The following is a 125398-nucleotide window of genomic DNA, read 5'->3' as shown; positions in this document are numbered from 1 at the left end:
ATTCCAGAAAGTATCATAACTCCTACAACGGCTCTACACACCGCGTTGTAGGACAATGGGTGAATATACAGACGTGTGAATATACTGTTCATTGTCCAGATTGCCCTGCTTAGAATAGTACATGATTTAACCACAATTGTTATCCTCTGTTCCAACATTTTAAAGGTTTAAACATCAAACTTTACCACAGATGAACATTTATTTCACCATTTCTTTCCAAATCAGTAAATAGGATGAGAATCTAAAACTTCCCGGAAACCTAAAACAAAACCTACTTCCAACGATTTGTCATTATGATATGGTAACATATGGACTACAGAACATGTATCAGTCCAATCACACAGTGGTGTTATACGTTTGACTAACTTCTTATATTGAAGTGATCCCACCATTTGTGGCATTGTACATTTGAGCGTTTCCTGTTGGCTAAGAGGGCGGCAGGTTAGCCTAGTGGTTAGAGCGTTGGACTAGTAACCGAAAGGTTGCAAGTTCGAATCCCCGAGCTGACAAGGTACAAATCTCTTGTTCTGCCCCTGAACAGGCAGTTAACCCACTGTTTCTAGGCTGTCATTGAAAATAAGAACGTGTTCTTAACTGACTTGCCTGGTTAAATAAAGGTAAAATAAAAAAAATAAAAATGTTAAATTAAGAGCTTCTATGATATGCCAGAGGATGTACAGAAAGAGCATTCTATTCAAAATGGTTAAACGGACCCTCTACTGTCCTGTGGAATTGATGTGAATGTCTATACACTATTGTGCCGCAATAAATTAGTTGTGACCTGATTCAAAACAAACCCTGCATCTAGTGATTTATTTGCATTAGTCATTGCATTGGTTTGGAGACAATTACAAACCCACTCTTCAACATGGCATTAAGGGAGTACATCTTGCCACCAAAACACCAACACAGTTCTGGAAAAGTAACTTTAGTTATGAATGAATGATTTTAAAATACTAACAATATGTAAAAAATAAATGATACAAATACATATACTGAACAAAAATATAAAAACAGCATTCAACAATTTCAAAATTTTTACTGAGTTACAGTTCATAAAGAAATCAGTCAATTTAAATTATTTCATCCGGCCCTAATCTATGGAATTTAGTGTCCTTTCCTTGGCCCCAGCACAAGGTACACCTGTGTAATGATTATGCTGTTTAATCAGCTTCTTGACATGCCACACCTGTCAGGTGGATGGAAACAAATTTGAGTGGGCTGAGACTAGAATAATATTTCATATCTCATGACTGCAAGAAAAACATTTATAGCATGTTTTTTTAATAGTTTATCTACATCTTAATCTCTCCTACTTCCTCTCTCACTACCCTCATAAGTTTATTTTTGTGGTCTTACGCATCAAAGCCATTTGCACTGTAAAGTACGAAAGAACACCAACTGTTTTCGAAGTGTTTGCTTTGCAGGTCGGCTAACCTATTATTAACCACTGAACAGATGACGCCTGATGCAGGAAAAACACTTTGGAAAGCTTTTTCTGAACCATTGTCTTGTTCGCTCATACAGATAGTGATCAAACAAAAAACAGTCTTCTAGAAGGGGAATCACCAACATACTTAAGTGTGGTCTAAAGCAACCTAAATCATCTCTTACTCCAAGGTAAGAATTAATCAGTGTACTTCGTCACAGTGACACACCCAACTACACGAAAGCCACCAAAGTTTGGAATAACCTTTGACCTGTGTGTCAAACCACAAATACTGTGTATTCTACTGTTCACAATCCCTCTTCTTCCCTGACCCTTTCCCTGATGTACTGTACTTATATTTCTATTAGTTTACATTTTTTTTAGGGGAAATTTAAGCTTTTTAAAGCTTTATATCCTACATTCAAAACTTCCTAGAAACTGTAAAGCTAAATATGTTACTAGTATGCTAAAGTTAACTATCTAATAAAATATATGTATCTAAAATAGGCTATGCTGCAAAACAGTGCTTTAGCTATTTCAGTCCCTGAGAAAAATGTTTATTGGCCCATTGGCACATGCAGTTTGTGTAAGATGGACATATGTGGAACCCGTTTTATCTCCTGATGCAGACACACATATAGTACCAGTCAAAAGTTTGGACACACCTAATCATTCAAGGGTTTTTATTTTTACTGTTTACATTTAAGAATAATAGAGAAGACATCAAAATTATGAAATAACATATGGAATCATGTAGTAACCAAAGTGTTAAACAAATCCAAATATATTTTCTTTTCTTTAAAGTAGCCACCCTTTGCCTTGACAGCTTTGCACAGTCTTGAAGGAGTTCCCACATATGTTGAGCACTTGTTTGCTGCTTTTCCTTCACTCTGCGGTCCAACTCATCCCAACCCATCTCAATTCTGTCGAGGCCAGGTCAACTGATGCAGCACTCCATCACTCTCCTTCTTGGTCAAATAGCCCTTCCACAGCCTGGTGGTGTGTTTTGGTTCATTGTCCTGTTGAAAAACAAATGATAGTCCCACTAAGCGCAAACCAGATGGGATGGTGTATTGCTGCAGAATGCTGTGGTAGCCATGCTGGTTTAGTGTGCCTTGAGTTCTAAATAAATCAGTGTCACCAGCAAAGCGCCATCACACCTCCTCCTCCATGCTTCACGTTCGGAACCACACGTGGAGATCATCCATTCACCTACTCTGCATTTCACAAAGGCACGGTGGTTGGAACCAAAAAAAGGACAGATTTCCACCGGTCTAATGTCCATTGCTCGTGTTTCTTGGCCTAAGCAAGTCTCTTCTTATTCTTGGTGTCCTTTTTAGTGATTTTTTTGTTGCAGCAATTCAACCATGAAGGCCTGATTTCACGCATTCTCCTCTGAACAGTTGATATTGAGATGTCTTTTAACCCAAAATATAAGCTCCTTTTAGTCCAATGTTTGTTAACGTACTTTTAAAAAAATAGAAAATTCACCTTTATTTAACCAAGTAGGCAAGTTGAGAGCAAGTTCTCATTTACAACTGCAACCTGGCCAAGATAAAGCAAAGCAGTGCAACAAAAACAACAGTTACACATGGGATAATTAAACATACAGACAATAACACAAAATAAAAAATATATATAGTGTGTGCAAATCTATAAACAATGTAAACAAACTATTTAGCCAAAATAAAATAAATGTAAACTATAATTTTATCATGCATTCTTTATCATTGCATTCATAGCTCTGTATATGAATTTGAGTGGTTACATTTTTCCAGCCCCATCCCTCAGCTGGTTACCGAATCGGTGGCAGGGACTCCGCTTTGTTATTGTTTCAACTACTGATTTACCCCTGTAATGATCAGCTTCTGCCAGGCTGAGTCTAGTGAATTAGCCCCCTCTATTGCCACTTCTAAATTTTTACAGCAAAAAGCAGGCTTGAGTGTATTGCTTTGGAAATGCATTAATTCAGGTATTCCCAAAAAATAAAAGAACACAATGTCAAATACTTAACATCCAATCACATTAACCATTACTCTCTCGCAGGAATTCCACTAGCGGTCTGTATGTAGCCAAACGTAGCTGCTGCTCATGTTGTTATCTGTACTGATGGCGCAAAAGCCATGACAGGGAGACATAGTGGAGCGATAAGGCGCATGCAAGCGGTTGCTCCCGACGCCACTTGGGTACAATGCAGCATCCACCGAGAGGCTCTTGCTGCCAAGGGGATGTCTGACAGCTTGAAAGATGTTTTGGACACTACAGTGAAAATTGTTAACTTTGTTAAAGCAAGGTCCCTGAAATCTTGCATTTTCTGCACTATGCAATGATCTGGGCAGTGACCATGTAACGCTTTTACAATATACAGAAGTGCGCTGGTTATCAAGGGGCAAAGTATTGACATGTTTTTTTTTAAATTGAGAGACTAGCTTAAAGTTTTCTTTACTGACCATAATTTTCACTTGTCTGATATATTGAAGCACCTGAGTGAGTTGAGTGCGCAATTATCAATCAACCAATCAAATGTATTTATAAAGCCCTTCTTTCATCAGCTGATGTCACAAAGTGCTGTACAGAAACCCAGCCTAAAACGCCAAACAGCAAGCAATGCAGGTGTAGAAGCACGGTGGCCAGGAAAAACTCCCTATAAACACCGGAACCTAGGAAGAAACCTAGAGAGGAACCAGGCTATGAGGGGTGGCCAGTCCTCTTCTGGCTGTGCCTGGTGAAGATTATAACAGAACATGGCAAAGATGTTCAAATGTTCATAGATGTCCAGCAGGGTCAGATAATAATCACAGTGGTTGTAGAGGGTGCAACAGGTCAGCACATCAGAAGTAAATGACAGTTGGCTTTTCATAGCCAATCAATCAGAGTATATCTACAGCTCCTGCTGTCTCTAGAGAGTTTAAAACGGCAGGTCTGGGACAAGGTAGCGTGTCTGATGAACAGGTCAGGGTTCCATAGCCACAGGCAGAATAGTTGAACTGGTGCAGCAGCACGACCAGGTGGACTGGGGACAGCAAGGAGTCATCAGGCCAGGTAGTCCTGAGGTATGGTCCCAACACAAACTATTGCAGCATAAAACTGGAGGCTTAGACAGGAGGGGTCGGGTGACACTGTGGCTCCGTCCGACGATACCCCCGGACATGGCCAAACAGGCAGGATATAACCCCACCCACCTTGCCAAAGCACAGCCCCCACACCACTAAAGGGATATCTTCAACCACTAACTTACTATCCTGAGACAAGGACGAGTATAGCCCACGAAGATCTCCCCCAGGGCACGAACCTGAGGGGGGCGCCAACCTGGACAGGAAGATCACGTCAGTGATTCAACCCACTCAAGTGACGCACCCCTCCTAGGGCCGGGATGGAATAGCACCAGTAAGACAGTACTTTCCCGAAACTGATGACACAAACAACTGGAATCTTATCCCTTTCATGCCCTGCCTCCAGTCCACTTATCGATATCTGAACATCAAAATTGCAACAAGCGGTTCTGTGAAAATGTAATTTAATCAGAAGCCACTGCCAGATTTCTGAATTGGGCTGTGCTGTTAAGACACTGATGCCCTTTGCAACCACATACCTATGTGAGAGTGGATTCTTGGCCCTCACTTGCATGAAAACTAAATACAGCCAGATTGTGTGTGGAAATTATTTAAGACTGAGACTCTCTCCAATACAACCCAACACTGCAGAGTTATGTGCATCCTTTCAAGCACACCCGTCTCATTAACCTGTGGTTAATGTTGTTCACAATTATTCACAATTTTCAAGTAACAAATCAGTTTTATATGTAAGATAGTTAATAATGTGCAAAGTGATTGATTATTATGATCTTATTATTTGTGCCCTGGTTCTATAAGAGCTCTTTGTCACTTCCCATGAGCCGGGTTGTGACAAAAACTCACACTCATTTTTATGTTTAATAAATGTATCGTATAGTGTGTGTGTGGCAGGCTTACAATGATGGCAAAAAAACAACATTTGAGAGTGTGCTGACCCTGGTGCAAAAGAGGGTATGCAGCTGGAGGTTAAATGTTTGAAGGGATACGGGACTATAAAAAGTTTGGGAACCGCTGCTAACTGATTGATTGTTCATAACATTTAATTTGGTTAGACTGCTTAAGGGTGGCGTACGCCGCCTGCCCAACTGTAAACTATTTAATATATATATATCAACTGCATTATACCATAGTTGTCCCAGGAAAATTATGTATGTGATGTTATTAATTGATGCCTGTGTCTTATCCCAGGAACACCATGTCTGTGTGTTGTGTGCTATGGGCTGACTTTGGATGCAATCAACTCCATCGATCAACATTGTCTATCTTTATGCTCCTTGGACCGTGCAGGCCCATAACCTGAAGCCTTCCAAGCTTGTGTTGCTCTGCAAGACCCTCCACCCCGACCCCCTCAGTGTCACAGTAGCTTTACGCACCCTGACACAGGGGGCCTGAGCATGAGACCCCCCTGGTGGAGAGGCTCTTCACCCTGAATCAGCTACCCTCGTCCGGGCATGTCCCCCTTCATGTTCTCCTCCAAGCCTCTGGACGTGGTGGGCTTCTAGCTGTGCTACACAGACGAGAGTGGGAGCCTGGTGCTCCACGAGGAAAACTCATGCGTACATTTTTTATTTAACAACCATCATTACAACAATCTTGCCTGCTGACTGGGTCGTGAAGTGATCATCCAACTCCTAGCTCTTATAATGAGAGTGTTATCCCATTCAGAGGTACCTGCCACATTGGGAATTCAGGAGTGTCCATAGAAGGATTTAGACAGAGATGACCAATTGAGGAGAGAACTCAATATCCACCATGCATTATAGATAGCCTACTGCAGTAGCCTGGATACATGTAGACATCCACTTTGTGTATTGTCATATCCACTATGCATTACCAATTGTGCGGCGCCCTATAGGACTCCCAATCATATATTTAAACTCAGTTTTCACTACCTAAGTATGGTTCCCAATCAGAGACAACGATAGTCAGCTGTCCCTGATTGAGAACCATACCCGGCCAAAACAAAGAAATACTCAACATAGAAAAAATAACATAGAATGCCCACCCAAATCACACCCTGACCAAACCAAAATAGAGACATAAAAAGCTCTCTAAGGTCAGGGCGTGACAGTCATGCACAAAGTAGATGTTCTAACTGACTTTCCAAAACTATAGTCTGTTAACAAGACATTTGTGGAGTGGTTGAAAAACGAGTTTTAATGACTCCAACCTAAGTGTATGTAAAGTTCTGACTTCAACCTTACATGTAGGTAGAGTTATTAAAGTGACTATGCATAGATGATAACAGCGGTGTAAAAGAGGGAGAGGGTAGCCATTTGAGTAGGTGTTCAGGAGTCTTATGGCTTGGGGGTAAAAGCTGTTTAGAAGCCTCTTAGGCCTAGACTTAGCGCTCTGATACCGCTTTCCATGTGGTAGCAGAGAGCACAATCTATGACCTCTGACACCGCCTGGTATTGAGGTCCTGGATGGCAGGAAGCTTGGCCCCAGTGATGTACTGGGCCGTTCGCACTATCTTCTGTAGTGCCTTGTGGTCGGATGCCGAGCAGTTGCCATACCAGGCATTGATGCTCTCGATGGTGCAGCTGTAGAACCTTTTGAGGACCCATGCCAAATCTTTTCAGTCTCCTGAGGGGCAATAGGTTTTGTTGTGCCCTCTTCACGGCTGTCTTGGTGTGCTTGGACCATGTTAGTTTGTTGGGGATGTGGACACCAAGGAACTTGAAGCTCTCAACCTGCTCCACTACAGCCCCATTGATGAGAATGGGGGCATGCTCATTCCTCTTTTTCCTGTAGTCCATAATCATCTCCTTTGTCTTGATGACGTTGAGGAAGAGGTTGTTTTCCTGGCACCACACGGCCAGGTCTCTGACCTCCTTATAAGCTGTTTCGTCGTTGTCGGGGATCAGGGCTACCACTGTTGTGTCATCGGCAAACTTAATGATGGTGTTGGAGTCGTGCCTGGCCCTGCAGTCATCAGTGAACAGGAAGTACAGGAGGGGACTGAGCACGCACCCCCGAGGGGCCCCTGTGTTGAGGATCAGAGTGGCGGACATGTCGTTACCTACCCATACCAGTGTCAACATTGTATTTTTTCATTATTGGTCGTAAAAAAAAAAAAATTCAACCATCTTTGATTTGTTTTCATAAATTACTTATTGCATTTTCTTGTTGGCACAATAAAAGTGGCCATTGATTAAAATTCAACACTGTTATTCACCTAATTTTCGAATGTTGCTATGGGTATTGCCAAACAATCGACTTCTAATTTACTTCCCTACTGCAGCGCGCCTGTGGCAAACTTGCCAGAGTACATTATTTGAAGGAGTCAATTTATAGAGTATAAAAGTCAAGTTAACAAGTGTATGTGTAATTTTATATTTATTTCATTCAGGTTCGCTAACGTTAGCTAGACACACTAGTAGACTATTTCTGTTGTGATAATAATGTTAGTTATGTTGTCAGTTAATGGCCATCCACCAAGCCAATAACTATAAAACGTTGGTGAGCAGCCACACTAGAGGACACTAACAGTTTATAGTTCTGCAGCTCTACACCTGTCAATCAACGCATCCTACTGCACGCTGCCTATTAGAAAATTTGTAACAAGACTATTCATGAGGTCTCTCACGCACAGATACTGGTTCAGATCATTCAGTGCTATCAGCATGTGTTCATTGTCAAAAGGACAACTGCAAATTTAAGTCACATGTAGGTGTAACAGTATTGCTTCCGTTCCTCTCCTCACCCCTACCTGGGCTCGAACCAGGGATCCTCTGCACTCACAGATAACAGCCACCCTCGAAGCATCGTTACCCATCGCTCCACAAAAGCTGATGTTCTTGCAGAGCAAGGGGAACAACTACTTCAAGATCTCAGAGCGAGTGATGTCACCGATTGAAACGCTATAAGCGCGCACCCGCTAACTAGCTAGCCATTTCACATCGGTTACATGGTTCTAATGAAAATAATAAAGTAACGTGTATTTAAATGTAACAATTCAACAACAAACACTGTTTAGCTTGCGCACATATTATAGCATGTCATTGTCTCCTTGCTCAAGTGGTTTGCAAGTGATTTCCATTTTTCTAATGGTTGTCAATTCCTGTGTCTTCTTTTTCACTGTGCTCATCTCTCTGTCCATCCTCTGCAACTATTTGCAATGCATCAGTGCCGCAATGTTATCATAACCTGCCAACAGTGATCACACCAATGCACTTTGTCTCCTCGACATTCCCTGACATGCATGTTTACATTTACATTTAAGTCATTTAGCAGACGCTCTTATCCAGAGCGTGGGTCTGTTCTACATTCAGCAAGAGCAAGCCTGCTCCTTTCCCCAGAGAGGCTTGCATAGCGAATAGCCCAGGGGTAAGGCAACCCAGGGTTTTTCCCCAACTAGGCACCACACCTGAGCAAATTGATCAGTTCAATGATTGCCAAAATTCAACACACCTGGTCTTCCAGATCGGTTAAATCAACCAACATGAAGTCGAAGGTTACCCATCCCTGCTATAGCGTGTTGTTGTTCACGGAATAGCTGGAGGAGAGGCTAGTGAGGTGAAGTAAGATGCTAGGTATTAGGCCATTCATTATCTACAATTTTGCTAATGATTGGCCTAATATCTAGCTTCTTATGGCTTTAGGCTAAATATTTTCCTGTCAAAGTGCAAAAAAAGATTAACAGATTATGAAATGACAGATCTGTAGTGCATTCCAGCAGGCTGCAATCTATGGTCCCAGGGCACGCAAAACGCCACAATTGATTAGGCCTATGTTTTTAGACGATCATTTTTATCCTTGGGCTACAACAACAAAGTACAATGAGGAATGTATTATTTTTTATCAAGTGAGTACACAATTATTGTCCATAGGCCAATAATAGGCCATAAACTGCTGGGATGTAGGCTAATTTGAGTAACCTCTTAAACGTCCTATTTTGTTTCATTATGAAATAACTCCTTTCCAACTCCCCGCCCGTTCCTAATACTGTAGTGTAGCCTATTTCACGTTCAACAAGCGAGCGTGCATCTCGTCCAATAGGCTATTAGTATGCTAAGGAAAATCAATCGAAATAAGTGTCCAACAAGCTTTTGTAGTTTGGCTTTTCCAGGGACTTCACAAGATTTGCGGAGAGGCAGGTGACTAATTGCATAACAGAACAAAGACAGACAGGCCTAAAGACTAAATTAGAAGCGTATGCATATTAGCCCATAATTCATAAGCTCAATGTTAGGCTTAATGCTGCATTGAAGTCAATTTACGGCGAGGGGAAAAATGGATCAGATAATGAAATCATAGGAAACCTAGCCTACACTATGTGCACCCCTGAAACTGCGCTGAGTGCACTGCTCCCTCCCAGACCCTGGGTACCAGGTCGGAAATCGACCATATTGTTAAAAAAATGTGAAGGACGAGAAATGCATCCTGCCTAGGCTACAACAACACAATGTAATGAAGAAAGTTATTGTTTTTAAGTGCGTACACAACTCTAGTCTAGAGTGTAAACTGCATTGAAAAGCCTATACCATTTGAATAACCGCTCAAACGCCTGGCGTTTGAATGCATAAACGGCACATAGCCTGCCTGAATGGGCAACCATTTGGATCAGTTATGGGTTTGTTCATTGTAGTTTAGCCTACAATGTCCAGGCACATTAGCAGACCAGTAATATCTGGTGTATTTTTTCAGGATATTTGGCTAACAGAAGCATGCTAATGCAGGGATTTCTAATGGCATACATATTAATGCGTGAGTGCGGAGGAAGTTGTATCCATAGTTTCCACGTTTTGCTTTCGGGTTTTAAAAGCGTTAGAAAATTAGAGGTGCGTTCGTAAATTCTCTCAGGAGAGCGCTGTGTGCTCTGGGCGTTCGTAAAATTTAGAGTTGTCAGATTAATTCGTTAATCCAAAGCGTTTCGCTCTCTGAGCGTTCAGAGCGAACAACGGCAGTCAAGCACCCAAGCTAACTGGCTAAAATTAGCTAGCTTGCTAGCTACTTCCAGACATTTTTATTTTATTTTTATTTCACCTTTATTTAACCAGGTAGGCAAGTTGAGAACAAGTTCTCATGTACAATTGCGACCTGGCCAAGATAAAGCAAAGCAGTTCGACAGATCCAACGACACAGAGTTACACATGGAGTAAAACAAACATACAGTCAATAATACAGTATGAACAAGTCTATATACAATGTGAGCAAATCAGGTGAGAAGGGAGGTAAAGGCAAAAAAGGCCATGGTGGCAAAGTAAATACAATATAGCAAGTAAAACACTGGAATGGTAGTTTTGCAATGGAAGAATGTGCAAAGTAGAAATAAAAATAATGGGGTGCAAGGGAGCAAAATAAATACATAAATTAAATACAGTTGGGAAAGAGGTAGTTGTTTGGGCTAAATTATAGGTGGGCTATGGACAGGTGCAGTAATCTGTAAAATGCTCTGACAGTTGGTGCTTAAAGCTAGTGAGGGAGATAAGTGTTTCCAGTTTCAGAAATTTTTGTAGTTCGTTCCAGTCATTGGCAGCAGAGAACTGGAAGGAGAGGCGGCCAAAGAAAGAATTGGTTTTGGGGGTGACTAGAGAGATATACCTGCTGGAGCGTGTGCTACAGGTGGGAGATGCTATGGTGACCAGCGAGCTGAGATAAGGGGGGACTTTACCTAGCAGGGTCTTGTAGATGACATGGAGCCAGTGGGTTTGGCGACGAGTATGAAGCGAGGGCCAGCCAACGAGAGCGTACAGGTCGCAATGGTGGGTAGTATATGGGGCTTTGGTGACAAAACGGATTGCACTGTGATAGACTGCATCCAATTTGTTGAGTAGGGTATTGGAGGCTATTTTGTAAATGACATCGCCAAAGTCGAGGATTGGTAGGATGGTCAGTTTTACAAGGGTATGTTTGGCAGCATGAGTGAAGGATGCTTTGTTGTGAAATAGGAAGCCAATTCTAGATTTAACTTTGGATTGGAGATGTTTGATATGGGTCTGGAAGGAGAGTTTACAGTCTAACCAGACACCTAAGTATTTGTAGTTGTCCACGTATTCTAAATCCGAGCCGTCCAGAGTAGTGATGTTGGACAGGCGGGTAGGTGCAGGTAGCGATCGGTTGAAGAGCATGCATTTTAGTTTTACTTGTATTTAAGAGCAATTGGAGGACACGGAAGGAGAGTTGTATGGCATTGAAGCTTGCCTGGAGGGTTGTTAACACAGTGTCCAAAGAAGGGCCGGAAGTATACAGAATGGTGTCGTCTGCGTAGAGGTGGATCAGGGACTCACCAGCAGCAAGAGCGACCTCATTGATGTATACAGAGAAGAGAGTCGGTCCAAGAATTGAACCCTGTGGCACCCCCATAGAGACTGCCAGAGGTCCGGACAGCAGACCCTCCGATTTGACACACTGAACTCTATCAGAGAAGTAGTTGGTGAACCAGGCGAGGCAATCATTTGAGAAACCAAGGCTGTCGAGTCTGCCGATGAGGATGTGGTGGTTGACAGAATCGAAAGCTTTGGCCAGATCAATGAATACGGCTGCACAGTAATGTTTCTTATCGATGGCGGTTAAGATATCGTTTAGGACCTTGAGCGTGGCTGAGGTGCACCCATGACCAGCTCTGAAACCAGATTGCATAGCAGAGAAGGTATGGTGAGATTCGAAATGGTCGGTAATCTGTTTGTTGACTTGGCTTTTGAAGAACTTAGAAAGGCATGGTAGGATAGATATAGGTCTGTAGCAGTTTGGGTCAAGAGTGTCCCCCCCCTTTGAAGAGGGGGATGACCGCAGCTGCTTTCCAATCTTTGGGAATCTCAGACGACACGAAAGAGATGTTGAACAGGCTAGTAATAGGGGTGGCAACAATTTCGGCAGATTTTTTTTAGAAAGAAAGGGTCCAGATTGTCTAGCCCGGCTGATTTGTAGGGGTCCAGATTTTTCAGCTCTTTCAGAACATCAGCTGAATAGATTTGGGAGAAGGGGAAATGGGGAAGGCTTGGGCGAGTTGCTGTTGGGGGTGCAGTGCTGTTGACCGGGGTAGGAGTAGCCAGGTGGAAAGCATGGCCAGCCGTAGAAAAATGCTTATTGAAATTCTCAATTATGGTGGATTTATCAGTGGTGACAGTGTTTCCTATCTTCAGTGCAGTGGGCAGCTGGGAGGAGGTGTTCTTATTCTCCATGGACTTTACAGTGTCCCAAAACTTTTTTGAGTTAGTGTTGCAGGAAGCAAATTTCTGCTTGAAAAAGCTAGCCTTGGCTTTTCTAACTGCCTGTGTATAACGGTTTCTAGCTTCCCTGAATAGCTGCATATCACGGGGGCTGTTCGATGCTAACGCAGAACGCCATAGGATGTTTTTGTGTTGGTTAAGGGCAGTCAGGTCTGGGGAGAACCAAGGGCTATATCTGTTCCTGGTTCTAAATTTCTTGAATGGGGCATGTTTATTTAAGATGGTTAGGAAGGCATTTAAAAAAAATATCCAGGCATCCTCTACTGACGGGATGAGATCAATATCCTTCCAGGATACCCCGGCCAGGTCGATTAGAAAGGCCTGCTCGCTGAAGTGTTTCAGGGAGCGTTTTACAGTGATGAGTGTAGGTCGTTTGACCGCTGACCCATTACGGATGCAGGCAATGAGGCAGTGATCGCTGAGATCTTGGTTGAAGACAGCAGAGGTGTATTTAGAGGGGAAGTTGGTTAGGATGATATTTATGAGGGTGCCCGTGTTTAAGGCTTTGGGGGGGTACCTGGTAGGTTCATTGATAATTTGAGTGAGATTGAGGGCATCAAGTTTAGATTGTAAATGAGAGAACACCTCACTGACCATTTTTGTCACCCTAGCAGAGCTGGTTAGGCCGTTTTCATGTTATCCAGAGCATTGGTGACTGTAACTGTGCTCCTGGCAACAATTTAATTGCATGTTTACTGACACCAGCCATATTCAACGTCCATAAATTCATCAGTTATTCTACGCTCTAGCACACTCAGACGAGAGCGCTCTAAAACCGGAGTAGATAGCCAGAGTGAATTTACGAACACGCCCTAGGTGGATACCATGGCATTGTTGAATACTAATTTCTGATTGCCTTGAGGGGCATTCTAGACATGCATCATTTCCATATTTTTTCCAATTTAACTAGGCAATTCAGTTAAGAACGCATTCTTATTTACAGTGACGGCCTCCTGCGGGGACGAGGGCAGGGATTCCAAATAAATTAAATAAAGATAGTGGAGAAACACATCCCGGCAAGCGAGACAACACTACATAAAGAGAGACCTAAGACGACAGCATGGTAGCAACACAGCACAAAACAGGGTACAAACATTATTCGGCACAGACAGCAGCACAAAGGGCTTGAGTGTAGAGACAACAATACATCACGCAAAGCAGCCACAATTGTCAGTAAGAGTGTACATGGTTGAGTCTTTGAATGAAGAGCTTGAGATAAAACTGTCCAGTTTGTAGTTGCAGCTCGTTCCAGTCGCTAGATGCCCGAACTGAAAAGAGGAGCAACCCAGGGATGTGTGTGCTTTGGGGACCTTTAACAGAATGTGACTGGCAGAACGGGTGTTATATGTGGAGGATGAGGGCTGCAGTAGATATCTCAGATAGGGGGGAGTGAGGTCTAAATCAATTGTATAACTAAGCATCAACCAGTGGTTTTTGCGACGGGTATACAGAGATGACCAGTATAGAGTGCAGTGATGTGTCCTATAAGGAGCATTGGTGGCAAATCTGATGGCCGAATTGTAGAGAACATCTAGCCGCTCGAGAGCACCCTTACCTGCCGATCTATAAATCTAGCACGAGTAGGCTGGTCATCTGAATCAGGGTTAGTTTGGCAGCTGGTGTGAACGAGGAGCGATTACAATAAAGCACTGTATATTTGCATGGTAGAATTCAATGTCTATAGTTTTTTTTTTACAAGTTTTGTTTGAGCTCATTCTGAAAGACAAAGTCGAATTGAAAACAGTATTGCTATTGTTGGATTCGATTTTCATATTCTGATGTTTTTGTTAGCCAAACTAGCTAAATATTTTTGCTTGGTTACCATGGCAACTACTGCAGCCTAAGTTTGCTAGCTACTTCAATGGTTGTTGAACACATTTCTAGTGTCAAATGTATAGACATGGTATTAACGAGATAATCAACGAGGGGCTCTATGCATTATCTGGAAAATAATGCAACTTTGTGGAAGGTAAATTCCAGTCTGCTTGCGCGTTCGAACACACATTCGACATAGTTCATTATTTTCCATAGAACGCATAGCCTTTTATTGAGCATCCTTTATACATCATTTGAAGGAATTATTGTCATTGCAATGCTTTGAAATGCGGGCTTTTATTTTGAAGGTTTCCTCGTTATCATACGAACGTGACCTCGTTTGTGCTGCGGGCAGAATACTAGTCAGTTAGTTCTAAATACAAAGCCTAGTAGGTTGACGTTTGTTGCTCTTTCCTGTGTTGGATTGTGCATTGTTCTACTCTTGTCATTGTGGCATCCGTATCAAGGGATAGGCTACATTATGTTTATTTTATTTGGATGAATCGAGCAGGCAGCAAGTTGCAAGAACTGGATCGCTGAACCTGCCACTTGCGAGCCCATGATCCCGTTGACTTGAAGCGTACTGTATGTTGATGAAATTCAAGCATGTCAGGAAAACAATTTAAAGGTCATGAAGTCAGTTGCTGCATCAAATATTTTATTTTTGGATTTAACATAATATTTTGGGTAAGTGTTTTCTTATTTTTGCTATATTTGTCTCTCATTGTTTTTCATTGGGCAATCTTCAATCCATGTTGTTAAATTAAACAGTAGGCCCATCTAGAGGAAATGGCTTCATAAATGAAATGATAATTTGTCATTTGTTCATGCTTATTTTACGACCAATCCCTCACAAGCTAGCTAGGTCTATAATAATAGGCTATAATAGCCGATGATAAACATTCAAATGTGATCGTTTGATATGTGAATAGCAGCAAAACCTTTTGTTTCGTAAACTCAAGCCTCTGTCTGGACAATTGTTCCTTTATGATCTAGTCGGGTCATTACAATATGCATTACAAGCGCTTTTTAATCTTGCTTATTTAGATTTGTTGACATACACAATAGCCTTCACATACTGTAGGCTGCTACCCAGAGCACTTTTTAATTTAAATCGCCTACACTCCAGTGTCCCCGGTAATCCGCTTTCTGTCCTTGTTTGTCGTGACGAACTCACGTACGTGACACGTGAGAAGCTTATTGTCCTCACATGCAAATGTATGAATAAACATGAATATGCAATATATCATCATACTACAACATTATGTCGCATTCAATTCCCACTGCGTAAGAAAGTACACTAGGCCTGATTTGAATGTTCTTCCCGAGCAGTGGCGACCTGTCATTCATGGCAGGTGCAGAGCCCCATATTGTGTTGTTGTTGCCTGTTTTGCATGTTATTTTGGCATTAATATGTGTCACACATCCGTTTGCAAACAATGTACAGCAAAACGAGTTAATAAAGCTTCCATATAAATATGGATCTTCTCTTCTTTGCTTTCTTGAGTAAGGCAGCTCCAAAATGCAGGTGTTTCAGCCACATTTTATGCAGTGCTAGCTCGCTGTAGCTTATGCTTTCAGTACTAGATTAATTCTCTGATCCTTTGATTGGGGTGGACAACATGTCGGTTCATGTTGCAAGAGCTCTGATAGGTTGGAGGACGTCCTCCGGAAGTTGTCATAATTACTGTGTAAGTCTATGGAAGGGGGTGAGAACCAAGAGCCTCCTAGGATTTGTATTGAAGTCAATGTACCAAGAGTAGGATGGAAGCTAGATGTCCTCTAGCTACACCCTGGTACTACCCTACAGAGTGCTGTTGAGGCTACTGTAGGCCTTCAATACAAAACAGCGTGTTTTAATAAATTATTTGGTGAAATGTGAATATATTTAGAATAGTTTTATCTGAAAATTATAACTTTTTAATTGTAATAAAAAAAATAAAAAACTTTACTGAGGAGGATGGTCCTCCCCTTCCTCCTCTGAGGAGCCTCCACTGGTGTCGAGGAAATCATGTGTGTCGTAGAAAAACATAATTAAAAAGGAATTAGTGCAGGTGCAAAAATAAGTGAACCCCAAGTTGCATTGGTTAAATCAAGTAGGTAAGTAGAATCAGGTGGGTAAATAATTGGGTACAAAATGAACCAATCAAAGGAGAGATTGTTAGGAAAGAGTTTGGGTGGGACTCTGATAAACAGAGATAAGAAACATGGTCAGTTTGGTGTTACCCATCCAGGTGAATACAAACCACACCATCCCGAGAGGAAAGGAGATCTCAGAGGACATCAGTCTGGGGAAGGCTATACAATCATCTCAAATATATTTGAGCTCCATCAGTCCACTGTGAGGCAAATCATTTACAAATAGAGAGCATTTAATATGATAGCAACTCGGCCTAGAAGTGGACGCCCTTCCAAAGTATCCCCAAGAGCCACAAGAACAATAGTAAATCAGGTAAAAGCCAACCCAAACATAACATCTAGAGATTTGCAGACCTCCCTTGCTGCATCTCGGGTAACTGTGTGTGCTTCAACAATAAGAACACTGAATCGAAATGCCATTAATGAGAGGGTTGCTAGGATGAAGCCTCTGCTGTCAAAAATAACCAAACTGCCCATCTTAACTTTGCCAGAGACCACTTTATCCCAACAGTAAAGCATGGTGGTGTGAATATCAAGATCTGGAGCTGCTTTTCCTCCTCTGGACCTGGATGACTCCACATCATTAAAGGGAACCATGAATTCTGAGGTATACCAGGAGATTCTTGAACAGAATGTCAGGCCATCAGTAAATGAGCTAAAGCTGGGCCGAAAATTGATCTTCCAACAAGACAATGACCCAAAGTATTGAAGTAAATCTACCAAAGAATGACTCAGGCGAAGGACGATTTGTGTTTTCGGTTGGCCAAGTCAAAGTCCCGACTTAAATCCAGTCTAGAGATGCTGTGGCAGGACCTGAAGCGGGCAGTTCATGCCAGACACCCCTCAAACTTCACACAATTGGCTGAGTTCTGTAAGGAGGATTGGGCAAAAATCCCTCAAAACAGATGTCAGAGACTGTATACTGGCTATAGGAGACGTTTACTCCAAGTTATCGCTGCTAATGGAGGTGTCACAAGCTATTGACTGAAGGGGTTCACATATTTTTACAAACAGCAAATCTGAGTTTCTGTTAAATGAACCACTTTTGTTAAATAAACAATGAAAATATATATATTTTTTGTTTCTGTCATTAAAGGATTTTATGTTTATTTTAATATTCTATAGCAAAATAATTACCAGCCCTGTAGGTTTCATATACTTTCAAGAAGCACTGTAAATTGTCAGTAGAAACTACGTTTGTTTAAGCAAGTCAGCCACAGGCAGTAAATGAGGCTGAATGAACTGTTTTCACTGCCAGACAAGGCTCTGCTGATAGCCAGGTGTAGCGATGGTAAGGTGTTGGGACTGATGTTGGGACAGCTTTATGGCCCTAACAGTTTGTTGGCACCATTTTTCACTGTTATAGTGCAATTAATTCTAATTTCCTAATTTCCATCCTAATTTTTGTTTTTTTGTTTGACCAACCAAGATTTACATGCTAAAATCGCCACTGATTCCAAGACAGTTTAGGTGTGTTAGTGTTAGGTGAACAATAATCTAATTGTGACTAGGCCAATTAGTGAATTGTCTCAAATCTACTGCGAAACTATAGCCTACCATTGATTGCTGGACTATGAGTACACACTGAAAAGGGAGGATAGCTTCTAAAGCTCCAACCATTATTTCAGGGACTTCATCTCAGACACAGGAAGAGCTCATTATAGAATACCCAGTAGCTGGAAGAATGTACTAAATAAACCTCTCAGATTCTATTGTTGGTGGAACATGTTTTCTTATTCTCATTTTGTTTCAACTTCTCTCTTAGAGAAATGCACAAGCCTGAGCTTAATAGTAATTTCTCATCTCCAGAGGGACTAAGACAATAACAATGTTGAAATATAATAACCGTATGGGCCGGATAATCTAATTTGGCTCTTCAACGTCTTTCCCTGAAGGATGGCCCTGTATGGTTTTGGACTGGGAATAGGAGACTAGAGATATTCTCCGCTTGTCCCATTCAGATGATGTCACGTCGAGGTCATGTGACTCTCTCGGGTCTCATTCTGGCTCACAGGAGTTTGGCTGAATTGATACCGACAGGCCGGTTTCCTGGTCAATTCAATGCTAATGTAATCCCATTCAACGCCCTCCAACGCCTTTGTTTCCCTCAACCCCTCCACCCCTCCCTCTGTCCACCCTCCTAAATTCTTTCCCATTCGCCATTGTCTGCTTTCAGTGCCGTTTGCCATGTCCATGACCGTGAGAGCCAGTGTTGTACTGATTTGGCCATTAGTGAGGTCTTCAGTAATGGCGCAGCAAGTGCCTGTTTAACCTTTCATGTTAGTGCACCTGCAATGTAGCCATGTCTCTGGCATGCTTAGGCCTATAAAATATGTGCTTTTGATATTTTCCGTAAAGCTGATAAGGACTACAACTTAAATGTCTTTGGAAGGGAAGTGAATGCGTCTTCCGCATTTAACCCAACCCCTCTGAATCAGAGTGGTGCGGGGGTCTGCCGTAATTGACATACTTGTCTTCAGTGCCCTGGGAACAGTGGGTTTACTGCCTTGCTCAGGAGCAGAATGACACATTTTTACCTTGTCAGCTCGGGGATTCGATCCAGCAATCTTTCAGTTACTGGCCCAACGCTCTAACCACTAGGCTACCTGCCACCCCAGGGTACCATGCATTGTGTAATACATACACTACCGTTCAAAAGTTTGGGGTCACTTAGAAATGTTCTTGTTTTAGAAAGAAAAGCTATTTTTTAGACATTGTAGACATTGTTAATGTTGTAAATGACTATTGTATCCCGGAGTCGCGTCTTCACTGTTGACGTTGAGATTGGTGTTTTGCGGGTACTATTGACAACATTAACAATGTCTACACTGTATTTCTTATCAATTCGATTTTATTTTGATAGACAAAATTATGTGCTTTTCTTTCAAAAACAAGGACATTTCTAAGTGACCCCAAACTTTTGAACGGTAGTGTAGGTGCATATGATATCAGATTTAACTAATGGAGCTAGTGAGCTGAAGAGAGGTTGTGATAATAATTGATTGCTTTTCAATTAGATTATGAGTGCAGTGTCAGCCTGAAACTTTCTGTCATGGCATATGCTATCTGATCCAACACCTTCTCAAAAACGTTCTCTTTGTGTAGCCACACATTCACATGATGCCCAATGTAATACATACATTCACTATTTCCATATATTGTGCTACCACATAGTTGAGCGGGACTTTTGACGGCATGTAGCTTAGTGATTTTAAGAGCTTTGGGCCAGTAACCGAAAGGTCGCTGGTTCGAGTCCCTGAGTCGACGAGGTGGAACATCTGTAAGTCGCTCAGGATAAGAGCGGTTGCTAAATGGCTAAAATGTAAAGGTTGTAAACTCACTGAATGCACTCAACCCCTTTTTAACATGATCATTTATAACCCAAATAATGTTGTTCTTTCTGGTATTGGAAGTCAGTATTTGCATTATATAAAAGTTGTATCTACACTACATTCTATCAACATTACAGAATGTTCTCATGGAGTTGTAATGAACTGAATGTCAGTGGATAAATGAAGGCTTTGGACACCGCTATAGTAATAGAACCGTAGCCAGGAGACTGGTCCGTCTGGGGCCAAAGTCTGGAGGACCTCGCAGTGTGTGGTGAAGTTTGGGGTAACATGTTGCACAATTGGAGTCTTTACAAAGCAAGAACCATGGAAACCAAAGGGTTAGGGTGTAATTTGTCACTGTCACGTCAGTAGATCTAGTTAAATCTGTATGGACACAGAGGAGTGTGGGGTAAATATGGCTATAGCTTTATACAGTATGATAATCCTCCTCGTCGCTTAAATCTATAGTGTTGAAATAATGCTGAATATGACACTTATCCTCTGGCCCTTGGAGATATTCTCATTTTAATCCGTTCTGGTATAGTGTCTGACGGTTTTAGGATTTGTCTCGTTGTCAATCATCTCTGAAGCAATACTCTCAGTCCAACCAAGGAGTGTGAATCTGTGTAGCATAATGTATGTCTATCCCCCAAAAGCCACCCTATTCCTTACACATAGTGCACTACTTTTGACCAGAGGTCAATGGGCCCATGGTGAAAAGTAGTGCACTATATAGGGAATAGGGTGCCTTATACGGTGCCTTTTGGGACGTCTCTCTCTATGTATTGATTTGACACACATGCGTATTGGCGGACTTCTTTTCCCAATGTCTCTCCCATAGCTCAATGCTTAGTGCTTAGCTCTGCGCTCCCCAGCAGCCCAGTTAACTTCACCGGCACCCCCTCCACCAATCTAGACACTAGAGGCGTCGCCATAGAAACAGCATGAGCTTGCACTCCGACATTTGGCTCCACTGCAATATTTATGTGAGCTGTGTAAAAGACCCTCCAGAAAATGTCCGGGACATCGTCAGGTCAAGTTACCTACATTTGAATGTGTATAGGTTTTTGGAAAAGCTATCAGGTCTTGCCACCCATTTTAATATTCAATGTCATCTCAGGGAATTAAAGTGACAGTATGCATTTTCCTGTGCCAACGTTGCACTTGTCTTGTTTTCAATGGCTGAAGGGAGAATTAATTATAGAGAGGGTTATAATTCACACACGTTTTCATATACCTTACCCTAACATGTTAATGGTTTATTTTATTTAGGGTGTCTTCAATTATATTGGCTCTCTCTTCCCTCAACCAGGTTACCTTCAAAATGGTACCCAGTGGACCAGATCCACTCTCTTTTCTCTAGAGCCGCGTATGGGGCTTCAAAACATACAGTAAACGAACCATATCTAGACTACGTGATCCACAGTGTTGATAAGGTGGCTCTGATACAGCATTGAACAACCTGAGATTTAACACCATTATTCTCTTCCCAAAGTCAGTCATCATGTATATGGTGGCAGGTAGCCTAATGGTTAAGAACGTTGGGCTAGTAACCGAAAGGTCACTGGTTTGAATCCGTAAGCCGACTAAGTGAAAAATCTGCCGATGTGCCCTTGGCCAAGGCACTTAACCCTAATTGCTCCTGTAAGTTGCTCTGGATAAGAGTTTCTGCTAAATGACTCAATTGTAAAAATATGAAAATACAGCTTACTTTCTATTCTCACTTTTAACTCCATTGTCTCTGTCATGAAATCAAAACTAGGACTGTAATTACACAGTAATGATAATACTGATTGTGGTGGTGTGATGGCTTATTCTGCTCCCACTCTGTTACAGTGACATTGTGAGTGTCAGTTATTACAGTGGCATGTTTGGTATGAGCATGTCATGCAGGGTTATATGTGACCGTGAGCCAAGCTGAGATGAGGGACAGGTCGAGGTCCTCTCTGACGTCACGACAACGGATGCCTTTAGGAGTTGGCTCGTAGTCGAGGAGAAGGAACTTAGCAACCAGGTTGTTCTTAGGAGTCATCTGGCAGCTGAGCTGTAAAGAGGAGCAGCACACCTCTAACTTTTGATCATCCTCAGTTCGATGATCAACGATGCAAGTTCATTGACACTCTGGAGAAGAATAACGGCAAGGTCATTACATGTAAAAGGAAGGCCCAATATTGTTGGCCAAGGTGATGGTCATATTTACTCTCCGTCAGTGGCAGGGGCCCACTAGGCAAAAACTTGTTGAATCAAAGTTGTTTCCACGTCATTTAAATAAAAATGACGGACTTTGATGTAATTGTCCTCCAAAACCCAGCCTGAGTAACAGTCTGTTTGTGCTAGCATGTTTGGCTGGACAATGACAGCAATGGAGTTGGCAAGAGCACAAACTGATCTGGGACCAGTCTACCCAAAACCACCCTTATTGTCATTAGTTACATTTGCCAAAACCCCTCAGTTTACAAACACAAATATTAGGGCCTACCTGTAGTCGGTAACAGCTGGAAGAGGTTGCTTTAACTGGGACATATGTTTGAGTTACAGCTGGGGTTTCTGTGTTTGTATGAGAACATCAAGCTACCACATTTCTGTGTATCACTCCATTTGTGATTTGCGTGAATGTTTGCATGTCTGAATGTGTGCGTGTGTGTGTGTGTGTGTGTGTGCCGTGTATGTGTTTATTGACAGTGTGAAACCCCCAGCTGATGAGGCTTAGCTGTTTCTCGTGTTAGTACAGCCTATTGATCCAAGCCCTTGGGGTGTTCCGACCATCAGGACAAACAGGTCTGCTCATTCTGCCTCACTGGTCACAGATGTCAGTTCAACGTCTAGTTTTGATTTACATTTGGTTGAGTTGTCAACTAAATGTGAATTCAACATGAAATCAACAAAATAATTCAATGTCATTGGATTTAGGTTAAAAGTTGTGAAAAAAAGACAATTCCCTTACATTGATGACTTAAAAATATATATTATTTGTTTTCCACGTTGATTCAATGTCATCACATAGACATTTTGTTGTGGAAAGTGTTTGCCTAGTGGGGCCCTGCCGCTGACAGACAGTAAATATGATCATCACTATGGCCATCAATATTGGGCCTTCCTTTTACATGGAATGACCTTGCAGTTATTCTTCTCCAGAGTGTCAATGAACTTCCATCGTTGATCATTGAACAAAGGCTGATTGAAAGTTAGAGGTGTGCTGCTCCTCTTTACAGCTCTGCTCATGTAGCCACACATCTCTTTTTGTTGTGGCACCGTCTTTGCACTCCCCCCTAGCCTCTGATCTCAGACCAGCCCTTAACCAACAGCTCTGTATTATAACCACATGAAGTGGCTCTTGGTTCAATGGCCACTCTGCCAAGGTCCTCTGTTGCTGGCTTGTAGATGTTCTTATCATTCAGTGACATTATAGGACAAGCAGAGTTAAACATAGCTAGCTGACATGGCCTTATCAAGACAAGCTGGAAGGGTGGAGCGCTTGGGCCTGTCCCGTTCACTTGTTGTTGTTGTTTGAATTGGCCCCGGCATTCAGTCTGCTTCCAAATGCCCGGGCCCCCACCCCACAGCATCCTCTCAGACAGACAGGCAGAAGGATGAACAGGCAGAAAAACAGAATAGACAGACGGTCAGGCAGATAGGCAGGCAAATAGACAGGCAGATAGATAGACAGGCAGACACTTCAGACACCCCCCCCCCCTCAACTTACCCTGAGACAGTGGTTTTAGATGTTACCACCAAGCCTACCTTTAGTTCTGACAAACCTGGAATTTAAAGGGCTTCAAAATTTTAATCCTCTTTTCTCTTTGCACAAAGTGACTTGTCCCTGTCATATCCTCACATGGTCTCTCCAATAATTGCTATGCGGATTAGAGGTCGACCGATTAATCGGAATTTCAAGTTTTCATAACGATCGGAAATCTGTATTTTTGGGCGCCGATTTCGGATTTTTTAATATATTTTTTTATACCTTTATTTAACTAGGCAAGTCAGTTAAGAACACATTCTTATTTTCAATGACGGCCTAGGAACGGTGTGTTAACTGCCTTGTTCAGGGGCAGAACGACAGATTTTCACCTTGTCAGCTCGGGGGATCCAATCTTGCAACCTTATAGTTAACAAGTCCAACGCAATAACGACCTGCCTCTCTCATTGCACTCCACAAGGAGACTGCCTGATACGCGAATGCAGTAAGCCAAGGTAAGTTGCTAACATTAAACTTAACTTATAAAAAACAATCAATCATAATCACTAGTTAACTACACATGGTTGATGATATTACTAGATATGATCTAGCGTGTCCTGCATATAATCTGACTGAGCATACAAGCATACAAGTATCTAAGTATCTGACTGAGCGGTGGTAGGCAGAAGCAGACGAGTAAACATTCATTCAAACAGCACTTTCATGCGCTTTGACAGCAGCTCTTCATTGTTTTGACAGCAGCTCTTCGTTGTGCGTCAAGCATTGCGCTGTTTATGACTTCAAGCTTATCAACTCCCGAGATGAGGCTTGTGTAACTGAAGTGAAATGGCTAGCTAGTTAGCTCACGCTAATTGCCGTTGTGTTGCTGGTTCGAGCCCAGGGAGGAGCGAGGAGAGGGACGGAAGCTATACTGTTACACTGGCAATACTAAAGTGCCTATTAGAACATCCAATAGTCAAAGGTTAATGAAATACAAATGGTATAGAGGGAAATAGTCCTATAATTCCTATAATAACTACAACTTAAATCATTACCTGGGAATATTGAAGACTCATGTTAAAAGGAACCACCAGCTTTCATATGTTCTCATGTTCTGAGCAAGGAACTGAAACGTTAGCTTTCTTACATAGCACATAATGCACTTATACTTTCTTCTCCAACACTTTGTTTTTGCATTATTTAAACCAAATTGAACATGTTTCATTATTTATTTGAGGCTAAATGGATTTCATTGATGTATTATATTAAGTTAAAATAAGTGTTCATTCAGTATTGTTGTAATTGTCATTATTACAAATACATTTTTTAAAAACTGGCCGATTAATCGGTATCAGCTTTTTTGGCCCTCCAATAATCGGTATCAGTATCAGCGCTGAAAAATCATAATCGGTTGATTATGGCAGACATCTCAGCTTGAATGTCGTCTCACCACTTCATGGCCAACCTCAACAAAACGGAGCTGCTCTTCCTCTCAGGAATGCCCGAGCATTCCATTCCGCCACTCAGCCCAGTCAAAGCTCTTCTCTGTCTTGGGACCCCAATGGAGGAACAACCTTCCCCCTAAAAGTCAGGACAGTGTGGCGTCAAGGGGAACTGGCCATGTTCCGGAAACGTCTGAAACCCTACCTCTCTGAAGAGTATCTTAAATAACTCTCACACCCCCCGCTTCAAAAAAGGGCACTTTTCCTACTACCACTGACTTTGATGATAAATACTTTCCTCAGGGAAAATGTACTTGATGTACTTGTGAGGTGTTGGTGTTTCAACTAGCTATCTCAAGATGAATATACTAATTGGTATGTCGTTCTGGATAGGAGTGTCTGCCAAATGACTAAAAAGTTTTTATTTTATTTAAATCGGCCAAGAAATTAAACCAATGACTTCTTTACTTTGCAGACATTGTAGGATACTTATTAAGGGTGAAGAAACTCCCCAGGAGGATTGTACATTCCTGCTTGTTGATGCTTGACTCTTGTTTAGATTACCCAATTGAAGATGTCCAAACATGACATTTAGTACTCGAAAGTGAAGTAATGTGTGTTTCTGTAACCTTTGTAAGCATCGAAGGAGAAATTGAAAGGTAATTCATCCTCCGGGAATTTCAACAAAAGTGAACTTGAGGGGGAGGTTTCACCCTTTGGGTATCTCCCTGAGGTTTGTTATGTGATTATTAATGTTACTTATTGTCTGTCTGTTCTCTTTCAGCTGCTCGGTGTGGCCTTCCTGGGCATTGGACTATGGGCCTGGAATGAGAAGGTGAGTGAGACTGGGTAACATAAGCACCCTGTAAGAACATACAATGATGTCTAATATACTTTTATTTATTTTATTTAACCTTTATTTAACTAGGTAAGTCAGTTAAGAACAAATTCTTATTTACAATGACTGCCTACCAAAAGGCCTCCTGCGAGGGCGGGGGCTGGGTTAAAAATAAAAATAAAATATAGGACAAAACACACATTACGACAAGAGACAACACTACATAAAGATAGACCTAAGACAACAACGCAGCATGGTAGCAACACCAACATGAAGCAGCACAACATGGTACCAGCACAAAACAGAGTACAAACATTATTGGGTACAGACAACAGCACAAAGGGCAAGAAAGGTATAGGCAACAATACATCACGCAAAGCAGCCACAACTGTCACTAAGAGTGTCCATGATTGAGTCTTTGAATGAAGAGATTGAGATATACATGTACTGTACCAGTCAAAAGTTTGGACACATCTACTCATTACAGGGTTTTTCTTTATTTTTACTATTTTCTACATTGTAGAATAATAGTGAAGACATCAACACTATGAAATAACACATGGAATCACGTAGTAACCAAAAAAGTGTTAAACAAATCAAAATATATTTTATATTTGAGATTCTTCTAAGTAGCCACCCTCTGCCTTGATGACACTCTTGGCATTCTCTCAACCAGCTTCATGAGGTAGTCACCTGGAATGCATTTAAATTGACAGGTGTCTTGTTAAAAGTTAATTTGCAGAATGTCTTTCCTTAATGCTTTTGAGCCAATCAGTTGTGACATGGTAGGGGTGGTATACGGCCCTATTTGGTAAAAGACCATTTACATATTATGGCAAGAACCACTCAAATAAGCAAAAAGAGTAACGACAGTCCATCATTACTTTAAGACATGAAGTTCAGTAAAAATTTCAAGAACTTTGAAAGTTTCTTCAAGTGCAGTCGCAAAAACCATCAAGCGCTATGATGAAACCGGCTCTCATGAGGACCGCCACAGGAAAGGAAGACCAAGAATTACCTCCGCTGCAGAGGATAAGTTAATTTTTTTAACTGCACCTCAGATTGCAGCTCAAATAAATGCTTCACAAAGTAACAGACATCTCAACATCAACTGTTCAGAGGAGACTGCGTGATTTTTATTTATTTATATATTTATTTTTTATTTCACCATTATTTAACCAGGTAGGCAAGTTGAGAACAAGTTCTCATTTACAATTGCGACCTGGCCAAGATACCTTTCGGTTACTGGCCCAACACTAACCACTAGGCTACCTACCTTCCCCACATATACACTACCTTCCCCACATATACACTACCTCCACCACATATACACTACCTCCACCACATATACACTACCTTCCCCACATATACACTACCTTCCCCACATATACACTACCTTCCCCACATATACACTACCTTCCCCACATATACACTACCTTCCCCACATATACACTACCTTCCCCACATATACACTACCTTCCCCACATATACACTACCTCCACCACATATACACTACCTCCACCACATATACACTACCTTCCCCACATATACACTACCTTCCCCACATATACACTACCTTCCCCACATATACACTACCTTCCCCACATATACACTACCTCCACCACATATACACTACCTCCACCACATATACACTACCTCCACCACATATACACTACCTCCACCACATATACACTACCTCCACCACATATACACTACCTCCACCACATATACACTACCTTCCCCACATATACACTACCTTCCCCACATATACACTACCTTCCCCACATATACACTACCTTCCCCACATATACACTACCTTCCCCACATATACACTACCTTCCCCACATATACACTACCTTCCCCACATATACACTACCTCCACCACATATACACTACCTTCCCCACATATACACTACCTTCACCACATATACACTACCTTCCCCCACATATACACTACCTTCCCCACATATACACTACCTTCCCCACATATACACTACCTTCAGAAAGATTTCACACCCCTTGACTCTTTCCACATTTTGTTGTGTTACAGCATGAATTTAAAAGGGTTCAATTAAGATTTTGTGTTACCGGCCTACACACAATACCCCATAATGTCAAAGTGGAATTATGTTTTTAGACATTTTTACAAATTAATTTAAAAAATGAAAGTCTGAAATGTCTTGAGTCAATAAGTAGTCAACCTCTTTGTTATGGCAAGCCTAAATAAGTTCAGGAGTAAAATTCTGCTTAACAAGTCACATGATACGTTGCTTTGTGTGCAATAACAGTGTTTAACATGATTTTTCAATGACTACCTTATCTCTGTACCGCACACACATACAATTATCTGTATGGCCCCTCAGTAGAGCAGTGAATTTCAAATGCAGATTCAACCACAAAGACCTGGGAGGTTTTTTATTGACTCGCAACTAAGGGCAGCTATTGATAGCAGACATAGAATATCTCTTTGAGTATGGTGAAATTATTAATTACACTTTGGACGGTGTATCAATACAACTAGTCACTACAAAGATACAGGCGTCCTTCCTAACTCAGTTGCCTGATAGGAATGGAACCCCTCATGGATTTCACCATGAGGCCAATGGTGAATTTAGAACAGTTACATAGTTTAATGGTTGTAATAGGAGAAAACAGAGGATGGATCAACAACATTGTAGTTACTCTACAATACTAACCTAAATGACAGAGTGGCGAAGGAAGCCTGTACAGAATACAAATATTCCAAAACATGCATCCTGTTTGCAATAAGGTACTAAAGTAAAACTGCAAAAATGTGGCAAATAAATTAACTTTATGTCCTGAATACAAAGTGTTATGTTTGGGGCAAATCCGACACAACACAACACTGAGTACCACTCATCACATTTTCAAGCATGTTGGTTGAAATCGGCAAGGACTAGGGGTTTTTATAGGATAAAAATAAATGGAATTAAGCTAAGCACAGGCAAAATCTTAGAGGAAAACCTGGTTCAGTCTGCTTTCCAATAGACTTGTGGAGACAAATTCACCTTTCAGCAGGACAATAAAACGCAAGTCCAAATATTCACTTGAATTGCTTACCAAAGCTACCGTTAATGTTCCTGAGTGGCCGAGTTACAGTTTTCACTTAAATTGTCTTACAGATCTATGGAAGACTTGAAAATGTCTGTCTAGCAATATTCAAAAATCAACTTCAGAGCTTGAAGAATTTTCTAAAATAATCATGTGCAAATATTGTACAATCCATGTGTGGAAAGCTTTTAGAGACTTACTCAGAAAGACTCACAGCTGTAATCGCTGCCAAAGGTGAATCTAACATGTATTGACTCACGGGTGTGAATACTTATGTAAATGATATGTATTTCATTTTCAGTACATTTTCTAACATTTCTAAAAACATGTTTTGACTTTGTCATATTGGGGTATCGTGTGTAGGTGGGTGAGAAAAAAAAATATTTAATCCATTTTGAATTGAGGCTGTAGCACAACAAAATGTGGATTAAGTCCAGGGGTATGAATATTTTCTGAAGGCACTGTACATTCCGTTCTCAGCGTCCATAAAACTCTATCCGCTATCTTGTTAAGTGTGTTGGCCGTGGCCACTAATTGTCCACACCTGATCTTAATGAGTGCTTGTTTCCTTTAAAATCTGTCTGTTTGAATAAACTAAAATTAACAGCTTTGTATGAGTATAAAAAACTGGCATGCTAGCTCGATCCTGGTGTCGAAGGGGACTTACTCCATGGATAGAAAAAATAAGATTAGATTAGAGGTTTGAATCTCACTGAATCCGTGCCATCATAAAAAATACATGTCTTTGCATGATTAATGTTATTGTGAAGTGGAAATGTCTAGAGCAACAACGGCTCAGCCACAAAGTGGTAGGCCACACAAGCTCAAAGAACGGGACCGCCGAGTGCTGCAGTTCCGTAGCGTGTAAAAATCGGAACACTCACCGAGTTCCAAACTGCCTCTGGAGGCAATGTCAGCACTAGACCTGTTCGTCGGGAGCTTCATGAAATGGGTTTCCATGGCCAAGCCTAAGATCACCATGCGCAATGCTAAGCATCGGCTGGAGTGGTGTAAAGCTCGCCACCATTGGAGAAGTGAAAACGCTTTCTTTGGAGTGATGAATCACTCTTCACCAACTGGAAGTCCAACGGACTAATTTGGGTTTGGTGGATGCCAGGAGAAGGCAACCTGCCCAAATGCATAGTGCCAAGTGTAAAGTTTGGGGGAGGATGAATGAATAATCGTGAGGGGCTGTTTTTCATGATTCGGGCAAGGTCCCTTAGTTCCAGTGATGGGAAATCTTATAGCGTACAATGACATTCTAGACGATTCTGTGCTTCCAACTTTGTGGCAACAGTTTGGGGAACTTTCCTGTTTCAGCATGACAATGCCCCTGTGCACAAAGCGAGGTCTGTACAGAAATGGTTTGTCGAGATCGGTGTGGAAGAACTTGACTGGCCTGCACAGAGCCCTGACCTCAACCCCATCAAGCACCTTTGGGATGAATTGGTACACCAACTGCAAGCCAGGCCTAATCAACCAACATCAGTGCCCGACCTCACTAATGCTCTTGTGGCTGAATGGAAGCAAGTCCCCGCAGAAATGTTCCAACATCTAGTGGAAAGCTTTCCCAGAAGAGTGGAGGCTGTTATAGTAGCAAAGAGGGGAACGACTCCATATTAATGCCCATGATTTTGTAATGAGATGTTCGACGAGCAGGTGTCCACATAATGTATATATTACACAAATAAATAATCAAATAAGTACAATAGATAATCAGTCTTTTCCCTGGACCGCCCTTGTGTCTGGAAGAGTGGCAAAGCATACAATTCTTACTGTGCTCACTGTTAACACTCTCTGTTCCTCTTTCACTCTCTCTCTGTTCCTCTTTTCTCTCTTTTACTCTCTTTTTTTTCTCTTTTCCTCTTTTACTCTGTCTGTCTGTCTGTCTGTCTGTCTGTCTGTCTGTCTGTCTGTCTGTCTGTCTGTCTGTCTGTCTGTCTGTCTGTCTGTCTGTCTGTCTGTCTGTCTGTCTGTCTGTCTGTCTGTCTGTCTGTCTGTCTGTCTGTCTGTCTGTCTGTCTGTCTGTCTGTCTGTCTGTCTGTCTGTCTGTCTGTCTGTCTGTCTGTCTGTCTGTCTGTCTGTCTGTCTGTCTGTCTGTCTGTCTGTCTGTCTGTCTGTCTGTCTGTCTGTCTGTCTGTCTGTCTGTCTGTCTGTCTGTCTGTCTGTCTGTCTGTCTGTCTGTCTGTCTGTCTGTCTGTCTCTCTGCCTCTCTGCCTGCCTCTCTGTCTCTGTCTGCCTCTCTGTCTCTGTCTGCCTCTCTGTCTCTGTCTGCCTCTCTGTCTCTGTCTGCCTCTGTCTCTGTCTGCCTCTCTCTCTGCCTCTGTCTGCCTCTCTCTCTGCCTCTGTCTGCCTCTCTGTCTGCCTCTGTCTGCCTCTCTGTCTGCCTCTCTGTCTGCCTCTCTGTCTGCCTCTCTGTCTGCCTCTCTGTCTGCCTCTCTGTCTGCCTCTCTGTCTGCCTCTCTGTCTGCCTCTCTGCCTCTCTGCCTGCCTCTCTGTCTGCCTCTGCGTCTCTAGGGTGTTCTCTCCAACATCTCGTCCATCACAGACCTGGGGGGCTTTGACCCCGTCTGGCTCTTCTTGGTGACGGGAGGGGTCATGTTCATCCTGGGCTTTGCCGGTTGCATCGGAGCGCTGAGGGAAAACACCTTCCTGCTCAAGTTTGTACGTCCACAACTCTCTCATTCCTACTCGGCTCGCCCCTTAGACATGGACATTAACAAATATATGAATATACACTCCCCTCTGTATTTATTTAATTTGGCTCTATACTCCAGCATTTGGGATTTGAGATCAAATCTTTCATATGAGATGACAGTAAAGAATGTAAACCATTTATTTGAGGATATTTTCATAAATATATGTTTTTACCGTTTAGAAATTAAAGGACTTTATGTATGTAGTCCCTCTATTTGAATGTGCAAATGTTATGGGACAAATCCACTTATAGTGTATTAAAGTAGTCAAAAGTTTAGTATTTGGTTCCATAGTCCTAGCACATATTGACTACATCAAACTTGTGACTGCAAACTTGTTGGATGCATTTGCAGTTGGTTTTGCTTGTGATTCGGATTATGTTGTGCCCAATAGGAACTGAATGGTGAATAATATATTGGGTCATTTTGGAGTCACAAACTAAAAGTTTTAGCTTCACTGTCAAACTAAATACAGAGGGGAGTGTCTATGTATTACTCCATGAAAAGCTCTAAACAATACCTATGCATTATTAGGGATATCATTAGATGTCTTTATAGTCATCATTGACTCCACTTTGAACTCTCACTCCCTCCCCAGTTTCCTGGACTCAAATTAAGCTTATTCTTGGACTGTCCCACTCTGTATAGTCCATGATGAGTAGGCTTAATCTGAGTCTGGGAGACCAGTCCTCCATGTCCCCTCTATGACATGTCAGAATTACAGCTGATTAATCAGGTGTGTTAGTGCTGGTTTAGAACACAAATATACACCCCCTGGATCCCCCAGGAATGGAGTGAGAAACACTGGACTTTGGGGCTTAATCATAGCTTTGTTCTATGTTTGCTCACATGCTCCACCCATCCACATGCTGCCCCCCCCCAATTCTGTTCCAGTTTTCTCTGTTCCTGGGGATCATCTTCTTCCTGGAGCTGACAGCTGGAGTGTTGGCCTTCACCTTCAAGGACTGGATCAAGGACCAGCTCAACTTCTTCATCAATAACAACATCCGGGCATACCGTGACGACATCGACCTCCAGAACCTTATAGACTTCACTCAGGAATATGTACGCATTTGAAAATCAGTGTGAATGTGTGTCAGAGGATGCTGGTGGGAGGAGCTATAGGAGAATGGGCTCATTGTAATGGCTGTAATGGAATACATGGAACTGAGTCAAGCATGAGATTTCCAAATGTTTTATGTGTTTTATACTGTTCCATTTATTCCATGGAGCTCTGGTTTGAGTGAGGTGAAGAGTTGGTAGGTTGCGGGAGTAGGAGCAGGTGTGCGAGTGAGCAGGAGAGAGCCTGGTAGCCCCACTCACAGGCATGGGAGGGAATAGGCCCAACTACTAGGGAGCCAGACCCAGCCAATCAGAATAAGTTTTTCCCCACAGACAGAAATACTCCTCAGTTTCATCAGCTGTGCTTGTGGCTGGTCTCAGACTACCCTGCAGGTGAAGAAGCCAGATGTGGAGGTCCTGGGCTGGCGTGGTTTGATGTGGTCTGCGTTTGTGAGGCCAGTTGGAATGATGTTGGAGGTGGTTTATGGTAGAGAAATTAACATTCAATTCTCTGGCAACAGCTCTGGTAGACATTCCTGCAGTCAGCATGCCAATTGCACGCTCCTTCAAAACTTGAGACATCTGTGGCATTGTGTTGTGTGTCAACTGCACATTTTAGACTGGCCTTTTATTGTTCCCCAGCACAAGGTGCACCTGTGTACTGATCAAGCTTTTGTCATCGGAATTCTACACATGGAACACTCAAAGTTTATCTTAAATGAATCATTGTTTATTAAGATTCAAGAGTTTTCTGGGCTCTCCCAAGTGTCATTGGTTTTGAACAAGATCTTAATGAAAAAGACAATCAGCTGCCAAACTGATAACAGCTTTGCTCACCTCACCCTCCAAGAGTTCTTCACAGCACTATCATTGGTTCTGTGTGATGAGGAAGAGTCAGAGAGAAGGATCACCAAGCTATTGGAAGGATTTGCTAACGGAATTGCAGTCAACTTGGGAAATGCAATTTTGCCATTTCTATTTGGCCTGTTTAACAGAAACACGAGTTGCTTCCTGAAGGAGGATTTCAACATTGACCTGCCAACTGATTCACAGTTTTCGATACTGGATAAAACAATCGACTTACCCGAAGTCTGAACCCCCCCATGTAGTTATACATCTCGGCTCAGCTATTCAGGAGAACGACAGTCTGACTCATTTCAGTGCGAGGATAGTCAATCATCTTTATGATGAGCAGATGGCCTTGCTCCTCATGGGTCTTAGTGTGCAGCAAATCCTCTTTGTAGAACTTGACGTAGGCACTACTGTGGTGGCGGAGACTGCATCAGGTTTGGTAAGCTTAATCCTGAGGTGTGAAAGGCTACACAGTGTACATATCCGCTTGATTGGCATCCTTTTCCATGCCTATATTTCCAGCAGTGATAAATGGTCACAGTGTTTTCATTTTCTTGTTACAAGACGAGGCTCGCCAGAGAAGACCACAACGGTAAGTTGTTCTGCATTTGGCTGACACAGGAGGCGATCAGAGTACTTTGTGGATCCCAAGGTCGTAAAGACATCAAGCTAACCGTTTCTGGGTGGAGATGTGACAAACCAGAGTATCAGTGCTCTAACCTGAGACGGGTAAAAGAGGACTGCAACTCTCTCATCACACTTGAGATACAAGGGGGAACAATCAGAGCAGCTAAATGAGTGCAGGTGTTCACAGTGGTGGTGGTCATATTTGATTGACTTTGGCAATGAGGTGGTGGAGTATGGTTGCCGCGAGGAAGGCTCATAGTTAAGACTGGAATGGAATACATGGAATAGTATCAACCACATGGAAACAGGATGTGACAGAATCATGTGTTTGATGCCTTTCCATCATTCCATTCCAGCTATTACAATGCGCTCCTCCTCCAATTTAGTGGCATCAGCCACCACTGGCACTAAATTGAAATCTCCACCCACCTGGGGCACTGCAATCAAAACAAACTGTGGCATCCATAGGCTAAGTTACTGAAATCGAGATTGCCTTTTTTAAACACTTCAATGACCTCCAGTAGATATTTCAGTAGAGGGCAAGTCCTTGAGGGCTCAAGTGTCTACTGGGATTTGCTTCTCTTGAATCTAATCAAAAAAATCCAGAGAAAACTGCAAGACTCAATAGAAGACAAAACAAGGAACAAACCAAAAAGACAGGCTTTTGAAAAATTAACTATTTTTCATAAAATTGTACAGTTATCTTAGCTAGCTGAATTGCTAGCAGAATTGTTTACTTGTTGCTAAGCAGTTGCTAGGGACTCTCCTGGAAGAAGCTAGCTAGCTTACAAAGAATAACAACAAAAAATATCTAGTTAACAGAAGAAAGGAAGACAAAATAAGGACAAAAGAAGGACAGAAGAAAAAGGAAAAGAAAGAGGACAACATAGTGAAACAGTACTTCTATTGCAACTTGTATTTCGTCGTCCTAACGTAGTCTACACTGCTATCTGCCCAGCAGCTAGCCAGCTAGCATACGTCCACCGTCTACCGAATTGCAGCACTGTAGAAACTATTACACTCAACTGAACGACTTGATTAGTGTAGTGTTAGCTAGCTACATAGTTGTCTTTGCTGTCTTCGTATCCAAGATAATTGTGTAGTTTAGAGCGTGTAGTCTTAGAGTGATTATCTTAATTTACTGAGGTTAGCTAGCCAGCTATTTGTCGTCCTTAACGTAGGAGACACTGCTAGCTAGCCAACAGCTAGCCAACGTCTACTGAATAGAACTTCCGCACTCAACAACCCGGTCGCATTCCGCTTCGCTCCACAGGTAGTATCACATTTTTCATTTCATTTCATTACAGCACAACGGTTTGATTTGTTTGATCGTAGCTAGCTACATAGCTAGCTACATAGCCGTCTGTGTATCAAAGATAATTGTTGTCGTTCTTTTAACGCAACGTAACGTAATCAACACTGCTAGCTAGCCAGCTAGCCCCGAATAGCAGCACTGTAGAAACTATTACACTCAACGGAACAACTTGATTAGTGTAGTGTCAACAACGCAGCCACTGCCAGCTAGCCTACAAAGTCAACAACGCAGCCACTGCCAGCTAGCCTACTTCAGCAGTACTGTATCATTTTAATCATTTTAGTCAATAAGATTCTTGCTACGTAAGCTTAACTTTCTGAACATTTGAGACGTGTAGTCCACTTGTCATTCCAATCTCCTTGCATTAGCGTAGCCTCTTCTGTAGCCTGTCAACTATGTGTCTGTCTATCCCTGTTCTCTCCTCTCTGCACAGACCATACAAACGCTCCACACCGCGTGGCCGCTGCCACCCTAATCTGGTGGTCCCAGCGCGCACGACCCACGTGGAGTTCCAGGTCTCCGGTAGCCTCTGGAACTGCCGATCTGCAGCCAACAAGGCAGAGTTCATCTCAGCCTATGCCTCCCTCCAGTCCCTCGACTTCTTGGCCCTGACAGAAACATGGATCACCACAGATAACACTGCTACTCCTACTGCTCTCTCTTCGTCCGCCCACGTGTTCTCGCACACCCCGAGAGCTTCTGGTCAGCGGGGTGGTGGCATCGGGATCCTTATCTCTCCCAAGTGGTCATTCTCTCTTTCTCCCCTTACCCAACTGTCTATCGCCTCCTTTGAATTTCATGCTGTCACAGTTACCAGCCCTTTCAAGCTTAACATCCTTATCATTTATCGCCCTCCAGGTCCCCTCGGAGAGTTCATCAATGAGCTTGATGCCTTGATAAGCTCCTTTCCTGAGGACGGCTCACCTCTCACAGTTCTGGGCGACTTTAACCTCCCCACGTCTACCTTTGACTCATTCCTCTCTGCCTCCTTCTTTCCACTCCTCTCCTCTTTTGACCTCACCCTCTCACCTTCCCCCTACTCACAAGGCAGGCAATACGCTCGACCTCATCTTTACTAGATGCTGTTTTTCCACTAACCTCATTGCAACTCCCCTCCAAGTCTCCGACCACTACCTTGTATCCTTTTCCCTCTCGCTCTCATCCAACACTTCCCACACTGCCCCTACTCGGATGGTATCGCGCCGTCCCAACCTTCGCTCTCTCTCCCCCGCTACTCTCTCCTCTTCCATCCTATCATCTCTTCCCTCTGCTCAAACCTTCTCCAACCTATCTCCTGATTCTGCCTCCTCAACCCTCCTCTCCTCCCTTTCTGCATCCTTTGACTCTCTATGTCCCCTATCTTCCAGGCCGGCTCGGTCCTCCCCTCCCGCTCTGTGGCTTGACGACTCATTGCGAGCTCACAGAACAGGGCTCCGGGCAGCCGAGCGGAAATGGAGGAAAACTCGCCTCCCTGCGGACCTGGCATCCTTTCACTCCCTCCTCTCTACATTTTCCTCCTCTGTCTCTGCTGCTAAAGCCACTTTCTACCACTCTAAATTCCAAGCATCTGCCTCTAACCCTAGGAAGCTCTTTGCCACCTTCTCCTCCCTCCTGAATCCTCCTCCCCCTCCCCCCCCTCCTCCCTCTCTGCAGATGACCATTTTGAAAAGAAGGTCGACGACATCCGATCCTCGTTTGCTAAGTCAAACGACACCGCTGGTTCTGCTCACACTGCCCTACCCTGTGCTCTGACCTCTTTCTCCCCTCTGTCTCCAGATGAAATCTCGCGTCTTGTGACGGCCGGCCGCCCAACAACCTGCCCGCTTGACCCTATCCCCTCCTCTCTTCTCCAGACCATTTCCGGAGACCTTCTCCCTTACCTCACCTCGCTCATCAACTTATCCCTGACCGCTGGCTACGTCCCTTCCGTCTTCAAGAGAGCGAGAGTTGCACCCCTTCTGAAAAAACCTACACTCGATCCCTCCGATGTCAACAACTACAGACCAGTATCCCTTCTTTCTTTTCTCTCCAAAACTCTTGAACGTGCCGTCCTTGGTCAGCTCTCCCGCTATCTCTCTCAGAATGACCTTCTTGATCCAAATCAGTCAGGTTTCAAGACTAGTCATTCAACTGAGACTGCTCTTCTCTGTATCACGGAGGCGCTCCGCACAGCTAAAGCTAACTCTCTCTCCTCTGCTCTCATCCTTCTAGACATATCGGCTGCCTTCGATACTGTGAACCATCAGATCCTCCTCTCCACCCTCTCCGAGTTGGGCATCTCCGGCGTGGCCCACGCTTGGATTGCGTCCTACCTGACAGGTCGCTCCTACCAGGTGGCGTGGCGAGAATCTGTCTCCTCACCATGCGCTCTCACCACTGGTGTCCCCCAGGGCTCTGTTCTAGGCCCTCTCCTATTCTCGCTATACACCAAGTCACTTGGCTCTGTCATAACCTCACATGGTCTCTCCTATCATTGCTATGCAGACGACACACAATTAATCTTATCCTTTCCCCCTTCTGATGACCAGGTGGCGAATCGCATCTCTGCATGTCTGGCAGACATATCAGTGTGGATGACGGATCACCACCTCAAGCTGAACTTCGGCAAGACGGAGCTGCTCTTCCTCCCGGGGAAGGACTGCCCGTTCCATGATCTCGCCATCACGGTTGACAACTCCATTGTGTCCTCCTCCCAGAGCGCTAAGAACCTTGGCGTGATCCTGGACAACACCCTGTCGTTCTCAACTAACATCAAGGCGGTGGCCCGTTCCTGTAGGTTCATGCTCTACAACATCCGCAGAGTACGACCCTGCCTCACACAGGAAGCGGCGCAGGTCCTAATCCAGGCACTTGTCATCTCCCGTCTGGATTACTGCAACTCGCTGTTGGCTGGGCTCCCTGCCTGTGCCATTAAACCCCTACAACTCATCCAGAACGCCGCAGCCCGTCTAGTGTTCAACCTTCCCAAGTTCTCTCACGTCACCCCGCTCCTCCGCTCTCTCCACTGGCTTCCAGTTGAAGCTCGCATCCACTACAAGACCATGGTGCTTGCCTACGGAGCTGTGAGGGGAACGGCACCTCAGTACCTCCAGGCTCTGATCAGGCCCTACACCCAAATAAGGGCACTGCGTTCATCCACCTCTGGCCTGCTCGCCTCCCTACCACTGAGGAAGTACAGTTCCCGCTCAGCCCAGTCAAAACTGTTCGCTGCTCTGGCTCCCCAATGGTGGAACAAACTCCCTCACGACGCCAGGACAGCGGAGTCAATCACCACCTTCCGGAGACACCTGAAACCCCACCTCTTTAAGGAATACCTAGGATAGGATAAAGTAATCCTTCTCACCCCCTCCCCCCTTAAAATATGTAGATGCACTATTGTAAAGTGGCTGTTCCACTGGATGTCATAAGGTGAATGCACCAATTTGTAAGTCGCTCTGGATAAGAGCGTCTGCTAAATGACTTAAATGTAAATGTAATGTAATCAATGAACTCACTAGATTGCTGTGAAACTGCAGTTACTCCCATTGCTGTACTTAAGGTTGTGTGTCAAATTAATAACGTTGTACATGCTTCATAATTGATCCCTATATTTGTTCCAGATTGTTTGAAATGTGTCCGGAAAATGTTTTATTGCTCTGTGTGTAAAGGGTATGAAATTCTCAAGACAAATCATAGTCTTCAGCACCTATGACCTAAATGTGACAACAACAAAAAAAACTTTTATGTTTAAAACTTGTTGTTAAGGAAATGGATTTATACAGACAAATTGTGAAAGAGAGAAACGGTGGAAAGCTAATGACAGTTTATCCCAGCACTAGCTAAACCCTGTTTCCTTATTGGGCTGCTAATCACCTCGTAAAAGTATTATTATGAGCTAAAGCTATTCAGTCTACCCTTCTTGTGAGGTTACCATTTTAGAGTTATGCTGAATTACTTGCAGTGCAATACAGTAGTTTTGCAACAGCATGATGTGTAATGAGTTATGATATATTGTAATACATGATTCATAACATCTACATTTAAGTTGTTTTGCTTCACTTAAGAATGTCTTAATCGTCACTCAAGTTTCTTATATTGTTAATGTAAATGATTTGATATGCTTTAGCCCACATTTTTATTGAATTCACCAGGGCTTTCTTGAGTAGAATCTCCTCTCTGGCGCTGGATTGGTCTAAAGTCAGTTTCTCTATTCAGCAGCAGGCCTTTGTTATTGCAGCCAACTGGTTGGCAGAGACGCTTGTGGCGACTCTGACCATATGACTCCCAGATCGTATTCCATCTGAGCCTCTAGTCACAAAGCAACTCAGTTGGAATGCTGATCTAGGATCAGTTCACCCCTTTTGTTATTCATTAGGGTCTGAAAGCACTCCTGAGACACTGTGAATACGGGCCTTGTTGTCAAGCCTTCCCCAATCTCTGTTGGTCACACTCCACCCACACTGATGCTGTGTGAGACGAGAGAGGAATTCACTACAAAGTTATCCCCTCTAAACATTGGACCTCTTTTTGTTTTGATCATGTATGATATCGCTGCAGAAGAGGTGTGTGTGTGTGTGTGTGTGTGTGTGTGTGTGTGTGTGTGTGTGTGTGTGTGTGTGTGTGTGTGTGTGTGTGTGTGTGTGTGTGTGTGTGTGTGTGTGTGTGTGTGTGTGTGTGTGTGTGTGTGTGTGTGTGTGTGCACGAATGTGTTGTGGGGTCAAATAATTATCCTGATCTCAATGGGACTTCCTGGATAATAAAAGGTTAAATAAAAAGGTTTAAAAAAACATGGATTCCTTATTGACGTTCTCTTCTTCTCTGTTTTCTTCTCCTAAGTGGGATTGTTGCGGCGCGTTCGGAGCGGACGACTGGAACCTCAACATCTATTTTAACTGCACGGACACCAACCCCAGCCGGGAGAAATGTGGAGTCCCCTTCTCCTGCTGCACCAAGGACCCTGCGGCAAGGAACTCTCACAGGGGCTAGGGAGGGTTGGTCAGAGGACATGGGGTTCGGCTAATCAAGTCTTACATTTTAAAGTGAAAATTACAAACTTCAGAAGCCTTTTTAAACCTCTACTAGGCTACAAGTTTGCATTTGCTACTGTACAGGACAATTCTCTGCAACAAAAGTGGTCAAATTAAGACCCTACGTTGAAATTAATGAGTACTATAGTCGCTGAAAATACAGATTTACATGGTTTTCCATTATTTGGTTTGCCCCGATGACAGTATCTATGAGAGGGCAAAACTCATTTCTCAGACTGGCACCAAGGTTAAGGGCACCAACACACTGGGATTTTGTGTCCCGAGAATTTTGGATGGAGCTAACACTTAATTGGGAGTTGCCGGCTAAATGACAACGAATGATGATTGTCCGACAAAAAAACAGTCCATCTTTTGAACAGGAAATGGTCATGTGTGTCAGTGGTATTATCAGTGGTGGTCAGGGTTATGATGACAGTTGACATCTGCTTTTTTTGATAACACTTCTATTTCTCTTCATTAGGAGGATGTGATAAACACGCAGTGTGGCTATGATGTACGGGACAAAGCTGTGAGTGCTGTTCCATTTCTCTCTGTCCATCGACCTCTTTCCTTCTACACTTTTCCTTGATATAGTGACCTTTATTATTATGGAATCTAAGAGATACTCAGAATATACAAAGTCATATTAGATTATAAAGGGTTATATGATGAATGATCACATATGTATAATGAAGGCGTATGTTTGGTTTTCGTGCCATTTGCAGGCTAAAGGAGCTCCCTCTAATAAACATGTTACTGTCCCTTGTTGTAGGACGTAGAGCAGAAGACCTACATCCATGTGAAAGGCTGTGTGCCACAGTTTGAGAAGTGGCTACAGGACAACCTGACGTTAGTGGCTGGGATCTTCATAGGAGTTGCGTTGCTACAGGTGAGCGAAGCGTTTCTTTGACTCCTTTTAGCCTAGTGTACAAACAGGGCTAGCTACTCTCCGACTCAGAACATTAACTCGTCTCATCAGGGTGACAAGGTGTTGAAGGCGTTCCACAGGGATGCTTTCCAGTGTTGACTCCAATGCTTCTCACAGTTGTGTCAAGTTGGCTGGATGTCCTTTGTGTGGTGGACCTTTCTTGATACGCACGGGAAACTGTTGAGCGTGAAAAACCCAGCAGCGTTGCAGTTCTTGGCATAAACCGGTGCGCCTGGCACCTACTACCATAACCTGTTCAAAGGCACTGAAATCTTTTGTCTTGTTCATTGACCCTCTGAATGGCACACATACACAATCCATGTCTCAATTGTCTCAAGGTTTAAAAATCCTTCTTTAACCTGTCTCCTCCTCGTTATCTACACGGATTGAAGTGGATTAAACGAGCAGAAATTCAGAGTAGAGAAGCTTGCATGTGACTCAGTCACTGGTTACTATGGCTGACCATGTAAAACAACACCTTTCACTGCACCTATCTGGCATATGTGACAATATAAACACGTATACACTGAATAAAAAATATAAACGCAACATGTAATGATGGTAAATTGTTTCATGAGCTGAAATAAAAGATCCCAGACATTTTCCATACACACAAAAAGCATATTTCTCTCAAATTTTGTGCCCAAATTTGTTTACATCCCTGTTAGTGAGCATTTATCCTTAGCCAAGATGATCCATCCACCTGACAGATGTGGCATATGAGGAAGCTGATTAAACAGCACGATCATTACACAGCTGCACCTTGTCCTGGGGACAATAAAAGACTGCTTTAAAACTTACAGTTTTGTTACGCAACACAATGCCACAGATGTTTTGAGGGAGCGTGCAATTGGCATGCTGACTGCTGAATGTCCACCAGAGCTGTTGCCAGATAATGTAATGTTAATTTCTCTACCATAAGCCGACCCAAACGTACATTTTAGAGAATTTGGTAGTACTAACCGGCCTCACAACCACAGGCCTTGTGTAACCACACCAGCCCAGGACCTCCGCATCCGGCTTCTTCACCTGCGGGATCATCTAATACCAGCCACCTGGACAGCTGATGAAAATGTGGGTCTGAACGACTGTCAGAAACTGTCTCAGGGAAGCTCATCTGCGTCCTAGTTTGTCCTCACCAGGGTCTTGATCTGAGAATTTAATGTTAATTTCTCTATCAATGTCATTTTTGAGAATTTGGCAACAACCTCAGACCACGTGTATGGTGTTGTGTGGGTGAGCGGTTTGCTGATGTCAACGATGTCAACGTTGTGAACAGAGTGACCCATGGTGGGGTTATGGTATGGGCAGGCATACGCTGCCAACAAATACAATTGCATTTTATCAATGGCCATTTGAATGCACAGACATACCGTGATAAGATCCTAAGGCCCATTATTGTGCCATTCATCCGTCGCCATCACCTCAGGTTTCAGCATGATAATGTAATGTTGCAAGGATCTGTACACAACTCTTGGAAGCTGAAAATGTCCGAGTTCTTCCATGGCCTCCCCACTCACCAGACATGTCATCCATTGAGCATGTTTGGGATGCTCTGGATCAACAGGTACGACAGCATCTTCCAGTTCCTGCCAATATCCAGCAACTTTGCAGAGCCATTGATAAGAAATGGGACAACATTCCACCAGCCACGATCAACTCTATGGGAAGGAGACATGTCGTGCTGTATAAGGCAAATGTTGGTCACACCAGATACTGACTGGTTTTCTGATCCACGCCCATACCTTTTTAAGGAATCTGTGACCAACTGATGCATATCTGTATTCCCAGTCGTAAAATCCATGCCTAATACATTTATTTCAATTGACTGATTTCCTTATATGAACTGTAACAGTCAAATCTTTGAAATAAATTGTTGCATGTTGTGTTTATGTTCAGTGTGTGTGTGTGTGTATATATAGATTTTTTTTTATGTTAATGAAAACATGATTTAATGACAAGACATCACATTCATAATTCTCTTTCTTTTACAGATATTTGGAATATGCTTGGCACAAAACTTAGTTAGTGACATCGAAGCTGTGAGAGCAAGCTGGTGAGGAAATATAAATACTTCAAATTAACGTCTTAAGTTAATTCTATCACATCTGATGTGTTTCCTCATTCCCTACCACTTTTTATTAACTGGGTTCATTATTGATTGACACTTTGTAGGATAGGCTTTAACAGCATGGAAAATCAATCACTGAATCCAAGGTTCTAAATGGTGTTTTGTTTGATAGTGTGCCATCATGTGGACCAAAAGGGAATTTTCAAAACCAGAGTATTTTAGAAAAGGTGCTTCATTATATTTGGCATAGAATAAAGTAAGAAGATATTGCGCCGTATGTATCAAGCTGCTGTAAAAGAAACAATGGTGGAATTTAACTCTTTAGTGGAATGTAACCACAATCTGCATTTTACAAGGTTCTTACTAGTTTTTGGCTACATATCAACCTAGATCCAGAATATGCTGAGTAAAACTTTTATTTGTACTTTGACTTTGCTCTGCTTCCTAACTTAACCTATTAGTTTGACTGAGTCATTTGGCAAAGGTTCTACGCCCTGCTCCTTCCAGCTGGCCGCTCAGCTAGGAGACAGGAGCACAGCACCCCCTGTCCACATTACTATCCCATCCCTCTGCCACACCATCGTCATGCCAACTCACCTCACACTTCATTTTTCATCCCCCATACTTTGTCAGGATGCCCCCGCCCTCGCTCTCCCTGCACCGACCCCTGCCTCACTCTGGAAAAAAAGGGTCTGCATACTACGCATGAGGAACGTACTCGCAAGCGTGTGTATGACCTGTAGCCGGTGGGTGTTGTTTTCCTCCGTATGACCTGTAGCCGGTGGGTGTTGTTGTTGTCCTCTGTATTAACTGTAGCCGGTAGAGGTTGTTGTTGTTGTCCTCCGTATGACCTGTAGCCAGTGGGTGTTGTTGTCCTCCGTATGACCTGTAGCCAGTGGGTGTTGTTGTCCTCCGTATGACCTGTAGCCAGTGGGTGTTGTTGTCCTCCGTATGACCTGTAGCCGGTGGGTGTTGTTTTCCTCCGTATGACCTGTAGCCGGTGGGTGTTGTTTTCCTCCGTATGACCTGTAGCCGGTGGGTGTTGTTGTCCTCCGTATGACCTGTAGCCGGTGGGTGTTGTTGTCCTCCGTATGACCTGTAGCCGGTGGGTGTTGTTGTTGTCCTCCGTATTAACTGACCCTCCGTATGACCTGTAGCAGCCTCCGTATGGTAGTGGGTGTTGTTGTTCCTCCGTATGACCTGTAGCCGGTGGGTGTTGTTGTTGTCCTCCGTGTAGGTAACTGTAGCCGTTGTTGTTGTCCTCCGTAAGCCAGTGGGTGTTGTTGTCCTCCGTATGACCTGTAGCTGGTGGGTGTTGTTGTTCTCCGTATGACCTGTAGCTGGTGGGTGTTGTTGTCCTCCGTATGACCTGTAGCCGGTGGGTGTTGTTGTCCTCCGTATGACCTGTAGCCGGTGGGTGTTGTTGTCCTCCGTATGACCTGTAGCCGGTGGGTGTTGTTGTCCTTTGTGAATCAGTAGTAGTCACTGTAGTGAATGATTTACCACAGCCCAGACCCTGCAAGACCCATGTTTCATTCATAACAGTATGTTAACATTAATAAAGTACAGATCAGTATCAGGGAATACACCTCTGGCAGGGATATTAAGATCATAGATCAAATGTGTTTTATTTGGTCCCCCCAAGTTCTGAGCAAAAAAAATAATTTCCCTGTTGATCATAAACAAATGTAAAAACAGAAAATCGGCTCCAAAGGATTTTAATTTAGGAAATTTGTTCCCAAAGCAGAGGGACATGTTATATTATCCAAATAATAATAACACTAATATAACACTTTTCTTCCAACTGAGGTACTCAAAGCGCTTTACATAGTAGGGGGAAACTCACCTCATTCACCAGCAATGAGCAGCACCCACCTCAGGTAGCAGGGTGAGGAGTGATATGCCAATCAGGGATGATTAGGTGACCATGTTGGAAATGTAGCCATGACACCAGGGTCAACACCCCTGCTCTTACAATAACCGTCTACTCTTACAATAAGTCATGGCATTTTGAATGACCACAGAGTCAGGACACCGTTTTAACGTCCCATCCGAAAGACAGCACCCTATGCAGGACAATGTTCCCAGATGTAATCCAGGTTTGAAATTGTTTTAGTTAAATATTTTATCCATTTAGGCTTCTTGCTGTCAATTGGCAGTGTAAAAATATATATTTTCTTGTGCTCTGGCCCCACGACCATCCGCTCAAGAAAATAATTGTCCTGCGGCTGAATTTAATTGATGATCCCTGACATAACATTTGTTGGTAAATTTAAATGTCAGGCTAAGATGGAGGCTTAACTAGCTCACTGTTTGTTGGCAACAGTCTGCCAATAGATTTAAGGACATGACCCATTTCCTTCAGCCATCAGTTCAACCCAGATCCTGTGGTCATGAAGAATAGAAACAGTTTCAGAATAATAACCAACTTCCCTCAGATCCCTCCACCAATCCTTTGGCCACTCTCCCACTTGTCACTGTCCCAAACTCTGCCACCCCTGTGCCAAGCCATCACTATGCCTCCCTGCCCTATTCCCACCTAATTTCTATACCAGGGGTGTATTGAGGATGCATTACATGTTCACCGAAAACTCAGGAAGGTAAATAGAATTTAACATGTGGTTCCAGAGTATTGTGAACACTACTGAATATGCAGCAGAGTAGGACTGAAAAACACCTGATAATATTTGACAACTTTAGTCATTCTGAATGCTCCCCTTCCCTGGCTTTGCTCTTATGTAATGAAAGGAACATGTTTTAAACCTTCCTTTTGCTTTCTCTGGCTGTGTAGTTTATTTACCTGATGTCACTGCCCGGCCTGACCCAGGAACGCACAGGTAAGGATCACTACCAAGTCACCTAGCTAAGCGTAAATGGTACAATACATCATAATGGACTTTTGTCTCAAATACAACCGTGTCGTTGACTTTTCTCAATGTTGGCCCTAGTAATACTGAAACTAGGATTAGTTTGTTTTAAGAGCTGTGTCTGACCTTGATTTCCATTTGTCCCAAGGTCTCTTCAGCATGGCTACGCCAGTCTCGGAGCATCAAAAGATGCTAGAAATAGGAATGATACCACCTGCACCATATTCCGTTGTGATACTGGCACATTCTGATCCTTTTTAAAAGAGGTTTGGGCTTGCAAAATTCCAGTAACTTTCCAGAAATCCCAGTTGGAAGATTCCTCCAATCAGGATTTTTGGAAAACCTGGGAATTTACCCACGCTTTGCATCCCATCTGTTCCATGTGGTAAACACTGTGTAGAAATGTACAGAAAATAATGAAGACAAAAAAAATTACTTGGGGGGGGGTTGTAAATGCACTGCATGCCAATCACAATGGCATGGACTCGTTTAAATTCATGATGTACAGAAGCTCTTATTGACACAGGTATTTTTAACAGTAAAATGGTAGCTGTATGTGGCGACACTGAGCATTAGGGAAGAGGGTAATGGTGCTAGAATACAAATGTACAGTAATAGTCGCAGCCCTCAAGTCGTTCGCTTTGAACTGCAGTAGCCTTGTAGGCTCAAGAGTTTCTGTGGCACAGATGGGCATTCGTTATATTTCATGGCATCTCTACCTGGGTGAAATACATACAGGTACGTTACATACTTTCAAATACTTGAGGTGGGCCTGATTTAGCAAGAGTTTGCACTTTTGGGGGGGGACTAGTCAATTGGTTCTATTGTAACAGACAAGCTAAATCAAGCACACTTCCAAGTATCAATGTATTTGACCCAGGTCTGATCTCTGCACACTCATACATTAAAATGAATTGTCAATACATTCAATGAACTGAAAAACTTCATGTCCATTTCTTGCTATGGTAGTCTTCTGTTTTCAATACCGCTAAGTGAAGTGTCAATCTTTAGGAATCCCTGTCACTTCATATTCAATCTTGTTCTGAGGGCTGAATGTGATTTGTTCGATTGCTCAGAGGGGGGAGTTTACAATGACCAGTGAGTGAATAAAACTAACTCACTTCCTGGCATTTGTTGGTGGTGGAGGGCGTAACACATGGGTTGCTGTGCTGAGGGTTCCTGGCTCAAATCCCTGTGTGCTTTCAGTTTTCTAGCTCAATGATCAGTGAGTCAAATTAAACAAATGCTTGTAGGGAGGTGGCAGGCCCGTTAAATACAGGTTGAGACAAGTTCCATGTTGAGGATCCCCATGTCTTGTTTTCCAACCTTGAACTTACTTTCTAAAGTTAACCAATCACTTTTCACATTTGTCTAACCATTTCTTGTGACTGGTTAAAGGACCAAAACCTAAGGCAGGTGGATGGGGTCCTGGGTGGCAGAGGTCGTAACACGAGGGTGTCCATGCATTAGGTCCTCGGTTCGATTCCTCGTGTGGCTTTTAAAATAACTTAACCAATTACACTCCTTTCTGCCCTCAGAACAAGAAAATAAAGGTTTGATTCAATCTGTATCGTGGAAGTTCAGTGCTATAGCGCAATTGACACTTAATGTCCCACGTTCACGGAGATTGCGCTCATGATAAACTTTGCATATAGGCTCAACAGCTTCTACCCTCCAAGCCATTAGACTGCTGAACAATTCATGAACATTTACACTGATATCCCCTCTTGTACACTGCTGCTACTTGCCGTTTGTTTGTTACCTATACATAGTCACTTCGCCCCCATGTACAGATTACCTCAACTAGCCTGTACCTCTGCACACTGACTCGGTACCGGTGCCCCATCTATATAGCCTGGTTATTCTTAGTTACTTTTTTGTTTTGCCTACTTGGTAAATATTTTGTTCTTGAACAGCATTGGAGGTTAAGGGCTTGTAAGTAAGCATTAAGGTAAAGTCTACACTTGTTTGATTTGATATATCGGCTCAATCGCAAACTACCTTTAAATTTCAAATCGCACTGAACTTCCATGATAGGGATTGAATCGAGCCCTTTGTTTTTCTTTCATTCCCATGAAATAAATCATTTTTGTTGACCTGCTGACATTGTTAATAGTACTAATTATTATTAAAAGGACAAGACAGAAAGTGAATTGGCATCCTCTTGCTCTCAGACTCCATTACGCATTAATGTATTGGTCAATGGTGCTTTGGCTAGTCCCTCAATCAGATGGAACTAATTCCAATCAGAAACAGTGACAAAGGTGTGATCAATGGACATTACATCACTGTCAAAACTACGTAGTGTTTGCCAGGCCTATCAGAGCCCCTCAAAGCCAGGCATGTGAAGCTGCATTCTATTCGAGATGGAGCTTCTGCTTACCCCTAGCCTAATTGTCTCAGATCCATGAAGAGAAGTGAACAAGGATAGATGCGAGGGGACAACCATATGAAATGGAATGCAGCCTAGGTGACACCATAGCCTTGGCCAAGGCACTCAGGAAACCCTGTGTGACCATGAATGAAACATGATTAGAGTGACAATATGAAACAGACGTCACCCTCTTACTCTATCAACAGGCAGTACAAACTCTAGAAACAGATACATTATCGCCAGCAATCATCTTTAATTATCTGTTTGAGTTACGATCTTCCAAATGTACAACTCAATGACATTTACAACAAACATTTATACCGTAACGCAGTTAGTTTGTAGTTACGTCTTGATTGTATTGTGTCTTTGTAAAGTTACAAATCTGAAATGACCATTCATACCTGACAAAAAAAAACACATTTAACAAGACCGATTAGTAAACAAATAATTTATATATATTTTTTAAAACGCCTATGTCACCAGACGTTGCCTAACGCAGTATCCATCATGCTGGAATGGGCATGTTCTCGATACTTGGAGTGGGAGAGAAACCATCACACATGCAAACAAAGCGCTGGCTGGGATAAACCATAGAGAGGCACCACACGTAGAGGGGGGGGGGGGGGGGAATCTTCTCTGGCTGTCTGGCCCATTCTGACAGGGTTATGGGGAGGTTCTCGTAGCTGTCAGGGAGACCACAGTGACTATGTGAAACGATGCAGCCAGATTCCAATCGACGGTGACGTTCCAGTTCATCTCTTTTGCAGTCGCGTTATATAGATGATCAGATTTCACAACACCTGGAGAAGTGTTAAATAACTTAGGAACCACATTAATATGATATAGAAATCTTCTGAAATGTGCAGCGCTACGGCAACAAAGACACCCTGGAACATACACACCCCCCCCCAAAATCGGTCTTTCCTGGCGCATCATAATCCATTCAGACATATACTACGCACCTGGTAGGGCTGACTGCTTCACTGTACACTCAGAGACCAGGGAGAGAGTGACTGTTCATCTGGGTGATCTAACTTGTAACTTACACAGGATTCCTCAATGTTAGGTGAGAATTATTACATGCTAGTGGAGTCAGCCTAGGGTATGTTCAGTTGGGGTTAAACATTTACAACATTGCAGATAGAAATCTAACACATTTAGTTAACACAATTTCCTATTCTACATAATATATTTACATCTGAACATTCTGTAACATTTCCCCATTCTAAACATACCCTTGATATAACAGTAAGGTTGTTTGAGACAGCAAGTTAAGTTTAAATCGGGTTGGGATTATCAAGAAAACTCCTTTGAAACGCCAGTTTAAGTACAACATGACTGAACTCTACTCAGCTCTGGAAGATCTGCCCAGGGCTGTGGTTATGGGTATGTGAGGGTCAAAATGAACATGGATACACCATCAACTGGACTAAAACATGCAGTTCGTCTTCAACTCAAGCTAAGATGGGACATAGGATGGATGCATGGCTGCTTACTTTGTTTTCAGACCAACCTACTCAGTTTTTTTTGTACTTTTTGTATTGTTTTTCAACGGGTTTCACAGCTATGGTCATAAAAAGTGTTCTCTTTGTATGTCTATTGCAGAAAGAAAGGAGTACGCATGCGTGAGCGGCGGTAGTGTGGGAAGGCAGGCTGTAAGGCAGAGGGGGAAGGGGGGGGTACGTTTTAGCTGGACCAGCTGGCTGTTGACAGGGGCAAAGGGACAGGATACCTTGGCACGTGATGATAGGACACACAGAGGGAAGTTCTAGAGAGAGAGAGGGAAGGGGGGCAGGGATTGGCTATGAGGCAGGCATTGGGGGGAGTGCGGGCATTAAGAGTCCTTTAGCTCTGTGCCGTTAGCCTCTGCTCTGTGAGCGACGCCTGGTGGGACACCGTTTTGTTCTCGTGCGACCGCAGCTTGGAGACCACGTCGATGAAGGCCAGGCCCTGCACTTCTTTATGGAGAGGCTCTGGAGGAGGGAAAGATAACAGGTCTCATTCAGAAGTCTTTAAAGGAAGAGCACAAACCTAAACCAGAACATTCAGCTACATTCCAATGTCCATACCAGTACAACACTCTGCTATGCCTTAGCTTGGATATTGGAGCAGAGGTTGTGTCTAAGTGGCTGATTCAAAATGGCCACCCCTTTTACCTGAGCCCATGACTGCACAGATGAGGATCATGGAGTTGTATTTGATCTCCGGGGCGGTCCTCTCGTCTGAGAGCAGCTTGTGGAGCACCTGCACCAGGCCAGCCCCGACAAAGTCCTTTTCAGCCCCCACTGAAACCATAAAAAACACATTTGTCCAATTGTTTTAATGCATTTCAATGCCCCACCAGAGTCAATGCTTTGCTTCTGAGAAAAGGGTGTACTGAGCACCCCGTTACAAATGCTTCAACAGTGAATTTAATTTATACAGTGCGTCTCACTAGGTCAAAATTGCTTTCCATTGTATGGAACTCACCCTGTGCATCAAACTACTTGCAGTTGATTCAAGCCATGCAATATCAGGTCATGTTCAGTAAGCATGGAAAATTGAAATTATTTTAAAACCGAGTAAAACAGGAACCCCCCTCCCTCCCTCCATTTCTAAACATTTTACTACAGTATGCCCTACTGAACACAACCCAGGCACAGTCAAAGGAAGTGCTACCAATCTGGACTTTACAAAACCATGTGGCTAACACAGTAGTCAGAATTAGGCTGCACTGTGACATAAACCTGACTGTGACCTCTGACTCTTACCCAGGTCCAACCCGGCGATGAGGCCCAGAGCCACCAGCGCCTCGTTCTGCATGATCATGTGTTCGCTCATCGCCATGACTACTAAGTGCTTCACACCTGCCCCCTGGATGACTGTTTTTACGACGTCCTAAAATCACAAAAACAAACATTTCAAATGGGGCACAATTCTAAAACGGGGATATTTTCTCCACCTTGTGGGGGAGCTACTGGGTGTGCAGGGTTTTGCTCCAGCCCTGCCCTAACCCACATACCCTCTACTAACCCGCTGCTCATCAGGACTCTGAAATGAGGTGTGTAAGTTAGAGCAGGATGGGAGCACAAACCTGCACACCCAGTGACTTTCCAGGAGGAGAGACCACTAGGCCAGTCCACCACTGCTCTAAATGATACATGACTTGTGTACGATTGTTTTTTTAACCTTTATTTTACTAGGCAAGTCAGTTAAGAACAAATTCTTATTTTCAATGACGGCCTAGGAACAGTGGGTTAACTGCCTGTTCAGGGGCAGAACGACAGATTTGTACCTTGTCAGCTCGGAGATTCGAACTTGCAACCTTTCGGTTACTAGTCCAACGCTCTAACCACTAGGATACCCATGCGGAAGTATGACATCTCTAGCTGTGATATCACTACCACAGGGGTGCTACTCTGTCTAAAGACCTGAAAATAGGACAGAGGTCACAAATCTACAGATTAGAAGGGGAAAACCAGTCCGAGTCATTCTCCCCTGAGATGAGACTGGATGGGAAGTGTAGCAGAACTGCCAACGCTAGGTCTAGGCATTATCCCACAAGAAAGATCCTATTTCAGGAAGAGTTACACAATGAATCACAGTCAGTTGTTCCCCTTTATGATCAACAGTTCCATTATGGGTCAGAATGCATTCTGTGGTCACAGCCAGCCAACTAGTCAGTCACAGATGGTGTGTGTTTCCATGGCAGCTGGCCCTAACCTTTGATTTGCTGTGGCGGATGAGAGCTGAGAGCAGTCTGTTGGACTCTCCCATGACTCCTGCATGGTCCTTGGCCTCACACCACTCTACCAGACGCTCCACAAGCTTGGAATTGGTCCCCAGCTGGTCTGCCGCATCCGCTGGGGAGAAAACAACAAGCTCTCTGGTATATAAACTGAAATGACTCGACATAAAAAAAACTGGTAACTTCTTGTTGAAATAATTTTTAAATGGGTCAATTCTTGGTAACAATGAGTACTTTCTAGAATTTGTTATAATGAATCTCTGAACTCCAGGAAGGAAGAGATAAAAAAATCTGTATTGTAACACCATACAGGTATTAATGTCCTATCACCTTGAATTGCCTGCTATTCTAACACCCTGTCAACATCGCACTGTGACACTCCGGTCCATAGCGACTCAATCAAAGATGGACTCCACCGATCTCCATGTCACTTTGGATCCAGCTGGACTGCACTTGGCCTTGTTCGGTCCTCCCCAACCTAACCACTATTTGATGAAGATTCAAACGTTTGGCGGAAAACATATCGCATTCTTTGCTTTTTAAAATAGATTTGTAATTTATTTTTTTAGACTGTACTTTCCCATCAATGGCTTCCCGAGTGGCACAGGTGTCTAAGGCATCGCAGTGCTTGAGGCGTCACTACAGATCCGGGTTCGATTGGCCCAGAGTCTTCCGGGTTAGGGGATGTCCTTGTCCCATCGCGCTCTGCTGACACAGTCGCCAGTTGTACGGAGTTTCCTTCAACACATTCGTGCGGCTGGCTTCCGGGTTAAGTGAGCAGTGTGGCTTGGCAGGGCCGTGTTTCGGAGGACGCATGGCTCTCGAAAATACTCTGCTGAATAAATCAAATCTTTGCACCTGGATTTGATACTGATCAATGTAAGGACAAAGAGTGAGGTATGGAACAAATCAAGTTTAGAGCATCATTAGGAAAGCAGTATCACCTCCATTTCAGAAAAGGTTCCTTTAGAACTTTCTGCAAAGTTAATGGGTTGAAACATTCACACCTGTGACTGATTCTGGTCAATTTAAATAGAGCGCGAAGCACAGACGTCGGGGGCATCATTAGGAAGTTGTTCTACAGTGTATTAAATGTGCTATAATTGTGAAATATAGGTGTTATAAAGATGCTCTACCCTGTGTGTCGATGAGCATGCGTAACGTCCCCAGCAGTTTGAACTGGACAGGAGGCATCTCTGACGGGAGGAACTTCAACACCGTATCTGACACACCAGCTGACAGCATTTTAGCCTTGTTCACCACTTCGGGAAAGATTATAAATAAAAGATTAAACATGTTAAATAAATCAATTCAAACTATGCTCCCTCCTCAAAGACATGTATAATCTGCTTTGTTTCCTTAGATATGGACTGTACACCATGAAAATAAACAATACACTAACTTAGTAACAATTATATTCAACCAATATTAACCTAAGGCTCAAAGAAGGAACTTAAGTACAGGGAAGCACTTTTGACTAGAAGTTGTTTGTAGTTGCATTTGCTAAGACCTGCCCCCACCCACAGATCACAAAGGCGTACAGGGGAAGCACTTTTGACAGGAAATGAATGTTAAAGACTTGCCTTGAACCTACGAGTCATATAGAAAATGTAGAACACAGTATACTCAATCATGCATGGAGCGCCTTGGGCGTCTCACCAGGAATGGCCAGGTTGCGCAGGGCGCTGAGCGCGGCGTGCTGCACGGTGACGTTACCCTCCTCCACGTGGCGATCCAGCAGCTCCAGAAGCTTCTGAACAATGCCTGATTCCACCATCTGTATGCAGTTACCATCTGGGGGGGGGGGTGAATAGTAAAAACAATATATTCCTGGCTTTAATATTTCTGAAACTCTGTGGTGAAGCTGAGTAATGGCCTGGAATGACTCATGATATTCAGCTCTCTGAGTGTGTTTTCATTGGGGGGGAACTTAACGAGAGAGAAAATCTGGAAGAAAGTGGGGGGACGTGCAAAAGTCGATTCTCTGTTCTACATGGCAGAGAAGTGTGTTTGCTCGATATACAGAACATTTGGAAAGTATTCATACCTTCCTTTTCCCACATTGTTTACAGCCTTATTCTAAAATGGAATGAATAAAATAAAATAAAAATCAATCTACAAACAATACCCCATAACGACAAAGCGAAAAACGTTTTTTAGATTTTGTGATTAAAAATAAAAACAGAAATATCTTATTTACATAAGTATTCAGACCCTTTGCTATGAGGCTTGAAATTGAGCTCAGATGCATCCTGTTTCCATTGATTATCCTTGAGATGTTTCTACAACATGATTGGGGTCCACCTGTGGTAAATTCAATTGATTGGGCATGATTTGGAAAGGCACACGTCTATATAAAAAGGTCCCACAGTTGCAATTGCATATCAGAACAAAAACCAAGCCATGAGGTCGAAGGAATTGTCCGTAGAGCTCCGAGACAGGATTGTGTCGAGGCACAGATCTGGGGAAGGGTACCAAAACATTTCTGCAGTATTGAAGGTCGCCAAGAACACAGTGGCCTCCACCATTCTTAAATGGAAGAAGCTTGGAACCACCAAGACTCTTCGTGGAGATGGCCACCCGGCCAAACTGAGCAATTGGGGGAGAAGGGCCTTGGTCAGGGAAGTGAACAAGAACCCGATGGGCACTCTGACAGAGCTCCATAGTTCCTCTGTGGAGATGGGAGAACCTTCCAGAAGGACAACCATCTCTGCAGCACTACCAATCAGGCCTTCATGGTAGAGTGGCCAGATGGAAGCCACTCTTCAGTAAAAGGCACATGCCCGCTTGGAGTTTGCCAAATAGCACCTAAAGAACTCAGACCATGAAAAACAAGATTCTCTGGTCTGATGAAACCAAGATTGAACTATTTGGCATGAAGGCCAAGCGTCACGTCTGGAAACCTGGCACCATCCCTACGGTGAGCATGGTGGTGGCAGCATCATGCTGTGGGGATTTTTTCCAGTGGCAGGGACTGGGAGACTGGTCAGGATCGAGGTAAAGATGAACGAAGCAAAGTACAGAGATCCTTGATGAAAACCTGCTCCAGAGTGCTGAGGACCTCAGACTGGGGTGAAGGTTCACCTTCCAAAAGGACAACGACCCTAAGCACACAGCCAGGACAATGCAGGAGTGGCTTCAGGACAAGTCTCTGAATGTCCTTGAGTTACCCAGCCAGAGCTTGAGAAACCTGAAAATAGCTGTGCAGCGATGCTCCCCATCCCAACCTGACAGAGCTTCAGAGGATCTGCAGAGAAGAAATGGGAGAAACTACCCCAATACAGGTGTGCCAAGCTTATAGCGTCATACCCAAGAAGACGAGGCTGTAATTGCTGCCAAAGGTGCTTCAAAGTACTGAGTAAATGGTCTGAATACTTATATAAATGTGATTTTTTTATTTTTTTATTATAAATTTGCAAAGAAATTCTAAAAACCATCTTTTTGCTTTGTCATTATAGAGTACTGTCAGTGGATTAAGGTTGTAACTTAAATTGTGGAAAATGTCAAGGGGTCTGAACGCTTTCCAAACACACTGTGATTCTAGAATCTGAGTGTTATATTTTAGTCTTTCGTACTGGTCCCCTGTGAGAATTGAACCCACAACCCTGGCGTTGCAAGGGCCATGCTGTACCAACTGGGCCACATGGGACCCTGATCAGGGCTGCGAAGGTGAACGGCAAGGCAATGGAGCGCCAAACTGCCCTGGCGTCTCTGCCTGGCCACCTCCCCTCTTTCCACTCGGATTCTCTGCCCCTGACCTTATTACGGGGGCTGAGTCACTTGCTTACTAAGGCTCTTCCATGCTGTCCCTAGGAAGGGTGTGTCACTTGAGTGGGTTAAGTCACAAACGTGATGGTCAGAGACCATGGTCGTGTGGTGCCAGATCAAGGTAAGACTGGCTGTCCCCAGTCCACCTCGTCATGCTGCTGTTCCAGTTTCAACTGGTCTACCTGTGGCTAGGGAATCCTGACCTGGTCACTGAACGTGCTACCTTGTCCCGGACCTGCTACCTTGTCCCGGACCTGCTGTTTTCAACTCTCTCTACCTGCGGTCTCAAACTCAATGCTTGGCTATGAAAAGCCAACTGACATTTACTCCTGGGGGTACTGACCTGTTGCACCCTCTACAACCACTGATTATTATTATTTGACCCTGCTGGTCATCTATGAAGGTTTGAACATCCTGAAGAACAATATGGCCTTAAATGGCCATGTACTCTTATAATCCCCACCCTGCACAGTCAGAAGAGGTTCCTCTCTAGAGAGGAAGTTCCTCTCTACGTTCCTGCCTTTCTAGAGAGTTTTTCCTAGCCACCACGCTTCTACTATTGTATTACTTGCCCTCTGGGGTTTTAGGCTGGATTTCTGTATAGCACTTTGTGACATCTGCTGATGTAAAAAGGGCTATAAATAAATTTGATTGATTGATCAACTGGTACTAGAGAGAGAAGTGTATCTGTTCTACATGATGTTTCCAGTTTGAGTGATGAGATTAGTCAAGAGGCAGTTTTATCCTGAATAACCCATTTTGTTGGTTCCCTATCCCAGCAGGCAAAACTGGTTGAATTATTTCAGTTCAACATGGTAACGATGTCCTTTCAACATTGCAATGACTTAATTTCAACCAGGTTTGCCCACTGAGCTGTTACTACAGACAACGTGTGCAGTAATCTCTTTACCGTTGCGGGCAAAGTTGGCAATGGCCAGTGCCCCTGCCAACTGCAGCTGGTGGTTGTGGGATGGTACCCAGGAAAGGACCCTCTCGAACACACTGCCCTTGCCCGCGTCAAACAGCTTCTGCATGGACTCATCTGAAGGGAGAGAGATGTGGTGAGGCTGTCAACACAAAACACCTGCCCACTGCACCAGAAGGGAGAGAGATGTAGAGAGGCTGTCAACACAAAACACCTGCCCACTGCACCAGAAGGGAGAGAGATGTGGAGAGGCTGTCAACACAAAACACCTGCCCACTCCACCAGAAGGGAGAGAGATGTGGAGAGGCTGTCAACACAAAACACCTGCCCACTGCACCAGAAGGGAGAGAGATGTGGAGAGGCTGTCAACACAAAACACCTGCCCACTGCACCAGAAGGGAGAGGGGCAATCAAAATGTCACAGCAGTTATTTACTTAAAATATATATATATATACATAGACCACACACAAATAAGCATATATGTTTCTGGAAGAAAATGTTACAGGATAAATGTCCTACTTCTTGGCTTCAGTATAACAAAGTGGTGAGGGAAGATTGGAAGGCAAGTAGAATGCTATGTTTATGTTTTGAGGAACAGAAACGGGAATGGAAATGATCTATACTGTTCCGGAATAGAACCGTTATTTTCAAAGCATACATTCCGGGCATTATTCTTAAAAAATATAATAAGATAATAGGCCCCACAAAAAACAAAACAAAAACAAAAATCACAACAAAGCACCTACGCAAGGCCACTGTCACTCATTAACGTATTCCAGTTTCTGTCTGCCAGCTGTAAATCTTTGCCAGTTTGTGTCGCGTGCACGTTTGTATGCTGCCTGCCTCTACTCCCTCCGAAGCATAGGCTACTGATTATACGAGCGTGATTTGGAAGATGGGGAGAGATTATTAATTTGAGAAGAATTAATTCACTTTTTCAAACGCTAGTACCGGATACTATAGTTATCACGTTTGATTTAACAAAAAAAAAATCTGGTGCTGCTCTGCACACCCAAATGTAGTTAACGAAGATTCAAATCAGGAAGGCTTGTCTGAATACTTGTCCAACTTCATCCAGTAAGCATTACATAATTCACTTTGTTTCCTAGTCTATGGGCCGAGTGGGAATAAATCACCAGCATAGACTCTCGTTTCTTCTCCTCTTCTATAAGCCATGTGTGAAACATCATTCTCCTATTTACCTTATAGCCTAGTAGCACCCCCCCCCCCCAAAATACACATTCCGCATGCTTGTCTATACAGAAAAAGAAAATACTTCAAAATACTTCACCAGAAAGCATGATTTAGCCACAGAGGTATCGAGGATCATTAGCTGTGGACTGTTTCACAAGCTCGTAGGCCTATCAATGCCTATTTGAGAAGACCAGTATTTGGGCTGTGCACGTGGCAATAGGACTAGCTGATTATTGAGTTGAGGCTGTCAGTGAAAAGCATCTAAAATGTATGGAGTAGAATTTTCAAACGTTGAGACAAGATGGGGGAGGGGTGTGGCGACGATACAGGAGAGTCTTTCTCCAGAACGGAAGAAGCTGGCGATCTTGTAATTATTGACTTAACTTTTATCATTTTAAATTCCGATTTGTATGATGAACCACGTGGCAAGGATTTTTTAGAAACCAAAACGTTATTATTGAAATGAAACTGTTCCACAGAAATGTGCATATTAAAATCATAACTGGCATGCAGATTGGCAGAAAATGGTAGGATCAATTGTAAGCTTCCACAAACCTGAAACTCACCGGCCGCCTATGAAGTCTGAAGCATTTTGAAAACATAATTGTTTGAATCCTGAATGTTTTATTTTATGGAGGTCTAACACCTATGAGGCAGGCCTACAATCTACCAATCCTACCATTGAGACATGCCCCATAACAAAAAATAAAAAAAACGGCAGGATTTATCCAATTAAGTACGTTTTCAATATGCATACTGCCTCCAGCTTACATTGTAAAGTGTTTGGTGATGCACTAATAGCCTGCTGCCTGCACTAGAATGGTGTTGGATTCCAGCTCGAAATATACGTCATGTTATCATAGTAGAACTTATTGATTACTTTCCATGTAAAAGGAATGTAAAGTCAGCAAAAAGAAACGTCCCTTTTTCCGGACCCTGTCTTCAAGATAATTTGTAAAAATCCAAATAACTTCAGACTAGAGGTCGACTGATTATGATTTTTCAACGGCGATACCGATTATTGGAGGACCATAAAAGCCGATACCGATTAAAAATCGGCCAATTTTTATTTTTAGTAATAATGACAACAATACTAAATGAACACTTAATTTAATATAATACATCAATGAAATCAATTTAGCCCCAAGTAAATAATGAAACATGTTCAATTTGGTTTAAATAATGCAAAAACAGTAAGAACAGTAAGAAAAACAGAAGTAAAAGTGCAATATGTTCCATGTAAAATATGTTCCATGTAAAATATGTTCCATGTAAAACATGTTCCATGTAAAACATATGCTATGTAAGAAAGCTAACGTTTCAGTTCCTTGCTCAGAACATGAGAACATATGAAAGCTGGTGGTTCCTTTTAACATGAGTCTTAAATATTCCCAGGTAATAAGTTTTAGGTTGTAGTTATTATAGGAATTATAGGACTATTTCCCTCTATACCATTTGTATTTCATTACCCTTTGACTATTGGATGTTCTAATAAGCACTTTAGTATTGCCAGTGTAAGAGTATAGCTTCCGTCCCTCTCCTCGCTCCTCCCTGGGCTCGAACCAGGAACACATCGACAATTAGCGCGCGCTAACTAGCTAGCCATTTCACTTCAGTTACACGAGCCTCATCTCGGGAGTTGATATGCTTGAAGTCATAAACAGTGCAATGCTTGACGCACAACAAAGAGCTGCTGGCAAAACGCACGAAAGTGCTGTTTGAATGAATGTTTACGCGCCTGCTTCTGCCTACCACCGCTCAGTCAGATTATATGCAACGCAGGACACGCTAGATAATATCTAATATCTAGTAACTAGTGATGATTGTTTTTTTATAAGATAAGTTTAATGCTAGCTAGCAACTTAATGCTAGCTAGCAACTTACCTTGGCTTACTGCATTCGTGTAACTCCTTGTGGAGTGCAACGAGAGAGAGGCAGGTCGTTATTGCGTTGGACTAGTTAAGGTTGCAAGAACTGACAAGGTGAAAATCTTAGCAGTTAACCCACTGTTCCTAGGCCGTCATTGAAATTAATAATGTGTTCTTAACTGACTTGCCTAGTTAAATAAAGATTAAATAAGGGTGTAAATAAATAATAATAATATATATATATATTTTTAATCGTCAAGTCGGTGCCCATATATACCGATTTTCGACTGTTATGAAAACTTGAAATCGGCCCTAATTAATCGGCCATTCCGATTGATCGGTCGACCTCTACTTCAGACCTTCATCGTAAAGGGTTCAAACACTGTTTCCCATGCTTGTTCAATGAACCAGAAACAATGAAGATGCACATGTGGAATGGTCGTTAAGACACTAACTGCTCACAGACAGTAGACAATTAAGGTCAGTTATAAAAACTTAGTAGAACGGCCTCTTAGTGTCCTAACTCTGGAAAACACCAAAAGAAAGATGCCCAGGTTCCCTGCTCATTTGCATGGACATGCCTTAGGCATGCTGCAAGGAGGCATGAGGACTGCAGATGTGGTCAGGGCAATAAATTGCAATGTTCGTACTCGCAGTAACAGACCACGTGTAACACCTGCACAGGATCGGTACAGCCGAACATCACACCTGCGGGACAGGTACAGGATGGCAACAACAACTGCCCAAGTTACACCAGGAACGCACAATCCCTCCATCAGTGCTCAGACTGTCCACAATAGGCTGAGAGTGGCTGGACTGAGGGCTTGTAGACCTGTCGTAAGGCAGGTCCTCACCAGACATCACCGCCAACAACATTGACTATGGGCAAACCCACCGTCGATGGACCAGACAGGACTGGCAAAAGGTGCTCTTCACTGACCAGTCAGGATTTTGTTTCAGCTGGGGTGATGGTCGGATTCGTGTTTATCATCGAAGGAATGAGCGTTACACCGAGGCCTGTACTCTGGAGCAGGATCGATTTGGAGGGTCCGTCATGGTCTGGGGTGGTGTGTCAAAGCATCATCGGACTGAGCTTGTTGTCATTGCAGGCAATCTCAACGCTGTGCGTTACAGGGAAGACATACTCCTCCCTCATGTGGTACCCTTCCTGCAGGCTCATCCTGACAATGCCACCAGCCATACTGCTCGTTCTGCAAGACAGGAATGTCAATGTTCTGCCATGTCCAACGAAGAGCCCGGATTTAAATCCCATTGAACACGTCTGGAACCTGTTGGATCGGAGAGTGAGGGATAGGGCCATTCCCCCCAGAAATGTCCGGGAACTTGCAGATGCCTTGGTAGAAGAGTGGGGTAACACCTCACAGCAAGAACTGGTAAATCTTGTAGAGTCCATGAGGAGGAGATGCACTGCAGTACTTCATGCAGCTGGTGGCCACACCAGATACTGACTTACTTTTGATTTTGAACCCCCCCCCTTTCTTTCAGGGACACATTATTCAATTTCTGTTAGTCACATGCATGTGTAACTTGTCCAGTTTATGTCTCAGTTGTTGAATCTTCTGTTCATACAAATATTTACACATGCTAATAAGTTTGCCGAAAAAAACCACAGTTGACAGTGAGAGGACGTTTCTTTTTTTGCTGAGTTTATATGTTGGGGTCATTGAAGGGTGAAAAGGGACTTGGTGTATGTTTATAAAGCATGTTTTACTCCAGCAACAATAACCTGTGGAGCAGCAGGAGAAATCCCGCTCAAAATAGGCTCTGTATGCTGTGCGCGTAGGATAGTTGTGTTGGATAAATAAGATAAACGATGACTAACAGATACACACACACAGGCCAATTTAAAGTACACAAAATGATGCAATTGCACCTATAGACCGATAAGCATGACAGTCAAATCCATTTCCATCGATTGGTATTTCCATCAATTAAAAAGCATTATTTTGCAATGCATTTTCCTTTCTCCCGGTAATTATTTTATTTTAAAAAAAATTTTTAAAAATCGGCTTTTCATAATATTTTTGGGCCAAAAGCCGGCAATTGCTGGCTAACGGAAATCAATGTTTGTTTGTGTGTGTGTGTGTAGTACCTCCCAAAAGCAGCAGCACCATCAGATCGGAGGCAGTCTTGAGCTGGGCCACATCCTCATCCCTTTCCCCATTCACGGTGTGAGTCACCACATCTAACAGACACTCCACCAGGCCTGCCTCCACCAACTGCAGCTTGATCACATCTGAGAGAGAGAGACAGTTACACAAAATTAGAAAATGACAGCATCTCCCGGAGGTGGATTAACTATCAACAACTCTCACACACCCCACCTTTCTTCCTTTAGACTATACACCCCAATCATTGTCCATTTCTGTCCATCAAAAGTACTTGAGTCAACAATTATTCGGACTGTGTGAGTTTGTCGGATAATCATTAACTGTAGTCATTCATCCGGCAATAACTGTTGGGAGCTAGAAACACAAGCATTTCATTACACCCTCAATAACATCTGCACGTGAGCAGTAAGATTTGATTTGAAATGACTCGCATTGAAAAAGCATTGGCAGCATCTGAAATTCTCAGACACAAAATCCCAGTGTTCTGACAGCCTCATATTTTTCAGGATGTATATCTTGATATTTAATTCCTACCTGAGTGTCGAGTAAAAAAAAAAACAGCAAAAAATTTTTTTTTTTTAGGTGTCCACTGTCCAGACATGGATAATGATGGTTCAGTATACACCCAGTGTACAAAACATTAAGAACACCTGCTCTTTCAATGACAGACTGACCAGGTGAAAGCTATGGTCACTTGTTAAATCCACTAGATAAAGGGGAAGACAGGTTAAAGAATGATTTTTATGTCTTGAGACAGTTGAGACATGGATTGTGTATGTGTGCCATTCAGAGGGTGAATGGGCAAGACAAAAGATTTAAGTGACTTCGAATGGGGTATGGTAGTAGGTGTCAGGCGCCCTGGTTTGTGTCAAGTACTGCAACGCTGCAGGGTTTTTCATGCTCAACATTTTCCTTTGTGTATCAAGAATGGTCACCCAGCCAAAAAAATGATTCACTCCAGCAGGGAACTGGTTACAGGAATAATGCATGTTGTAAGCGGAGACAAGAGTGGGCGCAGTTAGACACAAGCAAATCTAAAAGGAAAATGCTACATTTCGTTGTAAGACGTGAGCGCCCAGAGTCCGCAGCTGAACTGAAGGACTTCCATGTGGTTTGCTGAACGAATGCAGTCCACTCAAGAACATGGCTATGAACTGGAAATCCTGTCTCACTTTTGCCATTTCATTTCTGGTCTTCAAGTTATCCCACTTAAGTAAGTCTAACAATTCAGTTATCTTCAATTCATATAACCTTACCAGTAATATAGACGGAGTGATTATTTACAAAAAGTGTTACTAAATATGCAGATGAGAACATCAAGTTTTATGTGGTCAATTATTTGCGAGGTCAAAGGTTTGTTTGAAAATAACAAAAGTGATTTCGAGACACATTCAACACAGTAATGAATTGTCCATTTTGGATAAAAATGTTTCATAGCCCTATATCCAAACTCTGTCCCATTTGTCTATTTTCAAAAGGTACTGGATGCAGGTTTGTTTGTGCCATTTGTGCTAACCATCTACAATGTCAAAGTACAGCACACAGTATGGTTGTACTGTACAACTCAACCGACTATTTCTAAAAACTCCAGGAGTCCTGAACCACCTAAATCTGGAGTGGCAGGTACCCAGCCTACTGGTTAAGAGCATTGGGACAGTAAGCCGACATGGTGAAAAATCTGCCGGTGTTCCCTTGAGAAAGGCACTTCAGGTTAATTGCTCCTGTAAGTCACTCTGGATAAGAGTGTCTGCTAAATGACTCAAATGGAAATCTTTCACAGAACAGCTTTGGCTCAGTGGATAATGCCTTTTATGAGAATGAGGTTCTATAAAACCTATATTTTTCTGTCTTCGTAGCGGAGTTTGAGACCACTGTTCCCAGTGAGACGCAGCTTGCCATCCTGGGGCAACATATAGTCCTAGACTGCAGCTTCCCTGTGGACAAACAATGGGATCGAACGCGCTGCCAGATTGAATGGAAGTTCGACAAGGTGGTGGTCCACAGTTTCTACTATGGCCAGGACCACCTGAACGACCAGAGCAGTCACTATGTCAACAGAACCAGCCTGTACCACTCTGATATACAGAAGGGGAACGCTTCTCTCAGGCTGGAACGTGCCACTCTGGGAGATGAGGGAAACTATACCTGCACTGTGCACACAGAAATGGGCCCAAAGAGGACATCTGTATCCCTTAAATTAGCAGGTAACACTCACATCTTTATTTCTGCTTTTTGGAACAAGGAATAAACTTATTTATTCCTAATTTGTTGAGAAAAAAAAATCAAGCACCTTGTGTAAGTTGTATAATATATATATGACTCATGATTTTGCACTCTTTACAAACATGTTATTCAGTAGAACATTTAGTTGCTTTAACAGCAATTTGTCTCCAATGAAGTCAATTGGGGTTGTGATGGTCACGCTCCCCTTCATATTCTTAGCAACTACACTTCTACAGAAGGCATACAGTTAGTCATGATACTACTTTAACATCCAATTCTATCATTGTTCTGTATAGCATTCTACCCTGAGCCTCGCCTGAAGTTCTCAACCTCTGCCTGTGGCGTGGAGCTACTCTTGACCACCGAGGGGTACCCCCGACCCTCAGTGCAGTGGCTGACTGTCAGTGGCGAGGACGTCGGCGACGACACAGTCACACACCTCTCCCAGGACACACAGGGCCTATACACTGTTTCGAGCACAGTATCCCTGCAAGGAGCGGTCAATAAGACCCTGACGTTTGTCTTAAAGAACGAGGCCCTGGGACAGGAGATCAGGAGAAACATCACACTTCTCTCAGGTAACTTAAAAAGGACAAGGAAATATAATTATTTATATGGCAGTGCATTTGTTGTAAAGTGAAAATGAAAAAGGTAGGTTGTCGGTAGTTTATATATTAAGTGAAACTGGAAGTAAGAGAGGCAGACCTACGTAGATAATGTGTTACAAAGCGAATCTGACTGTCTTTTCACTTTTTTTTAATAACAGGAAATAGTGTTGATGTGTCACCTGGGGTTTACCAAGAGAGATGGTGGTTTGTTATTACTGTCCTGGCTGTGATGCTAAAATACTTGTTGTGTAACTAAAATGTAAACATTTGTTGTTTTGCTTCTTGGACTAATTAGTAATGATGCACAATGCCACTAAGAAAATTGAATAAACTGTACAGAATGCATCTGTAAATAAGTAAGTTTGTTATGCTGCATTTACAATTATTATGTAGATCTATCTATGTACTGTATATTACAGGCATATGTCCTAACATCGGTAGGGGGCACTATTTTTATTTTTGGAAAAATAAGGTTCCCAAATTAAACCACCTATTTCTCAGGACCAGATGCTAGAATATGCATATAATTGACAGCTTAGGATAGAAAACACTAAAGTTTCTAAAACTGTGAAAATATTGTCAGGAAGTGCCTCTTATTTTGAAATCGTTGTGTTCCTCTGCACCCCTATTTGGCCATTGAAAGGGATATCAACCAGATTCCTTTTTCTACGTATTCCCTAAGGTGTCTAAAGCACTTTGATGTAGTTTCACGCCTTTATGTTGAAGAATGAGAGTAAATGACTACATTGCGTTAGTGGCCAGCTGAGGGCTCTCGGAGTGATTCTTGCGTAAAAGACAAAAGGTAGTCGTGACCGCTATTTCCGGGTGGATTTCTCAACATAAAGTGACCAACAAACAGAGGTATTTTGGGTATAAAAATAATCTTTATGGAACAAAAGGAACATTTGCTGTCTAACTGGGAGTCTCGTCAGTGAAAACATCTGAAGATCATCAAAAGGTAAAACGGTTCATTTGATTGCTTTTCAGATTTGTGACCAAGCTTCCTGCTGCTAGCTGGACATATTGCTATGTTAGGCTATCGATAAACTTACAAACAAAAGCATAATTTCAAAATCTGAGATGACAGGGTGATTAACAAAAGGCTAAACTGTGTTTCACTATATTTCACTTGTGATTTCATGAATATGAATATTTTCTAGTAATATTTGTTTACCTTTGCGCTATGCTAATTAGTGTAGTTGATGACAATTCTCCTGGATCCGGGATGGGTAGTTCCAAGATAAATTCCTTAGTGTTGCCGCAAAAAGTCTCTGGCCTTATAGAACACCTACTCATTCAAGGGTTTCTTTATTTGTACTATTTTCTACATTGTTGAATAATAGACATCAAAACTATTAAATAACACATGGAATCAAAAAGTGTTACGAAATATTTTGATTTGAGATTCTTCAAACGGCCACCCTTTGCCTTGATGACAGCTTTGCACACTCTGTATTCTCTCAACCAGCTTCACCTGGAATGCTTTTCCAACAATCTTGAAGGAGTTCCCACATAAGCTGAGCACTTGTTGGCTGCTTCTTCACTTTGCGGTTCAACTCATCCCAAACCATCCCAATTTGGTTGAGGTCAAGGGATTGTGGAGGCCAAGTCATCTGATGTAGCAACCCCATCAATCTCCTTGGTCAAATAGCCCTTACACAGCCTGGAGGTGTGTTGGGTCATTGTCCTGTTGAAAAAACAAATTATAGTCCCACTAAGGGCAAACCAGTTGGGATGGTGTATCGCTGCAGAATGCGGTGGTAGCCATGCCGGTTAAGTGTGCCTTGAATTCTAAAATAATCAATCAGACTGTCACCAGAAAAGCACCCCCACACCACCACCTCCATGCTTCACGGTGGGAAATACACATGCGGAGATCATCCGTTCTCACAAAGACACAGCGGTTGGAACCAAAAATCTCCAATTTGGACTAATCAGACCACAAGGACACATTTCCACCAGTCTAATGTCCATTGCTCGTGTTTCTTGGCCCAAGCAAGTCTCTTCTTATTGATGTCCTTTAGTAGTGGTTTCTTTGCAGCAAATCGACCATGAAGGCCTGATTCACACAATCTCCTCTGAACAGCTGATGTTAAGATGTGTCTGTTACTTGAACTGTGAAGCTGCAATTTCTGAGGCGGGTAAAGCTAATTAACTTATCCTCTGCAGCAGAGGTAACTAAGTCAATGACGGCCTAGGAACAGTGGGTTAACTGCCTTGTTCAGGGGCAGAACGACAGATCTTTACCTTGTCAGCTCGGGATTCGATCTTGCAACCTTCCCGTTACTAGTCCAACACTTTAACCACCATAGTAATTAATGGTTTTTGTGACAGCACTTGAAGAAACTTTCTAAGTTATTGAAATTTTCCGTATTGACTGACCTTCATGTCTTAAAGAAATGGACTATTGTTTCTCTTTGCTTATTTGAGCTGTTCTTGCCATAATATGAACATGGTCTTTTACCAAATAGGGATATCTTCTGTATACCACCAATACCTTGTCACAACACAACTGATTGGCTCAAACGCATTAAGGAAATAAATTAATTTATGGCACACCTGATAATTGAATGCCAAGAAAGTGCAAAGTGGTCATCAAGGCAAAGAGTGGCTACTTTGACAAATCTCAAATATATTTAGATTTGTTCAACACTTTTTTGGTTACTACATACCTGTCATTTAATCATTTTGATGTCTTCACTATTATTCTACAAAATAGTAAAAACCCTTGAATAATTAGGTGTCCTAAAACGAGAGAGAGAGCGTGAGCACACACAGAACATTTTTAAACGCAACAATTTCAAAGATTTTACTGAGTTAAAGTTCATAAGGAAATCAGTCAATCAGTCAATTGAAATAAATTCATGAGGCCCTAATACACTGCTCAAAAAATTAAAGCGAACACTAAAATAACATCCTAGATCTGAATTAATGAAATATTCTTATTAAATACTTTTTTCTTTACATAGTTGAATGTGCTGACAACAAAATCACACAAAAATTATCAACCCACGGAGGTCTGGATTTGGAGTCACAAAATTAAAGTGGAAAACCACACTACAGGCTGATCCAATTTTGATGTAATGTCCTTAAAACAAGTCAAAATGAGGCTCTGCAGTGTGTGTGGCCTCCACGTGCCTGTATGACCTCCCTACAACGCCTGGGCATGCTCCTGATGAGATGGCGGATGGTTTCCTGAGGGATCTCCTCCCAGACCTGGACTAAAGCATCCGCCAACTCCTGGACAGTCTGTGGTGCAACGTGGCGTTGGTGGATGGAGCGAGACATGATGTCCCAGATGTGCTCAATTGGATTTAGGTCTGGGGAACGGACGGGCCAGTCCATAGCATCAATGCCTTCCTATTGCAGGAACTGCTGACACACTCCAGCCACATGAGGTCTAGCATTGTCTTGCATTAGGAGGAACCCAGTGCCAACCGCACCAGCATATGGTCTCACAAGGGGTCTGAGGATCTCATCTCGGTAACTAATGGCAGTCAGGCTACCTCTGGCGAGCACATAGAGGGCTGTGCGGCCCCCCAAAGAAATGCCACCCCACACCATGACTGACCCACCGTCAAACCGGTCATGCTGAAGGATGTTGCAGGCAGCAGAACGTTCTCCACAGCGTCTCTAGACTGTCACGTCTGCACATGTGCTCAGTGTGAATTCGCCAATCTTTGTGTTCTCTGGCAAATGCCAAATGTCCTGCACGGTGTTGGGCTGTAAGCCCACCCCCACCTGTGGACGTCGGGCCCTCATACCACCCTCATGGAGTCTGTTTCTGACCGTTTGAGCAGACAGCTCGCATTGATGTGCCATCCTGGATGAGCTGCACTACCTGAGCCAGTTGTGTGGGTTGCAGACTCCGTCTCATGCTACCACTAGAGTGAAAGCACCGCCAGCATTCAAAAGTGACCAAAACATCAGCCAGGAAGCATAGGAACTGAGAAGTGGTCTGTGGTCCCCACCTGCAGAACCACTCCTTTATTGGGGGTGTCTTGCTAATTGCCTATAATTTCCACCGGTTGTCTATTCCATTTGCACAACAGCATGTGAAATGTATTGTCAATCAGTGTTGCTTCCTAAGTGGACAGTTTGATTTCACAGAAGTGTGATTGACTTGGAGTTACATTATGTTGTTTAAGTTTCCCTTAATATTTTTAGCAGTGTATATGGATTAAACATGACTGGGTTTCTGTACAGCACTTTGAGATATCAGCTGATGTACGAAGGGCTATATAAATAAATTTGATTTGATTTGATTTGATTTGGATACAGAAATGGAGGTGTTTTTCATGGTTCAGGCTAGGCACCTTAACTCTCACAGCATAGAATGACATTCTAGACCATTCGGTGTTTCCAACTTTGTGGCAATAGGTTTGGGGAAGGCCCTTCCCTGTTTCAGCATGACAATGCCCTGTGCACAATGCGAGGTCCATACAGAAATGGTTTGTCGAGATCGGTGTGGAAGAACTTGACTGGCCTGCACAGAGCCCTGACCTCAACTCCATCGAACACCTTTGGGATGAATTGGAAAGCCTACTGCGATATAACAGATGAAATATTGTGTACTTATGAGTTATACTTACCGAGTGGTCAAGATTGTTGGGACACTAACGCGAAAAGGTCGCTGGTTCGAATCCCGGAGCCGGCAAGGTGGAAAAATCTGCCGTTCTCCCCTTGAGCAAGGTAGTTAACCTCCAACAACTGCTCCCCTGGCGCCGATGACATTAAGGCAGGGGGCTGCCTTAACGTCATTGGTGTCGGGGGAGCAGTTGTTGGAGGTGAAATGCAGAAGCCACATTGTTTGAATGCAGTTAGTTGTACAACTGACTAGGTATCCCCCTTTCACTCACCAGATTGATCTATTCATTTTGTTATTATTTTACATTAGTATATGGCTCCCTCTCTTGCCCATTCATTGTACTGTGGCAAGTGTGTAGTCTAGGACAAATGGAAGAAGTTGGTCGTTCGGTAGGACATGCTAGACATGTCTTGAACATACATAGCAGACCATATTATGTCTTTACAGTTCCAGTAATCTACGCTTTATATTGAACAGAGAATTCATTTTTGTTAGCTCTATAGAAAATAAAAATATATATAATTGCGGCACCATGTCCCTGGATCTCCGAGTGCTTTTTGGCTTTTGGGAATCTTGAATGTGGACTGTACGTGTTGGGGGAAAACCCCGCTTCAGGCTTGGGCAGTGGCTATGGTCAAATGGTAAAGAGGTCACGACAGCAGTACGGTCATAGACTAGAGAAAGGTATACAGGGTTTGTGTGAGGGGAGAGCGAGATTAGATGTTTGAGTCTGGGATTGTATTGTGTATGCATGTGTGAGTGTGGTGCGCATGCGTGCCAGAGAGAGGGAGAAGTTGTCTGGAGTAGAGTTAATCAGGACATTGTCTAAGAACATGGCAGAAGGGAAGAACTCTGTGTGCTGCCAAGAATGATGACAACAGTCAGTGAGTCTCCCTCTGTCACACACACGCCGTCTCTCACACAAGTGTAGAAAACATTAGGAACACATTCCAAATATCGAGTTGCACCCTCTTTTGCTCTTAGAACAGCCTCAATTCGTCGGGGCATCAAATCAAATTTATTTGTCACATATGGTTAGCAGATGTTAATGCGATTGTAGCTAAATGCTTGTGCTTCTAGTTCAGACAATGCAGTAATAACCAACGAGTAATCTAACAATTCCAAAACTACTACCTTATACACACAAGTGTAAAGGGATAAAGAATATGTAAATACAGACATGAATGAGTGATGGTACAGAACGGCATAGGCAAGATGCAGTAGATGGTATCGAGTACAGTATATACATATGAGATGAGTAATGTAGGGTATGTAAACAAAGTGGCATAGTTTAAAGTGGCTAGTGATACATGTATTACGTAAAGATGCAGTAGATGAGAGAGTACAATATATACATATGAGATTAGTAATGTAGGGTATATAAACATTATATTAAGTAGCATTGTTTAAAGTGGCTAGAGATATATTTTACATCAATTTCCATCAATTCCCATTATTAAAGTGGCTGGAGTTGAGTCAGTGTGTTGGCAGCAGCCACTCAATGTTAGTGGTGGCTGTTCAACAGTCTGATGGCCTTGAGAATGAAAAACAGCTTCTGTCTCTCGGTCCCTGCTTTGATGCACATGTACTGACCTCGCCTTCTGGATGATAGCAGGGTGAACAGGCAGTGACTCGGGTGGTTGTTGTCCTTGATCTTTATGGCCTTCCTGTGACATCGGGTGGGGTAGGTGTCCTGGAGGGCAGGTAGTTCGCCCCCGGTGATGCGTTGTGCAGACCTCACTAACTTCTGGAGAGACTTACGGTTGTGAGCCGAGCAGTTGCCGTACCAGGCGGTGATAAAGCCCGACAGGATGCTCTCGAATGTGCATCTGTAGAAGTTTGTGATTGCTTTTGGTGACAAGCCGAATTTCTTCAGCCTCCTGAGGGTGAAGAGGTGCTGCTGCGCCTTCTTCACGATGCCGTCTGTGTGGGTGGACCAATTCAGTTTGTGATGTGTACGCCAAGGAACTTAAAACTTACTACCCTCTCCACTACTGTCCCATCGATGTGGATAGGGGGGGTGCTCTCTCTGCTGTTTCCTGAAGTCCACAAATCCTCTCCTTAGTTTTGTTGACGTTGAGTGCGAGGTTATTTTCTTGGCCCCCCCCCCCCCGAGGGCCTTCACCTCATCCCTGTAGGCCGTCTCGTCGTTGTTGGTAATCAAGCCTACCACTGTAGTGTCGTCCGCAAACTTGATGATTGAGTTGGAGGCATGCATGGCCACGCAGTCGTGGGTGAACAGGGAGTACAGGAGAGGGCTCAGAACGCACCCTTGTGCGGCCCCAGTGTTGAGGATCAGCGGGGTGGAGTTGTTACCTACCCTCACCACCTGGGGGCGGCCAGTCAGGAAGTCCAGTACCCAGTCGCACAGAGTGGGGTCAAGACCCAGGGTCTCGAGCTTGATGACGAGTTTGGAGGGTACTAAGGTGTTAAATGCTGAGCTGTAGTTGATGAACAGCATTCTCACATAGGTATTCCTCTTGTCCAGATGGGTTAGGGCAGTGTACAGTCTGGTTGAGATTGCATCGTCTGTGGACCTATTTGGGCGGTAAGCAAATCGGAGTGGGTCTAGGGTGTCAGGTAGGGTGGCGGTAATATGGTCCTTGACTAGTCTCTCAAAGCACTTCATGATGACGGTGAGTGCTACGGGGCGGTAGTCGTTTAGCTCAGTTACCTTAGCTTTCTTGGGAACAGGAACAATGGTGGCCCTCTTGAAGCATGTGGGAACAGCAGACTGGGATAGGGATTGATTGAATATGTCCGTAAACACACCAGCCAGCTGGTCTGCGCATGCTCTGAGGGCGCGGCTGGGGATGCAGTCTGGGCCTGCAGCCTTGCGAGGGTTAACACGTTTAAATGTTTTACTCACGTCGGCTGCAGTGAAGGAGAGTCCGCATGTTTGGGTTGCGGACAGTGTCAGTGGCACTGTATTGTCATCAAAAGCGGGCAAAAAAGTTAGTCAGCCTGGGAGCAAGACATCCTGGTCCGTGACGGGGCTGGTTTTCTTTTTGTAATCCGTGATGGACTGTAGACCCTGCCACATACCTCGTGTCTGAGCCGTTGAATTGCGACTCTACTTTGTCTCTATACTGACGCTTAGCTTGTTTGATTGCCTTGTGGAGGGAATAGCTACACTGTTTGTATTTGTTCATGTTTCCGGTCACCTTGCCCTGGTTAAAAGCAGTGGTTTGCGCTTTCAGTTTCACACGAATGCTGCCATCAATCCACAGTTTCTGGTTTGGGAATGTTTTAATCCTTGCTATGGGAACGACATCTTCAATGCACTTTCTAACGAACTCACTCACCGAATCAGCGTATTCGTCAATGTTGTTGGACGCAGTGCGGAACATATCCCAGTCCACATGATGGAAGCAGTCTTGGAGCGGGGAATCAGATTGGGTCGGACCAGCGTTGAACAGACCTGAGCGCGGGAGCTTCTTGTTTTAGCTTCTGTCTCTAGGCAGGGAGCAACAAAATGGAGTCGTGATCAGCTTTTCCGAAAGGAGGGCGGGGGAGGGCCTTATATGCGTCGCGGAAGTTAGAATAGCAATGATGCAAGGTTTTACCAGCCCTGTTTGCGCGATCGATATGCTGATACAATTTAGGGAGTCTTGTTTTCAGATTAGCCTTGTTAAAATCCCCAGCTACAATGAATGCAGCCTCAGGATATGTGGTTTCCAGTTTGCATAGAGTCAAATAAAGTTCTTTCAGGGCCATCGATGTGTCTGCTTGGAGGGAATATATACAGCTGTGATTATAATCGAAGAGAATTCCCTTGGAAGATAATGCGGTCGACATTTGATTGTGAGGAATTCTAAATCAAGTGAACAGAAGGACTTGAGTTCCTGTATGTTGTTGTGACCACACCACGTCTCGTTAAGCATAAGGCATACACCCCCGCCCCTCTTCTTACCAGAAAGATGTTTGTTTCTGTCGGCGCGATGCGGGAAGAAACCAACTGGCTGCACAGATTCCGTAAGCATCTCTCGAGTGAGCCATGTTTCCGTGAAGCAAAGAACGTTACAGTCTGATGTCCCTCTGGAATGCTACCCTTGCTTGGATTTCATCAACCTTGTTGTCAAGAGACTGGACATTGGCGAGTAGTATGCTAGGGAGTGGTGCATGATGTGCCCGTCTCCGGAGCCTGACCAGAAGACCGCTTTGTTTCCCTCTTTTACGACGTCGTTGTTTTGGGTCGCAGGCTGGGATCCATTCCGTTGTCCTGGGTGAAAGGCAGAACACAGGATCCGTTCCGGGAAAGTCATATTCCTGGTCGTACGGATGGTGAGTTTACGTTGCTCTTATATTCAATAGTTCTTCCCGACTGTATGTAATGAAACCTAAGATTACCTGGTGTACCAATGTAAGAAATAACACGTAAAAAAACAACTGCATAGTTTCCTAGGAACGCGAAGCGAGGCGGCCATCTCTGTCAGCCATCTCATGGACTCTACATGGTGTTGAAAGAGCTGCTGGCCCATGTTGACTCCAATGCTTCCCACAGTTGTTTCAAGTTGGCAGGATGGACCATTCTTAGTACGCTCAGCAGCACTTCACTCCAATAAGCAGTTACCAAGGCCACAGATGACTCCACATAATACAGGCCCGACTCCCGTGAAGTGAAAATTGACCACTGTACATTAAACTGATGACAATACCCCTTTAAAATATCATATACTGTCCCAAAACAAGGTTAGCTTTCTACTTGGCATAAGAGCACGTTTTGGTTTTAGGTGCCGACCCAAATCCAGCCGTGGACGCTCAATTTATTTTGTTGTTGCAGTGTGCACTTCAATAAAAGCAGTTTCCTCGCTTAACTGACTTCAACCAACGCATTATTCATTTCCGATAGACCGATACAGCAGAGGGGAGTTTCAAATTCTGAACGGGACATTTAAAATAAAAAAAATGCACACACCACTTTTTCTGTATGCTTATCTGACATGTTAGCATGGCTAATGTAAAATAACCCTAGGGATGCATTCCCTAGCTATGCTAATACAACATTAGCATTATAATTCAACACTACATTTCTGCACCCTAGCCATCATTTTCATATACCTCATTCTCCCCCTTCTCATTTCTTTCACAAGTTCTCGCTCTTATTTAAAAAAAATAAAAATAAAAAAAAACCTGTATACCCATCTATCTATTCAGCCATCTATAGCTGGCAGGATGCATTGTGTTGGCATATTGGTTGTCAGGGGAATGTGACGTCATAATGTAAACGTGTGTGGATCCGAAAATGTTTTCTGCATACTGTATTATAGGTGGAAGATTGATACTTAGAGGTTCACAGCCAAGCTTTGAATAGCAATTATTCTCTGTATTCGTAAAAACAAAAACAGGTAATCCTTGACAATGTCAAATAACTCAAGCATAGATTGGTCACTTTTCTTTCTAATTTGGGACACAAAAAGTAAAGACCATGAGTAAAGGCATCCACATGATTCCCAGCCGAAACAGTTTGTGCATAGACAGTATTATGATGGCAATTCTGTTAGGTTCTGGACTTCGGCAAGGTTTTTTTGGTGGTGGGGTGGGGGTCAAAATGTTTGAGGCAAGCCAAAATCAGTAGCCGAAGTCCACGTCTTCTCGTCTGCGATTGGTCAAAAGGGATCATTCAACGAATCGCCTGTTGTCATTCAAAAGAGACGACTTGTCCTCATGCACATTTTTTCACTTGAGAAATAAATCCTGCATCAAAACATCCTAGTCAAATGCAAAATCCCCTCGGCAAAATGTAAACATTATTTACAGATTAGAGTTCATACACTAATTCGGACTATTTTGAGTTTGAGGAAGTGTATATTGGCTAGGGAGTTTTTTTTTAAACCGTACGTTTTTTAAAAACAGTACTGCTGTTTTTTTCTCTTTTTTCAAGCGTAGATCTTTTAAGGGAGTATGCCAGGTAGGTAGTAGGTGTCAGGTGTACCAGTTTGTGTCAGGAACTACAACGCTGCTGGGTTTTCAGGCTCAACATTTTCCTGTGTGTATCAATAATTTTTATTTAACTAGGCAGAATGGTCCACTACCCCAAGGACATCCTGCCAACTTGACAACTGCGGGAAGCACTGGAGAAAACACGAGCCTGCATCCCTGTGGAACGCTTTCGACACCTTGTAGAGTCCATGCCAACAAATTGAGGCTGTTCTTTGGCCAAAAGGGGGGAGGTGCAACTCAATATTAGGAAGGTGTTCCTAATGTTTGGTATTCTCAGTGTATGCTAATATATGCTACAAATACTTCACATTTGCATGAAATTTTACTGGTCGTATAGACATATTTAGCAAAATGCTTGTGTTCCTAGGGCCAACAGTGAAGTAGTATCTAACAATTCACAGCAACACACACAAATCTAAAGACACACACAAATCTAAGACAGACATTTCAGGAGGAGCAAACAAATGTCCTTGTTATTTTAAAGAAAATCTATTTCTATCCATTAACATCAAATGATCAGAAATACAGTGGACATAGTAATTTACAACATTAACAATCATAGCTGGAAACGGCTGATTTTATGGATTATCTACATAGGCCCATTATCCGCAACCATCACTCCTGTGTTCCAATGGCACGCTTTTTTTTAAAGGTGTGGATCAGCTTTAATATTGCAAATAGATTGCTTCCAGCAATGTAACTGTCTGCATCATATCCAATCACCCATATATTTTTGGGTAAATACTTTTTCAATTTTTAGAATATACATTTATTATTCCTCGCAAACCTAACCACCCCTCCCCAAATTGGAGTAAACTAATGAACAATAACACGTATGTATAAACTGAAGGTAGGAGCCTATTACACATTTTAGACAATATATTTTACAATAGTTACTGTTTTTTTATCCTTCCTCTTTTTCTGATGTCCATCCAGTTTGATTTCTATTTGTAACGGCGCAATATCAAAATTTGTTGTTAGCTAATCCAAGTTTATCCCTTTAAAAAGCTAATTGATAGCACAGTTGAAAACTGTTGTACTGCTTAAAAAAAGCAATAAAACTGGCCTTCTTTAGACTAGTTGAGTATCCCATTTGTGGGATCAACTACAGGCTCAAAATGGCCAGAAATAAAGACTCTTCCGAAACGCATCAGTCTATTCTTGTTCTGGAAAAATGAAGGCTATTCCGAGAGAAATTGACAAGAAACTGTTGATTTTGTACAACGCTGTGTACTACTCCCTTCACAGAACACGCAAACTGGCTCTAACCAGAATAGAAAGACTGGGAGGCCCCGGTGCACAACTGAGCAAGAGGACAAATACATTTGTGTGTCTAGTTTGAGAAACAGTCGCCTCACAAGTCCTCAACTGGCAGCTTCATCAAACAGTCTCAACGTCAACAGAAAAGAGGCGACTCCGGGATCCTGGCCTTCAAGGCAGAGTTGCTCTGTCCAGTGTCTGTTCTTTTACCCATCTTAATCTTTTTTAAAGAGATGTCTTTCTTTGCAACACTCCAGATTTTTCTAATTAGACATTTAAAATCAGACCGTTTGAGAACATTTTTACCTAGAGATACACATTAGCACGTGCTAATAAAAAAATATATAAAAATCTTCTCAAACCACGAGTCGAATTAGCCTCTAATGAATTTCAGAATGATTAGTTGCGGTATTTAAAGTTTACCACGCTACACCACTAGATGGAACCATATCGCACCAGAGCTATAAGAACTGAACTGATGGACATGGGGCCATGAAATGTGGTATGTAAACCTTACTTTTTTGTCCCTAGAAGCTGAGTGAATATAAGTCACTGCAATAGATAGCTGCACGAGATCAGTTGGTGGAACTATAGATGTCATTATAGAAGTCACCGGTAGTAAAAATTGGCTTGAGAAATGGTGTACACACTCACCTGCAGTGTAATGAAATTAACATATCACAATATAAAAACAATTCCTAAACCTAACTAAATTCACCCATAAACAATTCTAAAACCACAAATATTCAAACCATATTTGTTGCAATATACCAATACACTAAAGCTGAAAATATTTCACAAATCTTAACATAAAACATGAATAAAATTGACCCCAGAATTGGTATATAAACGCAACACGTTAAGTAATGACTAAGAATGATTACAAGGTGCAGTCAAAGATAACCAACCTTCAGCAACTGCAGCTCCCTCAACCACAAGGCTCTCCAGAGGGTGGTGCGGTCTGCCCAACGCAATACCAGGGGCAAACTACCCCGCCCTCCAGGACAAATACAGCACCCGATGTCACAGGAAGGCCATAAAGAGATCATCAAGGACAACAACCACCCGAGGCTCTGCCTGTTCACCCCACTATCATCCAGAAGGCGAGGTCAGTACAGGTGCATCAAAGCTGGGACCGAGAGATATAAGCTGTTTTTCAATCTCAAGGCCATCAGACTGCTAAACAGCCATCACTAGCACTTTAGAAGCTGCTGCCTATAGGAATAGACTAGAAATCACTGGCCACTTTAAGGAACGGAACACTAGTCACTTTAACAATGTTTACATATCTTGCATTACTCATCTCATATGAATATACTGTATTCTATACTATTCTACGGTATCTTAGTCGGTTCCTCTCCGACATCACTCGTCCATATATGTAAAGAGTCTTCATTCAATCCTACTTCGATGTGTATATGTTGTGTAATTCGTTAGATATTACTGCACTGTCGGAGCGAGAAGCACAAGCATTTCACTAGACCCACAATAACATCTGCTGAACACGTGAATGTGACCAATAAAACTAGTTTTTCAGCACGAGACTAACCTTGATTTGTGTCATCGTTGTGGTATTGAGAAAAACATGGTAATGCTTTCACTGATTGCACATAAAGGAAGAGTTCCTACACGGAGTGCTTGCTTTGTTCCCCAACTGATCTTGTTCCCTTTGTCATCCTGTGAACCACAATTATTGCTGCTCGCAGCTACACTACATTACATTTAAGTCATTTAGCAGACGCTCTTATCCAGAGCGACTTACAAATTACCAAAAGTACATGGACACCTGCTTGTCCAACATCGCATTCCAAAATCCTCAGTACTAATATGGAGTTAGTCCCCCCTTTGCTGCTATAACGGCCTTCACTCTTCTGGGAAGGCTTTCAACTAGATGTTGGAACATTGCTGCGGGAACATGCTTCCATTCAGCCACAAGCGCATTAGTGAGGTCAGGCAATGACATTAGGCGATTAGACCTGGCTTGCAGTCGGTGTACCAATTCATCCCAAAGGTGTTAGATGGGGTTGAGGTCAGGGCTCTGTGAAGGCAGGTCAAGTTCTTCCACACCAATCTCGACAAGCCATTTCTGTATAGACCTCGCATTGTGCACAGGGCATTGTCATGCTGAAACAGGGAAGAGCCTTCCTCAAACTGTTGCCACAAAGTTGAAAGCACACAATCCTCTAGAACGTCATTGTATGCTGTAGCTTTAAGATTTTCCTTCACTGGAAGTAAGGGGACTAGCACGAACCTTGAAAAAACAGCCCCAGACCATTATTCCCTTACAGTTGGCACTACGCATTGGGGCAGGTAGCATTCTCCTGGCATCTGCCAAACCCAGATTAATCCGTCAGACTCTGATGGTGAAGCGTGGTTCATCACTCCAGAGAAAGAGTTTCCAATGGCGGTGAGCTTTACACCACTCCAGCCGAAGCTTGGTATTGTGCATGGTGATCTTAGACTTGTGTGCGGCTTTTCGACCACGGAAACCCATCTCAGGAAGCGCCTCACAAACAGTTCTTGTGCCGACGTTGCGTCCAGAGGCAGTGTGGAACTCGGTTGCGAAACTCACTACCGCCGATTTGTACTCGCTACGCATTTCAGCGGCCCCATTCTGTGAGTTTGTGTGGCCTACCACTTTGCGAATGATCTGTTGTTACTCCTAGACGTTTTGCACCTCTAGCAGGGCAGACATTGACGAACAGACTTGATGGAAAGGTAGCATCCTATGACGGCGCCACGTTGAAAGTCGCTGAGCTCTTCAATAATGTCATTCTACTGCCATTGTTGGTCTATTGAGATTGCATGGCTGTGTGCTTGATTTTATACACCTGTCAGCAACAGGTGTGGCTGAAATAGCAGAATACACTCATTTGAAGGGATGTCCACATACTTTGTATATATGGTGCATTCAGAAAGTATTCAGACCCCTTGACTTTATCCACATTGTTACATGACACATTTTAGAATAAGGCTTTTGTTTTTTTCCCCCTCATCAAATTCACAGACAATACCCCATAATGACAAGTTCTCTTTTTCTAAATTTTTTACCCCATTTTCTCACCAATTTTGTGGTATCCAATTGTTAATAGCTACTATCTCGTCTCATCGCTACAACTCCAGTACGGGCTCGGGAGAGACGAAGATCGAAGGCCACGCATCCCCCGAAACAGAACCCAACCAAGCCGCACTGCTACTTAACACAGCGCGCATCCAACCCGGAAGCCAGCCGCACCAATGTGTCGGAGGAAACACCGTGCACCTGGCGACCTGGTTAGCGTGCACTGCGCCCGGCCCACCACAGGAGTCGCTAGTGCGCGATGAGACAAGGATATGCCTACCGGCCAAACCCTCCCTAACCCGGACAACGCTAGGCCAATTGTGCGTCGGCCCACAGACCTCCCGGTCATGGCCGGCTGTGACAGAGCCTGGGCGCGAACCCAGAGTCAAGTTTGTGTGCAAATTTATATATAAAAACTGCTATCACATTTACATAAGAATTCAGACCCTTTACTCAGTACTTTGCTGAAGTAACTTTGGCAGTGATACAGCCTTGAATCTTCTTGGGTATGATGCTACAAGTTTGGTACACCTGTATTTGGAGACTTCCTACAATTCTTCTCTGCAGATCCTCTCAAAATATATCAGGTTGGATGGGGAGCATCGCTGCACAGCTATTTTCAGCTCTCTCCAGAGATGTTTGATCGGGTTCAAGATTAGGCTCTGGCTGGGCCACTCAAGGACATTCAGACTTGTCCCGAAGCCACTCTTGCGTTGTCTTGGCTGTGTGCTTAGGGTCGTTGTCCTGTTGGAAGGTGAACCGTCAACTTAGTCGGAGGTCCTGAGCCCTCTGTAGGAGCAGGTTTTCAACAAGAATCTCTGTACTTGGCTCCATTCACTTTTGCCTCGATCCTGACCAGTCTCCCAGTCCCTGCCACTGAAGAACATCCCCACAGCATGATGCTGCAACCACCATGCTTCACCGTAGGGATGGTGCCAGGTTTCCTCTAAACATGAAGCTTGGCATTCTGGCCAAAGAGTTACATCTTGGTTTAATCAGACCAGGGAATCTCGTTTCTCATGGTCTGAGTCTTTAGGTGCCTTTTGGCAAACTCCAAGCGGGCTGTCATGTGCCTTTTACTGAGAAGCGGCTTCGGTCTGGCCACTTGTCCTTCAGGACGATTCTCCCATCTCCACAGAGGAACTATGGAGCTCTGTCAGAGTGACCACCATGTTCTTGGTCACCTCCCTGACCAAGGCCCTTCTCCCCCGATTGCTCAGTTTGGCCGGGCGGCCGGCTCTAGGAAGTGTCTTGGTGGTTCAAAGCTTCTTCCATTTAAGAATGATGGAGGCCACTGTGTTCTTGGCGACCTTCAATACTGCAGAAATGTTTTGGTACCCTTCCCCAGATCTGTGCCTCGACACAATCCTGTCTCAGCGCTATACGGACAATTCCTTCGACCTCATGGCTTGGTTTTTGCTCTGACATGCACTGTCAACTGTGGGACCTTATATAGACAGGTGGGTGCCTTTCCAAATGATGTCCAATCAATTGAATTTACAACAGGTGGACTCCAAGTTGTAGAAACATCACAAGGATGATCAATGGAAACAAGATGCACCAGATCTCAATTTCAAGTCTCATAGCAAAGGGCCTGAATACTTATGTAAATAAGGTATGTTTTTATATTTGATATAAATTTGCAAAAAATTCAAAAACCTGTTTTTGCTGTGTCATTATTGGTTATTGTGTGTAGCTTGCTGATGATAGTATTTTATTTCATCATTTTAGAATAAGGCTGCAACGTAACAAATGTAGAAAAAGTCAAGGGGTCTGAATACTTTCCGAAGGTAATGTATATTTAATATTTATAACCTGACTTGCCGGTCTTAATTGCACCTGTGGGGATAAAGAAAAAGTTGTATTGAATTACCATTTTCAGCGAGTGGAGCCAGGACCTCAAAGATCATCTCCTTCTTCTCGTGCTCTGCCTGCTTCTGGAACAGACGTACCAGCTCCTCAGCGATGTTTGTGGAGGCAAACTGTTCCTTACTGGACTCTGCAGAGACGGGAAAAAAATAAAGTTAAATCAAGATGAAATGACTGGTCCAGTCGGTTTGTGCGCAGGCCAACTTCTGTGTTCATTCATTTTCATGCCGAGCGTACGGCACGATAACGATCAAAGATTCGGCACCATGCTAAAGACATACACACCGGAATCAGTTCTGTCCATGGACTTAGAAAATATGTGAATGACAGGAGAGTCCACAGCGCAACTTTTATTGGGGCTTGACCATTTTTTATGCTCAAAGCCCAGGCCCCAGAGAGCATGGTATAAAGCTGAACTAAGTCCAGAATGGCGGGGTGGAAGCAGTATTCTACTCAATGTACCGTAGAATTAATTTAGAATACATTTTCTTTGGTTTATGCCTAAAATACATAGTGACGTCTCTGATCAGCCCTAAGATGTCCCACTACCCACCGAGCTCAGCCAAGTTTCCGAAAGCGATGAGGCACATCTCTGTAAGAGCAGTGTTGTCTGAGTGGAGCCCCAGCAGCTTCACCAGGGTGGGGATCACGCCCATGTTGATCAGCTGGGCCTGCAAGGAGTCTGGAGAGGACACACAGAGGAGATCAGAGGATAGGTAAGAGTACTGCCATCTAGTGTTTGGGAGGTTGAATTACAATAAGGCCACAAAGATCAGGGTGGGCAGTGTTAGGTAAATTAACTAAAACAGAAACACCCTGGTGTGTGTGTGTGTGTGTGTAATTTATGAAGGCACTATTGTCTCAGCCCTAAAACGTAGAGAGATACATTGGGCTATGAAAAAGTCTGTCTGCCAGCTTTGCTCTGCCAGAAAACACACACCCACAATAAGTCAATAATATAATTAGAAGTGGAAAAGCTAATGGAATGTATAAAGCCAAACGTCTTGAAATCAAGTCTCAAGAGGATTATAAAAAGGCCATTTCTAAAAAAGGGAAATTAGTTCATGCAAACAAGGAAACAAATTTGCACATTTCAACTACCATTTGCTAAATGTAGACTAGCTATGCAGTATATATTTTTTTCATATACAGGATATCAGAGTGCAGATGTATTTCCCTGGTTGTAGTGAGCTCTGGAAAACCAGCTAGAAGAGCCTAGAGAGGAAAGATAAGAAAAAGAGTCGATTAAGTTGACTTTAAGAGACTACCAATACTGACAAAATGGGCGGAGAGAGAGAGAGAGAGGGTACAAGAAGAAAAAGGAGAAGTTAAAGACAAGAAGAATGGGAAAGTGATGAGACAGAGGTAGACGATAAAAGGCTAGAAGGAAGGAAGGAGGGGAAGCGAGTGAGTGAGAAAAGGAAGTAAACCAATTGAAAAATAGTTATATTAGTGAATTATTAAGGGCTCTCTCTGAAATACAAGCCGACATTTTTTGCTGGTACTTATTAAAAACAACCACCATCAATTGTCATCCGCCAGAACTGTTATTCACTCAAAACATTAGATCCTAACCATAATCCACAATAGGCCTCGACACAAGCAGAAGACCTACAAGAGAAGAGCGAATTCCAGAAACATAAACCAACTTGGGTCAAAGTTTACATTTACACAAAAATATTGATTTCTATTTCGTCAATTTGCACGGACGCTGTAAAAACCAGTGGACGTGCAGAGCTTCTATCAATGTTAATGAAGGTTATATTAGCTGTGGTGACAGTTTACAAACAGCCAGCTGAAGGAAATGAGCCGCTGGCGGCCACAAACTCATTTGCATTGCGTAATTGCAAAAATGCTCCGGCCCTCGCTGTGGTGCGCAGAGCAGACCAACTCCCATTACTCTGACGTGTTAGATTCCGTATCTCAGCGTAGAGAAGGCGGTTTCTCTCCTCTTCACCGATATTTGTATGTATTATTTTCAACCATCAACTTTTTCAGCCTTTTGAGGGGTGACATTTGAGACAGCGTTTGTTTTATTGTAGCCGATGACAGGGCTTGGAAACAACTCTAGGCTACATTTCACACCTAACCTCGTGCTAAATCATTCAAACTTAATTTAATAAATTACATGTATAAAACAGTGTTGAGCAGGACGTAATGGAAACAGAATTCCACACATCGTGGAACATTGACTTGAATGGGGATGGCCGTTCTACTAACTCTATTTCTGTGTAACCACAGCACTGTTTAATGTCTGATGATCTGATCGCAGATCATTAGGTTTACGAAGAAAATCCTCCTAGCTCCAAAGAACAAGAGTTGTCGCTGACTTGCATGTACCTCCTCTGAACGCCACATTTTTGCTCACATTTAAATTCTCAGTCTATTTTCAACGGGAGGACAAAAGAGTTGGTGAGTGACCTTGGACTGGTCAGAGATCGTACAGGAGAAGAGATATGCATCTTGCCCCCACGGAGGAGAGAAAGTTATAGAACTTGGCCAATTCATTAATAATTTACATTATTCAGAGAGGAGCAGTACGTCGTGGAACATCAGGGTTAGAACGTAGAGAAAGGGGCATAAACACTCACCAGGCATCCCTGTCACAACACCACTAACCAGCCTGGGGTGTTTTCATTCATGCAAACCTTTGCAAAATTTTTTTGCATCAGAACAATTCATAAACAGTTTATGGGACAAATTCAGCAACAACTCCCTGTTTCGGCCCATTTACTTCAGTTTGGTTCCTAGTAATCTCGCTTAAACCAGAACTAAAATATTGTGTAATTTGATCAGCTATGGCAATTCTGGGTCTAAACACAAGAATTAACGCTGCTCATTATCCTACGCATTCTACACCGCCGCAACAGATTCTTCAGTTTACGTGCAGAATCGTATTCTTCGGTTTATGCACAGAATCTGTGATGAGGTCACTAGTGAATACACTCCTGGGGAACAAATAAGACCAAAACTCAACTTTCTGTAATCCAATTTGATGAGGGTTCCACAGCAGCAATGACATCATACCCAGTGGGGTGACTTCCTGCTTACCGACCACAACCAATTTCAAATCTGGCAAGACTGACACTTGACTATTGTCTCTCCCCAATGTGGGCAGGCTTCAAGTGAGGACGCACATTGGGAAGAGTCAATAGTGTCTGTTTTGGTAGATTTGATTTGTTGTTTATGGTCTGTATGCAGGAAGTCCCCCTGCTGTGTAAGATGTCATATTGCAGAGTCTACCCTTAAAAAGGTAGTGACTTGCAAAGGAAAATTTGTCACTGTTAATCCCCAGTGGCAAAATCATTGCATCACAACAAGACTAGTTAATTAGCGAGCACAGTTAAACGGTTCTAAACAATGTGTTCATTTGAATGAAAGATTTATATTTTATGGTGAGTCTATGTACGAGTCCAAAATGGCACCCTATTCTCTGGTCAAAAGTAGTGCCCTATGTAGGGAATAGGGTGCCATTTGGAACACGGACTAATTAAACTGGAACAGGTGCTGGAAGGTTGACAGCAGAAGTGATCCATATTGATTACGCCGGACCTTGCACCTGGATAGACCATATAGGCTTAGCAAGGAGGGTTGTGGGAGAATAGGCAATCTAACTAGAAAACAAGAGAGTGCTGTGTAAAGGGGAAGAAATGGCTGCAGTTTAAGCTGTATGGACACCATCACCACCAATTACAAGGACAGGCAGTCACTGCTTTAAGAGGAAAATTACCAAGGCCTCAAGCAAGATACAATAGAAAGCAATGGAAGTGGACTTGAAGCAGACAGACCACTCTCCAGGGAACAGATATTGAACAATCCTCTTTATCACTACCTCCTGTCACCATGGTGAGTAAAGGCTGAGTAATATAAAACTTGAACATGGGCTAAAATCTAAATTTGTCAAGACATTTTTAGACTTCAAAAACAGTCGGCTAATGAGTCCATGCCCCTACACCATCTATTATAAAGTCCCAGTTGTGTAGATCCAGCTATATGGAAATAACAATAGGTTTGGATTTGAGGCATATAGGAGCTGCAAAAGCTAATGGAGGTCCACATAAACAAGCACAACAGATGGCCTGGGACGTGGACTCGTTTCGCCATTAATTACATTTGAGGTCTGAAAATATCAGACAAAACTTTCATTTTTAAGTAAACTATCACTTTAAAGACTGGATAAAAGCTGTCAACATGACGTTTAGTACAGTCACCAACACTGCCAAAGTAGGGCGGCAGGTAGCCTAGCGGTTAGAGCATTGGGCCAGCAACTGAAAGGTCAATGGTTTGAATACCGAGCCGGAAAAGTGAAAAATCTGTTGATGTGCCCTTGAGCAAGGCACTTAACACCAATTTCCTCCAGGGGCGCCGTAATACTATCGCTGACCCTGTAAAACAACACATTTCACTGCACCTAGCCGGCGTATGTGACAATAAAACATCTCACTTTATCTCTTAGATTAATTATTTAAAAAGTTTACTCTGTTCAGATTGGTTAATTTAGTTTATCCGGGGGGAGTTTGTTATTACCATTTTCATTGCTATAGTTCATCAGCATGCCACAAAAGACAGTCAAGAGCTTTCCATTGTCCGGGTCAGTATTTTGGGACAGTGACTTTATGTGTCCAGCTACTATCTGAGCCCCTCCCGCCTGGTCAACTGCACTCCTGCCCTCATCTGCAAAACAAAGAGGTCAGGGGGACATCAACAAAGAAAAACCACAAAAATCACAACAAGCAACCTGGAAAATAAATCAAGAGAGAAAGTTAAGCAAGCAGTGAAAAATAAAATAAAATACACAATCACAAAAATGCTAATTAAATATAACCATAAATAATAATGATTCATCAGAACATGGAAAAGGAGAGGCAAAAATCATACAGAACTGGGAGTTGTGACATAATTCCAGTGTGTTTTTGGTCATGCCCACCCAAGGCTGGCAGAGTTAATCATGTAACTCCAGTTTGTCATTTTAGTGCACTCTTTTCTTTTGCGATTAATCGTAGCCTGAAAGCTTTCAAAACGCACTAAAATACATCTATACAGCTAAAAACAATCAATGTGATGTCTTAAGTCGACATTGAGGTAAAAAAAAAAAAAAGAGTATGCCTTATACATTTTCCTTGATTTCGCTTACCGTTACTTTGGACATAAGACACGTCAATATTCTTGTAATGCTTTTCGTAAAAAAAAAATTACAAATGTAATCGTAAATTACAGTTCAATTTGATCAAATTCTGAATTTGCAATTAGTCACGATTAATCACAGCAAATCTTCCGATTAACTCAAAATATACAGCCTTAATTGGTGGACAATCATTTAATGCTAGTTGTGGTCAACTAAAATGGAGATTTGTTGGTGCTCCTGAGGTTAGGGTTTGAACTTTAAGGACGTCACCTTTGCCTGCAGACATCGCGTAGACAATGAGTGCTTGATGTGCCAAGAGAAAATGTAGCATGAAAGACCAGAGCCCGGAGGGATGCCACGTGCTCTGATAGATACGTTGAGTGTACAAAACATTAAGAACATCTTTCCATGACATTGACTGACCAGGTGAAAGCAACAATCGCTTATTGATGCCACTTGTTAAAGTCACTTCAAAATCAGTGTAGATTAAGAGGAGACAGGTTAAAGAAAGATGTTTAAGCCTTGAGACATGGATTGTAGGAGTGCCATTCAGAGGGTGAATGGGCAAGACAAAATATTTAAGTGCCTTTGAATGCGGGGTACGGTACTACGTGCCAGGTGCACCGGTTTGTGTCAAGAAATGTGGAACGCTTTCGACACCTAGAGTCCATGCCCCGATGAATTGAGGCTGTTCTGAGGGCAAAAGCGTGTGCAACTCAATATTAGGAAGGTGTTCCTAATGTTTAGTATCCTATTCTGGTTGAATTTCCAGACTACAGACCAGGAATTAATGACTTTTCTTAGAACTCAGAATTGGGGATAATGTCCTTGTCAAAGTAGATAAACACTATTTAAGGAATGGAAGAGTATTTCCCTTTTGTGAAAATTACAAGCCACATCCTGTGACAGTACGCCAACGCTGGACATCGTAAAGTCAACAAAAACGTCTGTACAAGCGTTGCGTTAGCCAACACAGGAACATAGACACAGTGTGCGCTTGACGACGGCAGACTATATGGGGATGTCTGGAGTGTAGCTAGCAGAGGAAGCGTTATGGGCCTTGTCAGTATATCATTGTCTGTACTAGCGGTTTTAACACAGAAACACAACACATTATACAGTGTTATGTGTGCATGGCGGTGACAGCCAGAATGGGGTGTCTGGAGCGTAGCTGGCTTGCTGGCAGAGGAAGTGTTAAGTGACCAGTCATCCCATTCGTGGACATGCACAGACTGGTTCGCCTCTAGTCTCCCGATACCAGCCAACCACGACCTTGCTGGTCCACAGCCAACCACGACCCCCACATCCAACCTCAACCTGGTTGGGACACCTGCCCACTTCCTTAACACTCGACCATGGACAGGAAGAGAAAGGAGGGGAGAGAGATGGATTTGAGAGAGAAGAAGACAGAAAAAAAAACTGTGAGCGCAAGTGTGTGTGTGTGTGTGTGTGTGTGTGTGTGTGTGTGTGTGTGTGTGTGTGTGTGTGTGTGTGTGTGTGTGTGTGTGTGTGTGTGTGTGTGTGTGTGTGTGTGTGTGCATAGACTGGAGAGAGAGAGCATGCACGAGAAAGACAAAAAAGAGAAAGCAAGGGAGAAAGACTAAAACTGGCTGGAATCTGGATGGCATTAATGGAGAACGGACAAAATGCTGGCACTGTTTTTCTGTTGCTAGGTCTGGAAGTTGTATGAATGCAATTGGCAGTTGAAGTGGTAGGGTTGTTGCTGGGTTGATTACATTTTGAAAGGGCCAGAACCCGGAGCAACCAGACAGCTACAGACTCCCTCTAAACTGATTTCTTCAGTGGTGCCCCTATTAAGAGTTGAAAATAGCTGCAGCTCTGACTGACACACACACACACACACACACACACTTCTGCCACCATGCCAAAAAAACAAACAATTGCCCCCACAATCAAACTCTTTCTGATTCTATCAAACCACAGACATCTGGGAAACAATGCCCCTGAAACAACAGCTGCCATTAAGGCCTCGACCCAACACAGACCACTAACCACTCAGCAAAACCCGACAATGACATTTTCTCCTCAAATGAATTCACGACAACTCTTGATTAAGTCACCTACATTTTTTTTTATTCTAGAGGCATCGGGGGAAGTGATTGTAAGCAGTTCTACCCTTGTGTGACAGACATAGGTCTCTGAGGTGTCTGTCTGGGGAAAGAAATGTGGCAGGAGCTCTGGGCTAGAATGATTATGACTGCCACTCCGTCGCCTCTTGAAATGGACAGAAATTCTCAATAGTACATTTGACATTTTAGTCATTTAGCAGATGCCCTTATCCAGAGCGACTTACAGTATTCAGTGCATACATTTTCGCACTGGTCCCCCGTGGGAATTGAACCCACAACCCTGGCATTGCAAGCACCATGCTATACCAACAGCCACACGGGACAATAGTGAGAGAGTTGCCTAGCGAAGCCTCTTGCTAGTCCACAGATGAAATATGGATTTCATATTGATAATGGAGTGAAGCACAGACAATATCATACTGGTAGTGACCTCAGAGTATTCCAATTTACAGCTGGCCAGAGTATTCCAATTTACAGCTGGCCAGAGTATTCCAATTTACAGCTGGCCAGAGTATTCCAATTTACAGCTGGCCAGAGTATTCCAATTTACAGCTGGCCAGAGTATTCCAATTTACAGCTGGCCAGAGTATTCCAATTTACAGCTGGCCAGAGTATTCCAATTTACAGCTGGCCAGAGTATTCCTCGCCTCCAATATATCCAGATGAGAAACAGGTTATATCGCATTATATTATGATGAACTAAGACTAAACAGATTTTCAGCAGACCAATGTCATCAAAAAGAGCAGATAATGCTAACAGTCGGTTTAGAATCCTCTGACACCCGTTTCCCCTGCATGATGCAATTCAGCACCTCTGGGAGGGGAGAGGGAAGAGAGGAGGGCCAGTTGAAAGGAAAAGTCGATTCAGTACTTCCCCTAGAATTACACCTAGGCAAGATGCAATCCCCCTTTCTTATAAAAGTTGACCTCCCCTTCCCATAAATTATAATAATTATGGTGGAACCCATAGACACCGATTCCGGGTCCTTTTCCAACTGGCCTATGACAAATGTTTAAAGGAAACCTACACGAAATGTGTAAGAGAAGCCTTTGAGAGGGAGACCTATAGCAGGATGAACTTACGGCTGTCATAGCAGATGTTGCCCAGGGCGCGGCCTGTCTGCAGCAGCACCTCCTGGTCCTTCGAGTGGAGCAGCTGCACCAGGGGAGGGATGAGGCCTGCCTCCACACAGGGGCTCCGCATGAACTCTGGAGGGGAGAGGAAGCAGTCAGGATTAGCAATTAGGCTCCAGGGTGAAGTTTACCAACCGTACAGACCTGGGATACACTTCTCCATCCCCAATCTTACACATTAGTGGGGGATTTTTTTTTAAATGACCCATTTTTATTTACCTTTATTTAACTAGGCAAGTCAGTTAAGAACAAATTCTTATTTTCAATGACGGCCTAGGAACAGTGGGTTAACTGCCCGTTCAGGGGCAGAACGACAGATTTGTACCTTGTCTGCTCAGGGATTTGAACTTGCAACCTTCCGGTTACTAGTCCAACGCTCTAACCACTAGGCTACCCTGCCGCCCCATGATCTGTGTCTAGGGGGAAACTTCACCCTACTCCTACCTTCATGGTCCATTATGTCTCGATTAAGGAGATGAAATTTAAAATCAAGTTGAAATTGACTGAAAAGTGGACCAGTTATTCAGAGAATGCGTTTCAGTTAGTTTGCTGGTTTGACTGGAATTGAAATGGATTTCACTATAACCTCCAATCTGCTCAGAAATATACTGTGTGTGCCAAATTCAAATTGATTAGTCAATGGAAGACTGGATGCGTCCTAAGTGCATCCACATTTGACCATTTTTATATGAACGCATATTTTTTTAAGTTAAACTCTGGATGAAACAACTCTGGATCTTTGTCAGAAATACATTTAAGGCAGCCCTAAAGTTCTGCCAAATACAGATAACCTTCATATAATACTGACTAGGTTTTAAATAAAAGTGCTTAAAAACACTCAGGTATGCAAGAAAAAGGTTATTTTAGTCCAGTATCTTTCACACAGTAAGCCTTCCACTGGACTGGGCATAGACAATTCCGGGGCCTCTGACAGATAAAATGCCAGCGGGTCGGTGCCAAGTCTCAGGCTGGCACATCAGCAGGCAGCGATCCATTCATTATGTTAGACTTGTCTACCCCCAACTCCCAAGTCACTTCCTTTCAACTCTGCGCCTGCCTTCCCTGAAACCCACTCATAAATTACTCTAAAAGCACTTAGTATGGCCCAGTTGTTGCTGTAACTGCAGTATGCAAATTGAGAGGCCTGCATACTGTAATCTGCCACATTGCTAATGGAAGACTGCTTGAGTCCAACATGTGGCCAAGAAAATGTGTGACTTCTCTACAATTGGAGCGTCAAGAAGCCATCAACTTATTTGAATGCCCAATCTCAACCTTAGTATAAAGCTTTAAATAGGGCACAATGCAGATGTTATTTCATGTCTATTAAGTAAGTGAGTCTGTGAGCGTTATGAATGCCTTAGAGGTTAGAACGAATCAACCAACCTAATCTCAACTAGATCTTACGAGTTCCTGAATCTCAAAACGAGCCACTCACTGCTGTGCATTTCCCCTTGATCAAGCTACAGTATGGCAGGAAGTACATGCATGATTCACTGTGCTGACGTTGTGTGAAAACGACTACCGTCTAGGAAAGCAAGACGGATGGCAACACCAGCAGACAGGTCTCCTATGTTGCCTTCTGTTAGAGAGACTGAAGCCATCTGTTGCCGTTGGAATGGGTAAAGGCAGAATTGCTTATGGGGACTGGAGTGAACAAACAGAAATGAGCACAGGGACTAGACCACAAGCTAGGCTACACAGCGAACATCTATAGAATAATCACCCATAAGTGACTGTCTAAGATTGATCGTCTTTAAGAGAATCATCCATAAACTTCACCATCAGCCCACAACTAGATAAAATCACAATCCCATTAAAATAACAAAATTAAGATAATGACAATTAAATGAGAAATACAGATGTATGCTAAACCGCCACTGTATGACAGACACACAAAGCTGAGAATATAATAAAACGTTTAAAAAATAAAAATAAATGGTATACAGACAAGATGAGGAGAATTGTGTTTCCTGGGGAGGATGAGATGAGGTGTGGAGAAACCAAGTGGGGGAGCCTCACCATTTTTGGCCACCTCAGCTATGATGTTGGCTACTTTGGGGGTGCAGGAGGACTGTGGGGCCAGCAGGGTGGGAAGCAGGGAGAGAACGCCCATCTCCTGGACCTTCTCACTGGCATTAGCATCTAGGAGGAAGAGGGGAGAAAGGAGGTGAACAGTTGAGAAAAAAGACAAGGGCTCCATCTCAATTTGTCTTTCATTGATTCCTTGCATCCTATCCCCTTGGCCCTTTCAACCATATTGGAGAAGATCCAAGGTATCCCCATCTCACCTTCAAATGCTTTTTGAGAAAGAGGAAAGTAGAAAGACTGTAGGGAATTGAGGAAGGATTCATTGAAAAAGAGCCATAGGGTGAGTTGGGCAAGGAGAGTCAGTTAATCCCTTCCCATCCAGGTCATTCCATTTTTGGGGTTATTTATGATCATCCTAAACCAAGCTCCAGAAAATGGCCCATATAAATCAAACTACCAGCGGGACGACAGTGCAGCCCTGAAATTATTATTAACCTCTTAGCCAATTTTGGATTTTTTTATTTTACATTTATTTAACTGGGCAAGTCAGTGAAGAACAAATTCTTATTTACAATGACAGCGTAGGAACAGTGGGTTAACTGCCTTGTTCAGGGGCAGAACGACAGTTTTTTCCTTGGCAGCTCGGGGATTTGATCTAGCAACCTTCCGGTTAGTAACCTTCCGGCAACCGGCCGCCCCTAGGCAACCCCTAGGCAACCGGCCGCCCCTAGGCGTCACACGTGACATGTTGAAAAGCTCCCTATGCAAGTTACCGTTTCTTGTAGCGGCTGCAACTCAATCCCCTCTTTCCGCCATTATAACGTGTGCGTGTGTGCCTATTCCATGACATGAGGCTTCTAAAAGCTGTTTTTCTACACAAGAGGCTCCAGACAAGGAAATGGTCTTTAAAACCAGAACCGTTTGAGTTACAAAGGGGAGACTCTCACACACACACACAAAGGTGTCAGTTATTTTTCTCTACGACGCACACAAGCTTAAGGGGAGTAGTCTGAAGGTAACCTGGTACCAGGCTGTAAAAATAGCATCACGTGCATAGGGGGTAAAAGTGCCACAAATTAAGTAACCAAACGGGTCTAAAAGTGGCAGAGTTGTCTTATCTCTCTCAGACATAGGACAGACACTTCAAAACCATATTCATTACAATACATTTTGACTGTGTTTTGTCATATACAAATGTGTAATTCAAGCCGTTTCTATGGGTATAGCAGTAATGCTCAAATTCAATGTTTCATTGAAAAAAAGATAAAATATCTAGCTTAAACAGTACATTTTATGACCATCTTAAAACAATTCCATATGTTAGCTTAGTAGATGTTGTGATCTAAGACCTTAGACCTGCAGGGTTAACCAATGAACTGATTATTACCGTCACTTGGATTTGTACTATTAGGCTAAAGGTAGCATCGGCAAAAGTGTGTGTCTTTTGGTTTTCTTGGCCATCTCCTCACCCAAACAGACTATTGCACGTTCATCACTTGTGCCAAAAGAGACTAGAAGGGGCATCATCCTCAAAGACTTTTATTTCCATGACTGATCAAAACTTGTTCTCCTGCCTCTCCATTTTCCCTCTGCAGCAGACATGGTGATCAATATGTTTGGAACATCGAATCGCAATCAAATCAGAGTATCGAATCGTAAAACATATAGAATCGCGATACATACCGTATCGGCACTTAAGTATCGTGATAATATTGTATTGTGAAGTCACTGGCAATTCTCAGCCATATTGGTTGTTTCCCAAACGAAGGAGGACAGACTGGTTTGTGAATAACACTGACTGAGATATTCTCTTAGGCCTTGTACGAAAACAATGTGAGCCTGGTTACTAGAATGTTTTTTTGTTCTCCAAATAGTCTAACTAGGCTCTCTATTTCCTCCATCCTGTACTGTGTATTTCACTTACTCTGAGGAGTGAGGGTCAAACTTACTGTTGTGGGCCAGTGCTTTGAGCAAGCAGTCCAGGCAGCTCTCCACACTGTCTGTGGCGCTGTCCGCTGAGGCTAGCTTCAGCTTCTTCAACGCTTCGCTCAGGTTATCTGCTGGGAGAGGAGGGGAAAAAGTGAATGAGCACTCGTCCTAACCTGTCAAATTACTCCTCGGTCTAAGGTAGCCTATGCTATTCAACGTTTTTAAATCACACTGTGGCTGGATGTTAAATTTGACCACAACTACCTTGGGCCATACAGTATAGAGCAACCCACAAGTCATATCACACAATAAAACAGTATACGAGAAGACATGAGGCGAAACTAAATCCGCCATCCATGATTTTGTGAATTCTGAATAAAAATGTGTCTCAAAACAAGTAGTCTATAATCACTGTTTTAGTAGTGTTACTACACAGCAAGACAGACAAAAGGTAGCAGACAGCAGGATTGTTTCTGGGTCAAAATGGGGCTTAGCTGGGAGGCGTGGCAGGGTCGTGGTATTGGGCACAGTCGGCAACTGACAATTATATATATTTTTTTTACATCTCTTGGCCGCGGAGACAATTATGCCATTTTAAAGCCAATTTCCTTCAATTCAAATTTTTTTTGCCATGGCTTATGATTTGTTCTTACGCTATCGGAGTGTCTCAAACAGTATTACAAAGTCAAGGGAGACCCATGACATGATAAATTGTCCTGAAAACATGCATCATTTTTGTAATTTAAGATTTCCCCCCCGACTATCTCAGCCTTTTGGCTCCTCAGACCAAATAAGAATGCACACAGCTCTGTGCTGCATCATCACTTCCCTTCCTCATTCTCCCTCTCAAATGGTAGCTCTAGACAACACTATGATAGACAGTCCAGTGGTCATACAGTGGTGAGCCCTAGTATAAATCAGGACATGAGCGGATGTACAACTCATCCCTGAGGAGCTCCACAACCTCGGGCACAGCCGACACATGGCAGCGGTAGAGCTGGGCAATAGGGACAAAAATCTATTTTGCATAAAAAAAGTATCTATTTTCATAACGCTAAATTGAACATTAAGTTCATAATCACCCATATTAGCAAACGCATTTCATTTCAAACTTCACATTTCTCTAGTAATGTACTATAGGTTATTTTTCATAATGAACGATATCAGCAAAATGTCCACGATAAGTGGCCAGCGCCTAAAATGTTTATTGTCCCAGCTCTAGGCAGCGGGTATCAAACGATTACGACTGCGTCAACATACTCACTGGGTAAACACCAACATGTCAATTAAATATGAATGAGTTCAAGTCATGTTGGGATCCGCCAGTACTTTGATGGGTCCTTATCGTAATGGACATTCTCTGTGTCTAGACAGTACACCTGGTATGCTGGGCCAACTAATAATTGAGAGATTTTGGTGTCTGGAGCTGTTACAGTGCTCAGCTAATTGGATTCTGGGCTGCACGGGGCCAAGAGGAGGTGCGGTGACACACAGAGACAGAAAGCAAAGACCCTGACGTTCCCCATCCCGCAGATGTTCTCCTGTGTGCAGTGAGGATTAGGATTCAATCGTATGACATTTTAAAACCAGTCAAACGAGACTTTCATTTTCCAGGCTGGCCTCCATTCTATAATGGATTTTTCTTGCCTTTCAGATTATGGTATGTCAGGGTCCCTCCTTATAGCCAATGAGGCCTGAGTCAGGTGTTCCCATAACACATCATAAAACACACAGGCAATGTTTGCATAAAGACATGACCAGGGCCAGTCAATCCTCCATAAGCATTAGGCCTCTTTCTGTTCCAAGGAGTTGAGATAGCCTACTGACGATTCTACTCATCATCTACTTAAATCAAAAGGATTAATGGGTGATTCAACGAAATGAGTACATTTTTGGTCATGTAACCTCATCCAACATTGTTATAAAGAGTGCATGTTCAACTTAATAAAAAAACATGTTTTCCCATCAGAAGTAAACATACACTTAGGTTGGAGTCATTAAAACTCATTTTTCAACCACTCAACAAATTTCTTGTTAACAAACTATAGTTTAGGTAAGTCTTTTATGACATCTACTTTGCATGACAAATCATTGTTCCAACACTTATAACAACTCACTATTTCACAATTTCAGTGGGTCAGAAGTGCAAATGCAGTAAGCCAAGCCAGAAGCAGGCACGTAAACATTCATTCAAACAGCACTTTTGTGCGTCAAGCATTGCGGTGTTTATGACTTAACCTATCAACTCCGAGATGAGGCTGGTGTGACCGAAGTGAAATGGCTGGCTAGTTAGCGCGTGCTAATAGCGTTTCAAACATCACTCATCACTCTCATGGGTAACGCTGCTTCGATGTGGTGGCTGTTGTCGTTGTTGCTGGTTCGAGCGAGGAGAGGGACGGCTATACTGTTCCACTGGCAATAAAGTGCCTATAAGAACATCCAATAGTCAAAGGTTAATGAAATACAAATGGTATAGAGGGAAATAGTCCTATAATTCCTATAATAACTACAACCTAAAACTTCTTACCTGGAAATATTGAAGACTCATGTTAAAAGGAACCACCAGCTTTCATATGTTCTCATGTTCTGAGCAAGGAACTGAAACGTTAGCTTTCTTACATAGCACATATTGCACTTTTACGTTCTTCTCCAACACTTTTTGCAATATTTAAACCAAATTTAACATGTTTCATTATCTACTTGAGGCTAAATTTATTTTATTGATGTATTATATTAAGTGTTAATTCAGTATTGTTGTAATTGTCATTATAAAAAAATTTAATAAAAACTTATTTGTAAATCGGCATTTCTGGTCCTCCAATAATCGGTATCGATGTTGAAAAATCATAAACTTCTGACTAGAGGTCGACCGATTTATGTACACTAAGTTGACTGTGCCTTTAACCGCTTGGAAAATTCCAGAAAATGATGTTATGGTGTTAGAAGCTTCTGATTGGCTAATTGACATCATTTGAGTCAATTGGAGGTGTACCTGTGGATGTATTTCAAGGCCGACCTTCAAACTCAGTGCCTCTTTGCTTGACATCATGAAATAATCTGAAGAAATTCAGCCAAGACATCAAAAAATATATATTGTAGACCTCCACATGTCTGGTTCATCCTTGGGAGCACTTTCCAAACGCCTTAACGTACCACGTTCATCTGTACAAACAATAGTATGCAAATATAAACACCATTGGACCACGCAGCAGTCATACCGCTCAGGAAGGAGACGCATTCTGTCTCCTAGAGATGAACGTGCTTTGGTGCGAAAAGTGCAAATCAATCCCAGAACAACAGCAAAGGACCTCGTAAAGATGCTGGAGGAAACAGGAACAAAAGTATCTATATCCACAGTAAAACGAGTCCTATATCGACGTAATCTGAAAGGCCGCTCAGCAAGGAAGCAGCCACTGCTCCAAAACCGGCATTAAAAAGCCAGACTACAGTTTGCAACTGCACATGGGGACAAAGATTGTACTTTTTGGGGAAACGTTCTCTGGTCTGATGAAACAAAAATAGAACTGTTTGGCCATAATGACCATTGTTATATTTGGAGGACAAAGGAAGGCTTGCAAGCCGAAGAATACCATCCCAACCATGAAGCACGAGGGTGGCAGCATCATGTTGTGGGGGTGCTTTGTTGCAGGAGGAACTGGTGCACTTCACAAAATAGATGGCATCATGAGGTAGGAAAATTATGTGGATATATTGAAGCAACATCTCAAGACATCAGTCAGGAAGTTAAGGCTTGGTAGTAAATGGGTCTTCCAAATGGACAATGACGCAAGCATACTTCCAAAGTTGTGGCAAAATGGCTTAAGGACAACAATTTGCATTGGAGTGGCCATCACAAAGCCCTGACCTCAATTCTATAGAACATTTGTGGGCAGAACTGGAAAAGCGTGTGCGAGCAAGGAGGCCTATAAACCAGACTCAAGTTACACCAGCTGTCAGGAGGAATGGGACAAAATTCACCCAACTTATTGTGGGAAGTTTGTGGAAGGCTACCTGTAACGTTTGACCTAAGTTAAATAATTTAAAAGGCAATGCTACCAGATAGTGTATGTAAACTTCTGACCCACTGGGAATGTGATGAAAGAAATAAAAGCTTAAATAAATAATTATATTATTCTGACATTTCACATTGTTAAAATAAAGTGGTGATCCTAAGACAGGGAATTTTTACTAGGATTAAATGTTAAGAATTGTGAAGAAACTGAGTTCAAATGTAGTTGGCCAAGGTGTATGTAAACTTCCGACTTCAACTGTACCCAACGCGTGCCAAATAAAGAAACAAGGTTGACGAACAAGGTTGGAGATTATCTTAAAAGTGCAGTCAAAAACATATTTTCCAGTGTTTTATATACACATTTCCACACTGTGGTTGGAATAATACTGTGAAATTGTGAGGATGATGCCCCTTTTAGTGTAAGAGCTGCTTTAAAAGACTTCCTGAAATGTAAACCTGTTTTGGTGGGATGGAGGTTTAGCATGCCTGGTGACATCACCAGCCGATTAATTCGTTAGTTCTAAAAATCTGTCAATAACAGCTCATTTTCAGTTTCCACCTCCCCACTCAGACCACTCCGACAGTTCTAGCTAAATTCTTGCTTGAGAAATTGCTCTTTGTCAAGAAGATTTTTTTTTAAACCATTTTAATTGAAAACAATAAGTACTTAATTATTACCCAGAAATAATTTGATATAGAGACAAAACGGCTGCAATGGGCCAGTAAATTAGCCTTAAACCTTCTTGTGACAGGGGGAATGGAAGCTTACTGTGTGCAACAGGAAGGGGCAATTGAATGCAAACTATCCATAGTCGGATAAAACAAACAAAAAATTAAGTTTTTAAAAAACGTGGATACCATGGATGCTTATATTTCTGCACGCAGTGTGAAGGAAGTTAACGCATGCTACACTATACCTGTAGACAACCAGTTGCCAAACTACCTCTCTTCAAACTGCAAGCAGAGACATAGAAATGGTATCCACAAGTTAATCTAACTGTGGGTAAGTACAGAACTGACAGTTTTTTTTGTTTTTAAATTGCCTGTCTATCTACGGGTTACAGGGTTGACATTATGATCTACCTGCTCAGTTTTCCACCAGAAAATTGCCAAAAAGTATAATACCAGATCATCTGAGTTTTATACTATGATTTGACTATTACATGTTCAATGACTTATGAAAAAGAAAAATTAAGGAATAGTTTCACCATACTAAAATGAGAATTCAGTTCACAGAACAGGGTTGAACTTAAAATGAAGGACAGACGTTGTGCGAATAAATGAATCACTAAATCAATAACAATCTTCAGAAATGACTGTCAAATCAACGAGAGTTTTACAATGGTAAAATCTTCCTAGAAGTCAGAGGGCACACAGAAGGACATGCCAAAATGCAGAATTTTGGCCACTCAGATTTGATGTTCCATGTGGTCTATGTAAAGGGCACTTCGTTCAATATAACAGCTTTTAAAATTTAATATTGGTGCACAATTTTACTTAAAATATCAAAAGGGATGCTAAAAAAGGTACTAATTTGGTGGAATGACCATGATAAGTGTTTCTGCTTAGCTGGAGCACCCCTGTCCTATAGAGATACTATGTTTGTGGATGGATGGGTTCATCTGACCTCCTTTCTGCTGAATCACATAGGCTAGTACCGTATGATTGCACCTTGTACAGCAATGGAGGCTCAACATATACCCTAGAATTCTGGAGTAGTCAAAAACCCTGATGTGACAAGAGTACAGTACATCCTCCGAAACAGTCCAAAGCAAGTCACTAGAAATAATTTATTCGGGTTAAAATGGGAGTAAGTACATTACACCAAGAGATAGCATCCTCAGTCAGCGCATTTCTTACCAAATGTCAAGCACACAATTACTAAGAGTGGCCATGAACATTTTGATTTGTCAGTCTGTCTCTGTGTTTTTGCTTAACTATCCTGTGGGTACCAAAGTTCCTCACAAGGATAGTAAAACATGGACAATTCAGACAAGTGGGGACATTTTGCAGGTCCCATATAAGGAAAAATTCTATTTTATGCATAGGAGTTAGGTTTACAGTTCGAAAAATAGGATGGAATCAATTTTGGTCCCCAGAAGGACAGCAATATAAAACGGTGTGTGCATAGGCCTATTGCGTAACAGTGTAAGATGGATGATACACATCTGCGCTGTAGACAGTTTAGTCCACTGATGTTAGTAAACAAGTAGTATGGCTGTCATAACATGTATGCAGTGCATGTGGTTAACTAAATAATACATAGTTGAGGAATCAATGAAAAAAAATCCACACGTTTTACAAGGAGTCTCAAACTGAAACAAACGCAGCTCGTCTCCAAAAATTACAGCAGCTTATGGCTGTCAAATTCAGGTTCTGTCTAGCAATGACCCGTGTTACATAATGCGATTCTCGGTCTGACAAGTATACGCTACGATGGGCATGTGAACCGCTAGCTGCCCGTTCTCTATGTTCACCCCACCTCACGTTACTCCTTTGAATCTAAAGCTAGAGCCACCAAGTGCGGTCTTCTAGTTTGATGCTCCCAAAGGAAATGCTTCTGCTAGTTTAACGTTAGCTTGGCTAATTATAATACCCTACCCTGGCATGGTATGGCATTTGTGGGCTTCTATGTCGACGTCTGTCTATTTCATATTGACGTTAAAAGACAACTGAATGACGTTATGAATCAGATGTTGATTACTCACCCATTTAGCTACTGTAACGTTAGCTAGTGTGAGTGATACTCCAAGCAGCTTCGGATCAGGATGCGCCCAGTAGGCTGTCAAATTGCTACTCGCAGCGAAAAAACGTGCAAGTTGTTAGCTAGTGTTGGTTAACAACACTTTATTTTATTTGAAGTCGCTATCTAGCTAGCTGGTAAATCATATACCCAGGCAAGGCCCACCGTAGCTAACCCACGCCGTTTCGTCCCCGGCAAAACCAGTAAGCCACAGCACTCTCTCCCTCCCAGATGCCGCCGGGAAAGCTTGAAGTGTAGCCTATAGTACAACCCCACCTCACAACTATGGTATGGTTGAGTAATTTATCCGCGAGTAATATTGATCCACATCGACGCCAATGTTCGCTACTTCAACCAGAGTTTGCTTCAACTCTACTCGACACGCACTTCCTACTACTTGCTCGCTTGCACATGCAGCAGCTACAGATTCCACGCAAGTGAATCGCAGCCTATTGCTGGCGGTTGATTGGCTCTTGGCCTGCACATAACTCGTTTTCCACGATCATTGGCCGAAGTCTGTCGTTTGTTCGTGCCACGCCCTAAGGCGGTATTAAAAATGTCCAAATTTCAAGTGACATTCACTATTCATAGCAATTAAGTCATATAATTGTTATAGACTAACCAAATTGTAGCCACATGGTTTGGTCTGCTAGCTACTTTACTGGAAGACTAAGGCACTATTTTCATTGAATTAGTATCACAGGCCATTGGAAATAAACATTACACAACAAATTGGAAATCGCAAATTGAAAAATGAGTGATTTGGAAGGAATCAGTGGCTAACTGCAAGGATTGCATAGCGATCACTAGCCTGCTATTCAGTGGAGTGGGTGTGTGGTCCCAATTATCGGTTTAAGGGTCTCTTTTCCAAACTTAAAATTATTTTTAAAAATCAACATTGGCCATGCTGTCATGCCAGCATGCTTTCTGCCACACTCAAAAATGTTTTTACTCAGAACTGTGAAATCTGACTTCAGTGAGTTCAAGACAACTGGGAACTCAAAAAAATGGGCTCCAACTGGGAAAATACACTTTGAGTGGTCGGGAACTCAGGCCTCTATTTTTTCCATAATTATTTCACCTTTATTTAACCAGGTAGGCCAGTTGAGAACAAGTTCTCATTTACAACTGCGACCTGGCCAAGATAAAGCCAAGAAGTGCAACAAAAACAAGAGTTACAAACGTACAGTCGATAACACAATAGAAAAATCTATGTACAGTGTGTGCAAATGTAGAAGAGTTGGGAGGTAACGCAATAAATAGGCCAAAAAGGCAAAATAATTACAATTTAGCATTAACACTGGAGTGAGATGTGCAAGTAGAAATACTGGGGTGCAAAAGAGCAAGAGGATAAGTAATAATAGGGAGATGAGGTAGTTTGGTGTGCCATTTACAGATTGGCTGTGTACAGGTAAAGTGATCGGTAAGCTGCTCTGGAAGCTGATGCTTAAAGTTAGAGGGAGATATAAGACTCTAGCTTCAGGGATTTTTGCAATTAGTTCCAGTCATTGGCATCAGAGAACTGGAAGGAAAGGCAGCCAAAGGAAAAGTTCATTGCTACCAGAGTCAGGGTATATGCAACAGTTTGGGCCGCCTGGCTCGTTGCGAACTAATTTGCCAGAATTTTACGTAATTATGACATAACATTAAATGTTGTGCAATGTAACAGCAATATTTAGACTTAAGGATGCCATCCGTTAGATAAAATACGTAACGGTTCCGTATTTCACTGAAAGAATAAACGTTTTGTTTTGTAAATTATAGTTTCCGGATTCGACTATATTAATGACCCATGGCTCGTATTTCTGTGTATTATATTATAATTAAGTCTATGATTTGATAGAGCAGTCTGACTGAGCGATGGTAGGCAGCAGCAGTGTCGTAAGCATTCATTCAAACAGCACTTTTGTGTGTTTTGCCAGCAGCTCTACGCAATGCTTCAAGCATTGCGCTGTTTATGACTTCAAGCCTATCAACTCACGAGATTAGGCTGGTGTAACCGATGTGAAATGGCTAGCTAGTTAGCGGGTTGCGCGCTAATAGCGTTTCAAATGTCACTCACTCTGAGACTTGGAGTAGTTGTTCCCCTTGCTCTGCATGGGTAACGCTGCTTCGAGGGTGGCTGTTGTTGATGTGTTCCTGGTTCGAGCCCAGGTAGCGGCGAGGAGAGGGATGGAAGCTATACTGTTACTGGCAATACTAAAAAGTGTCTATAAGAACATCCAATAGTCAAAGGTCTATGAAATACAAGTCGTATAGAGAGAATTAGTCGTATAATAACTACAACCGAAAACTTCTTACCTGGGAATATTGAAGACTCATGTTAAAAGGAACCACCAGCTTTCATATGTTCTCATGTTCTGAGCAAGGAACTGAAATATTAGCTTTCTTACATGGTACATATTGCACTTTCTTCTCCAACACTTTGTTTTTGCATTATTTAAAACAAATTGAACATGTTTCATTATTTATTTGAGGCTAAATTGATTTTATTAAAAAATTTAAAAAGTGTTCATTGAGTATTGTTGTAATTGTCATTATTACAAAAAACAAAACAAATAAAGGCTTTTTTTGGTCCTCCAATAATCAGTATCGGCGTTGAAAAATCATAGTCGGTCGACCTCTAGTTAACATGCATGAAACCAAGGCTTTTACGGTTAAAGAAGTCAACAAATGAGATCGCCTGGGGAATGGAAGTGGAGCTAGGGGCTGCAGGGCATGGGTTAACCTCTACATCACCAGAGGAGAAGGATAAGGGTACAGCTAAAGTCTAAGAGCTGGTCGTCTAGTGCGTTCGGAACAGAGAGTAAAAGGAGCAGATTTCTGTGTGTGGAAGAATAGATTCAAGGTATAATGTACAGACAAGGGTATGGTAGGATGTGAATAACCACTAACCAAAACAGCAATAGACAAGGCATATTGACATTAGGGAGAGGCATGTGTAGCTGAGTGATCATAGGGTCCAGTGATTTGCTAGCCGAGCTGGAGACACAGCGATTCAAACAGCTAGCGGGCAGGGGCTAGCAGGCTAGCAGATGGGCCTCGCAACCGAAGAGCCTATTGAAACCCCCCTCGGACTTGGCTGATGGACCTCTTCGGCTAGCCGGGAGATGGGCCTAGCTCGAGGCTAAGCTCCAGGCTAAATGGTGCTTGCTTCGGGACAGAGTTGTTGGCCAGGAGTAGCCACTTGGATAGCAGCAAGCTTGCTGCGATGATCCGGTGTAAAAGTTTCAGAGCTTGCTGTAGGAATCCGGAGATGTGGTAGAGAAAAAGCAGTCCGATCGATATGCTCTGGGTTGATAAAGCGTTGTGCAGACTGGCAGGAACTGACCGGACTGAGGCTGGCTGATGGCCGAGTTAACCACTGTTAGCGGTCATCACCGTTAACTGATTACTAGGTAGTAGCTGGCTAGCTTCTGATGGGGGTTCCGGTTCTAAAGGTTAAAAAAATAAATAGCAGATCCGTACCACATTGGGTGAGGCGGGTTGCAGGAGAGTATGTTCAGTCTGTAGATGGAAATTGAGATTAAAAATATATACGAAATAAATAGATCACAGCTGTCATGATTCAAACTTTTTTCCCCCAAGTTCCCAGTTGTCTTGAAAGCACTATAAAAATCAGAGAATGCCAGACTGATGTCAAAATTTGCCTGTGAAGGACAGCTGTACCACCTTCCTGTTCAAGTGAGCACAGCACAACAAGAGGAGCCCAACAATGTATTGTATGCTGCTGCATAAATCATGTAATATGCATACTGAAGCTAAGGAAATAATATTAAGTGTATGTTGTGTAGTAAACTGTTAGTAGCCCATGTGCCTCACCCTAATTAATTAGACTATTTTCCCCTCTTAATTTCACCTACTGTTCTGACTTGGTGGTGCACATGTAGCCTATAACCTGTTTTAGAGAAATGTAATCATTGAATATTGTAAGAGCTTTCATTGTCTGCTTATATGTCCCCTTTATTTATCCTACGGTTCTGATTTGGTGTACAGGGAGAACACTAACAGCGGCTCATGTTCTGAATTCTGTCGCTGTATATTTCAAAAGTGCTGAAAAAATAGTTATGGCTACGTCCGTCCTAGCATTAATGTCTTAATTTAAATTACGGATGGCCTCCTATCTGTTTGTTGTCCTCTTATGCCATAGTTTGTAAATCTCAATTGTCAGTAGAAACTACATTTGTTTAAGCGAGTCAGCCATATCAGCTATGTTTTTTTTAAGGCAGTAAATGAGGCTGAATGAATTGTTTCGCTGCCAGACAAAGCTCCGCTGATAGCCAGGTAGCAATGGTATGTAAGGTGTTGGGACAGCTTTATGTCAGCCCTAACAGTTTGTGGGCACCGTTTGGCACTGTTATAGTGGAATTAATGTATTGTTTAGTGCCGTGTAGTGTAGTGGCATGCATCCCCACATTTTTGTTTGCCCCACCAAGATGTACAGTTGAATTCAAAAGTTTACGTACACCTTAACATGAATTTAAATGTATTTGGCTTTCACAAGTCCTGAAATTTAATCCTAGTAAAAATTCCCTGTCTTAGGTCAGTTAAGATCACCACTTTATTTTAAGAATGTGAATTGTCAGAATAATAGTAGAGAGGATTATTTATTTCAGCTATTATTTCTTATATCACATTCCCAGTGGGTCAGAGGTTTACTTACACTCAATTAGTATTTGGAAGCATTGCCTTTATATTGTTTAACTTAGGTCAAATGTTTGAGGTAGCCTTCCACAAGCTTCCCACAATAAGTTGGGTGAATTTTGGCCCATTCCTCCTGACAGAGCTGGTGTAACTGAGTCAGTTTGTAGGCCTCCTTGCTCGCACACGCTCTTTCAGTTCTGCCCACACATTTTCTATAGGATTGAGGTCAGGGCTTTGCGATGGCCACTCCAATACCATGACTGTTGTCGTCCTTAAGCCAATTTGCCACAACTTTGGAAGTATGATTGTGGTCATTGTCCATTTGGAAGACCCAGTTGCGACAAGGCTTTAACTTCCTGACTAATGTCTTGAGATGTTGCTTCAATATATCCACATCCTTTTCCTGCCTCATGATAACATCTAGTTTGTGAAGTGCACAAGTCCCTGCTGCAGCAAAGCACCCCTACAACATGATGCTGCCACCCACGTGCTTCACGGTTGGGATGGTATTCTTCGGCTTGCAAGACTCCCTTTGTCCTCCAAATATAACAATGGTCATTATGGCCAAACAGTTCTATTTTTGTTTCATCAGACCAAACATTTCTCCAAAAAGTACGATCTCTGTCCCCATGTGCAGTTGCAAACCGTAGTCTGGCTTTTTAATGCCGGTTTTGGAGCAGTGGCTTCTTCCTTGCTGAGCGGCCTTTCAGATTACGTCGATATAGGACTCGTTTTACTGTGGATATAGATACTTTTGTACCCTTTCCTCCAGTATCTTTACAGGGTCCTTTGCTGTTGTTCTGGGATTTATTAGCACTTTTCACACCAAAGTACGTTCATCTCTAGGAGACAGAATGCATCGCCTTCCTGAGCAGTATTACGGCTGTGTGGTCCCATGGTGTTTATACTTGCGTACTATTGTTTGAGCAGATGAACGTGGTACCTTCAGGCATTTGGAAATTGCTCCCAAGGATGAACCAGACTTGTGGAGGTCTACAATTTATTTCCCCCACAGAGGTTTTGATTTTCCCATGACGTCAAGCAAAGAGGCACGGAGTTTGAAGGTAGGCCTTGAAATACATCCACAGGTACACCTCCAATTGACTCAAATGATGTCAATTAGCCAATCAGAAGCATCTAAAGCCATGACATAATTTTCTGGAATTTTCCAAACTGGCACATTTTCCAAAAGGCACAGTCAACTTAATGTACGTAAACTTCTGACCCACTGGAATTGTGATACAGTGAATAATAAGTTAAATAATCTGTCTGTAAACAATTGCTGGAAAAATTACTTGTGTCATGCACAAAGTAGATGTCCTAACCGACTTGCCAAAACTATAGTTTGTCAACAAGAAATTTGTGGAGTGGTTGAAAAACGCATTTTAATGACTCCAACCTAAGTGTATGTAAACTTCCGACTTTAACTGTACATGCTAAAATCGCCACTGATGACAGGGAGTCATGTGAAAATCAATTATACTGAGAAGAGCAGAGATTTTTTTATCCTTGTATTTTTTATAGCTGTAGATTGGTACTATCGACATTTCCTCTTATATAAATAATATTAATCCTTACTCCCAGAGGTCATTTGAGCATACAGTCCCGGCTATAATAGCCAATGTTGGGGAGTAGTGAACTAAATGTAGGACATATGGGATCTTGTCTCAATATAATCAAGGTATGTGACGACCCTCTCACTCTGTCTGCCGTATTCTGTCTTTGTTCTTGTTTCCTTATTAGGATGCCGGTGGGCGGAGTTGAGAGGGTCGTCAGCTACATGGGAAACACCTGGGCCAGGTGTCTCCCAGGATAAATAGACCTCTTCCACATTCATGGAGGAGACTCTCTCCATGCAGACACCCGTTGTAGATTGTGTTGTGGTTCTTGGTGGCCTTTTGTTTGTTTGCTTTGGCACCTTTCATCACCCTGCATTATCACATTCATGCATGCAAAACACTCACTTACACTACTGATTACTGATTACACACACCATTGTATATTATACTTAGTTGCTTTAGTTAATAAATACATATTTTGCTACTCCTTATCTCCACGTTGTCTCCCTTTGTTACGGGCTTTGAGCCGGTTCGTGACAGGTATGTGTCATGTTTTGTCATATATTGTCATGTCTTGTCCCTGTGCTTCCTCTTCTATTCGTTTCCCCCTGCTGGTCTTATTAGGTTCTTTCCCTCTTTCTATCCCTCTCTCTCCCCCTCCCTCTCTCTCTCTCTCTCTCTATCGTTCCGTTCCTGCTCCCAGCTGTTCCTCATTCTCCTAACTACCTCATTTACTCTTTCACACCTGTCCCCTATTTTGCCCTCTGATTAGAGTCCCTATTTCTCCCCCTGTTTCTGCGTCTGTCCTTGTCGGATCCTTGTTTGATGTTTGCTGTGCTGTGTTCTTGTTCCGTCGTGTTTTTGCCTTCTTCAGATGCTGCGTGTGAGCAGGTGTCTATATCAGCTACGGCCTGCGCCTTCCCGAAGCGACCTGCAGTCTGTGGTCGCATCTCCTGTTGTTCCCCTCTACTGACTAGAGGGTTTCAGTTTTCCTGTTTGGACTTTACCTGTGATAGTATCCAGGATTATCGTTTTGTTAAAGACTGGAATAAACTCTGTTTCTGTTAAGTCGCTTTTGGGTCCTCATTCACCTGCATAACAGAAGGATCCGACCAAGAATGGACCCAGCGACTACGGATTCTCTCTACTCTGCTGTCGAGTTCCAGGGAGCGATGCTAGGCAGACACGAACAGGAATTGTCTGCTGCTCGACATGCCGTTGAGACCCTGGCCGCCCAAGTCTCCGGCCTCTCGGAGGAGATTCACAATCTCCGCCTCGATCCACCGGTTACCTCCTGGGCTTCCGGGTCTCCGGAGCCCAGAATTAATAACCCACCGTGCTACTCTGGGGAGCCCACTGAATGTCGCTCGTTCCTTACCCAGTGTGATATAGTGTTCTCTCTCCAGCCCCACACGTACTCCAGGGGTATTGCTCGTATTGCCTACGTCATATCTCTCCTCACTGGACGGGCTCGGGAGTGGGGCACGGCTATCTGGGAGGCAAGGGCTGAGTGTACTAACCAGTATCAGAACTTTAAGGAGGAGATGATACGGGTTTTTGATCGTTCTGTTTTTGGGAAAGAAGCTTCCTGGTCCCTGTCTTCCCTATGTCAAGGTAATCGATCCATAACGGATTACTCTATAGAGTTTCGCACTCTTGCTGCCTCCAGTAACTGGAACGAGCAGGCGTTGCTCGCTCGTTTTCTGGAGGGACTCCACGCTAAGGTTAAGGATGAGATTCTCTCCCGGGAGGTTCCATCCAGCGTGGATTCTTTGATTGAACTCGCTATTCGCATAGAACGACGGGTAGATCTTCGTCACCGAGCTCATGGAAGAGAGCTCGCGTTAACTGTGTCCCCCCTCTCCCCGACACTACCATCTTTCCCCACTGACTCAGGTGTTGAGCCCATGCAGCTGGGGGGTATTCGCATCTCGACTAAGGAGAGGGAACGGAGAATCACCAACCGCCTCTGTCTCTATTGCGGTTCCGCTGGTCATTTTGTCATTTCATGTCCAGTTAAAGGCCAGAGCTCATCAGTAAGCAGAGGGCTACTGATAAGCGCTACTACTCTGTCCTCTCCGTCAAGTTCCTGTACTACCTTGCCGGTCCATCTACGCTGGACTGGTTCGGCAGCTTCCTGCAGTGCATTAATAGACTCTGGGGCGGAGGGCTGTTTTATGGACGAAGCCTGGGCTCGGGAACATGACATTCCTCTCAGACAGTTAGGGGAGCCCACGGCCATGTTTGCCTTGGATGGTAGTCCTCTCCCCAGTATATTATGTGAAACACTACCTTTAACCCTCACAGTATCTGGTAACCATAGTGAGACCATTTCTTTTTTGATTTTTCGTTCACCTTTTACACCTGTTGTTTTGGGTCATCCCTGGCTAGTGTGTCATAATCCTTCTTTTGATTGGTCTAGTAATTCTATCCTTTCCTGGAACGTTTCTTGTCATGTGAAATGTTTAATGTCTGCTATCCCTCTTGTTTCTTCTGCTCCCTCTTCACAGGAGGAACCTGGTGATTTGACAGGAGTGCCGGAGGAATATCATGATCTGCGCACGGTCTTCAGTCGGTCTAGAGCCACCTCCCTTCCTCCTCACCGGTCGTATGATTGTTGTACTGATCTCCTTAAGAAGCGTTTTGCATCCGCTCCTATCCTTGTTGCACCTGACGTCACTAAACAGTTCATTGTCGAGGTAGACGCGTCGGGGGTGGGCGTGGGAGCCATTCTGTCCCAGCGCTCCCATACTGACGATGGGGTCCACCCTTGCGCGTATTTTTCTCATCGCCTGTCGCCGTCGGAACGTAACTATGATGTGGCTAACCGCGAACTGTTCACCATCCGTTTAGCCCTAGGCAAATGGCGACAGTGGTTGGAGGGGGCGACCGTTCCTTTTGTCGTTTGGACTGACCAAAAGAACCTTGAGTACATCCGTTCTGCCAAACGACTCAATGCGCGTCAAGCTCGTTGGGCGTTGTTTTTCGCTCGTTTCGAGTTCGTGATTTCTTATCGCCCGGGTACTAAGAACACCAAGCCTGATGCTTTACCCCGTCTCTTCAGTTCTTCTGTAGCGTCTACCGACCCCGAGGGATTCTCCCTGAGGGGCGTGTAGTCGGGTTGAATGTCTGGGGAATTGAGAGACAGGTTAAGCAAGCACTCACTCACACTCCGTCGCCGCGCGCTTGTCCTAGTAACCTTCTTTTCGTTCCCGTTTCTACTCGTCTGGCCGTTCTTCAGTGGGCTCACTCTGCCCAGTTAGCTGGCCACCCCGGCGTTCGGGGTACGCTTGCTTCTATTCGCCAGCGTTTTTGGTGGCCTACTCAGGAGCGTGACACGCGCCGTTTCGTGGCTGCTTGTTCGGACTGCGCGCAGACTAAGTCCAGTAACTTTCTTCCTGCTTCTGCTCCTGGCCTTGCTGGGTCTCAGTCTGTCCCCAGCCACCGCATCTCTCCTGCCCTTGCTGTGTCTCAGTCTGTCCCCTGCCACCGCATCTCTCCTGGTCCTGCTCCTGCACTTGCTGTGTCTCAGTCTGTCCACAGCCACCGCCTCTCTCCTGTTCCTGGTCTTAGCCTTGCTGTGTCTCAGTCTGTCCCTAGTTGTTACTCTCCTGGCCTGTTTGGTCCTGATTGCTCTAACGCTTATAGTTCTCTACCTGTGTCTCATTTTTATAAGAGTTATTGCCCTAGATTCCCTCTTCATCGTCTCCCGTTACGGTCCTGAGGAGAGGAGTTGGGTTCCTTCTCGGGACGTGCTGGACCGTTCGTTGATCAATGATTTCCTCCGTTGCCGCCAGGGTTCCTCCTCGAGTGCGCCAGGAGGCGCTCGGTGAGTGGGGGGGGTACTGTGGTCCTTCTGTAGCTCAGTTGGTAGAGCATGGTGCTTGTAACGCCAGGGTAGTGGGTTCGATCCCCGGGACCACCCATACGTAGAATGTATGCACACATGACTGTAAGTCGCTTTGGATAAAAGCGTCTGCTAAATGGCATATATTATTATATTATTATTATTATATTATACTGTCATGTTTTGTCATATATTGTCATGTCTTGTCCCTGTGCTTCCTCTTCTATTCGTTTCCCCCTGCTGGTCTTATTAGGTTCTTTCCCTCTTTCTATCCCTCTCTCTCCCCCTCCCTCTCTCTCTCTCTCTCTATCGTTCCGTTCCTGCTCCCAGCTGTTCCTCATTCTCCTAACTACCTCATTTACTCTTTCACACCTGTCCCCTATTTTGCCCTCTGATTAGAGTCCCTATTTCTCCCCCTGTTTCTGCGTCTGTCCTTGTCGGATCCTTGTTTGATGTTTGCTGTGCTGTGTTCTTGTTCCGTCGTGTTTTTGCCTTCTTCAGATGCTGCGTGTGAGCAGGTGTCTATATCAGCTACGGCCTGCGCCTTCCCGAAGCGACCTGCAGTCTGTGGTCGCATCTCCTGTTGTTCCCCTCTACTGACTAGAGGGTTTCAGTTTTCCTGTTTGGACTTTACCTGTGATAGTATCCAGGATTATCGTTTTGTTAAAGACTGGAATAAACTCTGTTTCTGTTAAGTCGCTTTTGGGTCCTCATTCACCTGCATAACAGTATGAAACTGTTATTTTCAAATACAATCTATTATTGGGCTTGTACAAATTATTATAGTACTGGAGTAGCCCTGCTATTGTCCTACAACACATAAATGTCTTCTAGCATCTCAAAGAGTACTGGAGCAGCCCTGCTATTGTCCTACAACACATACATGTCTCCTAGCATCTCAAAGAGTACTGGAGCAGCCCTGCTATTGTCCTACAACACATACATGTCTCCTAGCATCTCAAAGAGTACTGGAGCAGCCCTGCTATTGTCCTACAACACATACATGTCTCCTAGCATCTCAAAGAGTACTGGAGCAGCCCTGCTATTGTCCTACAACTCATACATGTCTCCTAGCATCTCAAAGATTAATGAGGCAGCCCTGCTATTGTCCTACAACACATACATGTCTCCTAGCATCTCAAAGAATAATGGAGCAGCCCTGCTATTGTCCTACAACACATAAATGTCTCCTAGCATCTCATGCACAAGGCTACCATTTGTCCCTACCTGTAAAAAAGAATAGGGTGTAAACTTGTCCTGAAGACATCTGACATGTTCTTCCCCAGACAGACCTGTGGTGTCTGAACCGTACCCACTGGCCCCTGTATCTCTCTACTAGTGCCCCTTCTACATGGTCCTCCCAGATCCGCCTTGATACAATCTTTTATTGGGCTTGTACAAATTATTATAATTATGTTCTGCCCCAGACTATCCCGGTCATATAGTGTGTTGCACAAGTTAAGACGAAAACAACATACGAAAACAACAAATGGAATGTGAAACTAATTACAGCCTATCTGGTGAATACTACACAAAGACAGGAACAATCACCCACGAAATACAAAGCGAAACTATGGCTCCCTAAATACGGTTCCCACTCAGAGACAACGATAAGCACCTGACTCTGATTGAGAATCGCCTCAGGCAGCCAAGCCTAACAACACCCCTAATCAGCCACGATCCCAAATAATACAAACCCCAATATGAAAACAACATATAAACCCATGTCACACCCTGGCCTACCCAAACATATAACAAAAACACAAAATACAATGACCAAGGCGTGACAGAACCCCCCCCCCCCCCAAAGGTGTGGACTCCCGGACGCACCTCAAGAGCATAGGGAGGGTCCGGGTGGGCGTCTGTCCATGTTGGCGGTTCTGGCTCGGGACGTGGACCCCACTCCATTAATGTCCTTGTTCCTCCCCTTCGCGTCCTGGGATAATCCACCCTCTCCGCTGACCATGGCCTAATAGTCCTCACCCAGATCCCCACATAACTGAGGAGCAGCTCGTGATAGAGGGGCAGCTCGGGACAGAGGGGCAGCTCGGGACAGAGGAGCAGCTCGGGACAGAGGGGCAGCTCGGGACAGGGGGGCAGCTCGGGACAAAAGCAGCCCGGGACTGAGGGGCAGCCCGGGACTGAGGGGAAGCCCAGTACTGAGAGGAAGCCCAGTACTGAGAGGAAGCCCAGTACTGAGAGGAAAACCCAGTACTGAGATGAAGCTCAGACAGGTAGTAGGCTCCGGTAAATCCTGGCTGGCTGGCGGAACTGGAAGATTCAGGTTGACAAGCAGATCTGGAAGATTCTGGTTGTCTGGTAGATCTGGAAGAGACTGGTTGTCTGGCAGATCTGGAAGAGACTGGTTGTCTGGCAGATCTGGAAGAGACTGGTTGTCTGGCAGATCTGGAAGCGACTGGTTGTCTGGCAGATCTGGAAGAGACTGGTTGTCTGGCAGATCTGGAAGAGACTGGTTGTCTGGAAGATCTGGAAGAGACTGGTTGTCTGGCAGATCTGGAAGAGACTGGTTGTCTGGCAGATCTGGAAGAGACTGGTTGTCTGGCGGCGCTGGGCTGACTGGCGGCACTGGCAGCGCTGGGCAGACTGGGAGCACTGGCGGCGCTGGGCAGACTGGCGGCGCTGGGCAGACTGGCGGCGCTGGGCAGACTGGCGGCGCTGGGCAGACTGGGAGCACTGGCGGCGCTGGGCAGACTGGGAGCACTGGCGGTGCTGGGCAGACTGGGAGCACTGGCGGCGCTGGGCAGACTGGGAGCACTGGCGCCGCTGGGCAGACTGGGAGCACTGGCGGAGCTGGGCAGACTGGCGGCACTGGCGGCGCTGGGCAGACGGGAGACTCCGGCAGCGCAGGAGAGGAGAAAGGCTCTGGCTGCGCTAAACAGGCGGGAGACTCCGACAGCGCAGGAGAGGAGAAAAGCGCTGGCTGCGCTGAACAGGCGAGGCGCACTGGAGGCCTGGTGCGTGGTGCTGGAACTGGTGGTACTGGATCGAGGACACGCACAGGAAGCCTGGTGCGGGGAGCGGCTACCGGAGGACTGGTGTGTGGAGGTGGCTCTGGATAGACCGGACCGTCCAGGCGCACTGGAGCTCTTGAGCACCGAGCCTGCCCAAGCTTACCTGGCTCGATGCCCACTCTAGCCCGGCCAATAGGAAGGGCTGATATGTGCCGCACTGGGCTATGCTCCCGCACTGAAAACACTGTGCGCTCCATAGCATAACACGGTGCCTGCCCGGTCTCTCTAGCCCAACGGTGAGCACAGGGAGTTTGTGCAGGTCTCCTACCTGGCATAACTATTCTCCCTTCTAGCCCCCCCCAATAATTTTTTTGGGCTACTTTTCAGGTTTCCTTGCCAACCGTGTTCCCTCGTATCGTCGGCTCCTATCTCCGGCTGCCTCTGCTCTCTTTAGTGCCTCCACCTGTTCCCATGGGAGGCGATCTCTTCCGGCCAATATCTCCTCCCAAGTGTAACAACCTTTACCATCCAACACGTCTTCCCATGTCCATTCTCCGAATAATTCATCCTCCTTTTGCTGCTCCAGCTGTCGCTGCCTGTTTATACCAGCGCCTCTCCGTTTTAGCCGGCGTGTCTTTTTCTTTGACTCCATTCGCCTATAGTCCTCTTCGCATTGCTGCAGCGAATCCCATGCGGGCTCCTGCACTCTCTCTGGGTCGGCCGCCCACCTGTCGATTTCTTCCCACGTCGTATACTCCATGCCTCTGATGTCCATAACGTCCTCCTTTCGCTCCTGAAACTGTCGCTGTCGTAGCCAGTTTACACACTGCTCGGTCCGTGAGTGGTGGGTGATTCTGTAACGCCGTTCGTCTGTTGAAAGAAGAGAGTCGGACCGAAATGCAGCGTGTTGGTTACTCATGACTTAAATGAAAGAATCGCGGTACATGAAATAACTGAAAGACGAAAACAACAAACGGAACGTGAAACTAATTACAGCCTATCTGGTGAATACTACACAAAGACAGGAACAATCACCCACGAAATACAAAGCGAAACTATGGCTCCCTAAATACGGTTCCCAATCAGAGACAACGATAAGCACCTGACTCTGATTGAGAATCGTCTCAGGCAGCCAAGCCTAACAACACCCCTAATCAGCCACGATCCCAAATAATACAAACCCCAATACGAAAACAACATATAAACCCATGTCACACCCTGGCCTACCCAGATATATAACAAAAACACAAAATACAATGACCAAGGCGTGACAACTGATGTAAATGAACTCCTGTGTTACTGCCATTTATTGGTGTGCTTATCAACATGCAGACCAATGTTTGTCATCTTCACTTGCAGGGTTTCCCCAACTCTGTCCTGGGGACACGTTTAGTTTCTTTGCCCTACACAGATGACTCAAATAACCAATTCATCATCAAGCTTTGGTTGTTTAAATCAGCTGTGTAGTGCTTGGGCAAACACCAAAAAGTGCACCAAGGAGGGTACCCAGGACCGAGTCTGTGAAACCCTGATAGGCAGGTAAGAATATTGCCTCATCCTTTACTTACCTTGAAAGCCGTCGTACGGATGAGGACTTTCTGCAATTCACTGTGTCTGTAACAAGAAGGCTTTCGACATCGATAAGCTTCACTCCCCTCTCTTTTCAGGATGCAAAAGTGATTACTGAAGTCCCAGTCCTGGGTGAATGGGTTGCGGAGTCAATATTTTGGGACTAATCATCTTCTGCATGGTCTTTGGAGAGAGGGATATCATTAACATGAAACTATTGTTGTTTAGTGATTCTGAATTTAGAAATCATTATGGAAGTAACCAATGCACACTTCATTTCAGGCATATTGTCCATGTCGGATTTACTCTATCATTGCTCTACTTCAAAAGGTAGGCAACCCTGGTCCTGGGGTGCTGCAGGCACTTCATGTTTTTACTTTAACCTACCTGGAAGACCAGGTGTGTTGAATTTTAGGAAATCACGGTACTGATCAATTAGCTCAGTTGGTCAGGTCTCAGGTGTGATGTCTAGTTGGAACAAAATCCTGCAGTAGGCCGACCTGCGACACTAGGTATGCGGTCCACTTAAAATACACACCCTCGATTTATGCCCTTGGGGGAATCCCTGAGCGGTCAAAATGATTAGCCAAGCAAGGGAATTTTGCAACGTAAGCCCCTCAACCCTAGTTATTAAACGGCTTTGCGAGTGTACAAGTACACTGCTCAAAAAAATAAAGGGAACACTAAAATAACATCCTAGATCTGAATGAATGAAATATTCATATTAAAACCTTTTTTCTTTACATAGTTGAATGTGCTGACAACAAAATGACACAAATTATCAATGGAAATCAAATTTATCAACCCATGGAGGTCTGGATTTGGAGTCACGCTCAAAATTAAAGTGGAAAACCACACTCCAGGCTGATCCAACTTTGATGTAATGTCCTTAAAACAAGTCAAAATGAGGCTCAGTAGTGTGTGTGGCCTCCACGTGCCTGTATGACCTCCCTACAACGCCTGGGCATGCTCCTGATGAGGTGGCGGATGGTCTCCTGAGGGATCTCCTCCCAGACCTGGACTAAAGCATCCGCCAACTCCTGGACAGTCTGTGGTGCAACGTGGCGTTGGTGGATTGAGCGAGACATGATGTCCCAGATGTGCTCTATTGGATTCAGGTCTGGGGAACGGACGGGCCAGTCCATAGCATCAATGCCTTCCTCTTGCAGGAACTGCTGACACACTCCAGCCACATGAGGTCTAGCATTGTCTTGCATTAGGAGGAACCCAGGGCCAACCACACTAGCATATGGTCTCACAAGGGGTCTGAGGATCTCATCTCAGTACCTAATGGCAGTCAGGCTACCTCTGGCGAGCACATGGAGGGCTGTGCGGCCCCCCAAAGAAATGCCACCCCACAACATGACTGACCCACCGCCAAACCGGTCATGCAGGAGGATGTTGCAGGCAGCAGAACACTCTCCACTGCATCTCTAGATTGTCACGTCTGTCACGTGCTCAGTGTGAACCTGCTTTCATCTGTGAAGAGCACAGGGCGCCAGTGGTGAATTTGCCAATCTTGGTGTTCTCTGGCAAATGCCAGACGTCCTGCACGTGTTGGGCTGTAAGCACAACCCCCACCTGTGGACGTCGGGCCTTCAAACTACCCTCATGGAGTCTGTTTCTGACCGTTTGAGCAGACACATGCACATTTGTGGCCTGCTGGAGGTCATTTTGTAGGGCTCTGGCAGTGCTCCTCCTTGCACAAAGGCGGAGGTAGCGGTCCTGCTGCTAGGTTGTTGCCCTCCTACGGCCTCCTCCACGTCTCCTGATGTACTGGCCTGTCTCCTGGTAGCGCCTCCATGCTCTGGACACTACGCTGACAGACACAGCAAACCTTCTTGCCACATCTCGCATTGATGTGTCATCCTGGATGAGCTGCACTACCTGAGCCAGTTGTATGGGTTGTAGACTCCGTCTCATGCTACCACTAGAGTGAAAGCACCGCCAGCATTCAAAAGTGACCAAAACATCAGTCAGGAAGCATAGGAACTGAGAAGTGGTCTGTGGTCCCCACCTGCAGAACCACTCCATTATTGGGGGTCTTGCTAAATGCCTATAATTTCCACCTGTTTTCTATTCCATTTGCACAACAGCATGTGAAATTTATTGTCAATCAGTGTTGCTTTCTAAGTGGACCGTTTGATTTCACACAAGTGTGATTGACTTGGAGTTACATTGTGTTGTTTAAGTGTTCCCTTTATTTATTTTTGAGCAGTGTATATTCACTCCTGGGCCTGAAACTCCCCATAATTCAATTTGCAACGATTGTATCTCCGCCAAGAAAAGTCAGCGAAAACTTAACTTAAAAACATCAATGGAGAAGTCACCATACAAGTGTAAGTAAAAACTCATTGAAATAAGTTCGAAATTGTGCTACTAATGCACATGACGGCACAAACACGTCTCATAAAACGTTTGTTTTTGTTTGGTTATATTTTTGAAATTGTAGAAATAAAAATGTTTCCTTCAGAGGTTCCAGCTAGGCAGACTGTTAGTTTGCGAATTAATTTGTTATCATACAGTAGTCGTATATTAATAATTATATAGTTCATATAAGTAGACATGCAATCTTAATTGACTGTAGCGCATATAAAGCACCCACAAGCTACCGGTGGATGAAAACACAATCATCGCGGGGTGAACGAGTGACGAATTTCCGGCCAAGGGTGGTCAATTTAAAAATCATTCCTTACTCCCTCGCCCCTTTATTTTTTGCTTTATCTTTATTATGGTTAAGGAAACCGAGCAGCACATTCTCCCATAACAAACTAAAGTCATCACGAATATTAACAATTATAAAACTGAATATCTTTCCATAATTGTTTTACATGTAGACAATGCCAAAATAAATATGAATGCTCAGCCCAAAGTCCTCCCTCGCCCCTTGCCCTGCAAGTGTATACTCGTCAGACGTCATGAAACGTCATCAGAATTTGTCAGGGTTTTCCTGTGGTGAAGTAGAGGACCAAAACGCAGCGTGGTTATATTGACTCATGTTTAATAAAAGCAGATAAACATGAACACTACAAAACAATAGACGTGGAAAACCAAAAACAGCCCTATCTGGTGCAAAACACAGAGACAGGAACAATCACCCACAAAACCCAACACAAAACAGGCTACCTAAATATGGTTCCCAATCAGAGACAATGACTAACACCTGCCTCTGATTGAGAACCATATCAGGCCAAACATAGAAATAGACAAACCAGACACACAACATAGAATGCCCACCCAGCTCACGTCCTGACCAACACTAAAACAAGGAAAACACATACGAACTATGGACAGAACGTGACAGAATTGTCTACTTAAGGGCATAGGGTGTGTTTTTTAAGTGTTTGGACCTTAACAAAGGAACAGGGTGCCCTGCTCCACTTTATTTTTTTAGCCCAGGCAGCCGATAGTGGGCGCTAGATCTCCACTGTCTTCTTGGATTGATGTGCATTCGCGGCTCACACATAGAAGATGTAAAGGCATTATTTTCCTCCTTAACCATCTTTAATGGCGGGCCGTCTGGGAAAAAAAGCTGGGAAAATATGTACTGTCTTAATTACAACACAATTTTCAGAAGCAATTGTTACCCAAAGGAAACTGGAGGAGTGTCAGGAGGGTGGGTTTAGTATTATTATTATTTTTTTTGACCAGGAGAGGGTAATGAAATTTGTAATCGATTAAATGGGGCGCAGGTAGCCTAGTGGTTAGAGCGTTGGGCCAGTAACCAAAAGGTTGCTGGATTGAATCCCAGAGCTGACAAGGTAAAAATCTGTTGTTCTGCGCCTGAACAAGGCAGTTAACCCACTGTAGGCCGTCATTGTAAATAAGAATTTGTTCTTAACTGCCTTAAAATAAAAATGTCATATTGTATCAGTGTTTGTTAATTAGTTGCTTATATAATATAATATGCTTATATAATATACGTGTGCCCGATGCTGCCCCTCACCCGATTCTCTGCTAGGCCTAGTGTGGTATGGCCTCAAAGGGCTCAAACAAATATATATAGGCATGCTCGGAGAAGCAAAGGGCCAAGTTATATTTCGAAGAAAATGTTTGCACTGCTGGGAGGGTGTAGCCTATATAAAACTAGGCTGCCATATCACAGACTGGTTAATAAAAATAAATGATTAAGATGGGCAAAAGAACACAGACACTGGACAGAGATAAGGCTTTTTCTTTGCAACTCTGCCTAGGATGCCAGCATCACAGAGTCACCTCTTCACTGTTGATGTTGAGACAGGTGTTTTGCGGGCACTATTTAATGAAGCTGCCAATTGAGGACTTGTGAGGTGTCTGTTTCTCAAACTAGACACTCCAATGTACTTGTCTTGCTCAGTTGTGCACCGGGGCCTCCCACTCCTTTCTATTCTGGTTAGAGCCAGTTTGCGTGTTCTGTGAAAGGAGTATTACACAGCATTGTATGAGATCTTCAGTTTCTTGTCAATTTATCTCATGGAATAGCCTTCATTTCTCAGAACAAGAATAGACTGATGAGTTACAGAAGAAAGTCTTTGTTTCTGGCCATTTTGAGCCTGTAGTCAAACCCACAAATGCTGATGCTCCAGATACTGAACTAGTCTAAAGAAGGCCAGTTTTATTGCTTCTTTAATCAGAACAACAGTTTTCAGCTATACTAAAATAATTGCAAAAGGGTTTTCTAACGATCAATTTAAAATGATAAACTTTGATTAGATAACACAACGCGCAATTAGAACACATGAGTGATGGTTGCTGATAATGGGCCTCTGTACGCCTATTCCATAAAAAAATCATTAGTCATTTACAACATTATTCCATAAAAAAATTTAATCATTAGTCATTTAACTGGAACATCTAACAATGTCTACTGTCAGACATGAGGAAAACACGACACGACAGGGCGATACACAAACACAGCACGGTGAATTCTAGACAAGGAACCGACAGGACAGGAACGGAACACAAAGGAAGAAATAGGGACTCTAATCAGGGGAAAGGATCGGGAACAGGTGTGTGGGAAGACTAAATGATTGATTAGGGGAATAGGAACAGCTGGGAGCAGGAACGGAACGATAGAGAGAAGAGAGAGCAGAGAGTGAGAATGGGAGGGGGAGAGAGAGGGATAGAAAGAGGAAAGAACCTAATAAGACCAGCAGAGGAAACGAATAGAATGGGAAGCACCAAACAAAAACACAACTGACGAGGACTCGATCTTGAACAGCAGGTGAACAGCAGGTTGCCTCGGGAAGGCACTTGAACCAGACAGACTCAGACACCTGCTCACCACGCAGCATCTGAGGAAAACACGACACGACAGGGCGAACACAAACACAGCACGGTGAATTCTAGACAAGAACCGACAGGAAGGAACGGAACACAAAGGAAGAAATAGGGACTCTAATCAGGGGAAAGGATCGGGAACAGGGGGGAAGACTAAATGATTGATTAGGGAATAGGAACAGCTGGGAGCAGGAACGGAACGATAGAGAGAAGAGAGAGCGAGAGAGTGAGAGAGGGAGGGGAGAGAGAGGGATAGAAAGAGGGAAAGAACCTAATAAGACCAGCAGAGGGAAACATCTAATAAATGACACTGTATTTGTGATCAATTTTAACGGTCCAGCACGTTAGGACCGTTTCCAATGGACCCCGAGAACGCATGTGATCTTTTACCTTTCAAAAACAAGGACATTTGGACTGTCGCGGAAGAAGTGATCCCAAATGTTTGAACTGTGGAAAGCCACACTCTCTGGCCGCAACAATACCTACTCTTAATCCTGAGCGGCTCTCATAAAAAGTGCAGACCTATGGTGCGCTCAAACTCAAACGCTAAGGGATTTGGGATGAGAACAGAGGAGGCTGGTAACCCAGACTTGATGGGCAGACGAAGGAAAATTATTTTTGTTCTGCCCAAGACGCAGGGTTTTGAAAGAAAGGCTGCAAGTCCATTTTGGCTGCATTCATGAAACCCGGAAGAGAGACTGAGGACGCACCAATCAAACGACAGAACTCCCTCCAAAACTGTGATTTTCTGTCTGATTCATTTGCATTCATTGATTTGTGCCGTCTCCTTAGCGGAAGGAAGTTTAGCGGGGGAATGAAATTTAGAGAACCTAAGGAATCACAGTAACAAAGGCAGACCGGTCTGAGACCAACAAGACTCCCGACCGGCAAATTTTATCAGTCCGATGTCACGCTCCTGAGTTGGCGCAAGAGTGCCAACACCGGGATGACCAGCTGGAAAACTGAAGAACAGCCAGACGAGTGGAAACAGGAACGAAAAGGATTACATTGTTAACCTGTCTTTCAATTCCCCAGACTGTTAACCCGACAACACGCCCATGCATATAGAAGCCACAGAAGAACCAGACTAAGCCCTTGGTGTTCTTGCCCTCCAAACTTTCGGAAAAGCTGACCACGACTCCATTTTGTTGATCCCTGCCAACAGATGACCAGCTAACTGAAATCGGAAAGCCAGACGAGTGTTTACTAGGACAACTTGTGCGTGAGTGCTCGAACCCTCGACTGTTAACCCGACAACACGCCCATAAGGAAGAATCCCCTCGGGATCAGTAGAAGCCACAGAAGAACTAAACAGACGGGATAAGGCATCAGGCTTGGTGTTCTTGCTACCCGGACGGTAAGAAATCACAACTCGAAACGAGCGAAAAAACAACGCCCAACGAGCTTGACGGGCATTAAGTCGTTTGGCAGAACGGATGTACTCAAGGTTCTTATGGTCTGTCCAAACGACAGAAACTAAAACAAATGCACAACAGACAGAAACTAAAACAAGAAGCTCCCACGCTGAGAAGTCTGTCAGCAACGCTGGTCCGTATGTATAACTCGACATGACCTGCCCAATCTCTGATATTGGCACGTGCGCTCCAGACTTTACAAGACAATTTGCAGATACTAACATGAATCTCGGGTAGGATATCGCATACAAAAACAAAGATGTTCAGCATGATCATTAACTAATGAAAAACAGATTATTTTTGTTAAACGCCGTTTGTCAGCGCACGTGGTAAGCAGAAGGTCCAACTTAGTAAAGCACCAGAATCTCGAAGGCTGATGATCCTCATGTCATTCAGCAGAATAAAAAAAGAACCCTACATTTTTATTGAAAGGAGCATCAAGGTCCCCGGAAGGAGATCAATACTACAATCATACGACCTGAGGAGGAAGGGAGTGCACGTTCAGATCATGATATTCCTCCGGCACTCCTCTGAAGTTCATCAGACAAGAAACTTATTTAACCTTAATAGAAGGATTATGACATACCAATAAAAACAACAGGTGTAAACAAATCAAAAAAGAAATAGTCTCATTTTACCAGATACTGTGAGGGTTAAAGGTAGTGTCTCAAATCTGATACTGGGAAGATGACAATCTAAGGTGGGCGTAAACCTTGAAAGGAATGTCAGTGAAATGCTTAAACAACCCTTACAGGCTCTAACCAATGGTGTGGAGAAAAAACAGGTGATGGAGAGACTGTGTAGCCCTCCGTAAGTAAATAAAACAACAGTAAAAAGAGAAAAGAGGAGGGAGATGGTTGCGAGCAAGGGAAACACCGTTGATGCGAGCTCTCTTCCACGAGCCCGGTGACGAAGATCTACCGTCGTTCTATGCGGATGGCGAGAGCAATCAAAGAGTCCACATCTGAAGGAACCTCCCGGAGAGAATCTCATCCTTAACCACTGCGTGGAGTCCCTCCAGAAAACGAGCGAGCAGCGCCGGCTCGTTCCACTCACTAGAAGACAAACCGGTCTTGCGTAGATGGACCGACAAAGGCAGGATCTTGATGGAGAGACGTTCACTCACCTGTAGCCCTCCGCTTACAGATGAGCTCTGGCAAAATGTCCAGAACTCACGCAGTGAGAGAGTCCAGATCTGAAGAGGAAGGGATGGCAGACATTAAACACTTCCTGTTAGACAGGCTTATTGAGTTCTGTAGTATGTAGATAGCATGTAGGTATCGTTAAAGTGACTATGCATATATGATGAACAGGTTCTGGAGAGGCCAGGAAGTAGCAGAAGTGTAAAAAAACCTGAGTGTTTGGTGTCTGGGTGGTGGGACACAATGCAGATTCCTTCTGTCATGCAGGTGAAAGAGGACCCAAAAGCGACTTAAAACAGAGTCTTTAATCCAGTAAAGTAAATACAAACAAAAAACACAACTTTCACTCGTGACGGGAGCACTGGTTTGCCTCGGGAAGGCACTCCAGACAGACCAATTTCTGAGGTAGTATGACAAGGAACCGACAGGACAGGAACGGAACATAGACTCTAATGGGGAAAGGATAACAGGTAAGTTAAAGTGAACTATGCATATAAGATGACCAGCAGAGGGAAACGTAGAATGGGAAGCAGGGACAAGACAAGATAAAAATGACAAAACATGACATCTACACTGGTGATCAATTTTATGTTAAATGGACACAAATGCAAAAACAAGGACATTTCTAGTCCCAAATGTTTGAACTGTAACCTCTAAATTTGTCATATTGATTACATGTTCATTGTAGATTTTGCATCATTTGCATTCATTGGCTTTTTAACAAGGGGACTCCCTAAATTTTATCAGCATAAAACCAGGGGTGGAAAAACTGGATCATGACTCTAACTTCCGCGATGAAGCCTTTTTGTCCACGACTAGACTTGGCACTCAAGAAGCAGTACCGCTGGTCCGTATGTATGCGTTAGTAGAGCAGAACTAGTCTGATGACTGGATCCTCATGGTGGCTCAAGGGGTCTTTGACATTTAACCTTTTTAAATTCAAATCAAAGGGTCCTTCCAGGTCTGACACCGCCTAACGTGTGAGAAAAAAGGTCCTGGATGGCAGAGCACTTTGCCGTGTGTCCAGATTTGGCAGTGTAAAATGAACCAGTAAAAACTGGAAACAAATTTGTTAACAGGCTTATTGAGGTAGTATGTACAGTGATGTACTGGGCCGTATGCACTACTCTCTGAAGTGCATGATTGCTATGCATATATGATGAACAGAGAGCAGTGATGCAACCGGGGGGAATACACAGGATGTTCAGGAGTCTTATCGATGTTGCAGCAGTGGAACCTTTGGGGTCTTTGAGGATCTCCTGGAGGACCCCCAGTGATGTACGCCAAATCTTTTGATGCAGTTTCCAGCAGTGGAACAGGATCTCAGGGCCAAATAGTCTTTGTCGTGCCCTCTTCACGACTGTCTTGGTGTGTTTGGACCATTCTAGTTTGTTGTTGATGTGAACACCAAGGAATTTGAAGCTTTCAACCTGCTCCACTACAGCCCCGTCGATGAGAATGGGGACGAGCTCGGTGCTGTAGTCCATATTCATGTGGACTACAATCATCTCCTTAGTCTTGGTTATGTTGAGGGATAGGTTGTTATTTTGGCACCACCCGGCCAGGTCTCTGACCTCCCTATAGGCTGTCTCGTCGTTGTCGGTGATCAGGCCTACCACTGTTGTGTTGTCAGCAAACTTAATGATGATGTTGGAGTCTGCCTGGCCATGCAGTCATGAGTGAACAGGGAGTACAGGAGGGGACTGAGCACGCACCCCTGGGGAGTTCCAGTGTTGAGGATCAGCTTGGCAGATGTGTTGCTACCTACCCTCACCACCTGGGGGGTGGCCTGTCAGGAAGTCCAGGATCCAGTTGCAGAGGGAGGTGTTTAGTCCCAGGATCCTTAGCTTGGTGATGAGCTTTGAGGGTACTATGGTGTTGAACGCTGAGCTGTAGTCAATGAACAGCATTCTCACATAGGTGTTCCTTTTGTCCAGGTGGGAAAGGGCCGTGTGGAGATCAATAGAG

General features: G+C 43.5%; 3 protein-coding genes across 6 annotated transcripts; 2 read left to right on the top strand and 1 right to left on the bottom strand.

Annotated features, from left to right (window-relative positions):
• Nucleotides 1-14823: 14823 nt before the first annotated feature.
• LOC124014356 (tetraspanin-5-like) lies at nt 14824-48519 on the top strand. 2 transcript variants are annotated; one of them, XM_046329245.1, is made up of 11 exons: nt 14824-15179; nt 25869-25919; nt 31512-31658; nt 32585-32755; nt 40362-40487; nt 41034-41081; nt 41325-41441; nt 43475-43536; nt 44185-44297; nt 46343-46388; nt 46567-48519. In XM_046329245.1, the coding sequence occupies exons 1-9, from the start codon at nt 15099-15101 to the stop codon at nt 44258-44260; spliced, it is 879 nt and encodes a 292-aa protein (XP_046185201.1). In that variant the 5' UTR covers nt 14824-15098; the 3' UTR covers nt 44261-44297; nt 46343-46388; nt 46567-48519. The 2 variants fall into 2 exon arrangements, with proteins under 2 accessions (XP_046185201.1, XP_046185202.1); XM_046329246.1 differs by lacking the exon at nt 44185-44297 and having other exon boundaries at nt 14830-15179.
• Nucleotides 48520-49028: 509 nt separating this feature from the next.
• On the bottom strand, nt 49029-101469 carry LOC124014355 (rap1 GTPase-GDP dissociation stimulator 1-like). 3 transcript variants are annotated; one of them, XM_046329242.1, is made up of 15 exons: nt 100989-101469; nt 94289-94399; nt 92331-92453; nt 90258-90383; nt 86487-86633; nt 82513-82641; nt 81964-82089; nt 62389-62532; nt 57198-57329; nt 54179-54313; nt 53656-53781; nt 52495-52634; nt 51543-51669; nt 50949-51077; nt 49029-50765 (listed from the first exon to the last, which is right to left on the bottom strand). In XM_046329242.1, the coding sequence occupies exons 1-15, from the start codon at nt 100990-100992 to the stop codon at nt 50638-50640; spliced, it is 1827 nt and encodes a 608-aa protein (XP_046185198.1). In that variant the 5' UTR covers nt 100993-101469; the 3' UTR covers nt 49029-50637. The 3 variants fall into 3 exon arrangements, with proteins under 3 accessions (XP_046185198.1, XP_046185199.1, XP_046185200.1); XM_046329243.1 differs by having other exon boundaries at nt 94289-94396; XM_046329244.1 differs by lacking the exon at nt 86487-86633.
• LOC124014357 (CD276 antigen-like) lies at nt 63402-65583 on the top strand. Its single transcript, XM_046329247.1, has 4 exons — nt 63402-63620; nt 64264-64611; nt 64927-65208; nt 65397-65583. Exons 1-4 carry the CDS (start codon nt 63551-63553, stop codon nt 65492-65494), a joined length of 798 nt encoding a protein of 265 aa, XP_046185203.1. The 5' UTR covers nt 63402-63550; the 3' UTR covers nt 65495-65583.
• Nucleotides 101470-125398: the final 23929 nt, after the last annotated feature.

The sequence above is a fragment of the Oncorhynchus gorbuscha genome, linkage group LG25 (assembly GCF_021184085.1).
Source record: "Oncorhynchus gorbuscha isolate QuinsamMale2020 ecotype Even-year linkage group LG25, OgorEven_v1.0, whole genome shotgun sequence".
NCBI lineage: Eukaryota > Metazoa > Chordata > Actinopteri > Salmoniformes > Salmonidae > Oncorhynchus > Oncorhynchus gorbuscha.
The sequence above is the reverse complement of the archived record's forward strand: the minus strand, read 5'-3'. Positions and strand labels throughout refer to the sequence as shown.

Excerpts from the sequence above, each read along its gene's own strand:
- LOC124014356 (XM_046329245.1), top strand. The coding sequence starts at position 15,099 with ATGTCAGGAAAACAATTTAAAGGTCATGAAGTCAGTTGCTGCATCAAA. Across the intron at positions 15,180-25,868 it reads GATTTAACATAATATTTTGG|CTGCTCGGTGTGGCCTTCCT; the intron begins GTAAGTGTTTTC and ends GTTCTCTTTCAG. Across the intron at positions 43,537-44,184 it reads GAAGCTGTGAGAGCAAGCTG|GATGCCCCCGCCCTCGCTCT; the intron begins GTGAGGAAATAT and ends ATACTTTGTCAG.
- LOC124014357 (XM_046329247.1), top strand. The coding sequence starts at position 63,551 with ATGGCTATGAACTGGAAATCCTGTCTCACTTTTGCCATTTCATTTCTG. Across the intron at positions 64,612-64,926 it reads TGTATCCCTTAAATTAGCAG|CATTCTACCCTGAGCCTCGC; the intron begins GTAACACTCACA and ends TGTTCTGTATAG. Across the intron at positions 65,209-65,396 it reads AAACATCACACTTCTCTCAG|GAAATAGTGTTGATGTGTCA; the intron begins GTAACTTAAAAA and ends TTTTAATAACAG.
- LOC124014355 (XM_046329242.1), bottom strand. Across the intron at positions 54,314-57,197 it reads TGCCAACTTTGCCCGCAACG|ATGGTAACTGCATACAGATG; the intron begins GTAAAGAGATTA and ends CCCCCCCCCCAG. Across the intron at positions 53,782-54,178 it reads GCGCAACCTGGCCATTCCTG|TGGTGAACAAGGCTAAAATG; the intron begins GTGAGACGCCCA and ends TCTTTCCCGAAG.